The sequence below is a fragment of the Micrasema longulum genome, unplaced genomic scaffold (assembly GCF_059751315.1).
Source record: "Micrasema longulum isolate JH-2025_06_02 unplaced genomic scaffold, ASM5975131v1 h1tg000615l, whole genome shotgun sequence".
Classification (NCBI taxonomy): Eukaryota; Metazoa; Arthropoda; class Insecta; order Trichoptera; family Brachycentridae; genus Micrasema; species Micrasema longulum.
This window is the reverse complement of record NW_028277811.1, coordinates 1-104,385: the sequence shown is the minus strand read 5'-3', so window position 1 is coordinate 104,385 and position 104,385 is coordinate 1. Positions and strand designations below refer to the sequence as shown.

General features: G+C 31.9%; 4 protein-coding genes across 10 annotated transcripts; 1 reads left to right on the top strand and 3 right to left on the bottom strand.

Moving 5' to 3' along the window:
- Window positions 1-202: 202 nt before the first annotated feature.
- Window positions 203-10,519, bottom strand: Rab30 (RAS oncogene family member Rab30). 2 transcript variants are annotated; one of them, XM_088228927.1, is made up of 5 exons: window positions 10,415-10,519; window positions 10,072-10,251; window positions 3,636-3,819; window positions 2,496-2,647; window positions 203-1,974 (listed from the first exon to the last, which is right to left on the bottom strand). In XM_088228927.1, the coding sequence occupies exons 2-5, from the start codon at window positions 10,240-10,242 to the stop codon at window positions 1,867-1,869; spliced, it is 615 nt and encodes a 204-aa protein (XP_088085053.1). In that variant the 5' UTR covers window positions 10,243-10,251; window positions 10,415-10,519; the 3' UTR covers window positions 203-1,866. The 2 variants fall into 2 exon arrangements, with proteins under 2 accessions (XP_088085053.1, XP_088085054.1); XM_088228928.1 differs by having other exon boundaries at window positions 1,121-1,974; window positions 10,072-10,267.
- A 163-nt stretch (window positions 10,520-10,682) lies between these two features.
- pod1 (coronin) lies at window positions 10,683-41,679 on the top strand. 2 transcript variants are annotated; one of them, XM_088228918.1, is made up of 22 exons: window positions 10,683-10,863; window positions 12,017-12,437; window positions 13,462-13,648; window positions 15,121-15,324; window positions 16,621-16,842; window positions 17,532-17,659; window positions 18,451-18,600; window positions 22,602-23,177; window positions 24,031-24,211; window positions 27,308-27,409; window positions 28,494-28,614; window positions 30,364-30,561; window positions 32,550-32,647; window positions 32,731-32,844; window positions 33,128-33,343; window positions 33,917-34,185; window positions 35,612-35,733; window positions 37,089-37,227; window positions 37,848-38,054; window positions 39,550-39,685; window positions 39,787-39,923; window positions 40,873-41,679. In XM_088228918.1, exons 2-22 carry the CDS (start codon window positions 12,129-12,131, stop codon window positions 40,963-40,965), a joined length of 3,909 nt encoding a protein of 1,302 aa, XP_088085044.1. In that variant the 5' UTR covers window positions 10,683-10,863; window positions 12,017-12,128; the 3' UTR covers window positions 40,966-41,679. The 2 variants fall into 2 exon arrangements, with proteins under 2 accessions (XP_088085044.1, XP_088085045.1); XM_088228919.1 differs by lacking the exon at window positions 22,602-23,177.
- A 7,531-nt stretch (window positions 41,680-49,210) lies between these two features.
- On the bottom strand, window positions 49,211-91,142 carry LOC148280099 (sodium-coupled monocarboxylate transporter 2-like). 5 transcript variants are annotated; one of them, XM_088228923.1, is made up of 13 exons: window positions 91,003-91,125; window positions 89,161-89,254; window positions 69,661-69,912; window positions 66,009-66,168; window positions 61,192-61,309; window positions 59,561-59,628; window positions 57,795-57,949; window positions 55,190-55,330; window positions 53,858-53,966; window positions 53,666-53,775; window positions 51,750-51,924; window positions 50,652-50,899; window positions 49,211-49,940 (listed from the first exon to the last, which is right to left on the bottom strand). In XM_088228923.1, the coding sequence occupies exons 3-13, from the start codon at window positions 69,879-69,881 to the stop codon at window positions 49,637-49,639; spliced, it is 1,809 nt and encodes a 602-aa protein (XP_088085049.1). In that variant the 5' UTR covers window positions 69,882-69,912; window positions 89,161-89,254; window positions 91,003-91,125; the 3' UTR covers window positions 49,211-49,636. The 5 variants fall into 5 exon arrangements, 4 of the variants coding, with proteins under 4 accessions (XP_088085049.1, XP_088085048.1, XP_088085047.1 ...); XR_015822699.1 differs by lacking the exons at window positions 89,161-89,254; window positions 91,003-91,125 and adding an exon at window positions 85,684-85,993 and having other exon boundaries at window positions 57,817-57,949; XM_088228922.1 differs by lacking the exon at window positions 89,161-89,254 and having other exon boundaries at window positions 91,003-91,142.
- Window positions 91,143-92,239: 1,097 nt separating this feature from the next.
- On the bottom strand, window positions 92,240-102,947 carry LOC148280098 (sodium-coupled monocarboxylate transporter 2-like). Its single transcript, XM_088228933.1, has 5 exons — window positions 102,818-102,947; window positions 99,543-99,652; window positions 96,781-96,955; window positions 94,355-94,611; window positions 92,240-92,510 (listed from the first exon to the last, which is right to left on the bottom strand). The coding sequence occupies exons 1-5, from the start codon at window positions 102,857-102,859 to the stop codon at window positions 92,246-92,248; spliced, it is 849 nt and encodes a 282-aa protein (XP_088085059.1). The 5' UTR covers window positions 102,860-102,947; the 3' UTR covers window positions 92,240-92,245.
- Window positions 102,948-104,385: the final 1,438 nt, after the last annotated feature.

The following is a 104,385-nucleotide window of genomic DNA, read 5'->3' as shown; positions in this document are numbered from 1 at the left end:
TATTATAAGCCATTATTGGCTTTAGCTTCTTTTCAATAGATCAGGGTATGTACTATGCATGTGCGAAACTACATTTGTAGCGCTGTAATGGCGAAAAATACCAACAGAATTTACCATTTAAATATAGCCCATAAACACACACATTGTAAAATATTATTAATCACTTTAAATTTTGTAGTCATAGTATATTGATACATACATAGGTATATCTTAAGTTTATTAAAAAGAACAAAAACAAATATTCACAAAATTTATATGTGTACGTACCTATTTACAGTTGAATGAAAAAATACTTTTTCATGATTAACATTATTTTTTCTGTCATATTAGTAAAAAAAAAGGTTCGTTAACACGCTTGCACGCTGTAACTTATATGTTGTAAACATAAGCGTAATTATTTTTAAAAATCACCAGATATTTTGACACCAGAGTTGTGATATTCTGTCATTAGTTTATATACTTAGGAGATATATCACCAATAAATTGTTGGTGTAATGTATGGTGACACAAATATTTTTATCACTTATCTGCGAGAATATAAATCCGCAAACTTGTTAACGTTCTGTCATATTGTAAATTGTATAATTATTATAACATACATAAGTATTTGATAACGGTTAAGAGATTTTACAGATTGTTTAAAAATTCAAGCAAAAAAAATATTGAACTGGTGGATACAGCCTTTTAGTATGAAGCAAAAAATGACAATTTAAAATGACTAAATTATCATTTATAAATACCTCAATGAGTAAAAATGGGTCAAAGTTAAATTTACATACTTTTTGTCAAAGTCAAAATTGTTAATTGGTTTTAAGTAATTATTGCAGGTTATCGTTTTATAGTTTTGTAACCATATGTTTTCTGTATTAAGTTACCATAATTTTGAATAAAAATTAGACAAATATAAACTTTCTTTTTTAAAAATAAAATTACAGAAATCAACAATGAATGAATTCATTTTAAATTAGAGAAATACCTTTCAATAAGAAAATAATATTAGGTGTTAATATACGTTATGTGCATTTTTTTCAAAATTAAAAAATGAGCACCTAAAGTAAAGCATTTGAGAGAATTTTTTTGCTCTACAGGATGCTGTGTTTGCTTTAAGTTACATCTATTATTTTATTTGATTACAAGCCTTCAAACTGGATTGTCAAGTGGATGAAAGTGAGCATTTTCGACACTGCCTTCTGTTCATGTTAAATTGAGGAATGAAGCTGCCAAAGCTGGTATATTTGCGCAGTGTACGGTGAAGATGCAAATATTTTTTTTTTTTTTTTTTGTGTCATCTTGTCCTCTTTATTTGGAAAAAAAATGTACACAATTTATGTTAACACCCAATATTCGTCAACACTATTTATCAACACATTCATCAACACATGCACAACAATATTTATCAACACATGCATGAACTAAAAGCAAGACCGTTTGAATTATTTGTGATGAAATCATCTAATACTCCATAAAACAGATAAAATATCATCACTCGTGGTAAAATTATTGTATAAAATGTTTAAAAGCTTAATAATGTTAATAAACCGTTTCATATAGTAGTTTTGTATAGCTAACGTATTTATGATAATGTCATAAGCATTGTTATAAACATAAAATTTATGGCTTATTTTGCAAATTAAATAACAGAAATATCAAAAATACAAATAATACTATTGTAATATCAGTTTCTTACTCAGGTAAATGTATACCGCGTGATTATTTTTTACTCTAATATCGATTCCGATGATGGGCAGACAATTTTTGCCAAGTATGGAAATTGTGGGTAGGTTAACATGGTAACCATGTATATGCGTACAAGCTGATGTAGATGCAGGTTTTCAGGCCTACGAAGTCGGTTTACCACGTCGATAGTTACGCGGCTTTTCCCCCACAGCAAGCGCTGTCCCCTATAGAAGTGGTTTTGCCGTTTATGGGCGTTGAGCTCGTGTCGTATCGTGGAAGCTCTTTGCATTTGGCTTGCTGAAATGGTAATGAAAACTTTTATGAAACTATGATAGCCAATAAGTCAAGTCTGATTGTTAATGCAGTCAGATAACATTTGCTTTTATTTTTCATATGTAATATAAATTTATTTTAAAGATTGTTTATTTCCGTTCATGTTGCTCTGGTATCTTAATAAATCTTGACATAATATAAAAAAACGAAGACATGGCGGAATTCTAGGTAGGAAAAGAGTAGGTGAAAAGAGAAGAGGCCGCCATAGTTCCGAGTTATGTTGGAGACATCAGATTGGTGTTGCCACCTGTTTCCAGTGTTGCCAATTGATAGCGATCACTGGATTGCGTTCCAATTCTCCACAATATGCAAATATTGCTAGTTCTATTTTTTAATTCATTTTTTTCTTCTCGCACGTTTTGAAACTTAAGTTATATAAACCTTTTATTTAATTGGTTGGTGAGAATGCACTAGCCACTATCATAAGTGGTGGATTTAAGTATCACACATGACATTTTTAATTAAAAAAATAACAAAGGGATTACCTCCATAAGTTCCACTGCAATTTCCATAAAAAGCCTTTCCACATTGTCTGATTCTTTGGCCGATGTCTCCAGGAAATACATACCGTGTCTTTGTGCAAAATCTTCCCCAACATGGCGAGGTATTTCACAATCTTCTCTATCGATTTTGTTACCTGCAATATGAAATAAGATTATTATTATTATTACTGTGGATAATTTTTAATTATTTAATAAGGAAATCATACAGTCTTAATATAAATACAAGGTACAAAAGAACAATTAAAAAAAGTAAGACCAATAACAGATTTTACACTAATTTATTATGAATGCAGGGGGAGAGGGGAAAAAATAATTAAATTCTAAAAAAGGAAAAAATAAATATTAAATAAAAAGTACATAAAAGGGAGAAGACATTGTATAGCTCCAACTTAACTTCCCTCCCTATCTCTCTGCTTCCATGAACATTTATATTTCTTAGTAAAAATACACAATCAACAAAAATTCATTAGATGCAGGTAGTAGATGTACATATGAATAAGTATAAATTAAGAGTTGAAATTAAATGTTAAAATCAAAAGTAAAAGTTAAAATTTAAATTAAAAGTGAAAATTAAAAATTTAAATTCAGAATTAAAATTAAAAAGGTAAAATTGAAAGATTAAATTAAAAGTCAAATTAAAAGTTAAAAGTCAAAAGTCAAGCAGGAGATAAATTTAAAATATCTAATATAATTAATTATATATACGGCCTAAAGCGATCACAACAGTTACACGAAGAAACATATATACAAGAAATGAACACATATATAGCGCCATTTTTGTGAAAATCACCTCAGATTACACCTATATTTTCAAATGTTGTTGGTAAACACAGAAACTATTACAAGTATAATCCAAAACGCATATTAATCGCTTAAGAATAATTGTAATTTAGGTGAACAAAAACATCTTTAAAAGCTCTCCTGAAAAGTCGATGTTTTCAACATACCGTCTGTCATCGAATTCATTGTCCCTAAAATGGCACCTGAAGCGTAAGACAGACCACCTTACCTCATGATATAACCGATGATCGAAAAACGCTGCATTTGGTTAACCAATGCGGCAAGGGGAATGATGCTAAAAATGACGATATGTCAATAAATTAAAATGAAGTTCGCACTTACCAACTAAGATTCTTAGCACTTTACTGCTTGCGTATTCTTCGATTTCTCTTAACCAATCTGGGAGGCAATCGAAGGTCGGTTGGCAAGATATATCGTACACCAGTATGAGGGCATGAGCGGATCTGTAGTAACTTTGTGTGATGGAGCGAAACCTCTCTTGGCCAGCTGTGTCCCATATTTGTAACTGCAAATTAGGGTAATTAAAAAAAAAAATATTTTAAGAATATGGATAAATTTTCAGACAACTGTTTTGATTCTACGGCCACAAAGATATGTCATAAATTATAAAAATTCAACCAAACAAATACTTGATGTGTCATCTAAGATACCATTGCCTCAGAAAAACGGAATTGAAATTGTCACGAAATGTCAGTGTGGTCACTTGTCACATACATTCATATTCTACATCGTTATGTTTTTCATACTTTGCATACATAAAACATTCATGTTCTCCTTCCATTTTGAGTCCATAGAAAAAAAAAAACAGATTTTTTCACCAAGTGAAATTGAAGCACTAACAAACTATAACCAAGTTTACTATCCTGCTCTAAATTGGCCATTCATGTTAACTGAAATTTGAAATCTTCTAGAATCCGAATACATTTAACCCCCCTATAACGTTGATGTAGGTACTACGTTATCGGGGGGAACGTTGTAGGGGGTTAATGTTTTTAAATTGTATTTTTACATTTTAACCAGCACAAATGGCTTGACTGGCGTGACGATTTTGGATGACGTAATCTTCCCAAAACTTGCAAGCAGGGAAGTTTAACATGACAGTTTATAAGTTAATTTTACAAAATGGGTTAACATGTGACGAATAAATGTAATAAAAACTATTCCCGGAATATGTTTTAGTCCACAAAAAGATACATATTAAAATAAAATAAAATTTATATTAAAAATCAAACAATGATTATCGAAAGCGAAAAAAGATTAACATCTTAAATTGTGTAGCCAAGTATGTATTTAATCACTGTCAGAATCATCTAATATCACGTTCCGTTGAGACTTTCTTAATACTGGTGGCACAATTTCTTTATTATTCTGATTATCAACTGGATTACAATTTTCATTATTGTCAAAAATAACTTTTTGATATTTCTAAGTGTTTCGGGTAATGTTAGTTCCGCAGAATGCGTCTATCAAGATCAAGGCATACAGACCTACTGCGTTGTACGAGGTACCACCTTTATAGGAAAAAAAACTACCGCAAACGTTATAGGGGGAAACCCTATATGAGTGTGCGTTATAGGGGGGTTTACTGTAATTGGTTTTATTTTTTTGTAAGTCAAATATGAGGAATACTGAATAAACAATAACATAATACAACACAGGGCTCTTGGTCTCATAGAGTTAGGGATAAGTTTTTTTTTTTTTGTAATGTATATCTTTATATGAATAAATAAATAAAAAATAAATACCTTATTATTGCATGAGTAGGTAATTCAACTAATCTGTGATAAACATTCTTCAAGGCTGGAACTAATAAGCTTAAACAATGCTTAATCTTAACGGAGTTATAATATTTGATAACATTACTGGAGTATAGTTTTTAGAAATAACTCTGGGTACTTTGATATTATTTGCAATTTGACTATAAAATTGCCTTAAAACTTTTGTGGTTTTTTTTTGAATAGTCAGTATTTTAATTGTAATAAAATACTAAACTGGAAAATAATGTAAATAAAATACTTGAATTTCTAGTGAAAAAAGTTTTTCGAGTTCGGATTGATGTATTTGAAAATAAAATTCTATTATCTGAAGTATTTAAGAATGTAAGAATCCTTCAGAAGACAAAGAACGTTCGAGAGTTACTCTGTTTTATCTAAACATAAGAAAATATAACTGGTGGATTTAGGACAAATAAACTGTTGAAAAATAAGCCATAAAAGTTGTATTTAAAAATAAAATGTTCAAGGTTCTAGATCAGTGGTTCCCAATTAGTTTTTCCTGCGTACCACTTCAAGAAAGACCTCAAACTCACGTACCCCCTATTGCGGGAATGATAAATAAAAAGTTCGATCAGTTTTTTTAGGAAAGGTTGATTCTAGCAAGGTATTTGTTTAATTTGCAGCTCCCTGTAAGGCCTTAAGGGATAGCCTTCGTTTGATTTCAGACGAGCTTTATTACGTTGAAAAGTTAGTTTAGTCAACAATGTTTGAAGACAGGCTGGATTTCATTTCCAACGTAGTCATTAAAATCTGAATTTTGTCATCCTCTTGTCGTAGTGGTCAGCGTGTTTGTCTACCATGCAAGAGGTCTCGGGTTCGATTCCCGACATGGTTGACATTAAATATTTATTTAAAAACTATAAAGCTTCATTGATTATCTCACAATACATACATGTATGTCAATAAATACTTTGCAGTATTTTTTCCAAAATTTAAATACCTAAATTCTCCATTACCTATTAAACACTTAGCCTTGCCCTTAACCATTGGTTTTTCCTTCAATTATGATTAATGTACATGCTATAGTTGATAAGATTATTTTTATTTTCGAATTAAGTACCTTGAATTATAGAACTATATAAGGACATTCAGTCCATCTAATATTCACATTCGTTTGAAAATGCCCTAACAAGGCTAAACAATTGTCACAAAATTTTTGTTTTTATATTTGTAAAAATAAAATAAAGTGTTCAGTAGATTCAAATCAGTGTTTGATTTCTAATATTATAAGTTTAAATATAGAGTTCTACAAAATAAACACCAAATCAATCAATAAAAAGGCGTTTTTGCACTAGAATATTTCATAGTCAATGGACTGGCACCTAAAGCGTAAGACTGATGATCTTGATGTAACAAAAAGGATCAAGAAACGCTGCGGTTGGTGTACCAATGCAGTGCCCTGTGCACCATTAGATTTGGAAAGGGAATAATGATGATTAAATTTATTGCAAAAGCGAGAGAAAACATGATTTGTCATTGGCTGGCTTAAATGGTCACTTTAAGCACTGTAACATTCACCGTTCTGCCTATGTTTTAACATCCACCCTTCCTCTACTCTCCCATCTGTTGACATTTGTGAAGTAAAACAGCAGATACCTTGCCTAGGGTAAAATAATTCAACCAGATAATCTTACCCACATCAATAAAGGTTCTAGCTCTTTTACTTCACAAAAGTCAATGGAAGAGTTGAGGAAATGCGGATGTTCAAACATAGGCAGAATGGTAAATATTAGTGTTACGTAGCCACTTAAACCTACCAATGACAGGCCAAAAGCCCTGTAAATACCTAGACTTCCACATTAGAAAATGTTTGCCCTCGCTGTTGCAATAAAATAGAATTCATTAATACATTCGGAAGGCACGAAGTGGTAATAATAAAAGTTTACGTTTTTTATCTTTCAATGCGAAAATAACATAAAATGGAACAATTTGGTTGCACGAATTTAAACTATACCATGACAGCATTAGCAAAATTTAATCAATTAAAAACTTTCACAAATGACAACTTGACAATTATAGTTGATTGGTGTTGAATATTTGATTTAGTTTATTTCAATTGTATTTTTTCATGTACTTCAAATGTTTTTTTGTTGCATGTTATTTTATATGTTTCTCTCATCAGCAATGGTGGTGGGTTTGAAGGTGAAATTCAGCGTTGGTATTGCCAAAAAGGCTATGAGTCAGTAAAGATTTGGAAAAATCCCAGTATAACCATAACACCAAAAAGAGACTGGTGAAGGCCTCGGTTTTCTCAGTGTTCATGTACGGTGTGTTGGACACTAAGAGAATCTGAAAAGAAAAATTGAAGCTTTCGAAATGTGGTGTTGGCGGCAAATGCTGCGGATTCCGTGGGCGGCCAGACATACAAATGTATCTATACTCCAGGAACTGGACATAGGAGAAAAAATTACATTCATGTGCAAGAAAAGAATCCTGCAATTGTTTGGACATATTTCCAGGGGGAACTCTGATAGTTTGGAGAAAACTATTCTCCTGGGAAGTATCGGCAAGGTCGCGTGGACATCAACCGACAAGATAGAGCGGCCTAGTTACTGAATTATCAGAATTATCACTGACAAATGCATATAGAAGAGCATAAGACCGTTCCAGATGTAAGGAGACTCTCCACAGACGAGCCATGCCCGGAGTCAGGTGTAATCACCATCCTCAGATATGAGGCACGGATTGAAGAGAGATATTTTATATGTTTGATATGCCATGTATTTTTAATGGTGTTTTTGTTGTGTATTATGTATATGGTGAAATGTATGTTGTTTAAGTGTTATAGATATATTCATCCTAACTCAACACAGGATTTTGGTTCCATGGAATTGGGATTTATGTCTCAATAAATGTTACATAAATATATTGTGAATAAAATAAATAAATGTAAAAAGTGTCCATAACTTTAATTTCCAAAACAAAAGTAAGAAGAATTGATAATAGTGAATTTACATATATAAATGAGGAATTTAAGCCCTACGGGAAATCGGATACCAAAAAATATATTCCTGCGCGTGGTAAAAATTAGAGCATTAAATTGTAAAGCAAAGTTTCTATAAAATGTATGAAAAAAGTAATAAAAATTATTTTAATAAAAATGAACTACCTTGAATGACGTCAGTAGTTCATATAAATCAACCAATGATAAGAGAGCTGTGAAAGATATCCAGTTTACTTACCGTCAAGGGATCAATTAGCAGAACTGACCGAGAATAAGCGCAAGAGAATCTCTGATGTCACATGCGGAGTAATTTCAGAAATACAAAACTTTAAAAAATCATAGCGCTGATAATACGATATAAAAAAATAAATAAATTGGTTTAGTTTAATAGTCTATTAACAAATTTAAAAAAAAACCACTGAACTTCTTCATTAAAGTTACTAATACTAATGTTGAGATCCGTGCATAATGTAAGGCTGAGTCAAGAAAGGAGTTCTGATCTTATCATCAAGAGGTTAAGGGCTAAGCTTTTATTAAAATCATATATAATGAGAGCCATGAAACTGGTAATCTGGTAATCAGTCAACAGAACTAGGAGGATTAAATTTATCAAGCTTATCCGGCATCAACTTAATTTGGATTATTATTATAAAATTACAATAAACTGTAGATCCATCGATAAATTTTACTAATTTTAATGTTTTTACAAAATTTAATACTTTTATTTACTGCCTTGATGCCCAAAATTCCCAGACTCTGTCGTCTGTCAAACCAAACCATCGAAAGGGTCGAGAGTTTCAAAAATGCATGTTTAATTTAGTTAGGTCATTTTACATAAACTAAATAAGTAGTTCTATTATTTAACATGAAAAATCACAAAGCTAGGCTATTAAGTTTTATTTTTTATTTGATCAAATGTTTTACAACTTTTTTACACATAGTAAAACTCCAATTGTTCGGAGTAATGAGTGTCAAACGTTATCCAGATATGCAGAAATCCAGATAATTGGATTAACCATTCAATTAATTTATTAATTCGTACAAATACATATATATATATTACAAAAAAATAAAATAGTATCGTATTCCAAACTCTACGAGGCCAAGAGCCCTGTGTTGGCAAATTAAGGCAATGTTTTGAAAGAAAATACAAAATTTACTGTAAGATCACTTTTTTATTGCTTTTGAAATAATACAGCAAATTGAAATCGCATCAAAAACTTAATTGACTATTAAAAACATGTCCAGCAAAGCTAATTGCTTTGATGAAAAAATCCATTTACGAGCAGCGAGGTTTTGAGATTTTATTTCCTGATAACGATCCGGATATTTGTGTTCGAATAAACTGAGTTCTACTGTATATGATTTTTAAAAATTATATAGGTGCTTAACATTTCTACCTCTCTAATGGAGCAAGGAAAACATTTTTTGTGATGAATTTATTAAAAATATTCAAAAGAACGTTTTAACTTACTAAGTACTTACAGTGCCGGAATTTATATTTATTTAAAAAAACTAAGGAAATTAATATTCATTTGATTTACTGAAAAAAAAAACTCTGTTGTTGCTTCAGCAAAGGGTTGCCTTTGCTTCGAAATATGTAAACATTATTTGATTAGGAGAAAATAATATTACCTATACATTAACAATATAATACTGAAATTTTTCTGAATTACGCAAAAAAAAGAAATAAGAATACTGTTAAATTACATAAGATATTCATATTAAATACACACTGTAATGAAATAGAGGCAAACATTTAATTGAACGTTTGAATGGTTTTTTACAGCCAATTATCGAGAAAGAAACATTCATAGTGTGTAGAACAGTTGATTGATTAACTTTTGCACATTAGTAATAAAAAAGCGATATTTGACATTTTTAAGATCTTTCCAAACAGCTGAGTAAAGACAGCAGCGTTTTTCTCTGTTGTAAGTAAATATTGGTCATGCTACTTAGATACCTTCTCAAAATAGTATAGTTCGCAAACTACAAGAAATAACGTAATCAGACTCACGTAACGGTAAAAATTGATTACCTTAACTTTTTCGTTGTCGACTTCGACGGTTTTTATCATGAAATCCACTCCAATAGTAGCTCCCTGTCCGGGAGGAAATATACCCTGCGTAAACCGCCGAACGAGGCATGTCTTCCCGACACCCGCATTCCCAACTAGCACCACTTTAAACAGAAACTTGTAATCTTCCATTACAGGTATCTGAAAACAAAATTAACTAAACACATCGCTAGTCTCGCTCAAATGAAAGTGAAATCAACGAAACGGCGGGTACTTTCTTCAATTATAATTGCGCAATGCACGCAAAATAAACACGAAAACTCGGAGCATAACTGAAAGGTAGGTAAACGGGTGGAGTATTCACCTGGGGATTTAAATGCCAAGTTAGGTTCCTTAAACAATAAAAACCTTTTAATTTGACATTTCGGTCAATTGCCAATCGTATACCAATATACAAATTTATAATAGTAAATTTGACATTTGGTATTGCCATATGTGAGAGATTGAGAAATTTTAGGCGCATGAAAAAAATAGTGACGTTGGATAAGTACCGATGTGTTATTTACCGGTGAAAGTATGCAGAAATGGAGAAAAAATGCTATGAAGTTCGCGATGATCATGAACTTGCAGTTGTCAAATGCCGACGCTGTTTTGACAAATGGCCGTCACAACAGTGGGCGTGATTTGATTTTGTCTACGATTTGAATGTGCAGTATTTATATTAATACGTTTTGCGAATGTAGTTAATCTTCGAATATATTTTATACGAATGAAAATCTACTTGTGGCGGCAGGATCCAGGCGTGCTTGAAACGTAATTACAGACATTTCATTGTTTTCAAATACCCAGAATTTGCAGATGATTTCTCCACAATGTTTGCACTACTATTGGCAAACGTACGAGTGCAAATCCACATAAATAATTCAAGTTTTCATACGTTTTGTAAATTTCAATTGATTTTATAATATATTAACGATGACTCTTATTCACAGTGTGGCCTCTCAGTGTGAAAATATTGTAGATGTTTTATAAGCCTCCTATTGAGATAATCAATATTTTATTTTTATGTGCAATCTATTTTTGTATAATTGCATTTAAGTGCAGCACACAAACGGAAGTTGCCGTGTCGTATTTAAGTTATCTGTTATAAAAGCATGCTTCATTTAGTTTTAATTAAACATTGTTCGCACAATAAATATGTAGATTCACAAGATTATTATTTTTAAATGTAAGTGATAAAAAAATATTTTTAAATATGCAGCCATAGAATTAAGAATATTCCTGAAACCGCATACGCACATCAAACAGAAGGCGACTAATCTACTCTTAAATGAGTAGGTTTACGTTTTGACCCATTAGTTTCTTTGTAGACGTCGCTCAGTACGCAACTCCTGATTTGAATTCAACTATGCCGTGTTGTGTCCCTTTAAGTGTAGAAATACTGCTAAGATCTTAAAGAAACAGGATGCAATTACATTTCATGTGTAATTAGCAAATTAAATGAAAAATTTGACCGACATTATCTTCAAAACATCAAATATTATTTAACATGATATAAAAATATCCATTTTATGTAAAATAAAATTTGTTTTATATTTTATGTTTAAAGTTCATTAATTCAATTACTCTTATTTAATGACCCTTTACTTATCTACTCTGTTGTGTCAGTCAATATTTCCGCAAGCACAATAAAATTTTAGAGAAATTAACAGATTGCTTTTTTTTACCTTACATTTGTGTTGTAATTATATTTGTTCCCATCGTGCAACATTACGCGGCGGCATCATGAATGCGCGCGGCGAAAGTGAGGCATAGTGGGGGAATTATTAGACACAGTCCTGTGTATTCAAATATGATTCTACGCTCCTTCTGAACTATTAATTCTATGTATGCAGCGCATTATTTAGTTTTCTTTTTTACTCGCTCATAAAATTCCAAGGACTAACATTCTTTTGTTTTTTTTCAGACATTCCTTCTATTTTTAAATATTCTTCATAGACAAGTAAGAACCTTTCAAAAACGGAGAAGAAAAAGAGACTAAGACTGTTTTACAAGTCGTTACATATCTAAGATTCAAAATGGCGTGGCGTTTCAAAGCGTCCAAATATAAAAATGCAGCCCCGATCGTGCCAAAGCCCGAGGCCTGCATCAGAGATGTTTGCGTCGGCTCTTATCAGACCTATGGCAATAACATTTGCGCATCGGCGTCTGTCATGGCGTTCAATTGGGAACACGTCGGTTCAAGTTTGGCGGTGTTGCCGTTGGATGACTGCGGCCGTAAGAGCAAGACCATGCCATTGTTGCATGCACATTCCGATACAATAACCGATATGGAGTTTTCTCCATTTCATGATGGACTACTTGCAACTGGATCTCAGGACTGCTTGGTTTGTATATTATTCTTTTATTTTTCGTTGGCGCCTTCTTTTGTTTTTTATAGCAGAAAGTTAAACATGGGATAAATATATGACAAAAAAAGCTTTAAATATTATCAAAAATCACCTTCTAGGGAGTTATCTAGATTAAAATATCTGTGGCTTGGATCTATATTGACCTGTTGTAAAAATACTTGGTAATTATAATCAGTAATAAGTTAATTAAGTTAATAACATTAGTAATTGTTATATTTTTGAATACCGAGTTTAATAAATTAAGATATCTTTGATTGTGCCAAAAATTATGAATCATTCTTTCACATCGAAACACTTGGAATCATGTAAATTTAATAACAAATATAAATGTTTATGTTTCCAATTAATTTTTTATAACAGTGATTTGGTCGTTGTTTTATTATCATGTGAAGTCATAACACAATTAAAATGTTATACGGTATTTATAAAAGAAGAAAAATAAAAATACATTACAATACATTTATTTTATAATCATTTTTGGGAAATACTTATATTTTGGCAAACCATTTTAAATGAATACATCTGAGTATTTTTTAAACTCTTTTTTCCCACTTGTTTTTTGCTCTTTTAAAAAAGTACTAGTTATTACCTGCTCAAAAATCTTATACCCTAAAAGGTTTTTTTTATCATCTTTTTATTATTTAAAAAAAAATGCTTGAATCCAGGATTCATGTATTTATTTATAAAATTAAATTAAATACTTATATTAATTGTCATATTTTGGTTTTGTGGTAAGCTACCTTGCAGTAATTGGCAATCCTCTTCATGTCCTGTAAATGAGACTTACATATTTTTAAAAATATCTTTTCTTGAGTCTTAAAATAGTACAAACATAATACACGAATGTCCTTAATATTAACTTATATCTAATTATCATTTCTTTCTCAAAAATGTTTTCCCTTTCTGCTGCATTAATTTTCTTAGATATTTTGCGGCAGGAAATTAAGTGCTATGTAAATAATATGTAAAACATTTTTCTCATTGCACATAACATTTCCAGGTCAAGCTCTGGAACGTTCCAGCTACAGGCTTGAGTGAGCCTATGACCAACCCGGAGTGTACTCTCTCCCAGCGCCAGAGAAGAGTGGAGACAGTGGGCTTCAACCCCTCAGCCGATGGACTGCTGCATGTCACGTCCGCCAACTTCCTCTCTCTCTGGGATCTTATCACCCAACAGGAAGTGTTTGGTGATTAAATTTATTCCATTTTCACAGCCGTTCAGATGCCCTCTCTTCTTTTTTATTTACTCTCTTCGCATCATCAGGGTTGATGGACGCTGCAGTATGATCCGAAACGTCGGCAAAGACTGCTACCGACACACGGCACGATAGCTCAGAAAAATTTAATGTTCACTATTCGACGAGTCTAAATATATATACACCGGAACACAGTACAAAAATGAAATAGAAAACAATTTTGTATATTCATTTAACAATACGTAACATTAGTACTACTAGTAGTAATTCTATTTATTTTTGGAATGCCCTTCATCAATCGCTCTTTTATCTACTAGGCCCAGAGAGGTATGCGTAAGAAAAGGGTGATAGTGAATAATCTTTGTTACTATTTAAACAAATATCTTGTCGTTGTGTTATGTTTTCAATAAAATTAGGGTGTTATAGTACAATAAGTAATTCTTTTTTTAAAACCTGAAATGATTTTTATGCAAGGAAACGGAAACGAAAAGGAAAAGAGATGAAATTATATACCAGAGGTTTAAGAACTTTCTTTAAAAAAAATTACAACAGAGATGAAGAACATTTAAGAGAAGGTAATATAGAAGTCTAGGCATCTACAGGGCTTATGACCTGTCAGTGGCTGGTTTAAGTGGCCACTTTACACACTGTAACATTCACCATTCTGTCCATATTTGAACATCTGTATTCCTTCAATTCTTTCATCTGTTGATGTTTGTGAAGTTAAAGAGCTGAAACCTTTATTTATGCGGGTGAGATTTGTGTGATTGAATTATTTCACCTACATTCTAGGCAATGCCTGAAAATGTTATTTTTTCGATTTCTTTGCTTCTTCATGGACCAGGTAGATTTATCAACAATATTTTGAGTTTGTTTACAAAAAATTGGACAAATTTATTATTTATTTTAATTATTTTTTTTAAATGTGTATCTGTTCCTTCCATGCTGATCCAAGACCTCAAACCTAAATACATACACGTGAGGCCATACATGATTATTTACATTTAAAATGTTTTTGCCACTAAGCTTTACCCGAAACACTTAATTATGTTGAATTGACCAAACCGTATTAGTTTTTTCCCCATTTTTAAACAGTTTTATATGTAATTTGACATTTAATCACCAGTGTGGCAAAGTGTAGTCGCACGCAAAATATAAAAATCCACAAAAAATCCACTATCTACTCCCGGGGGAAATTCGGAATAGCATCCTAGAATAGGCCATGAGCCTCAATTACGGTAGTAAAATACAGCACAGAACTCACAATAATATTGTGATCTCACTGGGAATCGAACCTGGAACCCTCTGTGCCTGAGGGAAGTTTCTTAGCTCAATTATATTTCACGATAATAAGAAAGAGAAGTATGGAAAAAGGATGCAAGATAGTGGTAGTTGGGTTAGGCGTTCTCTAGAGAGCAAGTGGGTTTTAAGTTCCTTATTAAATATCGCATTATTTCTTATAGTGAACAGCGACCACGGAGACGTTATTCAGTCTGCCTCGTGGCGTCGCGATGGCAAGTTACTGGCCACCTCTTGCAAGGACAAGAAGGTGAGGATCGTGGACCCCCGAGCCTCGCAGCCCATCTCCAGCAGCGCTGCCAGTCACCAGAGTATCAAGGACAGCCGCTTGGTGTGGTTGGGAGACCAGGAAAGAATTCTCACCACAGGTACAAATAAAAACTCATTATTTATTTCAATGTTTTGGTGTGCTGCCAGAGAAAAATTCAAATCATCAATATAAGTTTTTTTTAAATTGATTTAATTAAGCATTAAAAATATATGTTGGCAGAATTTTGAATAAAAAATTGATTTTAGGAACAAAAACAGGGATTGTTTTTAGATTACGAATTAATTTTGGTGTTTAATCATCCAATTACCTTCTATTTTTTGAAATTAATTAATAAAAAATAATAATACTGTAGTACTTATTTGAACAGAATGCTGTTTTTACTCGGGTTCAAAAAAAATCTTTAAATTTACTTTGAATTTATCAAGTTTTAATAGTTTTTAGTTCATTGGGGAGATTCAAAATTTAAAAATATAGATTACACAAATATCACTCTGTCAGATTTAAAATTTACACTAAAAATGCATTATGTAACTTAGTAGACATTATAATAATAAATATGTACATCTCCCTTCCCCCCCTTATCCTCTCTTCAAGCATTCTTGTCCTAATCCCGCCCAATTTACAGTAACTTAATGTTCTTAAAATAAATATAAAAAAATCTTTGATTATTGAGTACATGAAGATAACATTTTTATATGTATAAATTGTATGTATTTATTTGATATGTAATATATTTTCTTTACTAACTTTGTATACTATGTGGAAATCTGTTATTAGTTCTGAGTTTATACACTATATCTGTTTGTTTACTAAAAATATGTATGTAGAACTGTTGATTTCCCAAATGAAAATAAAATAAAATAATTATAATTTTTTTATTCCTTTGAAAACAAAACTATTTTGACCTGGACTTAAGATATTATTTTGGTATCTGAGTGACTTATTCATCTCAAATCCATTTATTTTTTCTTTTTTGTAATGTTTCTAAAATTGCTATTCAGCGTCATTTTTGTGGTAATCAACAAGGGTGCGGTTTGATAAAAAATATCCAGCGATATCATTTAGCGTACGACATCTATCTTGTCAGCTTATGCACAACGTGTAAGCTAATTGTCACTGTGCAAAGTTTGTTTTGCTGTTTTAATTTGTATGAATAATATGAAATGTTATGAAACGGTGGTTTGAGTGAGATAGACTATGCTTCATGAGAAGATTTTCGAATGTAGAGGAGGTGAGGTCTGTATGCGAAGATGGAGTGATATGGCGTTCTATTCTCTACACCTTTTGTTTTTTTAATACCTAATATGGTACAAGTTGATGAAATGTAAAGTAAAAAGAAATTGCTAATATTTTTGCCAGGGGTTATCAGTGTTACAAATGTATCTCTATTCAGGTTTTGATGCCGCTCGCCTGCGTCAGGTGATAATTCGCGATGTGAGGAATCTGTCTACTCCGGAGAAGACCTTGGAGCTGGACTGTTCCACCGGGGTGCTCATGGCACTGTACGACCCTGACACCTGCATGCTGTTCCTGGCCGGGAAGGGAGACACCACCATAGCCTACATGGAGGTCGCTGATAGAGAGCCCTATCTCATCGAGGGCATCCGGCACTCTGGTAATTCATTCTACTAACAACATTTTGAATCTCAATTTCTGAAAACTATCCCCCCTACACCCCAACCCTAATAAAACATTTGTCTTTAGCAGAGTGGTTTATAGACTGATTAACCAATTTTAAAAGCACCTTTAAATACTTTTTTAACCCTTTATAGGACACATATTTAGTGTTGTTTTACATCTTTACACCTTCAGTGGTTTTATTATTATTATTATTATTTGAAAATGTTTATGTTGAGTTACGTCAGTAGGCTCTACTCAGGGGCGGTTTTGTGGCGTTACGAAATTGAAAATTGCTAATTAAGAAAGGCATAAATTAACAAGCGCTGAGTGAATCCGAAGTGTCCCCAACTGAAGACATATTACTGAGTGATACCGAAGCATCCTGAATAAATAACGCGTCTGATATTTACAAATATGCATCTGGGCGGATGAGGAAAAAAGTTCTGTTTAAGAAATATAACCAGAACTTTGGACAAGTGTTTTCAAATTGATGGCTACTCTCATTTAAAAATACTGAAATCAATCAAGCGAAGATACCTAGTAGTTGGTGATGTTCAAGGACTGGCATCTGAAGAGTGAGACTGATCACCTCACCTTGGAGTACCGATGCGATGCACTATACACCCGCTGGGTGTGGATAAAGAAATCTCAATGGCGTATTCCATTATTATTTTTTTCTTACAGGAGAGCAAACGAAGGGAGCGTGCCTGGTCCCCAAGAGAGCGCTTAGAGTCATGGAAGGGGAAGTCAACAGAATCCTTCAGTTGACGTCTTCTATGGTCGTGCCCATTATGTATCAAGTTCCCAGAAAGGTAAAAAAATCTGTAATCGTTTGTAATTAAAACTTTTATTTTATTGGTTGGTTGGAAGAAATTGCCATTTGGCAATAAGCTAATTGTATTAACCAAGCCACGTACAATTAACATTATGTACACAAAGTTAAATAAATAAAAAAATAAAAAATACAAGTACAATATAACCATCTGTTAAAAAATATTCCAAAAATGTTAGATGGAGACTAACCTAACCAGAGGCCACTTCAAATGCTCTACTGTTATGTAGATTCCCTGGTAATAAATATGTATGTGTAATTTTTTTTTATTAGAAAATAATATAAGTATGTAATATTACGCCTAAGTACAAATTTTATGTAAATTTAATACATATATTTACATTAACGTTTCCCATTACGTAAAAGAAAAAAACAATTCTTGTGGGGGAGTGACGTCTTACAATAATGTGTTTATTTTATTTTTAATTTGTAAATATTTTCAGTATAACATATAAATAACAAAAAAAATGTGTTTTCTGCTACACAAAAAAGAATTATAGATACATATAACTTTTTACTTCTTTCTTAAATATGTTGTATTTCTGACTGCAATTTTTATTTACTTTGTTCATTTCATTAAATAATTATGTATGCAATAAACCCAAGGCCTGGTGTTTGATTAATGTGGTTAAAAAACAGAAGTTTATACCTAGTAACAATTACCGAATTCAAAAGAAAAATTGTACTGTTACTACTGATTTTTAACTGGGACTTTAATGGAATGTAAAAAGTATTTTCCTTTTATCAAAATGTGTTTAATTAACACTTTAGACTTATCGGGACTACCACGCTGATCTGTATCCCGATACACCCGGGTTTGTGACTCATACAAACTCCTCTATGTGGTTCAAAGGTATAGACCACCCTGTTCCCAAAATGTCACTGGACCCAGCCAAACGAGGATCCGAAAGCTCCGAAAAAGTAGGTTACTAAATTACTAATATGTAAATCAATTTCACAGTCACCCGTTTGTACCTGCACGATTTTTTACATGCGTTAGTGGTTTAAATTGTTTATTTATTTTTTAAAGATAATATAACATCATTACGTTGGGTAAAAACTACAACTATAGTCCTTAAAATTTTGCTTGAACAAATGACAGCTGCCAAACTAATGTCAATAGTGATAGGAAATTACTGATCACTGATTATGTACCGATCGAATTGATCAATTTTATCAGTTTTTTCATGCAAACATGAAACTCTGTTTCCGAAAATTGATATAAAAATGCAAAAACATGTCTATTATAGTGTGTTTAAGACAATTATTCACCAAAAAATAAAACATTTATACTTTTTTAATGAACTACATCAAATGATTTTTTTTTTATTCGATCAATTTACATTGATCAATTTGTCCCATCTCTAACGATTTTGCAAAATGCTGTAACCTTGTAAGAACGTCGTTAATAATTAGGTTTTTTTTTTTTTTTTAGTTTTAAAGGTGATTTTATATATTTATGTTGATTTATATATTTATATGTCAAGCATTGTATTCAAAAAATTAATTAACATGCCAGATATGAATAATTTGTGTGTCAATATAAATCACTCCTTAGACTTTACTACAAAGTTATTGTCGTCAGTTTTGCTGACAACTGTCATTCTAATCAAGCTATATTTTAAGGACTAAAGGTAACTTCAAAATTAGCATTTGTGAGTTACCCACTAAAAACACCTTTTTTATCTTCCCCCGTGAATGCTACAGATAATCAAGTCGTGATTCATCGAGATCATAGTATTATGATGATTTGAATGCATGACTGTCTATTTGTAGTATTGATTGAGGAGGATAAAAAATGGGTTTTTACTAGGTAGCTCACAAATGCTAATTTTTAAATTACCCGGTTGTAGTGATTACCCCGCGATTTATTGTAACTGAAGTTTTCTTGTTTTTAATATTAAATATCGTCGCCGTTCAGGCAACATCACCAACCCAAAAAACATCATTTTGAGGAAACGCAATTTGAAAGTTTGGAGACCATGGAAAAATCAGGTTTTTGTATTTTGGAAGTTTTAGTTTTTTAATGTGGCAAGGTGACTAAAATTTGGTTTGGTGACTTTTGCTTGTTTATAATCTGGACAATGCAACCTAAAAGAGTTGGTGACAGGAAGAAAATGCGATGAATAATTATACAATTTTGTGGCTAAATGTTTTATTGATTTAATGAAATATGTTTTAACATGTTTGTCGTTTTACATTTTATTATACAAATGCATAAACACAAACAAAATGTTGTTTTTAGGAAGAGAACTGTCATACTTAAAAAATAATCTGCCTTAATTGCCAATAAATTCTATCTGCCTTTAGTTATTTATGCTTGATGAGATTTTATTGAAAGTCACACCACTGTTTTTCACTGACAACAAAAAATTTCGAACAATATTTTGAGTTTGTCCAAATTTTTGTAGACAAGGACTGGATTCAACGCCCTGGGGTGCTGTTTATATTAACATATTACAACAGAGATGAAGAATATTTAATGAATTTATATAGATATCTCTGTTGTAATATGTTAATATAAACAGCTCCCCAGGGAGTTGAATCCAGTTCTTGTCTACAAAAATTTAGACAAGCTGAAAATATTGTCGATAAATCCACCTGGTCCATGAAGAAGTATAGAAATTGAAAAAATAACATTTTCAGGCATTGCCTAGTATGTAGGTGAAATAATTCAATTAGATGAATCTCACCCGTACAAATAAAGGTTTCAGCTCTTTAACTTCACAAACATCAACAGATGAAAGAATTGAATGAATATAGATGTTCAGTAATGGGCAGAATGATGAATGAATACACTTGGAATGGCTTGAATTCAACTCAAAATTGTTTTTTTTTAGGGTTAGTGGCTTTTGCCCGAACAGCGACGATATAATGTATTATTGAAAGACAATATAAATAATAAATAAGCTTGAAAAGTGAGTTGTCATAATAGTATAAAGCATATTACGAGGTATATCCAGAAAGTAAATTCTGTTTGACAGGTTAAATAAATCAAGTACTTATTCAGAAAGAAAATACTTAGGAAAAATTTTAAGATTTCAAATTATTTTTCTACATAACTAACCATTTTGTAGTCACTCATCGTCGTGCACATTATCACTACCTTCATTGAACTGTCTCAACCGTTGAATCACTTATCACATGTTCTTCGTATACCTCACAGATCTGTTGATGATTGTGGACTGGTTTAATGATCTTTGCATTAAGGAAACTAATTGCAGACCTCATGTCACAAGCGGCGGCATTTCAAACAAGCACCGCGAAGTGCACACAGTCAGCTAACTCATAATGGCGTGAACTACTCAATAGATCAGGATAAGTACCTGTAAGCATGCGCAAAACTGTGATCGCAGCGCTGTGATGGCAATAAATACAAAAGTAACTTTATTTCTAGATATACCTCGTATATAAAGTTTTATACTCTGAAATTATCGCAAAATCAATGCTGAAATTCAATCCAATCATTGGTTGAATTTTGTGATTTTATTTCTAAATATAATATATAAATGTTTAAAAATTAGAATGATTTATGATTGTATTAATTATATTTATTTTTACTAAGATCGAAATGTGTTTTTTTTGGTGAAATTTATACGATGTTTGTTAACTTGTTTTTTTACTAAGTTAATGTTCACATTTGTGTTTTTTTTGCACCAGTTTCGTTATTCATATTATTTTATTCACACTTTGGTTTTTCGGTTATTAGTTTACGGTCTATTTTGTAAAGCACTTAATGTTTTGTAACACTGGACATTTCTTACAGTACCTATCGACGATTTAATTAACACTTTGTATTTACTTTAGTTATTTCTATAATTGGTAAATAGATACATTTGTAAAAATATATTTGTTATACACGCACTTCTATACCACTTCTTTTAATTTGTTGTTTTTAAAATTGTTAGTCAGACATTATAAATCATCCAGTTGTAAAAATAGCTATTGACAAATCTTTTAATTAAAATTACCATAATTCAGAAATTGTAGCTTCCAGACCTAATGGTTGATTTATCAATTTTCTTTTCTGCTATAACATATAGGATTTCTGTTTTTAAATACAAAATTTTCTTAATACCGATGTTTGAAACACGTATGTGTTCTTACGAAAGTATTTTATGTTCAGTTGTTTTAAAAATATTAAACTTAATGACAGAATAATTAGGTAACTACTCGTATATCGTCGGGTTTCTGGAACAAGTTGGTAACTACAAATTTTGGAAAGTGAGATTTCTTCATAACTTGCATAAAATAATCTCTGTTTATAATGTAAATATATTTTTTTGTATTTTATAAATGCAAAAAATAATGTTTTATGATATTCTACTCGTGGTTTTATTTGAGTTGTTGATTTGGGATGAGCTTTTAACTTTAAAAGTGCAATATCTCACTACTAGTAAAATGTTAGTTACCAACTTGTATATTTTGTATTCGAATGTACCATAAAAGATTTTTTTTCCGACACCGTTTTTTCTATTATAAATAATTTTTATTTCATAAAACACGATTGTTGATGTAAATACACATTTTCGTGTTTGTTTTTTTATTGTTTAATCTTATGTTGATTTCGTAGCGCATGCGTAGCAATTGTAGTCACCTTACAAGTTTATGTTTTCAATGTTTTTAGTTGTGCGTTGTGTATATTTGGTGTTGTGTTGTATCATCTATGTTTCTTACATAATATATTTTGAGGTAAGTTTTAACTGTTATTGTACATAAATTAATACTTTGAAACTTTACGCCCCTAAATTCCATTTATATTTTCTCACTTAACTATTTTAAAATGTTTGCAATCACACATGAAAAGGGATAAAATTTTCGGTATAGGTGCATCCACGGTGTTGGGTGGTTTAAAATATCAAATAAAATTAAACAATAGAGATTTAATGTTCAAGATATATGTATGTTGTAATTTTTTTCAGGTGCACAGGGGGTCATTGGCTCAATACGTAAAGCAGCTTGAAGCTATGGTCGATCCTGCTCCTAAGCAAACCAAACCCATAAATTCTCCCCCGACCGCTCTCATTAAACCTCAGCCAAAGTTTACACCGCCGATCGAACACCCAGACATTGTTAAAAGCACGGAACAGGAGTCTAAAATCGACTTCGTTAATGTGAAAGACTTGATTAAAGGTATGGAGAAGCCTAGCAAAGAAGCACCGAGACGCATCGACGAAAAACAAAATAAAGAAGTGATCCTACCTGACAATGATCAAAACGACGGCAACGATATGCCGGAAAGTGATCAAAGTTTAATCGATAAAGAAGAATTTAGTACTGAAAATGGCGTCGAACATAAATCAAATGGGTTTTCTTCCGACAGCATTGAAAACGGTAACTCTCCAGTCATGGTGCCTCCTAAGCCAATGCCTAGAGCGTCCATTTCGGAAGCTGGCGCTGGAGAAGAGGCATTATCTAATGTCAACGTGGTAAACGGGGTGCCTAGACCAGTTGCTAAGCCTCGAACCTCGGCTCAGACGTCTGTTGGGAGCTATAAGGTAAAAAAGAACATTAAAGAATTTCGTACTGTTACTGTTTTATTTTCTTTCAAATACATGATTTTGTTTATTTTTTGTTTTTTTATTGTTTCTTTCTCACCAGGTAATTACTTTGTTTTGATTTTAAATATCCATACTAATATTATAAATGCCAAAGTGTGTTAGTAAATACATGAAATACATTATATAAATTAAATAAATTAAATAATATTAATAAATTAGATAAATGAAATAAAATTAAAAGATAGAATAAATTAAATCAAATTAATAAAATAAATTAAGTTAATTAAATAAATAAATTAAATAAATTAAGTTAATTAAATAAATTAAACAAATGAAATAAATTAAATAAATTAAATAAATTAAATAAATTAAATAAATTAAATAAATTAAATAAATTAAATAAATTAAATAAATTAAATAAATTAAATAAATTAAATAAATTAAATAAATTAAATAAATTAAATACATTAAATAAATTAAATATAAGGAATAGCTGGGGAGTAAGAAGTTAAATAGGATTTTTTTTTTTTTATCCCGAATAATACAAAAATATAGGATAATATCAATGCTCTAATTGTGATTTTACACCTAAAAAAATAACACAAATGAATTATTAATAATGAATTAGAAATATTTCTTTTTGGCTGCTTTGGTAATATACTCCCTTTAAAATTGATTTTCATGGCATGTCAAAACTGGTTGAAATGAAAATTTATTACTGGCATCAGCGTGACTTTTTCTCTTGATTTAGGCATATATTATCTTTTTCCATGCAAGTGTACTGATAAGTTCGGCTCGAAGAACTTTATTGGTTTTCTGTAATTAAAATGTGAGTAATCTGTTTCTCTAGCCTCGGTTGGGTCCGAAGCCATTCTCAGCGTCCCAAGGTAGCCAGGAGTTCTCTTTCGACCGGGTATTTAGTGTGCCAGCTGTGCCAGGGGCTCCCTGTAGTCAGGAAGGGGAGAACGGCTCAGCCTCTCCACCTCAGGCTGTTGTCTCTCCCGTGGAACAGAAGGCCAGTCCAGTACGAGGTCAGTTACAAATGTTCATTTTTTATTTACACAAGAAATTATACTTTAGGTGACACCCATTGTATAGTGACACTCAGAACACAATAATTTAGTAAAAGGGACACTTTCTTTATTTGTAAACGCCCGGAGGGCTCATACAATATTTGGTTAAGAAGCACAGTAATTGACACAAAATATAATCACAATTATTTCACTAATATGTTAATTACAAAAAACAAAAGAAAAGGGAAATAAGTAACAATGAATAGAAATAAAAAAAAGGAGAATTGAGGGGATGGCCATTCAATGGAACGGATAGCTAATTGAATAGAAGCAGGAGTGGTGTGGAGCAAGTCCAACAGCTCAGCATAATTATTAGCTGTTCTGTGGATGCGTGCCAGGGGAGGGGAGAATGGTGGGTGAAGTTTGTCCTATTTTACTCACACTAGAACATGTGTCGGAGTCTGGTGGTCCTTGTGGGTACACAAAAGTTTATCAGGGAGAGTAATTTTGGGCAATCTATTATGGTGCATTTCACTTTGTGCATTAGGGTGAGGTCAGGAATTGTCCTTCTTTTAATTTATAATCAGTGTAGTTCAGTCAAATTATGGTTATGTGATATAGATTCCATCAAGCTGTGGTTTCCTAAGAAAGTGGTGCTGAAATATCATGTAGCGATGGCTGCCATCATTAAAAAGTTGTCCGTACAAACCGGATAGAGCTGGTTTCCTAGAGTGTTTATTGTAAGCAGAACGTCAAACAGCGGCGCCAATGTAGCGGTGAACATTTTTATGTCTGAAAACGAGTACAAACATGATTTGGACTGTTAAAAATGACAAAATTTTGAAAAAAAATCATGATTTTTTTATTATTGATTCATTATTTTTTAAACATCTCACTCTCCTCCAATGATAGTTTTAGATTTCCGATGACTCCTTATCTTCAAAATATATTATGTATCTACTCGTAATGCTAAGGTTTTCTAGATTGTCTATTTCCCACCGCATCATGTACATAGTTTAATAAAAATAAGTTTATAAAATTAGGCGGTCACGGTCGCTGGATAACGGCACTGATCTATTTAAATTGACATTGCTGGTCACCGTTAAGACGGCCGTCTCGTTACGCCATCTGCATCCACGGCATATCACATCGGCTAGGTAATAGCACCGCTTTCTTAGGAAACTATTGTTTAACCATTTATGTACATAGTTTTCAGTGGCTTTGTACAGTTGTAACTATAATGAAAGTAATGTTTTTAATTTTATGTTTTTTTTAAATGTTTTTTTTCATTATGTATTTTTGTTTAATTTAATTTGGTACGTACTCTTATTTGGCATATGATTTATTGCCCCTATTTCTTATATTTCTTACTATAGTATTCAGTGAGTTTCTAGAATACATATCTCAATTATCATTTCAATTATGCTTTTATATATATATTCTTTTTCTGTTGATTTAAATGATACTCTTATTTTGTTTTTTTTTTCAATACTACTATATTTTACTATTATTTTGTTGATTTTAATGATACCACTATTTTGTATATTTGATTATGTGTGATTCTTAATTTTTATAATTTATATTTTAAAAATTATTTCTGATTATCTTTTTTGCATTGTATTCTTTGGAATTTGATTATTTATTACATTTACCTTTTTTTTTCTAGATTGTTATTCTATGTCATAATATGATATGATCTATTTAATTTTACTATGTATTTTTATTGTTATTTATTGTGGCTTGACACGGGCATAGCCTAAAAAGCCTTAATAAGTTCATAAATATTTAATTTTGTAATTTTGAATGAATAAATAAATAAATAAATGAATTAATCAATTAGAATAATGATAGTACAAATAATTTATATGTAATATTATAATTCCACACCAAGCACAATCTATTTTTCGGTGTGGTAATGGGTTCCATTTTTAATTTGTATTTTCTAGTATTTCTTTTGTAAATATTTTGTATCTTATAAAAATATTAAATAAAAAAATGAAAAAAATTCTATGACATTGAAGCATAGGTTACAATAAATTATAATTTATATGTAATACAATACCAACATAATATGAACAGTAAATTGAGAAGTGAATATTTATAAACTTCACCTTTTTTAATATTTTATTTTTTACCTTTTTTTTATGCAGGTATGTTACCAATGCTGAAATCTGTAATTTTAAATTGTTTTCTTGTACCTTGTGTTTATTAAAAAGATTGTATGATTTCCATAATAAATGCTAATTTCATATATATCCCTAAACAGATAGTGGAATATTCTGGGATTACCAACAACTAGTAATAGTCGTTTGCCATTGTAAATATGAAATATAGGAATTGTGCATTTTTTATTTCTTACTTGTTTCGACTTACAAGTGTTTTGGACCATTCATTTGAGCATTTGATATATTTATCTTTATATATATAATCACTGTCACTGAACTTCTAAACGGCTTAACAGATTTACGTGCGGTTTTCAGTGAAATGTAGGTCTTTGCGCTGTGCTTGTTTGTAGATATTAAAATTTTCAATTGAATCCGTGGAAAAAAGTTAGAAGCATAAATCTTTTTTTCATCGACCTACCAGGGTTGCATTCGACTAGAATGCATGTACAAAAATAATGGAAGGATGATTTTTTTTGTGTTAAAAAAACATTTGCTTTTTATGTATCCCAATCAGATTATTTCCTTACATTCCTTATAATTTATTCCCATTTATTTATTTTTTACTGGATTTTTAGTAATACTAAAATAATATTAACGGATATTCGATACATTTTTGAAAATCACACTCATGAATAAAGTGCACCCTTGTAGATCAGAGGAGCCGAGTTTGACATTTGCGAAAAGAATTATATATTTGAAAATTCATTATTTTATGTTTTGGAACTCAACCATAAACAAGCATCTAGGTACCTACTTAAATTCAATATTTAAATATTATTAATTTTTAGTTTTAGAATTCAATCATAAACAAGTACTTAGGTATCTACTTATCAATGAAGTCTTTTTCCAAGCCAATAAGCAGGCAAGCCAACGTTCGGGTAGGACAACGTCTGTCGGGTCCTCTAGTTATATGTAAATAAATAAATATTATTTGAATGTCATGTTTCAGGTAATGTGAGCATTGTAAATGCCACACTCAAGGATGTACCAGATTATTATAATGCAGAGAAGGCGTCACCTACTAGTGATGTGGAAGCCAATCCTTTAAAAGGTTCATTTTTGTTTATCCTAATTACTAACTTAATCCTTTTCCACATCCTGGCACTAAAACTAATTGCTTGTAGGCTTGTAATTTTGTTGACAGCCAACTCTTTCACATTCTCCTTTGGTTCAGAACTGCCGACAAACTATTGATATACAATGTCCCAGAGTGACTTGAGATTCTTATCAAAATCTACAATAGATTTTATACATTTTTAAATTTAGGTTTCATAGTATACGCCATCTCAACTTTTCATTATGAAAAATACAATCTGTAGTATAAATGAAAAACAATATTTTGGAAAAATGTACTTGCATAGTAAAAATAATAAAAAACTTAAGAAATTAACCAACAAAAATAACAATTTAAATAAACAAGAAAATGTGTTGGCCATCAATCGGCTTTCATCAACCTCTCAGACTCTCCGCGACCAATTTCACTAAAGTAAGCAATCAGTAACCTCCGTAGCTTGAGGCTCTTACGTTTCCGCGATTCAGGCATTATATTATATATTTTTGGTCCTATATAAGAGTATTGTCTCTGTGCTAAAGAAGTTCTAACCACAAATGTAATTTTGAGATATCTCCTTCCGCGTGTTAGTAAAACAGAAAACATTTATCTCAAATCAATTGTAAATGTTTTGGGAAAAATGTCACAATAAATATTATTTTGTACAAATGTTTTCCGAGTCATTATATGATAAAGAGTTTCTCATGATAAGATGCAAATGGGGCAGATCGATATAATTTTATTATAAAATCATTTTAATGATATTTTCTGCTGCTTTTTTAATATTTTCATTATTAATAAAACATTTACAAAAAGTACATATTATACTCCCAGAAGTTACTAAAAAAACTAATTTTGGACCGTACATAAAAAAAACATTTTTGTGACAATACATAATATCATACACAGTGAATACATCCGAAATAGTAAGAAAATATTATATAAGAAACTTAAAACTCAGTGCTTTACACCATCTATATAAATTACATTAATTACTATCACCATCACAAAGATTCAAGTAATATTTTTAGTTGCTACACTTCTGGATTTTCTATTAGATTTTAATTGTAAATTTGGTTTTCAGATGGCGAATATCAGAATGGGAAATCTGATTCCAGTATTGAAGAAGATGTTAATTCTTCTGATTCAGGGTATAAACCCAAGACTCCAAGTACAGCTGAGAGAAGGAAGATGTTTGAAGTGAAGTAAGTCTGCTTCAACTATTCAACTGTAATATTATTTGTTTTGATAATACATAATTATTTGTTACTCATTACTCAGTTCCACATTCCTCATCCTTTAATATGTATAGCATAATCTACTTTTATTGAGTTTATGTGGGCGAGCCTTATCTCCCCATTAAAAAAACAGCTCTTATTTTGAATTGCGGTAAAACCCTCTTTTTACGTTTTTCAAGGAAGCAAGAAAAAAAGGGTAAATCTGAGGAAAACGGTAAAGTGTGGAAATGAAAATGAATGGAAAAAATAGGAACTACATAATAATAAAATTAATTTGCTACACTATAGTGTAAATATACTTCCAGAAAAATTATAAAAACAATGATAATTAGGATTTGTTATATTATTTAATAATTTCAATAATTAACTATTTTCAATAATTTCACTAAAAATATTTTTGTTTTTTATACTTTTTCAAACAATATTATGTAATCTGTTATTTTATGTGTAAATAAAAAATAACAAAAATAAAATTTTGAATTGGCACAAAATAACGTAGAATATTTTTCCCCCTAAATGTTGGGAAATTTTATGTATGCAGTATCACTTTTTTTTCTATGGCATCACTAAAATCAACTGTTATAGATCGCTGCAAAATTGTTTTAGACTTTTATGACAACTTTTAAAACCATCTTTTTTATAACTTTAAATATTTTTTTTTTTTTTTTTTAAAAAGAAATATTTGCGTTCTTATGATTTACCCAAATATTTCATTTTGAGGGCCATTTTCAACGAGTTGTAAATAACTCACTATTAGAAAATGGGAATCAAGTTGGGGTAAAGTGGGATTCGAACCACAGACCTTTGGTCCGTGAGTCCGAGACACTAGCCACAGGACCACAACCCGATTCGATTCTTATCGTTACATTTTAAACATCGCAATTTATTGATATTAAAACCTTAATGTTCCTGTGAGGAATGTAGGTATATTGTTGGTGACAATAACATATCTGCAGTCGTCTGCATACCCACACAGCTTGGCAAGTCATTCTAGATTTGTCTCTCCTAGTAAACAGTCGCTCTCTAATCACAGTATAAAAAGTATTTATAATAAACCACAGTTAACTACATAAAGTCTTATTACTGATCTTCATATACCACCATAGGGTATAACAGTTCCTAAACGTTTGTCAACTGCGTATCATGATTTGTTCAAGTCAATATTACGTTTTTTACAAATGAAAAGGAAGACACTTAAACAAAAAAGTAAATTTCACTGCACCTGCTTTGAATTTAGGTTAAGACAATAATTTATCCTTTATTAGTTGTTAACCTGTTTTTGTTCTTCATTTGCCTGGCACACGCGGTGGCGCGCGGGCCGCAGCATCATTATTACGACATAATTTTGGCTTTGTTGATACATCAAATGAATTCCGAAAATTTTTAAACATGAAACCGGGGTGATGATAAATGTAAAAAAACGTTGATTGGTGGGAACATTTGTACGAGAATGTATGAAGAAAAATGACTCCTGAACATTTCGGTGTAAAAAGCGGGAAAATGTAAAATTGAGGAAAGTAAAAATGAGGTCTTACTGTGGATGCAAGAGCTCATTTGGTCATGATTTTTTTTTAGTTTTTAATATTTCGCAGTGGCTATAATACATAGCTGCAATATATATATCTTTTTCCTTAAAAAAAAACATTCAATCAACTTTTTAATTGGTCTACCGTAGTAGAATTGATGACCAATCTTATTGTTGCTTCTTTTTCATAGATCGAATTCCAAAGAGACTCCCGACACATGCGTAGTTGACGACGCTTTCGACGACGCCGGTGGTAAGTTTGATCGTTCTGGCAGCCAGCGCTGTAGTATAGCGGAAAGGCGACGCATGTACGAAGGAAGAAGTGTCAGCGTACAGGAGACTACAAATGTTCCTGTCGTCCAAGAAGTGGGATCTCCCACACCTTTGAGGTTAGTTTTGCCAAAGTTACAAATTTTTTTTTTGAGTAAAATGATTCATGGCAAAGGTCAGAAAATTTTTTGCTGTATTATGTTTAAAAGTTACTTAAGAAATTTTTAAACATAATCAACCTAATCCCTTGACTATAGATTTGTCTAAACTTTCCTAAAATGTAAGAAATATATATTTGAATTGTTTAATATTGAACACACTTCAGAAGCATCTTTCAGAGCATCGAGATTATTTGGCCTATTTGTTGACTAATCATAAACCTAGCAAATAACGACAACAATCATTGTGGGATTAATAAAGATGCTACACTCGTAACATAATCATTAATTGTACCTAATCATAGCGCAGATTAAAAAACAATTGTGTCTAAAAATCTTACCATCAAAATATAAAATTAAAATGACTGGGTTCTGTTAAATAATAGAGAGTAAGAAAAGAGTATTTTTATACATATTCTGATGGGAAATTAAATTTATCTTCAATTTTATCTACAAAGTAAAATTAAGTTTTCTGTATGAAAAATAGAATATGTCTACAATTTTTTTTCTTAACATGTTCAATTACCGGTTACCAACAAAGATACTTTGATTTTTCATACAAATAAACACACTTTCGTTCATAAATATCGATACTAATAAAGAAAGCCTTTCGGAATCGCGGCCCTAAGCATAGGCCCTAAAAGTATTTTTTAATTTAATTTATTTAGTGCTATTACAGCATATTCTAATATAATATCGTTGGGTTTCCGGCACAAGACGAAGACGACGTTTCTGGTTGAGAGATATTGCACTTTTAAAGTTAAAAGCTCATCCCAAAACAACAATTCAAATATTTACATTTTGTTCTACTGAATTTATAATATTTACACTGTTGTTCACTACTTAATTTATATAAAATCAGCTTTAAAACCGAAAAAAAAAACTTAAATAAACCTTTAAATTTATTGCAACAGAGAGGGAAAACATTTTTGAGAAGGGAATAAATATGAATAACTCCCTAGGGAGGAAATCCAGCCAGTCTGCAAGCATTTGGACATATTCAAACATTTTTAAATAAACCTAATTATTAACGACGTTCTTACAAGGTTACATCATTTTGCAAAAATGTTAGAGATGAGACAAATTGATCAATGTAAATTGATCGAATAAAAAAATAATTCATATGATGTTGTTCATTGTTGTTGAAGCATAAATGTCTAATTTTTGGGGTGAATAATTGTCTTAAACACACTATAATAGGCTTGTTTTTATATAAATTTTAGGAAACAGAGTTTCATGTTTGTATGAAAAAACTGATGAAACCGATTTGATCTGTGATCAGAAATTTCCCATCACTAGTGACATTAGTTTGTCAGCTGTCAGTTTAATCAAGCTATATGAGACAACTGTACCTAAAAGAAGCACTTACACACTTCTGGTCAAACAATAAGGAGAGGTCTCAGCAGAATGTCGGTATGAATTATGTCATACCCAAAACCCGTATGACTTTTGCTCAGAGACATCTCTCATTTATCGCACCGAGAGTGTTCAATATTTTGGAAGAATGTATTAAGCTCTCAAGAACAAAAAATATTTTTAAGAAAGGAGTTAAGGACTGGATTTTCCTTAGTGAGAGGGATTTGAGTAGGATACTCCTTGATGATTTTCCAAATGCTTGAGTTTACTGTTTACCATATTGATGTGCCATATATATGTTTTAAAAAATATTTTTTATAATTATTTTTTATGTTTCTAATCCTATATTTGTGGTGATATACTCATGTGTCTGTGTCATATAATTGCTCGTCCCATCTCAACACAGGACTTTTAGTCCTATGGAGTTGGGACTTATGGTCTCAAATCTCTTATGTATGTAAATAAATAAATAAATATTTCAAGGACTAAAGTATTTTTTTAAACGTTTTTAATATGTAATAAAATTCTTATTTTTAATGTATTTTTCACCTGCTTTTATTTTTTATTTTTAAATATATCATTTTTTATTTTAGAAGACGAGATTCCTTGAAATCTAGGCGGAGTCCCGAACCAGAGGACAAAAGGGCTTCTGTACCCAATCCTTCTACCAAAAGAACCTCAACTGTGTTCGGTAAATATTGCTTTTGAAAAATATTTTATTTCAGTACGAACATTTTAAAATCAAATGTATTCATAATTTCGCTTTCTGTTTAGGTCGTGTTTCCAAGTTCAGGCACTTAAAGGGAACTCCTGGACATAAATCAACCCATATTGAAAACATTAAGAACATCAGTCGCCAGATATCGGGAGAATGCGATGGTTTTCATGGTAATTTTATTCTCATATTGTTTACTTACTTGTTAATATTATTCCACTACAGTAATATGAGGACATGACAGGCTCTTAAGTTGTCATAAAAAGATGCTTATTCTGTAGTCTGTTTTACATATTTCTTGTAAAGACACAACCTGAAATTTGCTCAATTAGGAAAGTTGCAGGAGAAAAAAATTAAGAAAAAAAAACTAGGGAGTTTTAGCCATAAAAATTAAAACAAATACTCTATAAATATATGGTATAGTGTTGATGAATCAACATATAATTTATGCCTTAGCCAACCCGGAGCGTGTGGCCGTGGCGCTGGGTGGAGGCGGGGGAAGAGTGGGCGTACTGGAACTGGCGGCACGCGGGCGCCTGGCGGACGGTGTGACCCCCGCCCTGCTGCACCCCGCAGCGCTGGCCGATTGGCAGTGGGACCCCTTCTGCGCCGCGCGCCTGCTTGTGGCCTGCGACGACGGCCTGCTGCGCGAGTGGATCATACCGGAGGGAGGTGAGACTAACTCGACTGGCAATGAGACCCCTTTCTCCCCTATGATGACTTTCTTCCCGCAAAGTTCTGTATCAATACTTGACCTGTTGACCTGTGCCTTGACTCAACTTGTATTTTCTAGTGAGTCAGGGCAAGTTCATAGGCATGGGTCATTCCTGGTTCCTGGACTTATGTATGTGTAATGTTTTTAGTAAAAAAAAAATCATCTATCCGGATAGATAAGTAAATATTTAATTAAAATCTCGAATTAAAATCTTTAAAATCCCATAAGAAATTAATGCAGAAACTTACGTAAAAACATGCAAAAATGCCTTTCTTGTCATGCTACATGCACCTGTTACAGACATTTTACTAAAAATACTTTCATTATCCCAGATACGAAAAGTTAAATAATACTCTGAATGCATTAAAACTACTATTATGCAATAATAAAATTTTAGCTTTGAGAATATTTCGATACGCTAGAATCGCCTGTTTCTACAAATTTATACTAGAAATTTTAATCACTGCGCGCCGAGGTGTTTAAGAAGAATTCTAACAATACATTAATTCATTTATATTTTTATTATCTAGGTCTTACTGAGCCCACAAACTCGCCAAATCGCCAGATCGCTGTACACTCTGACAAGGTGTACATAATCCGTTTCCATCCCACGGCGTCCGACGTGCTCGTCACGGCTGGGCACGACCTCACCGTCAAGTTGTGGGACCTCTCCTCAGTGGACCCCGATCAGCCCAAGGAGAAGATTCTGCTGACGGGACACAAGGACCAAATCTTCGCCCTGGCGTGGTCGCCCTGTGGTAATTACCTGGCCACTGTCAGCAAGGACGGTCTGATTAGGGTGAGTCTGCGTCATTATTTCAAGGGAATGCTGATGGACAATGTTAAAACATTCTGTGTAATTTTTTTATTTTATAATATAAAAAATTAAAAAATATGTTTTCTGGATTCTTTTTTTTTACTAAATCAAAATTTAATTTTGTATGATTTCAATATTAGTTTCTTATTTTTTATTTTCAAACTGATTCAATACATTTAAATGTTTTATATACATACCTACAGGGGATGGTAAAAATAAAATGCAAAAAATACTTTAAAAATAAATTAAGCTAATTTGCCCAAATATTTAAATTTTGGGGGGCTTTTCAACGAGTTGTAAATAACTCACTGATTTGTGGCTGGGTCCACGACACTAGCCATGGACCACAACCTGATTCAATCTAAATCTAGAAATATTAAACCAAATTAAGTCTAGTTTGTAAAAAAACTTTTTGTGAAAATATGTACAGTAAAACCTCGTTTTTACATTTCTCGATTTGGCACTGAAATATTTAGGTTCAATTTATTTCCATACATTCTTATTCAAATAGTTCTCCCAATTAACATTTTTCATAACCCCGGTTTTAATCTGAAATTTATAAAAAAACTCATTCGATCTGTCAAAAGAAAACGAGCCGCGCGCACCACGTGAACGGAGAAAAAAATCGAGGTAAATAAAAAAATGTGTAAATTACTGTCTCAAACTAAATTCAAAGTAGGTGTAGTGTAATTTTGACATTTTACTAAATAGTCACATGCAGTTGACACATGTTTAGGAAGAATAAAGTCTTTACATCAATAAATTTATTACGATGCAGAAAGTTTAAAAATTTGGCAATAGAATTATTATTTGAAGTTATAAACATAATGTCAAATAGTTTTACCGCGGTGTAAATGACAGTTGAAATTTTGTGTAGCCATACTAAAAAAGTGATACCATATAAATAAAACTTCCCAATATTTAGGGAAAAAATCATTGTATGCATTTTATGCAAATTCAATTTTTTTTTCGTGTTTTTAAGGTTGACATAAAATTATTTAAATATGTTTTTTTTAAATTCAATAAAAAATAACACATTGTAGCATTGCTTGAAAAAATACATAATATTCTTAGCTAAATCATTGGTAAATATGAATAATCCCCAATTATGACAGTTATTACAATTTTTTTGCAGTATATTTAGTACAGTCTAGTACAATAATTATATTTTTATGTAATTTAATTTTTTCCGTACAATTTTAATTTCTTCACTTTAGAGTTTTCCTCAGTTTGACACTTTTTTTGGCTCCCTTGAAAAATGTAAAACAGAGGTTTTACTGTACTTCTTTTTCACAGTAGTGCAGTGTAGTATATTCAATTAAAAAATGACTAAATTTGTGAAATTCATTATCTTTTATGGAATTTTATTTTCATTAAGTTTCTCCAACAAAGACTATGTTTATTGTAGGTGTATAAGCCTCGATCTTCCACTGCTCCGATTCGAGAAGGAAAGGGGCCGGTAGGAAGTCGCGGTGCTAGGTTGGTGTGGGCTCTCAATGGCACCCATATTGTGGTTACTGGATTCGATAAGTAAGTACATTCATACCTCATGCGGTTGCAGACCCCATGGCATGGAATGCTCTCCCAACAGAAGTGCCAAACTATGAGAGCGAATTGATGTTTTGGAAAATACTTAAAACTCACCTTTTCTCTAAACCATTTTAATAAATCTGTTGTATTTGATGACAAAACAAATTATTTTACTTAAATTAAAAATTTCATAGAATCACTTTGTAAAACTCCCTTGAGATATTATATTCCGAAAATGGCGCTTCATAAGTTATTCATAATAATACTCAAACTTCCGTATAAAAAAAAGTCCAAGGACTTTTTAAAATATTTTAATTGCAATGTTAAACCACCTTTAAAATTGTGATTTTTTTTTTTTTTTAAAGCAAAATAAGTAACCAAATAACCCGATATATAATGTCCGTACAATCAAAACTCTTTATTGCTCGACTGTGCGCCCTCTTCTAGAATATGCCTCCGTGGTCTGGTCGCCATTCTATGTCAATCGCATAAATCACATTGAATCAGTCCAACATCGCTTGTTTTGAAAAATAGCGTGGATGCTCGGACTAGAGAGAGATAATTATTCTTATGCTGATATAGAGTCAATGTTCAATATTTCTAGTCTACAAAAACGTAGAACTAATATTGACTTCATATATATGTTCTGCATACTAAATGGTATAATCGATGTCCCATCATTACTGGGACAAGTAAAATTCAATATTGCGACTCGTAGGTTGAGAAACAATGAAGTACTGTTCATCGATCAGCATAGAACAAACTATGGCCTTAGTTCTCCAATGACCTGTCTTTGTTGTATTGTTAACTCAAGACAAGATCTGGACTTTTTTGTTTAAGTTTACAACGATTTAAATGAGTACTAAATAAATAGTCCAGATCTTGTCTCGATGTCCGTTATGTTCGTCAATGCTTCTTTTCTTTTTTGAATGTTATAAACTCTTCTTTTATTGTAATATTTTAACCCTATAAATTGTATACTTGGACAATGTCCGTTAATAAATAAATAAATATTCACTACACATTGTCACATACATACAATACTCACACACACATAGACATATAACACACACCCTCACATAATATATATATACTCAGTATACTCACCCTCACTCACAACATGTACAATAATAGCACTGATACACTAAAACAAATACTTAGCATAAAATATTATTACGTTAAAATAAAAGTCATCCTCATAATGTAATTAAGACACATTTTATATATATATTTCTACCGACATATTGAAACCATTGTATTTATTCTATAATGTGTTTTGTTTTTATGAGAAAAATAAAATAAAATATGTATATGGAGCTTTTCATGTTTGTACTAAAGTGTTGTTAATATTTCAGGGTTTCAGAGCGCCAGATAACAGTTTTCAATGCAACAGATCTTTCCGCTCCCCTCAATACAATTGGACTTGATGTCTCTCCCGCTATCCTTATGCCATTCTACGATGAAGACAGCTCCACTCTTTTCCTTACTGGCAGGGTAAGAAAATACTTAGGGTAGATAGATACAATTAGGAATTATTTGCTTGGTTGGGCTGTATATTGCAGATGGATCTCGAGGTCTTTAGAATGCGACAACGCGATCTCTAGTTCTAGATGTGAGAGGCCCGGAGAAACCGTATGCTCCAACTAGATAGCAGATTTGGAATGTGTGTTAGTAAAATACTAAACAAATCTAGAAAAGTTTTCTTTTTTTCCACGTCCACTCCTAAGTGGAGCACGACGACATCACCAAAAGCTGTTGTTAGTTCTGCCGAATAAAGCCGCAAGATCACCATCCACCGTCTTCCTGGACGGCGGGAGCCCGTGGGTGTGAAGAAAAGGCAGCTCGGGTTGATGCTCTACTGAGGTTTTCGCAGCATGTGTCTAAGCCAGGTCCATCGCCACATTCTCTAAACACTCGTTATAAGAGACTGCTGCGTCCGTTCTCGGACTTCGATGTTAGTTATGAAATCGAACCAACAAATAGCATGATGCAATTAACACTGTGATTCAATCCGAAACATTGGAAAAGAGTGTGAACACGACCCAGAAAAATTCGCTGTGCAGATAAATATTTTTTTTACTGATTGTATAGATCATTGTTTGTTTCGTTCTCAGGGAGACACAACCATTTACTGCTTGGAGGTGACTCAGGAGCCCCCCTTCCTGTGCGCGCTGTCCCACCACCGCTGCCCCTCCATCCACCAGGGGCTGGCCATGCTGCCAAAGAACACGTGCGACGTGAGCAGAGTAGAATTTGCCAAAGGTCTGCGCCTTACCAACACCACCATTGAGCCACTCAGCTTCACAGTGCCCAGAATCAAGGTATATGCCCCTTCTCTAATCACCTTTACGAAATGCTTGAAATCCTTAGAGCCCTAATTTTTCATCATATTGTAGGACTCACCCGGAAACCAATGCCCACTGTTGCCTGATCTACTATCGTCTTAAGGACAGTGCAGAAGATACATTTTGAATGTCATTTCCTGTACGTAAACAAACGAATAATCAAAACATCCGAAATCAAAACCTTTGTCAAATCGCTGACAGCAAGAGAAATACAGAACCGCCTCAGTTCCCCACTCGGAAAAAAACACTATGGACTAGACTACGAGTAGTTCAGTTCAGACATTAAGTAGATCAGTCCAGTTTGGAGAATCCAAACGGTTGGCTGTTTCAAGCATTCGTTTTTCAAATGAAATGTCATACAATATTCCTACTATATATCCAACAATATTTTTTGATCCTCTCCCCGTCTCCTCTCAAACTTCTTACCTGATCTCGAATCCCGTGAATTCCTTACTTCATCATGTAAAATGTTATAGAAGTACATTAAAACCTCATTTTTACATTCCTCAATTTTACGTCTTCCCGCTTTTTAGGCCAAAATGTTTAGGTCTAATTTTTTTCCATAAATTCTCATTAAAATATTCCCCCAATTAACGTTTTTTACATTGAAAATTTTTCGAAACTCACTTGTCTGTCAAAAGACGCCAAGCTGCGAGCCACCGCATTTGCCCAAAAGGAAAATAAAAAAAAATTAAAATTGTTGTCTCAAACTAAATTCAATGTAGGTTCAGGATAATTGACCATTTTGTTTAAGTTGCTTAATTTCGACATTTTACTAAATTGTGACATGCGGTTGTCGGATGAAGAATAAAGTATCAATAAATTATGATGCAGAAATTTTAAAAATTTTGTAATAGAAATATTTTTTTAAGTTATAAACATACTTTGGAAAGAAGATTGTTTTAGTAGTTATCATAAAAGTGTGAAACAGTTTTGCTGCGATGTAAATGACAGTTGAAATTCTGTGGTGCCATACTAAAAAAAGTGATAATGAAATTTCCCAATATTTAGGGAAAAAGTCATTGTATGCATTTTATGCTAATTCGAATGTTTATTTTCGTATTTTTAAAGTTAAGTACCTATTTAAAATTACTTAAACATGTTATTTTTTTAAATTCAATAAAAAAAACACATTCTGGTATTGATTGTAAAAATACTAAATATTTTTAAAGAAATCATAGGTAAATATAAATAATCCCCAATTATGGCAGTTTTTACAATTTTTCTGCAGTTTTTTATTTCTTCATTTTAGCATTTTCCTCAGATTAGCACTTTTTTTTTCGTTGCTCTCTTAAAAAACGTAAAACAGGAGTTTTACTGTATAACAATATTATCGTAGCCATCTTTACAATGGAAATCAAATTATCTTAAAACCAAACTTAACACAGGTTCAAAACATGTAATCTTCAATAAACTGTGGCCATCTATATGCATACCTATTTACCAAATAACATGTCTTTTTGTGTTTCAGAGTGAATTATTCCAAGATGATCTGTTCCCCCCGACTCGCGTGAGCTGGCTGCCCACCCTCACCGCTGCCGAGTGGTTCAGCGGAGTGGACAGGCCAGTCAAGAGGATCTCTCTCAAGCCTCCGGGAATGGATTCACGTGAGTTCTGCCATATATCTAGCCTATAACAAGGCGAGCCGGCTCTCTACCCTCATGAGAGGATCTTCCCGCCTAAATTAATACTGATTTATTTTACGCAGTATCGGAGTCTGGTGTCCCTTCGCCCCAGACCCCCTCTGGACCGGCCCCCACCAGTGCTCCCCTACCCAAGGGGCCCTTCAACAGGCTCGGCTGGAATCCTGAGATGGCGGGCCTTACTAAAGCCAAGCAAGATGAGGTAATATTACATTATTATCTGTATTTCAAGATGGATGTCAAATATTGATTTTCAATAATACTTTTTCACCGATTTCCGTTGACCGGTTTCAAAGCGACACAAGCTTCTTTATCAAGGTATGCTTAACTAATGAATTCTATTCTATTTTTTACAGTGATTACTAAATTGATACATATGGAGCAAATATTGTTGTTGTCTAGTTTTAAAGATCGAATCCATCTCACTTTACAATTCTCATCTTTACAAGAACAACATGACAAAAAGACTCGATTTATTAGCTCCATATGTTTCCATATGTATATTTTTTTGATAATATTTAGTAATCGCTGTTAAAATACAATAGGCTTAGATTCATTTGTTAAGTATACCTAGATAAAGAAGCTTATGTAGCTTTGAAACCGGTCGGTAGAAAAAATAAAAATATGTGGCTAAAAAACAAAGTTGTTTTATATATATTTTATTAAATATCAAGTGGTTAAAAATAAAGCGCTTTTTTTTATATATTGAGGAAGTTCAGTGTCTTTTTTAATTTTTTATTTTTTATTTGTTAGTAGACTATTAAACTAAGACAATATTTTTTTTTTTTCTGAAAGTTTTGTTTTGTATTTCTGAAATAACTCGGCGTGTGACGTCAGGGTTTGTTCTCTGTTAGTTCTTCCGATTGGTTTGTTTACGGTAAGCCAACCGGATATCCTTCACAGCTCCCATATCATCAATTGGTTCATATGAACCCGTGACGTCGATCAAAGTAGTGCGTTTTTATTGAAATATTTTTTATTATTTTTTTCGTGCATTTTCAAGAAACTTTGCCTTACAATTTAATGATCTAATTTTTACCGCGCGTAAGAAAACATTTTTTGTATCCAATTTCCCGTATGGCTGAAGTTCCCCATTCCCGAATAGCCACAGAGTTAGTGCTTCAAATATAAATTTTAAACTTCATTTTCAGATACAGCGATCTCTAGCTTCGCGGGTCGAAGTGAATCTCAAATTGGAGCAGGACAGTATGGAAGGAGTGGACGAGTCAGAATGGGATCAGTAAACTCACTGTACGAGTTTGATGTGTCGACATCACGCTACGCTCAACCATCCTCAAACTCACTCATCTACATTTAGATAATAACTCTCTTCCATGTTCATCCCTAGAAAATCATACAATCATTATTTCGACACTGAAAACAAGCCACTAGATAAATTAATCCCATTCTTTCCCCGATATTTCTCAAAGAAACTGCATTGAAATAATTTTAGTTCATAAAATTTCACTGCAACACTTTGATATTACTGCGTGACATTTTTTGTTTACATACTGTTAATCAAAACTCATGTGACTTTCATTGCATTTTTCGTGACAAAATACTCTTGAGATTTTTTTTCCTATAAAGTTATGGTTTTAATACTATAGTAGCCCCTCTAGTTTTAGACAGGACAAAAATCTTGATTTTCGCGTTATTGGACTGTTAGTACTACTTTTGTTTATTTACACAGTGATAAATCTTAAATTTGAATGCTTATTTTTAGACAATAAAGAGTAAAGATTCTGAGACATGTCAAACCTAAATAAAAATGAAAAATCGTTACATAATCTTTATTCAAACTGATGTCACCTTGACCTTTAAACGTTTGCGGTTATGTCGGCTTAAGCCATCAAAATCGTGTCTCTTTATGTACAGTAAAACCCCCTTTTTACGTTTTTTAAGGGAGCAAGAAAAAAAGTGTAAAACTGAGGAAAACGCTCAAGTGAGGAAATGAAAAATTTATGGAAAAAATAGGAATTACAAAAAAATCAAATTGATTTGCTACACTGTGTACATATACTTCCAGAAAAGTTGTAAAAACGGTGAGAGTGGAAATTGACAATATTTTTTTACCTATTTTCAATGATTTCACACAAACATTTTTTAATTTTTCAAACAATATTATGTAATCTGTTTTTTTGTATTTGATTCAAAAACACCATGTTAAAATTATTTTATGTGTAAATAAAAAAAAACGAAAATAGAATTTTAAATTTGCATAAAATAACCTAAAATATTTTTTCCCTTAAATGTTGGGAAATTTCATTTATACGGTATCACTTTTTTTTCTATGGCATTACTAAAACGACTGTCATAGATCGCAGAAAAATTATTTACACTTTTTTGACAACTTTTTAATAACTTTAAATATTTCTATTATGTTTTAAACATCGCAATTTGATGATATTACAACTTTATTGTTTCTAAACGTTTGTCAACTGCGTATCATGATTTGTACAAGTCAATATGACGTTTTTGTTCAAATGAAAACTAAGACTAACCCTTAAGGAGACACTTAAACAAAAAGGTCAATTACTCTGTACCTGCTTTGAATTTAGGTTAAGATATTAATTTATCTTTTATTAGTTGTTTACCTGTTTTTATTCTTCATTCGCGTGGCACACGCGGTGGCGCGCGGGCCGCGGCACCATTACTACGACGTAATTTTGGCTTTTTTGACACATCAAATGAATTCCGAAAGTTATTAAGCGTAAAACCGAGGTGATAAAAAATGTAAAAAACGTTAATTGGGGGGAATATTTGTATGAGAATGTATGAAGAAAAATGGGTCCTGAACATTTCGGTGTAAAAAGCGGGAAAATGTAAAAACGAGAAACGTAAAAACGAGGTTTTACTGTACTTCTAACCATCATCTATGGTCCAATCGGTATTCGTGGATCTTATTAATTATATGATTGGTCCTGTGAGAAAAAAGTGTCCGCGAACGTGTTTAACTCCACAGGCAAAATTCTTCAGCAAATTTGTGCACTTTATTTCAGCTGTGAATTATTTTTAAATGTCTTTTTTTCACATGTTTTCTTGGAGCGACTGTTTTATAAGACTGATCATTTTTGTATCCTATGCACTTTTAGGTGCAGTTAAAAGGAAAGAACATTTAAATTTTGATTTCTGGCTGTCTGATACTAGAGGTGAGAATGCTCAGTACTTTTAATATGTAAACAAGTATTTGTCCGATGATATAATATATTATGTATTAATTGTGGGGTTATAATTTAAAATTGACTCATTCTCATTTCTCATTTCCAATCCTGCAAACATTTTCAGGTAGTGGAAATTTACTTGTTTTGTGTATGTGTAATATCGATGGCAGCTACGTAAACTATTGTATGTTGAAAACATCAGCTTTTCAAGACGGCCGATTAAAGAGATAGAATAACTTTTTGAAGTCGTAAGATTCACATGAAATTTACCAAGTATAATCCTGAATTCAAATAAGATTCTTTGAAATTAAGGTAATCATTTGTGAGTCTTTAATTAGCTCTAATTAATTTTAATTAGCTTTGATTATCTAGAGAAGGCAATAATGTCTGGCCGAGTTGAAGGTAGAAGAAGCCGGGGTAGAATCCCATATAGATGGACTGACCAAATGAAGGTGGCTACGGGGCTAAAATTTGATGAGTCGGTTCGTCGGGCTGAGGACAGAATGGAGTGGAACAGACTAATCAGATGTGTTCATGGTGGTTACGATCCTCAGCATTGAGGGACCGACTTGGAAGAAGAAGAATTAGCTCTCTTGAAAAGTTATTGTATTCAACATACGATAGTTTACGTAACTCCTATAGATAAGATAATGAAAAATTTGTACAGAAAAAGGTATGTTTTTAATCGATATACAGTTTGATAAAATGAAATAACAGTTTTTGATGTAAAAATAAATGAATTTCATTTTTTTTTTAAATATGCAAATCAATAAATTTTATCCTAAATTGCATTATTTTACATTTTTTAGATTATGTATTTATACTTTGTATTATAACCCCATGATATATATTATATAAAATCACAAATTTCAATAGATTGTAATTTTTTCAGTAATATCATGACCATTCATCCCGCCCCTTCTCTGAGCTTTACAAATACTTAATATTATAGAATCGGCTTTAGTATCTTCTAACTATCAAACTAAGGTATTTTTTCTAATTTTTGGTACTAAACTTAATAATCTACTGCCAAGTGGAATGGTATTTTTGGCAGAAAAGTCATCAATATTTGTATATCATAATATTTAATTATGTAAGTTAGGCTGTAACCTTTTGATCAAATACCACCGTATTTGAAGTATGTATCACCAAAAGGCTCATGTATTAATATTAGCGTAGAGGAAATATATCTTTAAGATTAATATTTTTTGCTTGCAGATGCAAATACTCATTTTTTATTGTAATCTTTTCATATCCAGTAATGATTTCATGACAAAATGTGATAATCTAATGCCAAAATCCTAGATTTTGCGTGCTATTTTACTTTTATGCCTATTGCGCAAGTGTCTCATTTCCAAAATTTTTATTACTATTTATTTTGTATGATTAGTTTATTTTACTAATTAATAATCAACATGTGTCAAATTTTTCGTAGAAATTATGATACGAGTTGAGTAAATACATCTTTAATTTTTAAATATTACATTCTCAAGACGCAATATTCATCTTTGTTATATGTCATATAATATTTATAATATATGTATGATTAATATTGATCAATTGTTCGCGGCAGAATTGAGTAGTGTAATTTATTAATCAAATAAAAATCAAGTGTACTTAGGAATGACGCATCATTATATCGTTGGCCTAACTTGTAAAACTCGTAAGGCGCAAACTTATTTTTGTTGAGAGTAAAAGTAAAAATAGGTTTTACTTCAGTGGCGAAGTTTTTTTTTTTAATATTTAAAAATGTAATAATGCATCACTGTTCAAGTTAGCAAGTTATACACGCATAAATTATTTGAAGTACTCCAAAATACAGAAAACCCCAAAATATAACTTCAGACCATTTGTGGCCTCACGAGTTTTACAAGTGGGGTGACGATATGTATCTGTAAATGAAACCACTTTTACCTATGTCTTTACTAAAATATCTTCATTCATATTTTGTTTGAACATCCATAATTCTTCGATTATTCCATCTGTTGATTTCTTTATCTATGTATTTACAAACGGATGTTATAGAATTATTAATAATTTGAAAAAAACTTGTATCTTTTTGTGGTTTTTAACTGATTCCTAAGGTACATACTTTTATTTAATATTGTTTTTATTTTCAAATTTCATCATTCCGAGATTTTAAATTCTGATTTTTAAGTAAATGTTTATGTAACCATGACAATACGTACCATCAACCTCTGCATGCTCGTGTACGTAATCTGTATGTGTTAGTGAAAGCTAGGAAGTAAGTAATAATTTTCTATTGAATCAGGTACAAAATTTGGATTATGTGCGCAGTTTCAAGTTTTCACATGTTTCCCGAACATTCCTGTTCGATTTAAAATTTCTGTTATATTGATAGCAGTCCTGTTGTAACCTTTTTGAATTTATTCCAATTCGTATCTCGGTTATATTTTGTAAATTTAAAGACATCAAAAGACAGGCTCTTTTTAAACAAATATAAAAGCGTATAAAAACAATGTGGTTCCTACATCATGTAAGGAAATTAATTTCTATTTATATTGTTGCTTACAATAAACATTGAGTACTTGGCTGTAGTGGAGGGTGTTTTGCTGCACAGCGCGGTCGCAGTGAACTGAAACATGGTAACAAGTAAAGTGTCCATAGTGACCGCGCGGGGTCGGTAAGGCGCCGCATACCACGCCTGCGCCACGCCGCAAAACGCTCGCCACTATGGCCAAGCATTTATTTTCATTCCACTTTTAATATTCATAAGTGTCTATTAGCAAAGTACGTAGGTCAAATCTGAAAACATTTTTAAACCATATTGTACATTTTTTTATATAAAAATGACTTAACTTAAAACAGGTTTGAAAATGTCAAGTCAAGAAACTGAAAAAATTCTACTCGCAAATACTTTCAAGTTGATTTGATAATTTTTTATTATGATTTGACAATTTACTCATTATGTTCTGATCTACATAAATGATAAAAAATAATCTTATAATTACCACCCTTCAAATGTGTACATTATTTGGGAGATTAAATTAGATATGTGATCTCAAATTAAATGAACACGATTTTCATTTGAATTTTAAAAGTATGTTTTGTATTTTGATTTTTTTAAATAATAAAAAGACAAAATAATTCATGCATAATAAAACTAAATTGAATAATAACTGTGCCTCACCATGAGGAAGATATATCCCCCAGTACTATTTGTTTGACTTTACAAATGCATTTTTATATGGAAAAATATTTTAAATACATGTCTATAGACTTTAAAAACAGTTGTATCCGCCTCAAAAACATACAAAATTATTCCAGTTGATAAACATGTCGTCGGCTTAACTTCTAAAGCTTGTAAATCCCAAACTTACGTTTTTTCAGGGGTGAGTAAAAACAATTTTTACTTCAGTAGTGAAGTTTTATTTTCGATAATAAAAAATAAAATAATGCAACACTGTACGGATATACAAATTTTACACACATATTGATCATTTGAAGTCTCAACAGAAAATGTCAAAATATCATATGTGAGGAGAGGAGACAGCAAAGTACGACACGAGGGCCTGGTCAGACTCTCACATGAAAATGGTAGACTAAAATCTCCAGCTCAAAAGGCGTTCTGGTACCAGACCATTTGTGGAGTTAGGGTGACGATATTGTGAATTGGAAACAAATTGGGTATTGGAGATATTGCATAAAATTTTCAAATGAAATCATATCTGTGATACTTTTTCTATTAAACCAAATGGGCTGTTTTTAAAGTGTATAGGCAGGCTGTGGTCTTGACATCTCACGGATCAGGGGTCCGAGATTTATAAAAAGGACATAATTTGTGTCTCACCTTTGTAAAAAAATGGGTATGTTTTACTATATTGCTGGCAATACAGCAATACCGCATGACTATCATTATTTTTTTTTGGCAGGAGAATCTAAAAAGCGTTCTTTTAATATAATTACGAATTTAATCAACCAAAAATACCAACAATTTAAAACATTTTCACAAAATAAAACAGGTTTACATACGAAATTGATAAATTAATTACAATTTGTTATGTTTAGATATTATTCATCAATTATATGTGAACACAACATGCAGAAATAAGTATAAAAAAAAATAAAAAAATATGCGGTATTGCAGTATCATTGATTATAATATTACATATAATATTTTTAATGTAATGAATTTAAAATTAGTTTCTAACCAACATTGATATTTAGGCAGGTGCCACGGTGCAGTTGGTAAGACAGCAAACTGTGAAACTGGCGTCGCGGGTTCGATTCCCGCCACTTGCAAGAGAATCGAAAAATACATCCAGTACTTTTCGATTTTTAACGAAATTAATTTATTTTAAATTCACTAAATGAAATTTACTATGCATTCAACTCGACTCGTTCCTTTTTATTTTTTAACTGTGTGCATATTTTTGGTACGAAAGAGTAAAGTTGGTCTGCAGAATGTATTGAAATTGATGATATTCTGTGTGTTATTGATTTCTAGTCCAAAGGTATTTTATTGCCTTTTTTTGGCTATTTTTATAGAACCTTATCGATGTAATTAGATTATAAGTAGGCGTAAGTTTTTTACGGTCGTAATATTAATGTCAATGTTTTCGGTCCATTTATAAAGAGTAATATGTATCCACTAAAATATTTGATAATCCCAATAAGACGCATATGTACCTAACTCTGCATTACATGTAATTTTTTCCACAACGATTTAAAGATCTCATATTATTTTATTAATCTAATTAATATTTTTTTATCCAATATAATTAGTTAAAATAATTCAAACTGTATATGGTTTTGTTTGAAACTATGAATTGGATTTATAAAAATATATGTCGATTTGATTCATGTAATTTATTCACAATTATTCTCGACGGATTTACATTTTAATTATGTAATTACTATGAAATAATAGGTTATTACTGTTAATTTTTTTATGGTTTTTTAAAGCTCCAATATTCTAAATTATCAATTCGAGGATGCTATACAATATAAATATTTTAACTCATCTTGCAGTTACAGAGCGCGATAACTAATAATTATGTCATTTTTTATTTCATATCATATATTATACAATGGAAATGATTTATAACATATTTTTTTATGAACAATCTTGCTTTGATTATTTATTAATTTATTGTGATAAGTTGAAAATTAACCCATGATTCAGTTCCATGGGATTTAAAAAATAATTGAAATAACTAATTTAAATTCATAATTTTACATATATTACCACTGAGATGGAGAACATCTTTGAGAAGGAAATTTGTAGTAATTTAGAGAGCTATATATCTATTTTCTGATTTATGTGATAACTTTACACACTGGAACGTTCACTGTTCTACCTATGTTTGAACATGAATATTTATTTAATTCTATCTGTTCACTTTTCTGAAGTAAAGGAGCTGAAAACTTAATTGATGTGGGTAAGATTCATCCAAATTATTTCATCTGCTAGGCCAACGATGCCTGAAAATATTGAATATCCACTTCTTTTTGAACCAGTTGATTTATTCGACAATAATTTTAGTATACCCAAATCTTTAGTCAAGTAATAACAGTATGTATTTTGTATGCACCTATACATACAAAATTAAAGTAAAATATTGCCTTTATATTTGGACCGGTGCATTTGAATTTAAAAATAAGAATATAAAGACGCCATTTGTATTTTATTCTTATAGGTTAAAAAAAAACCCTTGCTTTAAGACGCAATCATATTGAACGCCATTTTATAGTTTTATAATTTGAATTTCTTATTCTGCATATTTTTACTATTTTAAATAATTATTTTTATTAAATCATCTCATTGAATATATATTTATTTGAATGTACTCCAAATTGTGCAATAAGAAGACTTAATTGATGTGTATTTTGACTTATATAATACATATTGACAATGAAAATTTTATATGTATATTAATCGATTATTTCATTAATTTTTCTTGCTCATGTAAACTATATATTAAATATTGTACCAGCTTTTTACTTATGATATCAATAATATAAATAAATTAATCACGTACAATACATTGAGCTTTTATTTTATGAACATAAATTCATCGCCAAGTTTGAACATCTCCAAATTATGAGTAAGCGCAAACGGTAAAAGTGAGCAAAACGTTGTCATTGTGCCTTGGAAATCGGCTATGTGTTTTTCACAAAAATTCTCACGAGAAACAAAAAAATAATATTTTAATAGAAATGTCTGGGAACATTGTTTTTTTTAATGAAAATTGGTACTTTATTATTTTAACTGCGGTTAAAAACATTTTTTTTAGCATAGTCAAATGAATGCTCATAGCCAGTTTCCAAGATGCAACAACGACTACATACTTAAAAAACAAAAATACTCATTGTAAAAAATATATTTAATACAGTTAGTTTTCTTTCAAATAATGTTCTGTCTCAAAATGTATTAAAACATATTTTCTTGAACTCAACAAACAAATGAAAATTGGTGGAGAGTTGGCCTTGTAGTTTTTGGGGTTGGCGCGTTCGCCTATCATGTTTTGTTCGATTCCTGCCTAGGTCGACGCAAAACGTAAGTTTAAAAGGTGGTTTAACACTGCGATGTTTTTGGTGTCACACCGGACTGTTTATCTGAAGCATAAGACTTATCACCCTTTTATACATAACAGTTGGAAATACATTGCATTCGCTGTCTATTCAGTGCCCTATGGACCATCAGGTGCGGATAAGGGTATAAAGATGATGGATTAAAGGATTTTTTATGCTAATTTTCCCAGTATTCATTGATCGCGAAGTTTATCTTTTTTTAGTTTTCATCATTTGCCAGTTGCAGTTTTCCTCTCCACATAGGATCTTTATTTTTGATATTCTCAAGTTCTGTAGTTGGATTTAAAGACTCGAGCGTTTCATCTAAAATGCTTTTGGGCAAGTATTTCCTAAGCGGTGGACTTATAAGATTAGGGTCCAGTTTAGTAAGGTCTGTAGGACCAGTCAGCCAGCTGACAATGATGGCTACTATCATGTTAATTATCGTCCCAAATGCAGTGTAGGTGATGAAGGATAATTTGTAGAGAAAGAACACGTCATCGCCCCGTAGAGCTTCTGCGTCTCTGAAAATTTAAATCATTTAAAATGTCATCATCTAGTTCATTAGTCAGATATCTCAAAAATAAAAGTAGAGACAGTGAGAAAATAATTATATAAATGGTCACCTGAAATCTAGTACTTATTGTTAATTTGGGCATGAATTTTATAATGATTTTTTGTAACTAATGCCGAGTCGCGAAAGATCTTAAATGATTTCAATATTTTTCTTATTCATTGTAATTGTTGATAAAAAAAAAGTAATTTGTATCGATTAATTTGTATAGCACAAAAAAAACCTCCGTAGGAGTAGGCTAAGAGGATAAAATGCCATATCACTCTGTCCTTGCGTACAAACCACGGCTCCTCTAGATCCATACATTTTCTCTTGCACGCATGTCAATTATTCCGACTTTTGACACATGTCCATCTTCAAGTATTTGTTGAATTTTGTCATACCATGACTTTCTCGGTCTTTTTCTGCATCCATCAACATTAATATCATAAATCTTTTTAGTCATTCTATCGTTTTTCGCTGTCCATTTGCTCTGCATGTCCAAACCAACGCAGAAATTCTTTCTTGGATATGTTGATAATGCTTGTCTCAACCTTACATAATGCATGAATCTCGACACATTTCTGCATCTTTTATGCCTGAGACATTGCAAGAACATTTGAAAAAATAAATGAAATGGTTTTAAATAAATAAAAATATTTTAATCGCATTAAAAAATTACCTTTCTGAAAAGTCCAAGTTACTATCGGACATTGTGTGGTTACACGTGTTAGGTATCCCCGGGTACACTTCATGTGTTGCGTTGTTGACTCCGTAGATTGTTGATCCCACGGCTATCCAGGTTAGGACCAACATACTGCTGATGGCACCAGCTATGGCGCCTGTTGAGTTGCAGAATGGCACCAGCATTCCCAGAGCAAAGAAGGATAAACATGGTGCGGCCGTGATACTATCCAAGGTGTACATAACCTAAAATGTCGAGTACTTACTTTAAATACATATATTTTTTTTGTTAAGCGCTTGTCTTGTCTACCGTCATTATTCCCTTTTTGTACCTAGGTATTACACTGCACTCCCCTATTTGGTTTATGGTAATTAATGTTGATTACTATTATAATTATAGTTCCTGGACTAGCAACCTGAAGCGTAAGACATCCTGCCTTCATGTAACAAAAATGTCTTTGGCTTTTTTCCTTCATTGAATTAAATACATTATTTATTTATTTGACGGCCTTATGCAGTCCATTCTAACAATAGTAAATACAATTTCTATCACTGTAGTTAATAATTTTTAACAGCTTACAGAACGTTTTTAAAAGTTCATATTTTTCCACTATGTTGCGATTCAAATTAGCTACCCTTTCCACAGAGGGTGAAATACAAACTGTTGGCTTATATATAAGTCACAGGGCAATTCTGCTTAAAGTATTAATCAATTAATATCTTATAGAACTGTGCTCTTCAGATGAACCAGCTGACAGACGTCTTAGATTAGCTACATCTACAGTGATAGGAAAAGTCATTATGCCTGTTTGCATTCAGCGCACTAAATAATAAATTTACAGTTGCAGGCCCTATGGCATAGAATGCTCAGGAGATTGGCATAGAATGTTAGGAAACAGAAATGCAAAACTGTTAGAGTGAAGTGATGTTTCAGAAAAAACTTTAAACCCACCGGTTCTCTAAAATTAGGCAAAAGTTAGGCCAAATTAAATTAAATATTGCGTAGATTGCACGTTAAACACCGTTGAGGAATACCTGAAAGTAATAACTTAAAATCCATAAACTAATACTAAATAAGTTATTTTTCAATACATACGGATAGAAGTGTTCCCATGTTTTCGACGACAGGAACCATAGCCACTGTATATATCCCACCAATCACTATAAGGGAGCGAATAATTAACTTTTCTTTTCGTTGCGATATTCCGTCTCGTTTGATGTAATCGTTATAGATGGATCCTGCTACTGTATTTAAGATGGCTGCCAGGTAACTAAAATAAAAATAGAGGTGGTCAAAATGAAAAAAAGTTATGTATGTGTTAATTCATTTCCAATTCGTCGCTTTAGTTCGTTTTTGCCCAATCTGTTGGTCTGCCATTTTTGAAGAAATTGAGTTAAGTGTACAGGAGTTCTAAGAAACCTTTTATTTATAAAATTCAAATGAATAAGTTTATTTTTAAAATTGTTTAAAGGGTTTTTTTTTATGAATTTCGTCGGTCATTACTTATGCCTATTTTGTAAAAAAATCTATTTCTGCAGATTTCTGTTTTGGTCTGCTGGATAAAAACGAACTGAACCAATGAATTATTCAAATAACTATCTCAACACTATCACAGGACTACAACCAGACTCTTCAGTAAATAAATAAATATTTTTTTACACAACTTATTTGAAAATATTTATGTTTGAGTTGAAAAGAGGCCAAAAATATCATAATTGTATCTAATTCTTTAATTCAGCGTTTCCTAACCTTTTTCAGCCACGGACCCCTAGGAAATCAAGCACAATTTTCAAAGACCCCCTTAGTAAAAAAACCGGCAATAAATTTTGGACCATTTATTTTTGTAAAACAAATACAAAAAAAATATGTTAATAATTATTCATTAACGCACAACAGCAACACCAACACGGTTAATTAATGTGAATTTTGTTGTTGCGTTTTTGCAACTAAATTAGTGATATTCGGGTTGATGTTACTACTAAGTTGTAATCTCAAATCGGATTCCACTTGTAATCTGTTTCTGTATTTGTTTTTTAGTATATACAAGAGCAGAGAATGCCTTTTCACAGGGGTATGTGGTTGAGAAAATGCTTCATTTGATATTTCCTTATAGTCTTTATTTTCATTCACCCAAAAACTTGATAAAGAGTATTCTTTGAAATGTAATTTCAATGCTGAATCACAAGATATTTCTATTAATTAGATTTCCTGGGCCATTGTCAAGCCAGTAATATAATATATTCGCCGTGTTGAGAAAAATATTAAATGTGGGAAGAATTGAACCTGGAAATTTACTGTACCTAGTCAAAGGTAAATGCTAATGCATAGTTCCCAGGACGATTCTGCCTTGTCCCAGCTTCAGACCTATTGTTCTAGTGTGAACAGAAATTTAGAGGACAGGACAACGGACTAAGACGTCTTAGAAATAGACCAGTAGGCTATGTCTGCAGGACAATGGTTTACCCCATCACCGTGCTGTTTGTCGCGTGTCCATTTTTGCCGCATTCTGCATTTGAACTACAGTGAAATTGTCATATTGTTCTACTGTCTTGTCCTGCATGGTCGAGCTGGGACTGGGCAGTATTGTTCTTTCTATTATATTGCCCTCGTATGAACTCTGCTTAACCTCAACAAACCAGACATGTAATAACGTTGCCTCAAAAGCAAAAGAACATTTCTGAAATTTTTAAGGTTTTGAATTATGAATGGTTTGTATTTTTCTTTAAAATCTTTTGCATTTCAATTGCATTCTTATCTTTGAGTTGGAAATCACTTGTGTTCTGAATTTCAATAAAAAAATAGTGAGAAATAACCTTCACACAAATTCGTATCACTCTGAAAACTGTTAAAATGAATTTTTCTCAAAAGTCAATTTGTGTACAAGTGCCACTTTGCCTTCGAAGCAACGATAATGTATGTACAACTCACTTTTGCATATAAACCTAAATTAACCTAACAAACGCTATGTTATTCAGTATCATTTGACGAGGAAAAATAGGAAGACTAATTACCTCAAACCACCACTTAAAACTCCAGCGATGAATAATCCCGGGAAACTAAAAATATGCCTAATTTTATCTATTACGAAGAATGGAAATATTTGATCAGCTTCTCCGACTAACTGAAAAAGAAAATTGCTTTTTATTCACACATTTGAACTAAACATTTTATTAAACATGAATTGAATTCAATAGTGAACTTACACCTCTTTCTATGGGATCACAGCCAAAATAAACAGAGTATACTAAAATACCAGCGTATACGCTCATAATCATCATTCCAGTTATGGCAATCCAGTAGATGACTAATACTCTGGAAGAAAACAGATCATTATTAAATTTGTAATATTCAAAGTCATAGAAGTTTCGGATCGAGTAACAGCGTCTATTAATTAATAAAGATTTGTACCGTGTCACAGTCATTGCTTTATGGAGCTTGTTGATCTGAAATTTGTGTCGTTTCACAGTCCACGCTTTTCTGTATTTTATGTATCACTGAGTACTATAATAATTTTTGATCGCATTTCATCACCTTTGTCTATTTTGTCGTAATGAATCTTGGTTGCTTCTTTTATGTTCAGTGACTCTGGTCTCCCTAAGATTGCAGGCTCGGAGATAACTTGATGTAGAGTTTTTAACTCATATAAAAACAAAGAGCTGGTGTGTTCCCTTTCTCTCATATTTTTCCTATCAGTCTGTCCGATGTACAGTACCTGGCAGTTAATAAAGTTCATCGTGCTTAAGAAAGAGACTGCTGACTTTATACAGCGTCGTCTCTGTTGCACGAGTCCAGTATCTGTATTAATGTATGAATGACAAGACGACGCTCTACAAAGCTGAAGCTAGCCGACTAGGCTGGCCGCGTCGTCTCTTTCTTAAGCCCAACATACTCTTCTAAATGCTGATACTGTACATCTTTGAACAGTTTACAATTCAATCGGTTTCAAGAGAAGTCCTGGTTTTAAGCTGACATATAAAGATCTGTGATTTTCGTACATGTCAATTTTAAGTTATTGATAGAATACATTGACTGAAAATATGTATTTCGAAATTGATTTAGTAGAACCCGCCAAACAATAAGAAATATGAAATTCTTCAAAAGGGAGGAGCTACGTAGATTAAATATACATCAAACAAATGTGATAAATTTCCGGAGATATTAAATAAACCAAACAACATTATATTTTTTTATTTCTAGATAGGTACTGCACTTATTTTGACCACATAATTTAAAATACTAGAAATGGAGCTAAGTGACCATTTCTAAGTTTCAGCAGTGACTAGATTTCTCAGACTGTTTGGGAGCTGATAAAATTTTATATATTATGATTTATTGTAAAAATTGATTGTTGATTTTACTCATGATTTTACTGATGCTAGCTGTGTATTTTATTTATATTTAGAAAATTGTAATCAGCAATGCGTTCAAATCCTCCTGCATTTAAAAATCTTATCAAAAAAGTTTAGCCACCAGTTAAAGTTAATGAGTTATCCATATATTGTAGATATTATGAAATTAATTTTCAAAGAACTTACATTTTCACATCTTTAATATTTGGAACAGATGTGAACCGTTGAATACTGTCTTGCTGTGCAACCAGTACACACATTATGTCAAAAAATGATCCAACAATCATTGTCCAAAAAGTATTCCTTACGAATGGATTCATATTGAAACTGGAAATATTAAAATGTTATTGAAAACAGTTAAACGAAAAACATGAATACAAGTAATTCTAAAAGGTTTATTAATAAGAAGATTTGAACCTATGTTCTTTTCACTACCAGAAAGGTGTTCTGGCTAATGGCGAAGCAAGAGAACTTAATAGTTGTGTATCTGTTGTAACAATGATTACTGATATTAACCCTTTATTATACTGACTACCGATATCACCCTCTAGGTATAAAATTTATTAAACTGTGACAATTTTATTGTTTTTCAGCACAACAAACCAATAGGCAAATAAATATGGTATTTTTTATAACCTACATAGTTGGAGTTGTTCTGACGTTTCGGCTACCGTTGTAAGAGTCATGTTCATGGTAAAATATGTGTTGTGTAGAAAAACAATGTGTTTATGTTCTAGTAGTTTGTACCATGTTGCAGTCGGCAGCAGGTACATTCAGAGTCATTTGTTGGTTGTCGTGTGTATTGCAGGGAACCATAAAGCATTTAATTTTAATTGGGCTTAAATGAAACTGCATTACATACGACAAACGATAAAATGACACTGAATGAACCTACTGCCGATTGCAACACGGTACAAATTATTAGCACATACACACATCATTTTCTTTTTCCATTTCCAACATGCCCAACACAATAACACATAGTTTACCCTTAAGATGGCTCCTCTAACAATAACTGAAATGTCAGAATAGGTCCAACCTATGCGGGGTCGCTCAAAAAATACTATACACATATTGCTAACAGTGGCCCTGAAAATCTACGCGGGTATTGTTTGATTTATGGAGTAACTCAAGGAACGAAATTTGGTCTTCTTTTATTTCAAATGAATCGTATCACAATTTCACATTTTTCTTACTTGAATTGTTGAAATATCAATTGTAGATACCTTTAGATAATTATATTTAAATAAGATGATAAGTCTCATATTTCACATGTTCGCTTTTGTAAAATGTGATATTGTACTCAGTCGCTGTGTCAAAAAATACGTTTTGAGTGGGCGTAGAACACCTGCTTTGCTGTTTTTAAATACGCTTACTAATTTCTTATGTTGTAGATGCTTGTCAGTGGGTGAAAAAGAGAGGATATGGACATGATAGTCATGAACAATACACTCCAACACGCAAATCAATTATTTAAAAAAATAAACGTATTTTCTTTTTGCACCTTGCCATGGAGCATGTCCTGTATAAGGTGATTTTTCAAATTCTTGAAATGATTAATTAATTAAATGATTAAATGATTGCTTGCATGATGGTATTTCTAACACATGTAATTGTGAACTAATAGAATTTGTGGAGGAGTATAAGTATTTGGGTATTTTTATTGATCATAATTTTAAATGGGATCGTCATATATTTAAACTTTGTGATCGATTGCGGACTCTTGTGAGTACTTTCTATAAGTTATCTTTTATTTTGCCTAAAATCACTCTTAAAATTATTTATTTTTCTTTAGTAGAATCAATAATAAGATATGGTATAAAGTCGTGGGGACATTCGACTAAAACTAATATTAAAATGATCCAGGGTCTACAGTATTCTATAGTTAAGCGAATTGTACCTGCAGAGATTTACGAACAAAGAAGTAATAATGATCTCCTGTACAAAACAATCAAAACTCTGCCTGTTCGAGGAATACTGTGGCTTTGCATCATTTTGGAACAATTTCATAGTAATACATTCAAGTTTCCTCTCAAACATAACCATAATACACGCTTCACGTCTAATGATGGCTTAGTAGTACCGAAAGTATGCAATAAATATGGAAATAGAATTCTCAAATATTTAGTACCTAGAATTTTTAATTTATTACCAAAAGAACTTAAATTTAACTCACATTGTAACAAGAGCAAAATAAGAGAGTGGCTACTCGATCAAGAGTTTATATATGAATAGTAGCTTAGGTATAAATATTTTATTTTTTCATGTATTTTCTTGTATTTAAAAAATAAATTTATATATTATTATTTGTATAAACATGTTTATTCTGATCTTTCCGGCTGTTAATTTTTATATGTAATTCATTGTTTTTATAAATGTAAATAATATTATTAAGTCAGTATAAATATAATCTTCACCAACAAGCTACAAAAAGTGGCTTGGTGGGATTTTAGTTTTAGTAAAAATATAACAAGTGAAATTTTTTTAAATTGTAAAAATGTATAATTATGCTATTAAATCAAAAATAAATTGCTATAATAGTTCTATCATACAACAGATTATGCAGTGGCATTGTATACACTTCAGATATTACACTTTAGAAAATAAAATTATGAAATATATTTCTACACTATAGTGGAAAACAATCCTTTTAAACAATTTTTCAGTATCTATTTTCTTGGGTATTGAACCCTGGATGTTATGTGAGGTAGTTGAATGCGTTAACCATAGCGCCATGAGGTGAATCATTGTGTAGTATCCATTAAATGAACAACTGCAGTACTTGACTCACTCGAATATATCCAATATTCTACCTTGTCTAGCAGTTGTTAGGACTTCGTGGAAGCCATCAGCTCCATAAGTGCCAACTATTAATATGACAATGGAGACCATCACTAGAACAGATGTTTGGAAGCAATCGCTCCATACAAAAGCTTTCAGACCTCCCTAGAAACAAAAAAAAAAACATATTTTGCTTTCATCCAATCAGAAAGCTCAGCCCTACGGGAAATTTAATATACAAAATGTTTTCTTGCGTGCGTAAATTAGATCACTAAATTACATGGAAAAGTTTTTTGACAGTTCTATATTTATACAGGGTGTTCTTTAAACCCTGTCACATCCGAAACCACGATGATCAGCATGGGCAAGAAGACATATTAGCATATTTAAAAAAATATTTAGAACAAAGAAAAATTTAAAAAATAAAATATTTGAAAAAACAAATGGTGGCTTACTCTTCTGCAGGGGAGAAGTGAGGGGAGCGTGGCGCAGTATCAGACTCTCCCCTTCTCCCTCCTCGTTTCAGCCCTGCAGAAGTAAGCAACCATTTGCTTTTTTTGATATTTTATTTTTTTAAATTTCATTTGTTCTAAAAAAATATTTTTATGTGCCAATATGTCTTCTTGCTCATACTGATCATTGTGGTTTCGGATGTGACAATGTTTTAAAGAACACCCTGTATAAGTAACTGTAAGGTTTTTGTTTGATAGATGAATCAAAGGGACTTTGTGCTTTGATGTGTATTTATTACATGTTAAATGTTGAATAAAATGAAGAATTATTTAGCTATGAAGCGCGAAAGCATAGAATTAAGAATAGTCCAGAAAGAGCGTAGAATCATATTTGAATACATCGGAATGTGTCCAAAAAACCCCCCCAATTTCACCACGCGCATGCACGAAGTCGCCACTTAATGTTGCCAGATCGCGAAAAATATAATCATAACACAAATCTATGATAATTGTATTTTTTTTAAAATTCTCTAAAATTTTATTGTACACGCGGAAACATTGATTACACAACAGAGTAGATAAGAAAAGGGTTATTTAATAACGGTAATTTCATGAATGAACTTTGACCTTAAAAAATGTAACAAATTTTATTTTACATAAAGCGGATATTATATTTATGTCATGTTAAATAATATATGACGAGAAAGGTAGCGTGAAAAAATTGACTATCCTGGCAACACCAAGAAAATGTTCATTTTGTTTTCTTTGACAATCTGACAGATAGAAAAATAATAAAAATTTTAAGTAATGCATTTGCTACTTACGTATGAAATGTAATCCCACCCTGTTTCTTTTTGACCCCAGCAGTATTTCTACACTTTCAAACGTCACAACATGGCATAGTTGAATTAAAATCGGGAGTTGCGTACCGAGCGACGTCTACATATAAACTAATGGGTCAAAACGTAAAACTACTAATTTAAGAGTAGTTTAATCGCCTTCTGTTTAATGCGCGTATGCGGTTTCTGGACTATTCTTAATTCTATGCGCGAAAGTAACAGCAACAACTAATTAAACTGATCCGCACTACTTCATGTCTGAACTGAACTCCACTGAACTACTGATGGTACATAAGGGTGCTACTGCTTTTGTAGTAGTTGTCCATAGTGTTCTCTTTACTTCTGATGGGGGAGATTAATCATGTTCAATTTCCATTGCTGTCAGTAATTTGACATCAACCCTAGTAGATCAGTATTTCTGTTTTTTAAAATTATTTTGTTGTTTACAGAAAATGCACGATTCACCTTCTGTACTTTTTACTTACCACAGCAGTGTAAAAAATGCAGATACACGATACTCCTATTGATATGTAATACAAATTTAGTCCGGTTACTGCAAAAATAAAAAGAAAGTCAGTTAATTATTCTAGAATTGTAACAATAAAATATATTTCACTTGTGTACAACCTACTTTCAATGGACAATGATCCATAAAGACAACGGTCCATAATGACAATTAGTAAGTACTACAATTATCAAAGAATACCAAATAGAGGTGGGTTGCGCACGGATTGTTGACAGGATCAAGCCAAATATGTAAAAAGTGTTTTTATTTGTAAGTTTGACATGATTTTATTGTGTTTAATATATATTTAAGCCATATTTCCCTCGGCACGGGACATTCCAGTGAAGGCACATTATTTTTAACTTTACACTACCCAATGAAGACGATCTTCCACATACCCATTACTTCCCATTACTCACACACATCTTCACATACCTACTAAAACCACATTCTGTCAATATCTAACTGAACTAGATTTTTATAATTTTGTTTATGCGGAGAACTTATTTGGCTTTATTTTATGTTTATTTATAGTGTTGTATATATTATTTTGTATTGCTGTTGATTTTCTTTTAAAAAAATACGATAATTGGAGTATCAAAGTGATTTAAATTGTTCCTATCAGTGGGCGATTAGTATATTAGGTATATTGTACACTAGCCTTTATAATTTATTTTAAAAATTGCCACCGAGTAAAATTTAAAACGATAAGTATGTCAGTAGCACGTGTCCTGTCAAAACTGTAATTTAGCTAGTGTTAAAATGATGATTTTTTGTAATTATTTTAAAGATTTGAAGTTATAATTGTTTCCGCTACTTTCATTATTAGATAAAAAACGTTATTTCTTGTTTTCCTTATATTTTTCCGTGTTTTTTTTATGACATAACACCTGGACTGTAATCAAATGTGGATGTGACCTTGGTATTCACAGCGCGATCGCTAATAAGTTATTTTAGCTATCAAAAGGCCTCACTGATAAACTTCGTATAAAGTAGCTTCTAGGCATAGTGGTAGAATACGGAATACCACCCTTATTGTAGTGGTAGAATAAGGTTGGTATTCCCATCCTTTTTCTACCACTATGCCTAGGAGTAACTTTATACCAGGTTTATAATTAAGGCCCTAAAATTAAAGTTATTCTATCCAGTGTGTCGTGTTATCGCACGAAATCAAGAAAACGACAAGTGCATATTTGAACATCTGATAGAGTCGATGTCGCAAGATCAGTACGATCAATAAGATTGGAAGAATCCCATACAAGGTAGGTAATTGCATTAATTTGTATTGGGGTTTGGTGGCAAAGTATATAAAGATGACGCAGTTGCAGCTCCAAAATCCGCGAACCAGTAAAACCCGCAATTCGATCGCCTAGATGCTATTCGGTTAGTGGTGCGATCATTTTTTGGTGCCCGATGTAGCGTATTGTCTACATACCTAAAACATGAAATAAAGACTGGAAAAAAAAATTGTTTTTCCCACAAAAAAACAAACAGAAATATAGGTTTTTGTTTAGAATTAGAAAATTCGGGCAGCGTAAAAGGGGTTAATGTAAAAAAAAAACATAAATTGTGAAAGAATAAACAAATAAATAAATAGTAATTAATCATTACCTTGACTTAAAGAAAGGGCCGGTACGTATATTGTAAAAGGCAGGTACAAAAATGAACTAAGTAAATAAATGGCTGAAGCCACGTTTTTGGTTGTTTTTGAAAATCTCATTTCCACATACTGAAATAAAGACATTAAAATAAAATAAATTATTATATATAAATAATATATAAATTAGTGCTCTTGTAATCGATTAAAATAGAATACAAATAATTTAACAAAGAAAGAAAGTGGTTCATGGTTGAATAATTTTTTTTTTTTAGTTCTTCAGGTTGTCAAATAATGTTAAAATACCTTTATTTAAAAGCATTTAATTTTATATAACATTCCCAAGAACTTTTGGAAATAAGTTATTTAAATGTATTGAAGACAAGCATAATATTTATTTATAGACGTATTTACACTATCATTTTTATGGATTACGCACAAAAACATAATTAAAATTGCCTTGTGTTGTATTTTATGTTTGTTTTTCTAATTTATTATTACATTAGGTATATTGTTTATGTACCTTTTTTACTATATGGCCCGTCCAATGAGGCAGTGTTTTTTTTAATGTAAATTTGTTAATTGACTATTAAACTAAGCCAATTTTTTTTTTTATGTATCGTATTATCAGTGCTATGATTTTTTAAAGTTTTGTATTTCTGAAATAACTCCGCGTGTGACGTCAGAGGTTCTTCTCTGTCAGTTCTTCCGATTGGTTAGTTTACGATAAGCTAACCGGATATCCTTCACAGCTCTCATATGATTGGTTGGTTCATATAAACCAGTGTTTGTATTGAATTTTTTTTTTGTGCATTTTTAAAAAACTTTGCTGCACAATTTATTACTGTAATTTTTACCGCGCGCAAAAAATATTTTTTGTATCCAATTTCCCGTAGGGTTGAAGTTCCTCATTGAAATAATATTTTTTTCGTCGTTTTAATTACTTATTATTAAACAGGCACGTTTCACAGAATGCGGCGAAATTATAAAAATATAATAATAACATTTTAAAAACTTGATAAATTGACCCTGCGTCGCTAGTATTTTGTGTGCTGAAGAAGTGTAAGATTTATTTAAGATGCTACCATCAAGTTCTTTTCACGATGTTTCGGAAAAAAACTTTAAACCCATAGTTCATATCATTTGAATAAATCCGTAGCATGTAATGAAAAAAAAATCAAAGCATTGTTGATTAAACTATCTGGTATAAGTATAAACATTGAAAAATAGTTTTCAGGCGTTGCCTAGTAGGTGACTTGGTTCAGCCGCATGAATCTCACCCGCATGATAAAGGTTTCAGCTCTTCTACTTCACAAAAGTCAACAGATGGAATAGTTGAGGAAATGTGTGTATGTTTAAACATGGGTAGAGTAGTGAATATTACACAGTGAGTAAAGTGGTCACTTAAACCAGCCAATGACAGATCAGAAGCCCTGTAAATGCTAAGACTTTCATATTCCCTTCTCAAAAATGTTCTCCTTCTCTGTTGCAACACATTTAGAACAAAATAAATTGTTTTACGAAAAAGTTTCACTAAAATTATACATTTTAAGTCAAACGAGGAAGTTTAGTGCAACGGGAAATTGTATTTTAAAAATGTTTCCTTACGCGCGGTAAAAATTAAAGCATTTTATTGTATGGCGAAGTTTCTCGAAAATATATTTCAAAAATCATAAAAATGAACAGCTTCAAACGACGTCATTAGTTTTATTTTATTTATTTTAATTTTATTTTATTTATTGATTTACACGCCCAATGGGCTTTTACATATTTTAGAAATTACATTTAAGTGCAGCAGTGAAACATAAGTATGTAAATTTGGTTAAAATAAAAGATAACATAAGAAAAGCTAAAAGATACAATAATAAGTAAAAATCAGGAAATGTACCAACATAGGTATATGGTACATAGAAAAATATTTAAAAAATTTACATATGAAAACATACACGCATACATATACATACATATAAGTTTATACATTATTAAAGAGATACATGAGAAAAAGAAATAGTAAATAAAGAAAAATATTAAGAAATTTTACATAAATTAATTTATAACCTTTTGAATACTTAACCTATATTTATATAAGGACAGACAAAATATATCAACTTCACCATACTCGTTACCTAGCCGGTGTAGTCTAGGTATTGGTGAATTGTAATAATAATTGTGACTGCCAGGAGATTCAAAAAATAACGTTAGCTGCCGAGTATTTCGAAGAGGTACTTTCAAGCTGATAACACTAGTTAATTCCGGGACGTCCAATACGTCATTCGCTATTTTATATAAATTTAATAAGTCATTTATAATTCTTCTTTTACATAGAGTTGACATATTTAGTGTACATAATAAATTATCATAATCAATATTTTCAGCGGGTATATTAAGTTTGTAATTGATGAATCTAAGGAATTTACGTTGTACTCTTTCTAACTTTAAAATATGAACATTGTAATAAGGTGACCAAATTGTTGAATTGAATTCTAAATTACTTCTAACCAAGGCAGTAAATAGCAGTTTGAGGGTAGTGATGGAATTAAAATCCGAATGAAATCAACCAATGAAATGGCAGAGTGTTGTGATGTATTTCCGGTTACCGAGAAGCCAACCCACCAATCAGGACAACTCACTGTACAGAACTTCACAGGCGGAGTAATTTGAAAATCACAAAACAAAAAAAAAAACATATCGCTGATAATACAACATATGAAAATAAATATTTTTTTAAATTGGCTAAGTTTATTGTCCATTAACAGACAAAAAAACTGAGGACATCAAAGCCAATATTCATATAGTCACTTTGTAAAGCGCCCCTGAGTTATTATATTTGGAAAATAGCGCTAAATTAGTTATCCATAACACTGATAAATTCATAATCGGGTATAGCTTGCCCACCACATACCGCACACCGCATCTGAGGACTAAGTCTCCTTGGCGGTGCCCACATACACGGAAAATTTGCTCGTTGTCAAACGAGAAAAGCTGCCCGAAGGAGCTCTCTAAAATCTGGTAGCCTTAGCATCTTTGTGCCGAAAGAAAGTAATCCAGAAGTACATAATATGTACTTCATTGGATTGAGAAGAGAGGGAAGTCAATTCTTCACTAACTGGGATTAAGTTGATTGGACATGATCAATTCGCCGAAATGATTACAAAACTTTTTAAAAGCCTTGAAATTCTTTTTAGAAGCCACCAGATCTGCATATCCGACAGGACCTATAAAAGGGCCACGGATAGTAGCGAGAAGCTCCATTCGGTTATCATAGAGAAGGGGAAAGGGAATAATAATATAATATAATATAATATAATATATATAATAATCGGGTATAATAAGAAATCGAGTGTACTCGTAAAAAACCAAATAACTTATTTTTTTATCAAATATTAAATATAACAATGAAAATAAAAATTTACTCCAAAATACCACAACGATGTAAAGTAATGTTCCATTTTTCACATTTTTCTACGGAAAATTTAGTTTTACAAAAATTACTTTCAAATAGGTATATTTTTAGCTGATAAAAAAATAAATATTTGCCCTCCTATGATTCAATCTAAATTCACGTAGCAAAATATTTAAATTTGGGGTCCATTCCACGAGTTGTAAATAACTCACGATCAGAAAAATGAATTTCTAAGTTTTTCTTCATAGTACAGGCTAAATTTTCTTTAAAAAGTATACAGTAGCTCAATCACAAATAACTATCGATGTGCTAATAAGCGACGTGATAACAATTTCTCACCATGGTTGTTTATCGTAATCGCGATCACAATGGAACATCCGTGAACACCTAATATTAAATGTCAAAATATTTACGTTTCGCGACGGAATTTCACCGGTGTAAATATGGAAAATATTCCAAAACTGCTATTTTTATTTATTTATTTATTGTTTATCATGCTATTTATTGCATTTAGCCGGCGGTTGGCAAGCCAAATGTCAAGAAAAGCAGTCGCCATAGTACCTAATTGTAATTTAATTTTCACTTTTTTCTATTAGATACTCCTTACTATTTTGCAAATGCATTATATTGTATTAATTATTGTAGTAGACGCCGATTTTTCGCCAGTGAACTGTTTTTATTTACGAGGAAAACAAAAAACAAACTGACACGAGCGTTAACTTAACGCTTTGACCTATGACTGCGATGAATTAAGCATGTTCATTATTGTTCATTGTGATCGCTCAAATGCTTAGCATGTTTTTAACTTTGTGTGGCTGTGGTGTCACACTAGTCGACACAAGACAGAAGATTTGATATATCTCTCTTATTTTTTAAAACCATAAACTAGTATTTTTTGTAATCTTCAAATTGACATTTTCACACCGGATTTGGAAAGTCAAATTTGTATAACTATGCTGGATGTTAATACAAAAAAATATTATCTTTGTTACGCGAAGAACCAATGTCCGCTAATTCAACGACACATTTTTATAAGAGAGAGCACGAAGATAGAACACATGATAAGGAAGACAGAGACGCTGTTCTGTGGCGGGTGTTGGGTAAAACAGATTTAGTCTTCAGTCGGTTTATGATTGTGATAGGGACGCACGCGCGTAATATGAGAAGCGTATTTATGATTTTTGTTTTATTTTAGTACAACAGGGCAAATGTATATGTTTATTTGCATAAATTATGGAAAAGGAATTTTTAAACAATACGTCTCAATTTTTTTTTTTTAAATGTCTGAACTTTAGAGTATTCCGTCTTTTACTAGTGGTAACACGATGTTACATCACCGAGCGAAAAGGGATTATTTACCGTAGTCTTTTAAGAGTAAAGCACGTCGATAGTTATTTGTGATTGAGCTACAGGACTAGTTATATTTACCTCGTAGGAGTTTTGTAAATTCAGATTAAAGAAAACTGGTAGGAAATAGTACCAAGTGCAAATCAGAGCAATAATTAAGATCGGGCAGTACATAATATAGAGAGCATTATGAGTGAAAACTTCTGCTGGGACACTTATTAATATAACTCCAGATGTGTGGCTGAAAAAAAAATTCGTCATTAGGTTTTTAAAAATTAAACATTTGAAAAATATAGATGTTTTACTCCCGGAGGGCGAGATTATTATTTGATGCATATTTTAATGTGGAACAAAATACACCGCCAACGAAAGTTTCAAATTTGCACGGCAATAGGAAAATATCAGTTTTTTAAAAACATTTTTAAAGTAATAAAGGTCTATAAAATACTGTCCAGTAAAATATATTTTTTTGCTAATTATTTCATCATCATCATCATTCCCTTTCCGCACCTAATGGTACATAAAGCACTGCATTGGTACACCAATCGCAGTGCATCTTGAAAATATTTTTAACTGTTGCATGAAGGTAAGATGATCAGTCTTACGCTTCAGGTACCAGTCAAGGGACTATGAAATATTCTGGTGTGAAAACACCCTTTCAAATAAATATTTTATTTCAACCATGTCGGGAATCGAACCCGAGACCTCTTGAATGGTGGGTAAACGCGACGTCGACAAATTATAAGTAGCAAAAATAATATTTTTAAATTTGTAATTTTGAATTCCGCAAAAACGGTCATTCCATTAGCCACGCCTCTATACGTCACAATTCATGTTTATTTGTTCCTGTCGTTCAAATGTGTTTAGAACATTGTCACGAATCTTGACGTCACAACTGTCAAGGACAAACATGTTGCGTTTTTCTAGCGACGTATTTTTTAAAAGTTCTTTTTTATGTATGAAAACATTTCTCCACAGTCAATGTCCATATTGCTTTGAAAATACAATTAATTATTCTAAGTCCATTTCATACATTTTTATCGGTAATCGTAGTATGTGATATTTCACTATTATTGATTTAATTAATAATTTTATCAATGTGTTAATAATATTTTCCCAGTGCTCAAAATATAGCGAGAACCTTGCACGAGTGTTTTTGACTCGATGGCTGCTCTCAGATAAATAATTGTGAATAAGGAAATGTATACTGCCGTCATTAGCAAAAAATCAGTTTTTTTTTTAAATCACAAAATAAGTCAAATATGAGCTAATCTTTTACAAGAAATTTCAAAACATTTGATATACAGCAATTAACAGTAAAAAAATATTTATTGTGTACGCAGATAATTGGCAGTTCCATATTAAAATTTGGTAAGGTGCCTAAAATAAAATACTTACATTGGATTTAATTCTCTTTTCTTTTGAAGAAATATTTGCGTTCTTATGATTTACACAAATATTCAATTTTGAGGGCCATTTTCAACGAGCTGTAAATAACTGACTATAAGAAAATGGGAATCAAGTTAGGGTAGTGTGGGATTTAAACCACGGACCTTTGAGCCGTGAGTCCGAGACACTAGCCACGGGACCACAACCCGATTTATTCGATTTTTTTAAATATACAAGAGTCTCCCCTCTTGAGGCCAATCAAATGTTTTTTTTTGGTACAAATTTTGACCGGTCTGTGTTTCGGTTGGCTGAAAAATATTGCTTTTAGCAAAGCGAAAGCTCGTCAGAGAGCATATAATTTTGCACTTGAAGTTTTTAAAAAATATATACCGGAAAACCATACAACATGAGACTTGAATGTAATTTGAGACGAAACTTTCGCGGCACATAATATTACATGTGGTATCATTGTTACTCAGGCAGCACTGGCACTGTCCTTCCAAAGTTTTTGCTTGTGAACGTATAATTTCTGTCATGAGGAAATTTAGACAGAGTAAGTAGTATTTATTTAGAAATTGACATGTTTAAATATATGTATTAAATATGTTTCTGAATTACATATGATTCAAAACTCTATTATAAGTTTAAAAAACTGTAGTGATCTAAATCGATTTAATAACACGATATTGTAAGGCACTTTTCCGTAAACAAGTCAACGCCATGCTTGACACTTTCGGCGTAGGTTGGTAGAGGGAAACTAAATATTCCCAGAAATGAAAGCATTTTTTTGAAAGGTAAATTGAGACTATGTCTCAAATTAGGTGCATAAGTCTCAAATCTCTACTGATACTTTAATAATAAGGTAAAAATTAAATTATTTTATAATTAGGTACGACTCCAGTAGTTATTTTATTACAGAAAAGTGCAAACTGTAAAGATAGTGTATGCATTTTTTTTATTTTTTTTTTATTTATTTACAATTTTAAAAAACCCGTTAGGGTTACATTAGAAATTTAATATTGTCTAGTCATTTTATGTCTCGTCTAGTCTAGTTAGTTCAGTCATCATGTGCTTTTTCAGATTGATTTTAAATTTGTCTCCATTAAAAGTTTTCAAGTAGTAAGGTAGGTCGTTGTAGTGTTTAAGTCCATTATGTAGTATTTTTGACTGTCCTGTGTTTGTCTTTGCTTTTTCAATATGATAGTGTTTTTGTTGTCTGGTGTTATATTTATGTATGTCAGCATTTTTGACTAATATTATGTCGTCGTCTTGTATGTTTCCCAGTGTTATTTTGTGCACAATTTTTAAGGTCTCAATTTTAGTCAAGTAGTTTATGTCAAACTGGTGTGTTTTTTTGTACAGTTCAGTCGTAGAGGTCAGGTAGGGTAGGTTGTATGTTAGTTTAAGAATTTTATTTTGTTGTCTTTGTATTCTTGTTATGTCTGTCTTGTTACCAGTTCCCCAGAAGGCGATCATGTAACTCAATTTACTTTTGACATAGGCTTCGTACATCATAATTTTTTCTTTTCTTGATATAAAATCTTTAATTTTGTAGAAGAGGCTATGTAGTGATGCCATTACTTTAGTGAGTCCGTCTAATAATTGTTTATTGTTCTAGCCACGTTCTAGCATTATACAGGTCTCAAATTGCACAGTTTCAATTTTGAGTTTAAATTTTGTATTTGATTGGATTTTTTTTTACTTGATGACGTAAGTGTTTCAAATTATGTTATGCTTTTTAAAGCTGGAAATTTGTTTCATTTAATTTCTCTAATTGTGCATGACTTATTTACAATATTACTCGTGCAAACTGAATATTTTAAAATTTTAATTGTCTAATAATGAAACCTGTAAAATGCTATATGGGAAACTACGATTTTCTTTTTTTAAAATTAAAATTATTTATTGACAATTCTTGATAGAATTCCATTAATAATGATGTAATAACTTATATTTACATATAAGTTATTAATTTAAAAAATACTTGGTACACACATTAGAGGGTGAAAGCGCTAATTGGTCAAAATAAATAAGTGGAAGTGTACTAAGTATTTTTTAAATTAATAACTTATTTGTAAATATAAGTTATTACATCGTTACGATTTTCTTATTGTGTCTCATGTTTGCAACATTTGCAGGTAAATTGGGACAACAACAAAAGAATGAAGAATTTTAATATGTCCACAAATGTGTTTCAGGTTACAGAAGCATAGACTCAAATTTGTGTTAAAATTTGAAAGCGTAATATTAAATACATAAAAATATATGTTGAAGTTTAAAACTGTCTCAAGTTGTATGCTTTTACAGTATGTAGATTAAAAATATTATTAAAAAATTTAAATACCTAGCAACAAGTGAGAGAGCAACTGGGATCACCTTCATTTTTTTCCCTCCGTCCATAAAGTCTCCTGTAGTCATATTTTTTTTGCCGAAAAATCCAAAATAAATACCAATCATTGTCGTTACTGAAAACATCACAGCAATACCAGCGTAGTCTGACGAAGTAAGTAATACTGCCCCATCTTCAGGAGGCGTCATGGCGAGGTCAACTGCGGACTGGTTCATTTTGGAATATTCAGTTGTATTCAGATGAAATCTAAAAAGAAAATAGTTAACAATACAAAATAGATTCATTGATTTATTTAACAGTTTTAAAATGTACAGAAGTTTATTGTTTCGGGTACCGACTCAATGACTAGCTAGAAGCTATGAAATTCCTGTTAAGGCAGAAGCTTCTTTTTTACATGTGTTTTTTCATTAAACGATGCACAAACGTTAATATTATTAGGAATAAGCCGGTCGTAAGTCACATTTCAAAAGTCTCATTGAAAATTTTAAAAAAATCCTAGAGGCAAAGAAATGTCACAGTAACAAAAATTTACCATCTCCATTTGCGCACCTACAACCGTGCGCGTGCGCAGTTAGTTGAAACTCGGTCGTCTCGCGGGTGCACGTCGTCATTGTTCTCAGCGCTCCGTGTACACAAAGATCAATTTTGTGATGTCCATCCATAGAATTGAGAATAGTCCAGAAACCGCATACGCCCATCAAACAGAAGGCGACTAAATTACTCTTACAGGAGATTTTTACGTTTTGACCCATTAGTTTCTTTGTAGACGTCGCTCAGTACGCAACTCCTGATTGAATTCAACTATGCTGTGTTGAGTCGTTTGAAAGTGTAGAAATACTGCTGGGATCAAAAAGACACAGGATGGGATCACATTTTATGTGGAAGTAGCAAATGTATTACAAAAATTTAATTCTTTTTCCATCTGTCAGATTGTCAAAGAAAACAAAATAGACATTTTGTTAGTGTTGCTAGAGTAGTCAAATTTTTTACGCTACTTTGCTCATCAAGTATTATTTAACATGACATAAAATATCCGCTTAAGGTAAAATAAAGTTTGTTACATTTTTTAAGTTCAAAGTTCATTAATTTAACTACTCTTATTAAATGACGCTTTACTAACTACGCTTTTAAAGTTCTCCAAAATTCTATTGTATACACGGAAACATTGATTGACACAACAGAGTAGATAAGTAAAGATCATTAAATTTAATAAGAGTAATTGAATTAATGAACTTTGAACTTAAAATATAAAACAAATTGTATTTTACATAAAACTGATATTTTTATTTCATGTAAAATAATATTTGATGTTAAAGATAATGTTGGTCAAATGTCCACCACAGAATTGTTTAATCCAATGTCCAATTTTCATTAGTTCTCTCATTAGATTAGCAAAGTAGGGTAAAAAAATTTACTACCCTGGTAACACAAACGAAATGTTCATTTTGTTTTCTTCGACAATCTGACAGATGAAAAAATAATTCAATTTTTAAGTAATGTATTTGCTACTTACACATTCATTTGCTAATTACACATGAAATGTGATCCCATCCTGTTTTTTTAAGATCCTAGCAGTATTTCTACACTTTAAAGAGACACAACACGGAATAGTTGAATTCAAATCAGGAATCGCGTACTTTTCGGAATCTCTAAGTTCAGTCATATCACTCCACTACTTCGGGAACTACATTGGTTACGTTTTCCACAGAGGGTCGAATACAAACTCTGTTTGCTTATGTATAAGTCACTGCACAACTCTGCTCCGGAATATCTAAGGGAACTATGCATTCCGGATGAACTAGCTGACAGGCGTCTCACGCTTAGATCAGCTACGTCTACGGCGAGAAGAAAAGTTATTGTACCTCTACGCAAACAGCGCACTAAATTTAGTGAACGCACATTTGCGGTCGCAGGCCCTATGGCATGGAATGCTCTCCCAGCAGAGGTGCGAGGCTGTGAAAGTGAAGTGATGTTTCGGAAAAACTTTAAACCAACTTGTTCTCTAAATCATTTGAATAAATCCGTAGCATGCGACAGCAAAATAAATTGTTTTAATTAAAATACAAATCTAAAAGCTTCAATTAAATAAATTTTACAATATAATCACTACGTTAAGCGCCCTTGAGGTATTTTATTACGAAAATGGCGCTATATAAGTTATCCATAATAATAATAATAATGAGCGACGTCTACAAAGAAACTAATGGGTCAAAACGTAAAACTACTCATTTATGAGTAGTTTAGTCACCTTTTGTTTGATGCTCGTATGCAGTTTCTTGACTATTCTTAATTCTATGCATCAATATAAGAAAAATGATCTAAATTCTTAAAACCAATGAAGCTTGGTTAGAAGGAATATTTGAACTTTTAGAAAATAAACAAACTCGGCCAGGTCGGTCTTGTAATTGAAAATGCCTTATTACCCATAGGACACTACTTGTCAGAAAAGGGTTGTTTAAAGTACAGTATTTTATTATTTGTATACTGGCAGCTGAAGCGTAGGACTGATGTACCTTACCTTAATGCAGCGGATGGCCAAAATACGCTGCATTTGGTTTACAAATGCAAATGAAGATTACAAAAAATGCAACTTTATCATTAAAAAATAAGAGAGATACATCTCAACTCTTGTATCATATGTAGACAAGTGTGACATCACAGCCACACAAGAGTTTAAAACAATAACAAACAATGGTGTACCTTTGTATGGACTTCAGAAACAGTGGGACGTCTTATACAAAGTTGCTTAAATAATTCAATCAGATGAAGAATGGGAAATATGAAAACAATTATAAAAACAAAAATTCTAATATGGTTTTATTCTACTTTTATTTTTATTTTTTACCAGTAACCGGGTTTCGTCGTGACCGACATCGTCAGACGTTTTTATTATTATAACTAACTTTTATGTACTTTTTATTTAATATTCATATTTTTACTTTTTTTAAATTCAATTATTTTTCCCCTCCTCCTGCATTCATAATAAATTAGTGTGAAATCTGTAATTAGTCTAATTTTTTTTATTGTTCTTTTGTACCTTGTTTTATATTAAGACTGTATGATTTCCTTTATAAATAAATAAATGAAATTCTGTTCCACCAAGAAATGTCAGTGGAAAAACTTAATCTATGAAAATAATTAGAAAACACAATGCGTCTGAATTTAACAACATGTAATATAGTAACTGAAAATATTTTTAAACAAATTGAAGTAAGAGTTTAAGTTTTTTACAGCTAAATTACGTTACTTTACAAAGCATCTTTGTGACCCTTTCCTAATCTTATCAATTATACCTGTCTCAGATTTTGATTATTCGTAACCCTGTCATACATTGATTTCCCAAACTGAGTCTTAGAGATGGATTCAACTTACCCCCTGCTTTTCAAAACATATATTTTAACTCGTAGTAAGATTTAAAAACAGAAAAACACTAACTTAGGTACACGTATTTTTTAATTATTTATAAGCGCTCGTGGGGCTCTTACAATGAGAAGATTAAAAGTACATTAAGTTTAAATACCAGCAGTTATAATATGTAATATGTTTTTTTAATTAAATTAACTAATTGTAAACAGAAGTAGAAAAGGTAGTGAAAGAAAATTAAAAATACGTATGAACGTACAAACGTTTAACTTAAAACTGAAGAAATAATAAACATTGTATTAATGTTGTACCTAATTCACATGGTAAAACAGGGTGAGTAAATGTGTTGGAGTCAACTTAAATGCAAATAATTATTAAATTGTATTCAATATTAAAAATTTATTGATAAATCGAGTTGTGGTCCCGTGGCTAGTGTTGCGGACTCACGGATCGGAGGTCCGAGGTTCGAACCCCATTCTACCCTGATTTGATTTCCATTTTCTAAAACGAGTAACCACTTTTATTTACAACTCAATGAAAGCGGCCTCAAAATCTGAATATTTGGGTTAATCATACGAACGTAAAAGTTTCTTAAAAGTAAATAAAGTCGTATCTAATATCCTTAAATAAGCTAGGCCAATCATTATTTATTGATTGTCATTTATATTTATTTTTTTAGCTATTGAATTGACAATATCACTTAATTTGTATAAACGTCCAGTGAGCTATTTTACAAGTAAGATATAAGTAAATAATCACATAACTTCAAAAAATAGACTCTACCCTTACACGTTTTCAAAATACTTAAGTGATATCCAATCTCTGTTTTAATCAATTTCTTTTAATGTTCCAAACCGTGTCACTACATGTCAAAATTTGCTATTTATCAAATCTTTTCAGAGCAACTTTTATTTTTCATTTCATTTCATTTATTAATTCAGATATTTAGAACATTACAGAAAAAAGACCCAATTTATTCAAAATACAATAATAGATCACAAATTACAGTAGATAGTTATGTTATTAAAATAATGTAACAAAATGTAAAAAGAAAAATTAAAAGTTAGAAAGTGCTTTCCTAAGAGAAGGCCCACTGTCGTGAAATATGTCAAAATCCGAGGCGATGCGATTAAGTAGCAAGATTGCTCTACCAACCGGCATAACCATTGGCAGGTTGGTTCTGCATCGCGGTAGGTAAAACAATCGATGCTGTCTTTGTCGAAGATAGTTATCAGGTACGAACAGACCTACATCCATCAGAATTTCTGAGTTATGTGTGCGACCACCGATTACCTGGAAAAAGTGAACACCCAAATGAACGTCCCTCCTCCTCCATAATGACTGATATCTTTAGATGATCTGAACCGTTTGACAGAATACCATTTGAAAAATCGTATTAACGTCAATGTATCAAAGTGTTTGCTTATTTCTTTTTCGCGAGGTCGACATCCCATCCCATATCATTATATATTAGAAAACCAACCAGTTCAGAGAGTTGATACCGTACGCGATCTGGGTGTTATTCTTGATAGCAAACTTACATTTGAGAATCATTTTGATTACATACTGACCCATGCACATAGAAACCTTGGTTTTGTACTTCGTACATGTCAGGTATTTAAAGATATCGCGTGTATTAAAATGGTCTACTTTGCTCATGTTCGCAGTTTGCTCGAGTATGCCTCTTCTGTTTGGTCTCCACAATATGTCACACATAAAGAAAAGTTCGAGAAAATTCAATGGACATTTCTTAGACATCTTAACTGGAGATGCAGGTATACCGATCTCAATTATATGTCTTCCTGCAAAAAACACCACTTGCTTACTTTAGAAGATCGCCGTCTACTGTTGGACATGGGGGTGCTTCATGACATACTTAGTGGACGCCTTGATAGTCCGGCTCTTTTGTCGGAGTTATCATTAAATGTCCCCAGCTACCGCACCCGTCACACGTCGAGCTCTCTATTTCATCTGCCAGCAGTTCGTAAGAACTATGCCCAGAACTCTCCACTTATACGTTTTGTTAGTGAATATAATTTGAACTTTCCCCTTATTGATCCATTTGATTGTAAAAAAATAACATTTAAAATGCGCGTCTTAAAACATACTTTTTTGTCTTATACTTAGTTTCAATAATAAAGTCTTATTTTATCTTATTTTATTTTATTTTATTATATTTTATCTCTAATTCTTAATAATTTAAATATATTTATATTTTCGACACTTGACACTTGTGCAATATTTACACACATGTCCACCCTCATTCCAATATAACACCCACCCTCTCACTTACTTAGACTCACACAAACACACTAGTATGTATTTTACGTGTATTTCTGTGGATATCTGTCATTGGTTTTATTCTCTGTATATTTTATTTGTTGTATTTTTGTTAAATGTATTACTGTTGATATCCCCAATTAATAAAATTAAAAAAAATAAAAATAGCCTAGCATTCCCAGTAAAAAGTCGGTTGGGAAGAGCCATGGATAATATCCACACTCTTTTAGGTACAGATAGCGCAGAAATTTTTTCTGCACTCTCTCCACCATCAAAGAGTATCGAGTCTCATGTGGCGACCAAATAATGGAACTAAACTCCAAACGACTTCTTACCAAGGAATTATACAATGTCCTCATAATCTGAGTGTTAGAAAAGATCTTGGCATTTCTAAGAACAAAACCAAGCATTTTAAGGGAGTCATTACATAGATTAACGATATGAAGATAAAAAGATAGCTGAGCATCAAACAACACCCCGAGATCTCTGGACGTTGAAGCCCTTTCAAGCCTTACTCCGTCCATGAGATAACGATAGTATATTGTTTTGGATGCTCTTGTGTATGCCATTACAAAACATTTGGAAACATTGAAGAATAATTGGTTTTGTTTGCTCCATTGAATTATATTTTGAATGTCACACTGAAGTTTAATACAATCTGAAGAAATCAGTATTTCACAAAAAAAAATATAAAAAAAATTATGCCCCAATGTCTAGAAAGAGTAGACTTGTCAATTCGTATTTTTCCGGCTTTTCGTAGATATCTTCGACTTTAACACAGCGTGAGATGAAGATAGATTGGCATGGGTTTGCTCAGTCATTTAATAATAATCATGGTTTATTAACAAAATTTACAATTTCTTTATTTACTACATACATACGTATGTCATAGATTTCCCTGGATTATGTCTAGTCTGCCTAACTAGGTACAACCTGTTTTAAGGCAGACATTTTTATGCAAAAATGAACAATAACATGATTCAACAATATTTTGAGTTTGTCCAAATTTTTGTGAACAAGGACTGGATTCAACTCCCCGGGGAACTGTTAACATAAACATATTACAACAGAGATGAAGAACATTTTAAAGAAGGCAATATAGAAGTCTAGGCATTTACAGGGCTTATGATCTGCCATTGGCTGGTTTGAGTGGCCACTTTACACACTGTGTAACATTCACCATTTCGCCCATATTTAAACATCTATATTACTTAAATTCTTTCATCTGTTGATGATTGTGAAGTTAAAGAGCTGAAACATTTATTTATGCGGGTGAGATTCATATGATTTAATTATTTCACCTACATACTGGGCAACACCTGAAATTTATATTTTTTCATTTCGACAAACTCAAAATATTGTTGATAAATCCACCTGGTCCATGAAGAAGTATAGAAATTGAAAAAGTAAAAATTTCAGGCGTTGCCCAGTATGTAGGTGAAATAATTCAATTAGATGAATCTCACACGCATAAACAAAGGTTTCAGCTCTTTAACTTCACAAAACCAGTTTTAAAAAATAAGTAAAAAATCAATTAAAACAATAATTGAATTTTCGTTAAATTGGCAAAACAATTAATTTGTCCATGTAATAATAGTTAACTTCTCCCTCCTTTACGGTATAAATAAACCAACCTTGATTTTATGATATAATGTGGGATGTTTTGAATTTTAAACATGTTTATTTCCATTGATTAAGATGCAGTAAGGTGGAGTAACATATAATATGCAAATATGTAATAATACGCAGATAAATAATAATATGGAAAATATTTGGTATTGAAAATTATTACAAGGTTTATTCAACGAGACTAGATACGGAATCGGTTTTGTAATTTGTGAACTGTAAATAGAATTATGTTATGCAAAAATTTGTTAAGCAACACCAACCATAAATTTCAGGCGCATTTTTCTAAAATGAGATTAATAATTTATGCAGTCCATTCTAACAATGGTAAATACAATTTCTTATAATAAATACAGACACTAATAAAATAAAATAAAATTAAAGCTAAGACAAAAAAATAAAAATTACTAACTCAAAAGACAAGATCCGGTCTATCTTAGTGAATATTTAAATCCATAAAGACTTACGCCAAAAAAGTCTAGATCCTGTCTCGAGTTTACAATAATACACATTCGGGATATTGGTGCATGCAAGCCATAGTTTGTGCTGTGTTGATCGAGGAACAGCACATTATTATTTCGCAACCGGCGGATCGGAACATTAAATGCCACTTGTTCCAGTAAAGCTAGGGTCTCCTAGGACAGCGGTGCCCGTATTTTAACGGCCGTAGTGAACGGCGATGCGATGGATAACCGTCGTAACGGTGACTAGAGTGTTGTTTTTTAGGAAAACGGTGTTATCAACACCATTTAACACCTTTTCCCTAGGAAACCACTCTCTAGTCGACGTTACGACGGCTGTCTACCGCATCACCGTTTACTACGGCCGTTAAAATACGGGCACCGCTGTCCTAGGAAACCCTAGCTTAACGATGGTAAATCAATTAAGCCATTCAGCAATTAAACATAAATATGGAGTCAATGTTATTTCTACGTTTTTGTAGACTTGAGATTTAGTTAAGTTCAGTATATAAAAAAGCACTTAATAGAACAAAAAAGACAATTAAACCTTAAGAATAAAGAAATATCATGTTTTTAAAAAAAAACTTTTGAAGTAAGAAAATATTTTTTTCAATACTTCTTAGTGGCATTAAAAATATTTTTAGGTTTGTAATTTTGAATTCCCGCAAAAACGGTCATTCCATTGGCCACGCCCCTAATACGTCACGATTTGTTATTATTTGTTCTTAGCCATTCAAATTTGTTAAGAACATTGTCACAAATCAAACATGTCGTGTTTTTATTTACGTTATTTTTTAATTTATTTTTTGTATTTATATATGTAAACATTCTTTCACAATATCCACATTGGTTTTGAAAATATAATTAATTATTCTTAATATATTTTTTTTTACTGGGCAGTATTTCATAGACCTTTATTACTTAAAAAAAGTTATATTTCCCTATTCTGGCATAGAAAGCGTCTAGTGTGGGGTTAACACATTTTTGCAAATAGTGTTGTCATGTTAGCCACATGATCTTAATTCGCAACAATAATTTAAGCATCTTAAACAGCGTTATATTGTTTTGAGTTCAGTTTCAGCGGTTTTTGGTGGTATTTAAATTTGTTGCAACAGAGAGGCAAAACATTTTTGAGAAGAAAAACCAAACCAAAGAAAAATTATAAATAGTATATTATGCTTTGATACAATCCACAATAACATATGGTATAATTGGGTGAGGAGGAGTCTTGGACGTGCACAGTCGCTCAATAGAAATTGCACAGAAAAATATAATTAAGATAATTTACAAAAAACACAGACTATTTCCTAGTAATGAATTACACGTAGAGAGTGGACTCCTTAGTTTTAGAAAATTATATTTATCTCAGTGCCTGAAATATGTTTACTTGAATAGGGAATGGTTTAGTCATAATTTAAATCGTATTGGTAATAGATCCGATTGTGAACTGTCAGTTCCAGGATGCAGAACTAAGTTCAAACAGAGGCACTCCTTATATGTTGGTCCAAGATCCTTCAATCTTCTAACTAAGGAACTACAAAACATTAAATCACTGGTACAGTTTAAAGTAGATTTGAGGTCTTGAATTAGCATGGAAGGAACATGTAGACAGTGGACACCTTCTTTAAAAAAAGTTAATAAAATTTAAAATAAATAAATCATGTTTTCGTAATATCAGCATATGATAATTTAGTTTTTCCTATATTTTTCTTTTCTTTTCTTTTCATGGTCATGTCATAACATATTTATATGCTATTTGAAATATAATAAATATGGCAAAAAGACACTGCAATACAGTATACCTAAAATATTTAACATGTTTTTTTTTGTTTTTTTTTTTGCACCACAACAGGCCAGGAAGCCCAATTACAGTGGTGAATTGCATCACAGAACACCCAGGCTTGAGAAAAATCAGATTATTTTTTTTGTGTTCTCACCGGGAATCGAACCCGGAACCTTCCACGTGTGAGTCAAGCGTCTTGACCACTACACCACGGAGGCCGCCTTGTTACCAAACAATATTAAAAATACTGAGTTAAATACAGAAGTGAGACGTTTGCTCAAATTATGGTTAATGGAAAAAAGATTATTGTATTAGTGATATTTATTAATTTTTGAAAATGTAATAGGTATGTAATATGTAATATTTTTTAAGTAAAATTATTATTAATGTAGTTTAAGTATGAAAAATCGAAGCAATTTATAAGAACCTGGTGACGAGTTGAATGTAAAGACTATTTTGTAAATATTTTTGAAAAAAAAAGTGGGCATTTACCAATTTATTTTATTGCTTAATTTTAACATGTATTTTTCTAAAGTGTATTTTTGTATATTTCCATGTAAATATAGTTAGTATGGAAAAAAAAAACAAATAAAAAAAATATCTACTAGGCAGCATCTCGAATCAATTTTCCACTTAACAAAATATTTTTTTTTTAATGTACTGTTATATTGTTTAAAAAACCGTTTCCAAAAACAATTTCATTTGTGAAACGGTAACTGTTACTGCTTCTCATTTTAAATAACCGAAACGCCCATCTCTAATGTAAAGTGCCTACGCAAGTAGATTTATTTATGATAATATAATTATTGCTTCTAGTTCACTTGAGTTATCGAGGAATTGAAGGTTAAGGATGAAATTAACTAATTGAGAACATTGATGATATGTACATATAATGTTTCAACAAGACAGGCATAAAACATAGACTTGCAAATCACAAAGTTCAAATAAACATAAAGTTAAAATATTATATTGAATAAATATTTATTTATCCTTTTTAAAAATCCGTTAGGGGTATTACAAGAAATATTATAAGGCCTAGTTACGTTATGTCTCTTCTGGTTAATGTAATCATATGCTTTTTCAGGATGATTTTAAATTTATCACCAATGTAATTTATTAAAATATTAAGGCATAGAATTAAGAATAGTCCAAAAAGAGCATGGGATCTAATTTGAATACATTGGACTCCAAAAATCCCCCCACTTTTGCAGCGCGCATTCGTGATGTCGCCGCGTTATAATCGCTAGAGAGAATTTATCTTCAACTATATCGTCAAGGTGAAGGTATGACGTCTTTATCTTCCCATCATAATCAAGGCCCTGAGCGAGACGCCGTTATCGAGACGTTAAAGGAGTCGGCTTTGTAGTCGATCGGTAGATACATACAGACGATCGTTAAGCGTACCGTCTAGGTGATTTCCAAAAGTCATCCAAAATTCATGTTCAATTGATTTATTGGAGTTTAAAATCGCTTTGGAGTGAGCTTTTTTTTAATTTCAGAAGCCTATTTAAAATATAAATGAGAACTATTTTAAATGTTATGGCGTATGGAACTCGGATTAATTGTTTGCGGTCATCCCATTGGCTTCTTTCGATCACATGATGTCGATATGACAAGTAGGTAGAACATAACTAACTAGACTAGACGAGACATAAAATGACTAGACAATATTAAATTTCTAATGTAACCCTAACGGGTTTTTAAAAATTGTAAATAAATTTAAAAAAAAAATACGGATGTAAGATACAGATAGTACAGAAGTTAAGTATACCGTCTCGATATGTACAGATGAATATAGCGTTCATAATCAAGGCACTGGAATACCCTTGCTGAAATGGGACTTTAAAAAAAAATGTAATTATGATTGTCATGATAGTGTTATTAAACTGTTTTTTAAACTAGGGTTTTCTACGAAATTCATACGTTTTTAAAACAAAATATAGTTGCGAAAGGATCCTATATGACATGGCGCTCTTCTCGATGCTACACGTTGAATAATACCGATCTAAAGTCTCGCAACCCGATAGCGGAGGAGGTACAGCGAGGAGTTGAGAAGGGGAATGTATGTAAAATCTAACGCACGAAAACCGGATTTTTGTGTTTTCTGCTGGAAATAAGCCAAGAAATAACAATAAGTACACGTGCTAACTGACCAACGTATCGAGGATTTTAAAACGTAGAACAAATGAATTGAAATGTTGGCTGTTTGCACGGAGAAAAACAAAGGTAAATGTGATTTTTTTTAAAAAGGATTCGGCAAAACAATATTTGAATTATTTTGAAACATTCTTGATCCTATGGGGAAGGATTATGTAAAACATGAAATCAATACGATGATTAACAAAAAATATCTTAAAAAAATTTGTCACCTAAATAATCCTAAATACACCCTTAGACCCGGATGGTTTAAAGAGCGTGGATACTGAGTGGAGTGTGAGTGTTCTCATACTAATGTAGGATATAGGTTATTGTTGAGGGTTTGGGAGATTGACAGAAGGCACGAGGTTGTTGTTTGAATGCGTATTTATTACATGACGAATAAGATACAGCACTTGGTTATGTAGCGCGAGCGTAGCGGCGATGGTGGATTGAAGAGACTGCACTTGAACTATATGCTGGAATCTTAGTTCCAGTCACTTATGACTGCGTCGAGCTGGACTGAAGTGATCTGACTGGCGTTGCTAATCCCTGTGGTCTCTTTATAGGCCACGTTCCTTTGTAGTTCATTTCTTCATGGTAGGGACGATATGAATGTACTGCAGAACGATGCTCCAGATTTTATGTACAATTCTGTTAGAGTTGCATTATCTATTGTATTGGATTCTATAGAAAATGATGACATTGCTTTTTTCGGTCATCGCATTTTAGCACGTGTGTCATCGATTATAGACTATGAACCCCACATTAATAAATCTTCCCCTCCGAGCACAGGGTGCAAGTGTCCTTAAAGTATCTGTCTTTCAGATAGGGGCGAGCGCTGTAACATCCTCAGGTTTAGCCAGTGGTCTCCCGAGGATGCGGCTTCTTTTGTGATTAATTTACAAATAATGTGTATAGAAATTTCATCATCTCTGTTGCATAGCCTATATGTAGAAATTGCAGTTTCTCAATGTTTGTCCAATCTGCAGTGCCCCTAAGGGCTTTAAGTTTCGACTAAGTTTCATTAGATCGAAAGCAAACATTTGCGAATCTCTCATCAGTAGTTCCCTTCTATGTTTACCCTATGTTGTCAGGTATATAAAAATATTCATTCTGTTTACCCAAGTAACATCACAATATTATTGATATCAGTTTTACAACTCTGTTTTATCGCTTTGAATATGAGAAGTTTTAGATGTATTTATAAAAATATGTTTTGTTTGCTCAACAATTACTTGCAAATAAAACCAACTGTTTAAACAGTAAGAGCGTTAACAATACTCTATTTAAATATAACTTATAAAAAAATGCCAAAAAGTGTTTTTTACGACATAAAAAATTAAATATCATTTATTATTGTTATCATAAACCGTTTTTCACCTTGTGGTATGACATTTTACACTTTTATGTTTATAAATTTGTAAAAATCACTTTAACTTTGAGTTACACTTCAAAATTTTGCGTGCCAATAAAAATAGTTTTCGTTTAGACAATTTAGAAAGATTAGAAATTATTAAAGTCATTAATCAAAAGCTTTAAATAATAAATAATCAATCAAATTTAACTTTGGCTTTGTGAACCGGACAACGAGGAACCTTATTGAAAGAATTCTGGTTCTAATGATTCGAGCTAGGTTTTCTCGAGGAACAGGATTATCAATCCGAATCTCCAGCTAGTCCGAATTCTCAGAGGGTGAGGTGCCGAAAGCCGATTTTTATAAGAACGTTGACAGTAGTCTTTGGTCAAAGAACACATCATCAAATAGAGGAAGAACGCAATCTGTCACGTAATGCGTGACCTGTGCCGAGGACACTTAACAATACTTTAAAAAAAAAAATTACGTGTGAGAATAAACAAAGAAGACTTGATATGCAAAAATAAATAACAAAATGTTCAGACAGTTTTAAACACTAGGTATTTATGCTTATATTTTATTTATGTAAAACCATATTATTTAAATTTTAAAACGCACAATAAAAGAACAAAAACATATGTAAAAACAGATTCAAAAACTACTCTTACTCAAATGAAAGACATAACCCCTACAATACATCCCATATAAACAATATAATTGCTAGATCCTCAACACAAAGACAACTTAAACAAATACAAACTAATACCACTTTCGGACAAAGGGATTTTTATTATTATTTAATTTAAATCTATAACTTACTTCCATTATCCATAAAAACAACCAGTAACAAGAAAATGTTCAAAAAGGCTATAAAAAATGGATAGTGGACCTAGGTAGAAGTTTAATGGATTGTCTCGTTAGCCCAAACCAATATTGAATCAACTGCTTCACAAATGTATAGCTTATATTTTGTTTTTGTTCTTTCATTGTGCGTTTCGAAATATAAATAATATACATACATACATACAGTACATAAATTAATTATTAACATAAAAAGTAGTGTTTAAAACTGTCTGAACATTTTTTTAATTGTCTCTGTATATTAAGTTAGTCTTCTTTGTTTATTCTCAAATGTAAAAATAAAAAAAGTATATTGTTCAGTGTCCTCGGCACGGGTAACTTCAGTGAGATCACATCATTTTTATCATAAATTATAGTTTATAATGGAAAAAATATGAATAAATAAATAACATGAACTAAACCTTTGTGGAGCAGATGCTTCAATATTTATTTGGGCGAATGAAACAGTGCATTTTACTTCTACCCAGCTATAGTACCCATTTTTTTACAACCTTTTAAAACATTTTTTCGTTACTAATTGTTTTAATGAACAGTGGAAGTAGGTTTGTAATAGACTTGAACTGTATAACACTCAATATTCCTTTGTCCGACATTGAATATTTATTTGAAAAAGTGTTTTTAAACTAGAATATTTCGTAGTCCCTCGATGGCACCTGAAGCGTAAGACTGACCATCTTATCTTCATGTAACAAAAATGATCAAGTTACGGTTCGATTTGTGTACCAATGTAGTGCTCTATGCACCATTAGGTGTGGAATGAGAATGATTTCACTATTGTTTCCCTATTTGTTTCCAGTGATGCATAGGGCACTAAATTGGTACTCCGATTGCAGCGTATCTTGATCATTTTCGTAACATTGAAGGTAAGGTAATTAGTCGTACGATTCAGGTGCCCGAACTATGCAACAATCCAGTGAACTATTATTGAAATTCTAGATTACGCGGATGTTTCCATGACTGATTTAAGCTGTGACCGACTCAATAAACTTGAACGACTTCAGAATACATGCATAAGGTACATTTTTGGTCTTAGAAAATATGACTCAAAATTAGACAGCGGAGAGACTATCACTCCCTCTCACTTCTGTTCAATATACTTCATAGTCCTAACGCTCCTATATACCTTCGTGAAAAAACTCAACGCTTATCAATTCACGGTGTACCTCTTCGTTTTAATTCTCAAGGCACTCTCTTGATACCCATCCACAATTCCTCTTTCTTCTCTAACTCGTATAGTGTCCATGCCGCTCGACTGTGGAATTATCTCCCATCCATTATCAAAGATGTTACTACAGTTTCTCTATTTAAATCACGTCTAAAGAAACATCTCGTTTCTCTTCCTTAATCTCTCCTCCTTTCCTCTTTCCTATTTTTTTATTTTTCCCATTGAGTAATAGTATTGATTTAAGGTAATTTACATAAAAAATACATTTATTCCTATTTTTATATATCTTTATTTTCTATTGAATACGTTTTCACTTGAATTATATAAATAAAACTTTTATTTTATTGGTTGGTTGGAAGAAATTGCCATTTGGCAATAAGCCCACCAATGTAAAATTCAAATTATATACAAAAAGTTAAATAAATAAAAATAAAAAAAACAATATTTCAAATCCACCCTGCCTGGAATCGAACCTAGAACCTCAAGCATGGTAGGCAATTACGTCAACCACTACATATTGAAGCGGACTTATCTCCACTTGATTTCCCTTATCAAGATGTTCATCTGAGACTAGCCATCGAGCTGAAAGCACTCGTCGAGAATTCTAGTTTTATTTCTCACCGAGAGCTGTATTCATCATCCGCCAGTAAAAAAAATAAATCAATTATTTAATACTTAATTCGGTTGGCTTTATTCTTTTTGTTCCTTTTCAATAATATTTGTTTTTTTATTTTTTGAAAAAAATTATGATTTATATTGATTTTCTTTTTAGTATTTGCATTTCTTTATTTTTTCTTTAGGTCTTAATTGTAATGCTTTTGAAATTTTTTTGAATCGTATGTACGTTATAATAAAATGAAACGAAACAGTATTGGAATACAATTAATTTTCCAATAAGCACAGATAACTTGTATTTAATCAAGTCAGAAACTAATTAATTTTAAAATCAACACATTAATTTAATTAATAATCTTTGATTACTCACCAATATGATATTTCGGATTCCACTTTAATTCAGAAAACAACTCGAATGTGAACATAATAAGAACATTTTATTTAACTAATTAACAGATTATAATGTGGTAGGTATTTGAATTTAATTAACTACTGCGATTAATATGCCACTAAACGGATGAAAAATAAAATTACTATAAGTTTGAACTAATGGTTTAATTCACCAGCAACATATTTTTAAAATCTTTTGCACGTTTAGTAATAAATTTTGATAACGGTTAGAGAAAATATTCTCGAATCAATATTCGCAAAATAATGACAGTGACTCTCGACCGTATATTAAAACATTTGTTAATACGAGCTGATTATATATTTATTTATCAATGATAAACGAAAAGCAATGACATCTTGTGTCAATAATCATTGTAACGTAACTCCGCTAAAATAGCGTCGCAACTCAATAAAACACATTTTAAGGTCAACAATTATCATATTCTTATCCGCACTAGATGGTGATTGATACTTCAAATTATCTTATTTTTCTTCCTTTGCTTTCTCTAGGACTGTGTCCTGCTCAATTCAATTAATTTATTAAAAAATATCGTATACATTACAAACATACATTCAATACGTACACATAATAAAAAAGAAAAAAAAAACACGAAAGAGACTCGTGTCAAAGTAGTAGGAGAATCCTGCTCCGGAAAACCTCTCGGATACATGGAACAGATCAACATCCAGAGCGATGTGGTTCAGTATAGAGGAGTTCCTTTCAACAGGCATAACTATCGGCATATATCGGAATATGAAACAATCTATGCTGACGCTGTCTTAGGTTATTGTTAGGAACATACAAAGCAATGCTTATCATAATCTCAGGATTATCGACCATACCGCGCAACAATCGAAAAAACTGTATAGTCAAATACACATTCCTTCTAGTCTCTAAATTGTTGTAGCCTAGCATACCCTGGAGAAACTTGGTCGGGTAGAGTCAAGGATAATACCCGCACTCTCTCATGTACAGATACCTCAGAAACTTCTTTTGGATTTTCTCTATCATAAGAGAGTACTTTAGTTCATGTGGCCCCCAAATCATCGAGTCACTCTAGAGTCTACTTCGCACCAAAGAGTTGTAAAGAGTTCTCAGTACGCGGGTATTTTCAAAAACCCTGGCAGTACACAGAACAAATCCTAATATCTTCAATGCATTACCTCTGATTGTCTCTATGTGCTCATGAAATGTTAGGGTGCTCACAAATATAACGCCCAGATCCTTAACATTTGATGTTCGTATCAGTTATTTCTCGGAGCCTGTTTCTAGGATGCGGACGTCCAACTGTCCCGCCATCTTTTTGGGGGTCTGCTGCCAACTGGTATTGTACCTGCCACTATATTCAAAACTCTTTCTGAATCTGCTCTCTCAACGTGCTTTCTTCGCAGATTCTTCTTATTTTGGAGATTCTTACTCTACCTCAGATTGTCGTTCCCACGATGGGTCGGAGAGTTTTCATTTCACTCGTTCTTACGAGACTTTTTGTCCTAGTAATGTCATCTCTTGTTTCAATGCCGTATGTCACGAAATATCTAATGCAGGTTTTATAAACTCGTAATATGCTCTCCTTCAGCAAATGTTTGTATACATAATTTCTTAAGCATCCAGCCACAACAGCGGCTTTGTTTGTTTGCTCTCTTACTTCTTCATAGAGGTCGTTGCTGCTGGATATCTCAACACCCAAGAACTTAAAGTGCATTACATGCTCTATTATTTTATTGTTTATTGCAAGTTTGCATCAAATTATGGGTATCTTAAACATCAAGGTAAGGTGATAACTCTTTTCGTGAGGCTATAAAAAGTTGCATTGCAAACCCACACTAAAAAAAAAATGCTTCAACGTTTTCACACGATTATTACCTACAATAATACAACAAATAGATAACAATTGTCCCAGATTCTGATTGTATTACACACAGAAATATAATCTTCATGCAGTTAATCAACATTTTGAAATACTTCATATGTTCTATTTTTAATACAGATTAAATAGGTACTCCGCATGCATGGATTTAAAAGTTAATATTTCAAAAACCCACGTAATGTATAACACTTCATGCCTTGATGCCGAAAATCCCCTGACTCTGTCAAATCAAGTCATCGAAAGGGTAGAGTTTCAACTACCTGAGAGTATATGTTACGAAAAATGGCAGCTTTAAAAAATAACTTTGAGTGCGGCTAGGAATAGCAGGCGCCACATTCAACAGTATGAAGGCTGTCTGGAGATCGAATATTTATTCAGTAAAAACCAAATGATATATAACGCCTGCATAACACATATGAATGCGAATCGTGGCACCTCACTAGGGCCCAAAATAGCAAAATACTGAGTTTTGAAAATGGGTATCCCAGAAGAATTTCAGGTACGCGGTGGTTTGACTTTGCGCGGAATAAAGTAATTAGAGAACGGACGCAGCAAGCTCCGGTAACAACTGTCATCAAGCGGAGGCGATACGGTTGGCTTGGTCATGTACTGCGGATGCCTCCTGAGAGCCTTAACCGCGCTTGCCTACTTTACAAGGCATCAGGTTCTCGACGTCCTGGACCTCCACTGCTGACTGTTTGTCGGCAGTTCATGTCAAAACTATGAGACGCGAATCTGACTTGGGAGGATGTACAGGAGCTGGCAGCTGACAGAGATGCCTTGAGGATCTTCGTGGACACCATATGCTCCAACGTGGGAGCGGACATGGAATGATTATGATAATAATTCAATTAAATTACTATTACGATACCGCAGAGTGTGTGCGGACCAATCACTGCTTCACAAAATTATGACAGAAATAGTTGACTATGCAGAATTACTTAGTTTTATAATAATACATGTTCTAGCCAGGATTTGTAGAAGGTAGTACCTGTTTTATGTACCAATAAGTAAAACATCGGATGTAAAAAATGCTTTTTTTCACAAGGCTTTTCCAGTGTACAATACCAAATTAAAAGACATGGACTACACAAATATCACTCTATCTGATTTAAAATTGACACTTAAAATGCACGTGTAAATTAAAAGACACTAGTATAATAAATATGTATACCTATCTTCCTTCGACTCCTTATTCTTTCTTCATGCACCCCTGCTCTAACCCCGTCTCATTTACAATAACCGTTTATTTATTTTTTAAATATGCACCTTCTTTCAGAATCAAAAAAAAAAAAAAAAAATTTATACATATAAATAAACTACTATTTTTCTTACTAACTTAGTACAATTGGCGTAAATCTTTTATTGGTTGGTTACAATACATATGTAGTTTACAATAAATATGCAGACATGTAGAACTGCTGGTTTCCCAAATGAAATAAAATAAAATATAGTTTTAAATACTCTATCCTTACTGGTTTTGCAGGCACATTTTTGCTTTTATTTTATTTAATTTATAATGGTCCACAAAAACAAACGATAAAAATAATAATAATATAATCACAGTTTATTAACAAACTAACAATTACTTTATCTACTACATACACACTTAGCTAATAGATTTCTCTGGATCATGTCAAGTCTGCTTAACTAGGTACAACCTGTTTTAAGGCAGATATTTTTCTGCAAAAATAAACAATAACATTAGTACCTACTGTTAATTTACTATACAGTTATACAATATTAATTCATACCATTTATTATTTAAGAATGTATTTTGAGTAAATTTTCCGATAACCAATTTTTAAAATTGAATCCAGGTCATGGTTTTACAATGTAACATATTAAATATTTTGGGGCCCAGAAACCTGATTTTTTTTGCCCGAATTCAAAGTTTGTGATAGACCCCATGACCCATCGTCGTGTTTGACTTCTGGTAGTGTGGGAGTGTTCCTTTTGGGATTTAGTAGAATAATTTGCATTCACAAACATTATTATTTTAAAAATATATAATTGCCTTATATCTAAGATCACAAATTCCTCAAATAACTTGATGCATACGAAATTTGTAAAATATTTACCATTTGTTACGTTTCGATATTGTTTATCAATTATACAAAATTCAGTTCCATAATTTTGTAAGATTTTCATTCAAAATTGGTTGTTTTTTACTTTTCGAAAATGCTGTTTTAAGTTATGACACTATACACTATTATGCCAGTATAACTAAGCTACGATTTAGATAAGTTAATACCTACTCTATATTATAAAGTACGATACAGTATAGCAATGGCCTTGAGATCTGTAAGGTAACTCAGATTAAATTATTAACTATCATTTTTGAATTTGTAATCTCAAAATATGTTTCATTTATTAATCACAGTTTTTTTTCTTTCTGGCAATTTTTCTTAGCTGGCAGCGAACAGAGATGCCTGGAGGCTCTTTTTGAACACCATATTTTATTTTTATTAAAGGAAAAACTACAGTTGTTATGTAAGAATACAAAATATAAAAAAATAATACACACATCCAGTTAACGTTTTTCACAAATATAATGAGAGAACATGTTACACAGTAAAGAGAAAAATACTATATTATAAAACACATGAGAAAAATAAAAAAAGAGCTCGTAAGAAGGTTAAGGGATGAGGAAATAGAGTGGAAGAGTGCAGGAGAGGGATTTTCATAATATAGTTGACCAATTCAACATTTTGATATCATAATTAAATAAACACATTTAAAGGCACATAAACTTAATACACACTGAAAAATGTTTCATTTTAGTGTTTCAAAAAGGGCGCGGACATGGAATGATGATGATTTTAATCGGGTTGTGGTCCCGTGGCTATTGTCTCGGACTCTCGGCTCAAAGGTCCGCGGTTCGGATCCCACTCTATCCCAATTTGATTCCCATTTCCCAAAAGATGATTTAAAACCATCTGTTGTTACCAAATAAATTAAAAAATGCCTAGTCTTCCACATTATCTTCTCAAAAAGGTTTTCCTTCTCTGTTGCGATAAATTTCAATCTCCATAATTCCCCGGCGATTTAAATGCACCCCTAGCAAGAAGCATTAAGACATATTCAAAATATTGTGATGTAAATAAAACGTTAAAAATACAATCTTAGGCATTTTTAGGGGAAGTGTACAAGTTTGGATTTTGTCTAAGGAAAGAGGCCATTGCAGGAGATTGCTACGAGACAATGTATAAAATTATATTATTTAGTACTATTAAACGTATTGTCCAAATGTTTATTAAAATTTATTTCGATGTTGTAATTTTTATTTGTAGAATTCTTTAATAATATGCATGCTTCCACTTTTTACTTTGTTTTATTCTAACTCAACACTGGGCTCTTGGCCTCAGAGAGTTAGGGGTACGTTTTTTTTGTAATATGTACCTTTATATGAATAAATAAATAAATCTCACCCGTTTTGTCTGTTGTAATGATGAGTATCCTCCAATTACGTCGAATCCATGGGAAGTCTCACAAAATTAATTCAAGTTATTAAACATTATGGCTATATTTGATGTGATTGATAAATGATTGTTTCTCTACACGGATTGTGGTGTCAGTAGTCCAACCACAAAGAATTAATGAGGATACGTACAATTTGTGTCAATGAATGTACAGTTCAATATGTTATCTTTTATCTTGTTACGGTAGCTAGGTCAGAAGAGTCGAGTTACAGATACGAGATTTATTGTTATTTCACAAACTTTACGAAAAACTGTGTAAAAAGCGGTAATTACAAATTACTTACAAATAATCCAGTGCCATTTCTAAACAGTTTAAATTTTTTATTTTTTATTGTTATTTTTTTAAAACAATAGACAGCTTGTTAAGTAAATCTTAATGGATTGGTATATAAACAAAAATTTAAAACGTTTATTGAATTATATAAGTGAGTCTCGTAAATTTTAAATATCAATGTATATGTTCCATATCAAATAGAACTTAATATTCTGTTCATATTATATTTTATAACATTATGTACCTAGCGGCTTTAAACCCTTAGAGTATATAAAATTTAAACCTTTAACTGCATTTCTTTAGCCTATTTAAAAAATATATATATATATACATATATTATATATTTTTTTTTTTTAAAACCAACGTTACTTCTAAACACAGTTTTATATTTTATTACTTTAAATTGTATTTTCTTAAATTTATGTTGTTAATACTCATCTTTTTATTTTTATTTTTATACCAACTATACTTCTTAACACTGTTCCTATCTCTTATTTCTTTATATTGTATTTTTTTTTAAATGTTGTTTATATACTCATCTTCTTTTTTTATACCAACTTTACTTCTAAACACTGTTCTATCTCTTGTTGCTTTATATTGTATTTTTTAAATTTAATGTACTCATATTTGATATGACTTTCATGTATGTAAAAGACATATGGGCGTGAAAAATTAATAAAATAAAAAAATATTTATATAATAGGTCGGTAAGTGTGACAGTGTGATATTAATTTAGTTCAAATGGAGAGCGAATACGCTGGTTTTCTGCTGCTTATGCAAATTGCATTTTATTTCAGGAGAAAACTTTATAAAACGAAAATAAATTTTGTTCTCAAAATATTATTTTTTTCTGTACCACTGGGTCAGAGCTTAGGTCGGCAATATTAAAAATAAAATAAAATGAAAAATAAATGCACTTTAATCTTTATTCAGGACTATGTCTTTCATTTCTGTCATTAGTTGAATTTGCTGCCTTTGGTAGTCGTCCATCATTTTCCTCGGTAAGAATCTTCTGATGGGTGGAGAGATGAGCTTCGGATCAAGTATTGACAAGTCTTGGCTCCCAGTTAGGTAGCTCACCGCCAAACCGATCACAACAGCAACCAAAGTACCACACATAAAGAGATACATAAATGAAATTCTAAACAGTATAAATGTATCATCTTCTGTGTAGTCTGTAATACTGAAAAAAAGGTTTGATTGTAATAATTCTCAGTGGACGTTAATTGTAATTTAATATAGAAATAAAAGACGAGTGAAACTTAAATCGTTCGGTAGTTTTTGCAGTGCACATGACGAAACACCTAAACGTAGGTATTCTATGTGAATGTGATGCTTTATATAATAAAAAAAGCCGCACCCTCGCGGGACCACAGGTTAAGCCTGTAGTTCAATCACAAATAACTATTGACGTGCTTAAAAACATGCTAAGCGTTTGAACGATCACAATGAGCAATAATGATCATGCTTTAGTTATCGCAGTCATAAATCAACGCGTGTGTAATCTCTAAATCAACGCTCGTGTCGGTTTGTGTTTTGTTTTCCTCGTAAATAAATACAGTTCACCGGCGAAATATTGGCGTTTACTAAAAAAAATAATACAAGATATTGCATTTCCAAAATAGTAAGGAGTATCTAATAGAAAAAGGTTACAATTTAATTACTATTCAATTACAATTAGGTACTATGGCGACTGCTTTTTTTGACATTTGGCTTGCCGACCGCCGCCGCCGGCTAAATGCAGTAAATAACATGATAAATAATCAATAAATGAAAAACTAAGTTTTGGAATATTTTCCATTTTTACACCGGTGAAATTCAAATATGCGAAATTGAAATGTTTTAAAATTCAATATGAGGTGTTCACGAATGTTGCATTGTGATCGCGAATACGATAAACAACCATAGTGAGAAATTGTTATCACGTCGCTTATTAGCCCGTCGATAGTTATTTGTGATTGAGCTACTGAGGATGTTAAGAGCTCTCTGGTACTTTACAGATCTGGGCTTCGAAGGAGAAATTTAGCAAAATAAGAACTCTTGACTTCCACTAAGTGGCCAAGCTCCAAAGACCTGGCCTTGGACGGCGATAACTGATATTTGATTTAATAAAAAAAAAAAACAAAAAACTTTTACTGAATGTGTTTTACAATTTTAAGGTTTAATTTTTGTTTTTAAATCTCGGGTAAAAAATATTGCATGCGTTAATTTAACCAAATACGTTTATACTATAATTGTTGTAAAATGCATTTTTGCCGTATATTTTAATAAAATAAATAAATAACTAATTCACTGGGACCTGTCAAAATAGAAAGTAGTTTTACAGAAAACAGCCAGCCATAAAACTGCGATAATAGTATTTTTGTGAAAACAGTGAATATTGTTGGTAACAACGATATATCTGCAGTCGTCTGTATGCCCACACAGCTTGGCAAGTCATTCTAGATTTGTCTCTCCTTGTAAACAGTCGCTCTCTAACAACAGTTTTTTTTATTTTTTTATTTAATAGCATAATTATACATTTTTACAATTTTAAAAAAAAATCACTTGTTACATTTTTACTAAAACTAAAATCCCACCAAGCCACTTTTTGTAGCTTGTTGGTGAAGATTATATTTATACTGACTTAATAATATTATTTACATTTATAAAAACAATGAATAACATTTAAAAATAAACAGCCATTATAATAAGTATTTATAATAAACCAGAGTCAACCGTAGCAAGCCTTATAACTGATCTTTTTTACCACCATAGGGTATAACAGTTTGGAACAAAGCTAAAAATAAACAAGAATCATGACGTATTAAGGGCATGTATGCTACTGCTATGCTACTGACAAGTAAACCATTTTGTTTTTTGACTGTACAGTATTTAAAACCGTGAAAAAAAAATATTTCCCTATTGAAGATGACGCTGTTAACTTCCTATTGTAAAACGGGCCCTGGGACATCCAAAGCACATTATGGCCCTGCCAACTGAATCGCCCCCGCTTGATACTCCTACATAGATATACTACATACGTACTTTTGAGTAATATTGGATTGCATGGAAAATTCATCGCCATAATGGTGTTCGCAAGTGTTGGGTACCCCAGGGTACACAGGTTCGTGTGCCGCACGGACATTGGCCATGGTAGACCCTATGGCGAGCCAGCACAGGAACACCATCCCGCTGCAAGCTCCGGTGAGGGCGCCTTTAGTATTTGCAGAGGGTACCAACATTCCCAGCAAAAATAGAGAGAATATTGGAGCGCCCGTGATGGAAGAAATCGTATAGCCAACCTGGAAATTTAAGAGATTTAAGCAAACAAGAAAGAGAAGGAAGTTTTTTAATACATTGAGTTTTTCTAACGGGATTTCTTGAAAAAAAAAAATGATGAAAAATAATAAAATAAAGACAAATATTAAACTTAATTCTAACTACAACATACATAAAATAAATACAAGAGCATCAAATAATTTAACTTTTTAACTTGCGAACAACCTAGGACCAACAGAAAACGAAACAGTTTTTTGTATACAGCAATAAATTTTTACAATTCATTTTCTAATGATCTAAAAAATATACAAAACATGTACGTACTTAAAAAAAAGCACCTAAATAAAACAGTTTTTACAGCCCGTGTGACGAGTGATATGTGATGTTATTTTATTGAATTTTTATTAAAACTATTGTGTTATTTTATATAATATCCCCTCATACCACACTTTTGCTGATTGGGAATATTTCGTACTAATGAAATATGTAATAAAATGTAATATGTAATATAATAAAAGATCTTGTTTTAACTCTTGTGTGGCTGTGATGTCACACTAGTTGACTTAGGACACAATATTTGATATATCTCTCTTATTTTTTTAAATGATGAATTCATATTTTTTGTAATCTTTAATTGGACATTTTCACACCCGATTTGGAAAATAAAACTTGTATTGCTATGCTAACTTTTAATACAAAAAATATTTATTCTTGGTACGCGAAGAATGAATGTCCGCTAATTCAGTAACACATCTATACAGATACCGTATACAAGAGAGAGCACGAAGATAAAAGTCTTAACAAAAAAAGACAGAGACGCTGTTCTGCGGCGGGTGTTGGATAAAACAGATCCAGTCTTCAGTCGGTTGATGACAGTGATGGGGGACGCACGCGCGTAATATGAGCAACGTATTTGTGATTTGATTTTTTTGTTATAACAGGGCTAAATTATATGTTTATTTGCGTAAATTGTAGAAAAATGATTATTAAACAGTATGTCTCCATGGTTTTTTTTCAAATGTTTGAACATTAGAATATTCCGTCTTTTACTAGTGGTAACACAATGTTACATCACTGCGCGCAAAAGGATTATTTACCACAGTCTTTTAATAGTAAAAAACCTTAAATGTCACATGACGAAATTTTTTCAGGAGGTTGTTTAAACTGTTAGCAACGATTTTACTGAGGATATTTGGAGTGAAATAAAATTATAGCCATTCGTTTATAGCACTGCAAAAAACTGTAAATATTGTACGTGCAATGAAATATTAAATAAAATAAAAAACAATATTTGGAGTTTTTCCAAATTTTTGTAGACAATGACTGGATTCAACTCCCAGGGGAGCTGTTAATATTTGCATTTAACAACAGAGATAAAAAACATTTTAGAGAATGTAATATATAAATCTAGGGCTTATGACCTGTCGTTGGCTGGTTTAAGTGGCCACTTTACAGACTGTGTAACATTCACCATCCTGCCCATATTTAAACATCTATATTTCTTCAATTCTTTCATCTGTTGATAAATCTAAATAAGCATAAATAAAGGTTTCAGCTCTTTTACTTCACAAATATCACTCTAAATGTTTTACATCTGTGTGGTAATATGTTAATATTAACAGCTCCTCTGGAAGTTGAATCCAGTCCTTGTATACAACAATTTGGACAAACTCAAAATATTGTTGATAAATTCACCTGGTCTATGAAGAAGTACAGAATTTTTTAAAAATAATTAAAATACAGGCATTGCCTAGTATATAGTTGAAATAATTCAATAAAGGTTTCATCTCTTTGACTTCACAAACATCAACAGATAAAAGAATTAAAGGAATATACGAGTAGATGTTCAAATATGGGGAGAATGGTGAATGTTACACAGTGTGTAAACCAAATAGTATAAGTAGATATACTTATTTCTGTCCCATTTGAATGATTTAAGTGGTATATCTGGAATATTTATGTTATTTGTACAAATTACTAAACTATGGAAACACAGATGAAGTTATCTTTAATTAAATAATAATCCATTTAGAAAAATAGGAGTTTATCAGCTAAATAATTGGGTTCATAATATTTTTTTGCATTCCTGAAAAGTTAAACTTTTGTAGTTATTCTCTTATGTCCGCACATCAAAGAAATATAAAATGTTTTCAAAGTGTTGATTAAAAGTTGATTAAAAGTTTGTTACGTACAGAAATTACTTTTCCCATTTTTTCTGCCATGAAAACCATGAGTACGGAAAATGCCCCAAAAATCACAACTATCGATTTCATAATCATGTTGGCTTTTTCCTCAGAAGAGTTCTTCTTCTTTATGTAGTCTTCATATACAGTTCCAGCAAGCGTATTTAAAATAGCGGACAATGAGCTGAAAACGATCAAAAAGTTCCGATTAATATATTTTTTTCCAAAGCCCATGGGGCGTCAATACACATGTTTAAATGAGTGTAGGCGACAGCGCATAAATTGTGTAGGTATGCATTGACATCAATAATTAATGTGCTTTTAAAAAACGAGTTTTGCTTTACGTAAAATTGTTTACTTTGTACCTATATAAGTACCTATAAAAAATGCAAAAAACATTTTCTTACACTTTTTAAAAATTGAGTGAAATAATTATTCATATTTCCGTTCAAACTACTCGTATATGGACTCTGTAGTAAAGTTTACACCAAAATACTCTTGAAAAATTTCAAATTTATTTTTTTAAGATGCGTCATCTTTAAACTCGGAATCAGATATTAATTTACTAACAATACTACTACTGCTACCATCACGCCAGGGTACCAGGGGTGGCAGATAGAATTGACTGCCAAACACGTCTATCCTGGCATATATACCTAGATTTTTTCACATTCAAACATCTTGTCTTACATGCCCTTTGGTTCTGTCTGCTTTTGACATGACCAGACTTAAGATCCGATCATGCTACGTCTTTCTTGGTCGTCCTCGTCTCACGTTACCGTTCCTTTTCGCCATATATGCTTGTTACAATATTTGGAATCAACAAATAGAAGAAATGAAGAAATATGGATGTTCAAACATAGGCAAAATGGTGAATGTTACACAGTGTATAAAATGGCCTCTTAAACCAGCCAATGATAGGTCATAAGCCCTGTAGATGCCTAGACTTCCATTTTCCTTTTTCTAAGGTATTCTCCATCCCTGTTGTAATTTGTAAATATATGCTTGTTTTATGATTCTTTCGTCGTCCATTCGTTCTACATGACCAAACCATATCAGGTACCCTTTCTTAATCTTATCAGTTATATTTGACTCAGAGTTACACTCTCGCCTGATTTCATCATTCGAAACCCTGTCATACATTGATTTCTCACACATTCGTCGAAGAGATCGCATTTAAACCGCGTTCACTCGGCTTTCATCCTTACTCTGCCAGTTCTATGTTTTACTTCGATACATAAGTGTTAGGACTAAAACTCTGTTGTGCACTGCCAGTTTAGCTTTGATTGACATATTTTTACTGGCAATTATTGGACTTAGTACGCCGTTCATTTTGCTGCCCGCATTCACTCTCCTTTCAACATCTTTTTCTATTCTTCCATCTCTTGAAAACATACTCTTCAGAAACACAAATTCTTTAACTTGTTTAAGAAATTCATTGCTAACATTTATTATGCAGTCAGTAACCTCACTTCTCCTTTCAAATACCAGTACTTTTGACTTACTTTCGTTCATCGTCAATTCGCTCTCCAGGCATACATCATACATTCTAGAGACGATTAGTTGCAAATCCTCTCCACTTCCTATTAAATACTTAAAATTTGTTAAAACTAACCGAGAGAAGAACAACTATATTAAGGTTGTTTAGATATTTATTAATTTCCAATTGTTCAATTATATTAAGTTTACGCCCTTTGCTTTCAATGTGAAATGGAATTGGTTTATTTGAGATATTAATTTTATGATTATTTTTAATTAAGTGATTGGCAAATTGAGAATCATGTTTTTTATTTATGTTTTTAAAGGATCTTATGTGTTCTAAATAGCTGGTTACGAAATATGTAAATACCTAAATTCCCCATTATATATTAAACACTTAGACTTGCCCCTAACTATTGGTTTTTCCCACAATGAGGAATTCCAGCCCAACCCGGAATTAAATTTTTAAAATGTTTTCGTGTACACGTAAATATTTAAAAATTTTGGAGTAGGATGAAATATCTCAAAAACGCACGCAAAAATAAATGAAAAATGTTAAAAATAGTATTCATTTTAAAATCGTAAATAATGACGACACTCCTTATATCTACGTGTAGTATTTTCGGTTTCCGCTCTAAAGCCCCCGCACCTTGTAAGGAACGTTTTGACCATAGAAAAAAAGAGTATAATTTGACATTTCAACCAGAGATTATGTCAATTTTCTAGGTTTTTCTAAATCGAAACGTTCGTAAAAACAACCAGAACATAGAAATGAGCAAATTACGATCAACCAAATGAAGTAATCAAAGCAATATTCCATTGATTCTTAGAAGTTATTGGCTGGAGAAAAACAACTTACCGCGGTAAGTGAAAGTAAGAACGCCAACCGTTTCATGACGTCACTACTGAAAAGTGACACACTGATTACAGTCATTTGGCACGGTATTTGATAAATGTAACTTTAAAAAATCATATCTTTGTAAATAATGCACAAAAAACATTTTTTTTTAAAATTAGTTAAATAGTACGCCAATAGAAAAAAAATAATTAGAAAACAGTGGAATTCCTCATTATAATTAATGTGCTATAGTTGGTAAAATTATTTTTATTTTTTACAAAAGTAACTTGAATTATATAACTATATAAGGACATTCAATCCAACTTATCAAGGTGAAACAATTGTCACGAAATTTTTGTTTTTATATTTGTAAAAATAAAATAAAGCGTTCAGTAGTCTCAGATCAGTGTTTGATTTCTTATGTTATATGTTTTTTCCTGTTTGTCGGTAATACCTTAAAGCGGCACTAAATACTCCGGCCAAAAATAGCCCAGGTAATGCCGGAATGTACCCAATTTTATCTAGAACGTAATATGGGTACATTTGGTCAGCTCTGGAAACCACCTGTAATCGAAAATCAATATTTAATTAAACGGGAAATTAAATTGACCATTATACTATTTTGGGAAGCTACAATCCACTGTGGAATTCCTGCTTGTAAAATAATGTGCACCTTGACGATGTCTTTTAGACAGATTTGGAGATGGACATTGTCATCTCTCGGCTCAGAGACAGGAATATAAAAACAAGGGCAAGAAATAATATCATTAGCAATATATCCCTCTTAAACACAACATTTGGTAACAATTGCAAGGATTATTTTTCTCCCAAATTAATAGGGTCAAAGCACCAATGAATGACCGTTTAAGGTTCAGCTTGTAGTGAAATCCACATTAAAGGTATAAATTTCATTATTTAAGCGTACAAAATAAAAGAAAACAATAAAAAACTCATTATTTTTTAAAAGTACTTTTAGTTTTCTATTGAAATACGAGTATTACATTTAAAATTAATATTACTGTAAAAAAATAGCAGAATCACCAGTGAATGACCACTACTACCCCAGTAAAAATAATACTCAGATTTAGTTACATCATAACATTATGAAACACCCTAACACATTAGAATATGGATATATTCAAAGAATTGCGTAAGAAATAGCATCAAATAAAACACTTACCACACCTTTCCTTATAAAAATTCTGTCAATCTCAGAACAATAACGGGAAGATGCCTTTTGATTACCTTTTGACAACTCACAGTTCAAAACTGATAGATTTGTTTCTTACCAAAAGGTGTTGCCATAGTTTCTAGTGTTAAAAGTTTTTTGACTGGACAGATGTAGCAATTCTTATAATATTGTGTTTTATTAACCAATGGTCATTTACTGGGGGGTGGTCATTTACTGGTGCTTTGACCCTAATGCTTCTCTATGGATAACAATTAAACATATCATTTTCTGAGAAGAGTCGCATGGTTGCTCGGCTTAGAAATAAGAACCTTTTCTGACGATGACATAGAAAAACGTTTACAAATGCCTTCATTGGAGAACCGTAGAACAGAGAAGACCTTATATGTATTTTTTAAATACTGAACTCAATAAATGATGTCCCTTCTTTGTTACAAACAATCTCCTTCCATGTTTCCTCCCGTATCACTGGAAACAATAATCTTTTGCATGTCAAATCTTACAAATCATGTCTTTAATTTCCAATGTCAAGAATGTGTAGACTAGTAAACTCTTCCAGGAACTTGAAATTTCTTGGGCTAAATCTTCCTGCGTTTTGCAAATCCCTTTGCATCATAAAGTTAGGGATAAGTTATTTATTTTTTGTTATAGGTACCTTTATATGAATAAATGTCAAGAAGAATGTAGGTGTAAGAGTATACGATGGCTAAACTGAGAGACGCCAACAGTAAGACCATTTTACTAAACCTTTGCTCTAATATATTGTCCTTATTTTCTGTCTTTAGCTTTGAGTATAATTTTCTATACGTATAAATTCTTTTTTGTTTAAATACATGTATGTAAACGATGCAATTGTCTTAGGCCGTTAATAAATAAGTAAATAAAAACAAAAATAGTTTTAAAAAAACAAAATCTGGCCTAAGCCAATTATTTATTAATTTAAAACTTACAACGTACTTTGGCGGACTTATTGCTAAAAGCAATATCTTCCAGCCAACCAAAAAACAGGCTGGTCAAAAGATGAGTTGGTCGAAATTTTGTACTTTAAAACCTGAATATAAATCAAAAGACACATACATAAATAAAAACCCAATAAATTAAAATTAACAGCTGTTTTTGATTGGGAGATAAAGCTTGCTCATATTAACTTTTTTTGTAAAGTACATAAAGTTATTCAGATTAAAGGACGAGGAATGTGGAAACAGATAGTTAGTTTGGAAGGAGAGACAAAGAGGAACCAAAGAAAGAAAAAAAGATAAAAATGTATATTAAGATAAAAATTCAGAGAGTTCATGATTCTAGGGATAAATTATTTAATAATGTTTCAGGTGTTTCTGTTTAATTAGATTGAAGAAATAAAAAAGTGCATGTGAAATATGTCTACCTTAGAACAGGTTTCTCTAGCGAAGAAGACTCTTAAATTAATTTTCTATCAATACAATTCATAAACTATGATAGTATTTATTAAAAAAATACACAATAATTTTATGAACTTCCAGCAAAAATTTCAATTTCATTTATAAAGAACTTCCACTGTCAAAAAAATATTATATTGATAATAATAGTGCATATTAAAATAGTGTATCTCGGGCTACAGATGTTTTTTGCTTAGTGTTTTATTGACATACTCGTAGAATGGTTTATTGCGATAATTTTGGGATTTTCATGCGTATATTATTGTTAAAACTAAAAAAGAACTCTTTGAAGGTCTGACAGCCACGGATAATGTACTAAATACTGAACGAAACATGAAAATAAACAGACACAAAACTAAAGTGATGACTGTGGGCTGTAATGAGCTGCAAACGAGTGTATATAGTAATGTTACGATCAACATTGAAAAACACGAAAGAGTTTTCTTACTTAGGAAGCAAGATCACCTGGGGTGTAGAACAAAAAAAGAAGTCGACAGCCGCATAGATCAAGCAAGGCATGCGTTTAGCAAAAAATCAAAGATTTTCGATTCAACCAACATAGACCTAAAGCTGCGCAAGAAATTTGCCAAGACTTATGTGTGGAACGACTGTATGACATGGTGCCTTACCGAAAGCGATAAAAATAGACTAGAGGTCTTTGAGATGTGGTGCTACAGAATGGCATTTGAAATTTTCTAGAGAGACCATATCACTAATGGCGAAGTTTTTAACGGAATCGAAAAAGAAGGCACCGTCTCAGAGGCGAGCCCAATGGATCGTCCAATGATACAGTTATGCACCATGAGGGTGTCCTCTATAACATAATAGAGAGATGGCTGAGTGGACTAATCACAAAGGGTATACCCGACGGAAGTATTTAGAACAAGCGTGCGAGGATATGAACTGCTCCTCAAATGTTGATCTGAAGTGGGCTTCAAAGAATAGAGTTCAGTGAAGGACGAGATGCTGAACTATTATGCAAACCTATCGGATTGAGACTGCAAAGATGAATTTTAAAACTTTAAATTTGTGTACCTTCCCATAGATGTGCGAAATACCATAATATAATATACGCAAAAGGTATCTGTTCCGTGAACTTTAGAGAAATAAAAATAAAAATATTACCTTTCGGTCGATTGGATCACATCCATAGTACACAGCGTACATCAGTATTCCAGCATATACACTTAGAGTTACTAAGAAAACCAAACCTATCCAGTATATCAAAAGAACTCTAAAACAAACAAAAAAACATGAAAACGATGATAAACATTAATGATGGTTCCCACATGGCCTTTTTTATGCGAACGACACATGGCAAAATAACACAGAAATAGTTATGAGGAAAGTAAGTAGTATTTAAGAAAAAAATAGATTATCGAAATTAGCCAAAATAAAGAAAGATAATATACGATTTATAATTACGATTTTTTAAAGTTACGTAATTTTTAAATAACTTTGCCAGTGTCGTCACGAGTTGTCGTCTGTGAGTTGTCGAATCGAATTTCGAACCGAATTAGTTCAGCAAGAAAAATTGCTTACGAAGTAGGAATTATAAGAGACAACTTTAATTATACCAATATGGAACTTTTTCTCAATCTATTGAGTCTTTCAAAAGGTTGATTTAATGCAGATTTAGTATGCATTTTTCAAATACTCAGTAGTTTAAATGATGTCTAGCCTGAGTACTACATACCAATAAGTCTCATCTCTTTCCTTCAAAACAATGGAGAAGGTGATTACTATTCACATGACATAGATTACTCTAAAAGTGACACTTCTTCATATTAATCAACATGCTTATCAAAAAGGCAAGTCCACAGAAACTGCACTACTTGCAGTAACTGACATAATAGAGAAGGTACTTGATGATAAAAAATTGCCATCTGTGTCTTTCTGGACATCGAGGAAGCTTTTGATTACACCACAACTGAAGTCATCACTGGTAGAATAATGAAATGAGGAGTTGATTCGCCAATTGTAAAATGAATTGAGTCAATGTTATCAAACAGAATGGTCAGGACGACACTTCTAGATGCCGCCATAGAAATATCTCTTACAAGGAGCTGACCTCAAGAAAGTGTTCTATCACCACTTGAATGGCAGATTGTGGTTGAAAATCTACTGTAAGAGATTAATGATGCACAGTTTGTGAATCAAGGATATGCTGATGACTCGGTGGTTTCGATTGTAGGTAAATGCCCAAGAACCGTATGAAGTCTCATGCAGGTTTTCTTGAAAAATATTGAAAACTGGTGTAAGAATACCAAATTTTCTGTCAACGACAGCAAAACAATTAAAGTCTCTTTCACCAAGAGAAGGAAGTTAGCTACTCTTCTGAGCCCCCTACTCTTTTTGATAAGACTACAAACTTTTCCAAGGATGTTAAATGTCACTAGCTTCCGCATGGTAGGTTGAAAATGCGACCTTAAACCAAAGGCTGCACTTTGGATATATGCAACCATAGTAAAACCTATGGCCGCATATTAAATGCATCGCTTGGCATAATAAAATCCAACAAAAGGTATGCAGTGGTTCATTATCCAGCCTACAAAGAATGATCTGAAACATTGCCACTGGACCAATGTGCTCTACTCCAACAACAGCAATAGAAACAATGTTATGTCTAAATCCTCTACATATTCATGTGCAGATGGAGGCGGGTATGACCATACTACTTGCAATAAAGTCGA

Coding starts and splice junctions, on each gene's coding strand:
- LOC148280098 (XM_088228933.1), bottom strand. CDS start 102,859: ATGTACGCTGTGTACTATGGATGTGATCCAATCGACCGAAAG. Junction 96,956..99,542: donor GTATTTAGTGCCGCTTTAAG/GTATTACCGACA, acceptor GATCGTTTTCAG/CTCATTGTCCGCTATTTTAA. Junction 92,511..94,354: donor CAATCCAATATTACTCAAAA/GTACGTATGTAG, acceptor CCTTTTTTTCAG/TATTACAGACTACACAGAAG.
- pod1 (XM_088228918.1), top strand. CDS start 12,129: ATGGCGTGGCGTTTCAAAGCGTCCAAATATAAAAATGCAGCCCCGATC. Junction 13,649..15,120: donor CACCCAACAGGAAGTGTTTG/GTGATTAAATTT, acceptor TATTTCTTATAG/TGAACAGCGACCACGGAGAC. Junction 32,648..32,730: donor AAGAACCTCAACTGTGTTCG/GTAAATATTGCT, acceptor CTTTCTGTTTAG/GTCGTGTTTCCAAGTTCAGG.
- Rab30 (XM_088228927.1), bottom strand. CDS start 10,242: ATGGAAGATTACAAGTTTCTGTTTAAAGTGGTGCTAGTTGGGAATGCG. Junction 3,820..10,071: donor TCGACAACGAAAAAGTTAAG/GTAATCAATTTT, acceptor CCTAATTTGCAG/TTACAAATATGGGACACAGC. Junction 1,975..2,495: donor TTGCAGTGGAACTTATGGAG/GTAATCCCTTTG, acceptor TTACCATTTCAG/CAAGCCAAATGCAAAGAGCT.
- LOC148280099 (XM_088228922.1), bottom strand. CDS start 69,881: ATGAACCAGTCCGCAGTTGACCTCGCCATGACGCCTCCTGAAGATGGG. Junction 66,169..69,660: donor GCTCTCTCACTTGTTGCTAG/GTATTTAAATTT, acceptor TTTTTTTTTCAG/CCACACATCTGGAGTTATAT. Junction 61,310..66,008: donor ATTTACAAAACTCCTACGAG/GTAAATATAACT, acceptor TCTTTATTTCAG/TATGTGGAAATGAGATTTTC.